The following is a 143127-nucleotide window of genomic DNA, read 5'->3' as shown; positions in this document are numbered from 1 at the left end:
GACTTCACTGATCCAAACAAGGCTTGCCCCAAAGATAGCTATCTGTTGCTGCATATTGATCAGTCGGTGGACTCGACAGCGGGTCATAAGCTGCTAAGTTTCAGCGGGTCATAAGCTACTAAGTTTCATGGATGCCTTCTCAGGTTATAACCAGATAAGGATGGACAAAGCAGATCAAGAGAAGACATCCTTCATTACCAGTCAAGGCCTGTTTTGTTATAAGGTGATGCCCTTCGGGTTGAAGAACGCAGGGGCAACTTATCAAAGGTTGGTGAACCATTTGTTTCATTCACGAATTAGGCGAAATGTGGAAGTTTACGTAGATGACATGCGAGTAAAGAGCCTAGACAAGGATAAGCATCTGGACAACCTCCAAGAAACCTTTGACACGCTTAAATGGTACAACATGAGGCTAAATCCGAGCAAGTGTGCTTTCGAAGTCTCGTTTAGTATGTTTCTCGGGTTCATGGTTTCTCATAAGGGAATTGAGGCGAACCCCTATAAAATCCAAGCGATACTAAATATGGAGCCACTAAGGAACATCAAGGAAGCCTAGAACGAGTTGCTGCCCTTTAACAGGTTCATCTCTAAAGATACTGACAAGTGTTTACCATTTTTCAAGGTTTTTAAGAAGGCATTTGAATGGATGAACGAGTGCCAGGAAACCTTCCAAGACCTCAAGACCTACCTTACTACAACTCCTCTATTAAGCCCGTCCGTACCTGGTGAAGAATTATTTTTGTATTTGGCAGTGTCCTCACATGCAGTGAGCTCAACATTGATTAAAGAAGAAGGAAAGGTACAGAAACCGGTCTACTATACAAGTCGAGCACTGAGAAGGGCGAAAGGACGGTATCCTATGATGGAAAAACTAGCCTTTGCTTTGGCTATAGCTTCTAGGAAGTTAAGGCATTATTTTCAAGCTCATATCATCAATGTCTTGATAGATCATCCATTAAAAAAGGCAATGAACAAGTCGGAGGCCACAGGATGACTAATCCAATGGGCCATAGAACTTAGTGAGTTCGATGTCAGGTACCAACCAAGGAGCGTGATAAAAGCACAAGTATTAGCAGATTTCATTGCAGAGTTCACTCCTAGTCAAGAAAAGCTAGATGAGTTGGACAAAGCTCAGAGATGGGTTATCCATGTGGATGAGTCGTCTACACTATATACAGGAGGGATAGGAGTTGTTTTGCAATCCCCAGAAGGAGATGAGTTGAAGTACAAAGTTCGTCTGCAATATCCAGCAACAAACAATGAGGTGGAGTTTGAATCCCTTCTCAAAGGGCTAGAGTTGGCAAAGTCCTTAGGGGCAGAATCAATACTCGTCCAAGGAGACTCCCAACTGGTTATGGGTCAAGTGAATGGAATTTATAAAGTTAAGGAAGAGCGAATGAAGAAATATCTTAATAAGGTAAGACGCTTTGTGAAGAAATTTAGGGAAACTAGTTTCACTCAAGTCCCAAGAGAAGAAAACATGGAAGCAGACGCTTTAGTGAAGAAGGCCTTAGCAAGTGAATTAATGGACGAGTTTGATGAAGTCCAATATATGCCAAGCATAGATCTTCCAGAAGTACAACAGATAGAAAGTGAAGAAAATTGGATGACCCCAATAGTAGCTTACCTAAAGGATGGAAGGCTTCTAAAGGAAAAGAACTAGGCCAGAAAGCTAAGAATCAAATCAGCTAGGTACATCCTTATGGACGAGGTACTATACAAAAGAGGCTTTTCTCAGCCCTATCTAAGGTGCTTAGTTCCAAATGAGGCAAACTACGTACTAAGGGAAGTTCATGAAGAAGCATGTGAAAACCACTCAGGAGCAAGGGCACTAGTCCATAAGGTCGTTCGTGCAAGTTATTACTGGCCAACTATTCAAGCAAACACAAAAGCTTACGTCAAGGTGTGTGACCAATGTCAACGCTTTAGCAATATCCTCAAGCAGCCATTAGAGAATCTCACCCCAATGATGGCCCTTTACGCAATGGGGATTAGATATCTTAGGCCCCTTTCCACTTGGAACCAGGCAGATGAAATTCTTAATGGTAGGGATTAACTACTTCACTAAGTGGGTAGAAGCAGAACCCCTAGCAAAGATCACACAGCAGAATATCAAGAACTTCATTTAGAAGAACATTGTATGCAGGTTTGGGGTGCCCAAGGTATTGGTATCTAACAATGGACGATAATTTGACAACATGCCTTTCAGAGACTTCTGCAAACACTTTGGAATCAAGAATCATTACTCCTTACCCTCCCACCCGCAAGCTAATGGTCAAGCAGAAGTAGCAAACCAATCCTTGTTGAAAATCATCAAGACTCAGCTTGAAGGGGCAAAGAGAGTATGGCCAAACGAGCTACCAGGTGTTCTATGGGCTTATAAGACGATTGTGAGGACCCCTACAAGAGAAACTCCTTTCAAATTAGCCTATAGAAGTGAAACAGTCATACCTGCAGAAGTGCATATGGCCAATCACAGGATAATGAAGTATCAGCACATGGAAAATGAAAAACAACTTCATCTTAACCTCGATCTCATTGACGATGTAAGGATGGATGCGGAGCAAAAACAGTAAGATACAAAAATCTTATGGCTAAGCAGTATGATGCAATAGTGAAACCCAGGGGTTTCAACATTAGGGACCTCATCCTAAAAAAGGTCTCTTTAGCAACCAAAAACCCAGCCCATGGGAAACTGGGACCTAATTGGGAAGGACCCTATAGGGTCATTAATTGCAAAAGGTAAGGATCATACTACTTGGAAGCCTTAGATGGACGAAAGTTGGAACACCCTTGGAACGTTGAGCACCTGAGGAAATACTACCAATAAAGGGTTCGCCAAGACGAGCAGCATCATGGACGAAGTTGAAGTTTGAAGTGTTTCCCTCATGTTTACTTATGTTTGTTACTACTACTGTGTGTTTTGAATATTTTAATTCCCTAAAAAGTGCATTAGACTCTAACTTATGACTATCTAGGGACAAGTTTATGATGGACGAAGTTATGTACTTAGTCTATCTGTTTGTGTATTTTTAATTCTCTAAGGCACTAGCTTCTAAGCATGTGCCATGCTTGTGGACGGTGTTTATGTTATGTATATGAAGTTTGAATTTCCAATACATGTGATGCACGAATCTACTTTCCATAATTTCATCCACAAGAAAGCTAAAGGCTTAAGACGAATAGTCTCTGGACGCAGAGACGTAACGTCTACAAGCTTTCCTCAAAATGAGGAAGAAGCAAAGCCTAAGGTATATCCGTCTAACCAATGGACGAAATAAGGCTTGAAGCATATTCGTCCAAGAAATGTACGAAAAAATGCATGTTCGTCCAAGAAATGTACTTAAAAATGCATATACGCAACAACATTCAAGATACATGGATAAATATCTAGCTATAACAATCCAATATCTGGATGAGAAAATGCTAGAAACGTCTAGCCCATGGACGAAAAGCAAGAAAACCACTAAATCTATAGACGAGTAAAGTTGGTAAAAGCAATGCCATTCGTAAGACGAGTTATACTTGTAAAAATGTGTAGAATGGTAAGAATATTGAACATAAGAAATTTACATTAACATGGACGAACTAAATGCCTCCATAGGTGGACGGACCACACTAAAAAAACCAGTTTAGTATGGATGATGTAAATAAAGAAAGATTCATCCATACAATAGCATGTTCAATAGTAAATAAAAAAGGAAATAAACATTCATTCATAAAAGTTTAAAAAATGGTAGACAACCACCATCCAAAAACCCTTATAAAGTAAAAGCCTAAAAGGCAACTGTTGGAAGCTCATCCTAAATATTATGGACGATTAAAATGTACTTTGATAAATTTCAAACTGTCCAAAACAACCGACCTTACAAAAGAAAGAAAAGAAAACTAAAACGTTAAAAATTTGATATTTTCAATTAGGGTCATTTCCAACATTTGGGTTGTCCTGGGCAAGCTGATTGGTGGCATCATCTTCAATATTAACATCTTCAGAGCTCATATAGAGAATAGAGTTTGTAGTAGCACGAAGATTGACCTTAATTGAGCTAAAGTCCATTTCAGGGAAGTTTTCCATGGCGTCTATGCTAAAATCTTCAAAGCCAGCAGCATAATTTGCATCTAGAAGATCAATATACTGTTTGGAAGCTTTGAATTCCATAACAGCGTCTTCTTTGGCTTTCTAAAGAAGGGCGTTTAGCTCGTCATTTTTCTTCTGAAGATGATCAAGACGAGAGTCATTTTCGATGACAAATGCCTTGAGCTGTTCGATGAGGTTTTGCATTCCTTTAGCCTCGTCTGTAGCCTTAGCTGCCACCTTAGCCCAACCCTTGCAGTCATCCTTCACCTCCTAAAGCCTCGTCTCAAGCAAAATCCTCGTCTTATCCAATTCAGTGGCCTGCCTAGAAGTTGTAATGAACTTTAACATTACCTACAAGAAATGAGCAATAGGATAATGGTTAGATGAGAAAAGCGTGAAGTAACAAAGATGAGACAAAAATGAAATTACGTACCTTGAAAAGATCATGAACACCGGAATGTTCAAAGTCTTTCAAAGACATGTTATAGCATGCAGCTATGTCCTTATCAGACACAGCCTTCTCAAAGCGTTCCCAAGCCAAATCCTCATTTTCAAGAAGATCCATAGGAGTCCTTTGAGAAGGCTGGGATGAGACAGGCGCAGTAACCTTGGATGGGGTAATCTCATAGGGGCAAACGAGTCTACATCAAAAATCTAGATGGACCGTTGAGACGTAGGGAGACTATGCTTAACTGGTTTGGACGACCTATGCTTTGCCTTCTTTCCTCGACGACTGGGAAGGCTTCCCAAGTCAAGTGTCTTGGATAAGGATTTCCTTTTGTCCCTAGTAGAAGGACGAAGCTGAGACTGAGTTTCAAGCCTATTTGCCTCGTCCACAACCTCCTTTCCCTTGTTTCCTTTCATAGTTGCCATCCCAAAAAAAAAAAAAATGAAGAGATGAAATTTAGAGTTAAACCAAAGTGTATGACATATAATACTTAGATGAAATCTAAGTAAAATAAAACTCACATCTATGAACAGTGAGCTTGTGAGTAAGGGCTTCAATGGATGGCTCAGGACCGAGTCTCCACTTGGCAAGATGTTGAAGAGTAACCAATGAATGGAAACTCCTGTCAGCGTAAAGATAAGCTTTGTGGATGCGGTCGTGATAAAATTTGCTTAAAGATGGTCGTCCAATAGCTACAAAAAAAAAAAAAAAAAAGGGAAAAAAAAAAAAGAAAGGAAAAGGGTTAGATGATTATAAGAAAAAAAAAATAAATAAAGTAAGTTAAAAAAAAAAAAAAAAAAAAAAAAAAAAAAAAAAACCTTTAGGACGAAGGTTTCCTAAATCCCCAGTGTAAGGGGCAAATGTATCCCTGCCAACCTCAACTAGGTTCCCAGCCCAGAAACCAAAGATGAAGAAGAACTCCATCTTCTAGTTTCTGTCAAACAAGACAAGGGATTTTATCAATCTACAATCTGTACTCTTGGCTGTAAATTGATAGAAGCTAAGGGACTGGTTAATTTCTGAGGGTTTGTAACAGAAAAGGAACTCGTCAATAGTAAGAGGACAATCCCCTCCAAATACTTCCCTCAACAAAACTTGCATAGAGACACGCATTAAGGTTAAACTGACATACTGTTAAACTTAACTTAACAAGTAATTCCCTAGCAAAGGCATTAAGGGATAACCTAAGCCCCCCTAAAAGGTAAGCCTTATAGACGCCTATTACAAAATGAGGGTTGCAACACCACTCCGCACGGACGGCTAACCTAGGGTTAAGCTTGTCTGGAATCTGGTACCACGTCCTAAGTGAGGTGAGTCTCTGTTCACTTGTTTTGGAAGAGATACCTATTGCACAACTATAAACTGTTTCTACCTGGAGGGACACTCGTCGAGGTGCCAGCTCTGGACCCAAAAGCTGCCCTTGTATTAAGTTGTTCATGAAGAACTTCTAAAGGAACTCCAGGTACACCAGACGTATACTCCTCATCCGTGGTGTTCCCCCCATTACTATTGTTGTTAGTACTATTACTAGAGCCATTATAGCTGGTTGAATCATGATACTCATCTATAGCCTTATCTATACTATTACTACACGATGAAACGACAGTTTCAAACATCTTGAAGAAAACTTTAAGGAAAACCTAAAGATGAGAATGAAGAGAATACCTGGCTCTAGACGGAAAAGGACTATAGACGTAGAAGAACTTCTAGTTGAGGCTCTAGACGAGGAATGTCAAGGAGGAAAATTTTTGAAATGAAAAGGGTAGGAGAGAAATTCTACTATTTATAGGCAGCGAGGTTTGGCATTCGAAGCGACGTGACCAACCAGGATAGACCATGTGGCATCTATCTTGAAAGACGAAACGCCATTATTGAAATACGCCAAATCGGGCCACGTGTTAAAAAAAAAAAAAAAGAAGAAGAAGAAGAGAGAGAGAAGACATTCTTATGATAGACAACGCAAGGACAAAGGGGCAACTGATGGGGAAAGATAAGTATAGCTTGTCCTTGAGTGGTCGTCCATAAAATGTATAACTCGTCCTTGAGTGGTTGTCCATAGAATGCAAGATACCACGACAATTGGGCTGCTCCTACTTGCCCATTGTATTATTCATGAGTGCCTCAAGAGAAGGTCATCTAGACTAAGGAAGGTCGTCCAGATATGGATGACCGTCCAATACTTAGGAATATTTCTAAGTACAAGGATTATCTACAAGAGCTTATGAATTGGACCACATGTAACTATTTTAGTACATGAGTGAGATCCTGATTCATCATTATAACTTCCTGCCAAGCACTTAACTTCCAATGATAGTTATAGAAGTTAAGAATAAATATTATAACTTTTATAACGATTGTAAGAGTTGAGTGTAAACCCTTTGACCTCCACAAATATGGGAGAAGTTACAAGACAAGTAATCGCTTCAAGAGTACACTATATAAACACTCATTCATGACAAATAAAGGTAAGTGTGACAATTCCCAAAAAGTCAGAACTCTAGAAATTTAGAGAGAAACTAACTTAAGCATCGGAGGGTTCTTGGTTGATCACCACTGGTCTCCTTTGATTGTTTGTTTTTCCTTTTCAGGTCTTCCAGATCATTGAAACCCGAAGCATTCAACCTACTGATTTTCTATGCATCATCAGTAATTTTTTGAACGGCCTTATAATACACTAGTCGCTAACCCGTGCAATGCACCAGGAAGTTTGATAAAAACTGTTTAAAATTTCACTTTGCTTAAAGTTATGATCACTTGGAAAAGAGAAAAAAAAAAAAAAATATATATATATATATATACATAAGAGATTTTTTTTTGAAAGCAAAATATACATAAGAGATTACTACTACTACAAAGCAAACATGTTGTTTCTTTCAATCTTATGCTTGCAAATACTTGAATTAACTACTTACTAATAAAGAAAAATATATGGTGAGCCCATGGACCTTATCCACCCACATCTAAAAGTTCTTGTATATAAATCTCACAAAAATAGATAAAATGTAGGGAACACTCAAAATTTATAAAGCAACAGATGAACTATATCAATGGATATACCAACATGGTATCACATTTAACGTCCCTAGTCTCAAGCACAGCAAGTTCATCATTGGTTGTTCAATCAAATTAGCAAAATTCAAAAACACCATTTGTCTTTCTTGGATATTTGTTAGAATTAAAAATAAAATCATTCTTAAAATTTGTAGACGATAACGTTTTCTTTCTACATCAGATTAAAATTGACAAATAACAAGTATAATAAGGATGGTTACATAAGTAGTCATCTTTGGCCATGGTCCTTCATCGATTGCCTTGGAAGCAACGACAACTTCTCAATTTATGTCTTTAGCATCCATTTCAATAACATTTTTTTTTTTGGCTATGTACCTTCGACAACATGGACATCACATCCCTACCCTGGGATCCAATGTCGAAAAAGTTTTGCCTAAGGTCAAATGTAGTCATAACATAACTTGCAATAGTCAATTAGTTTTGAATGCTAGATGTACCTTCCATTCATCCATACGGAATGAGGAATTTCCATTTGAGTAAGAATATTTTTTGGATTGAGAAAATGATATATATCTGTCAAAATTGAAAATCCAGTGAAAATAAAAAACTAAATAGCTGGTCTTCTAATGAGAGTAAGAATGAGAAAAGAAGGTACCCATATATATTGGTGGTGACTGTTAGGCAGGCCTTGAAATTGCTTCATTTCATGGTGCCAGCATTAAGTTTAGGGATCCAAAACCACAAACACAATCAAAATTGACAACAAAATTGGTCTTCCAAATTAGAACCCAATAGATAAAAATAAAGCTATGAATTGCAGAATTATAAAACAAAGAGGTATGAGTTACAAACAATTATGGGGTGAACAAAAGCATAATTAGAATAAACATTATATATTAGAACAAAAGGCATAATTAGAATAAATATAACAGCCCATCCTTATGTGCTTTTGTTTCTTAAGCATAATTAGAATATACATAACGGCCCATTGTATGATTTCATTCCTTTTGGTTAGCACAAGCTAGTTGCTCCCTTAAATAAATACAAATCCATCTTAAAATTATTTGTGCGTAAGACAAAATTATATACATACAAATCAAAAAGCGATGCTCTTCTCAGCTATATCATAAAATTGTTCATCAAAAGTTCAAATATGCAATTTTAGGATTTAATGGAACTCACTACAACATAATATAGGCCGAATCTTGTTTCTTCGTTGCCATAGTACCCATGAAAGCATGGTAGTGAGTTCACATGTTTTTTGGTCGCTATCCCAAGCCTAATCCATGAGTTCAGCGAAAGAAGGCTAGTTGTAGAACACACATTCCATCATGTCATGCTACCAGACCAACTGAATTTCGGAATAGCCCCAGATGGCAAGAAGAGCATCTTCCACCTCAACCCCACAGAACTAGCTACACCTACAATCTTCTGCTTGAAAAAAGTTGAGCAAGTTGGCTACAATCCATTCATAGCCCTCAAAACAATTTGGGTGCAAGTTACCGCTTCCTTGGTTGGGATTTCAAACGGTGATATTTGGTAAGGTTCAATTTTGAGTGGGACTTTTTGTGAAACATGTGGTGTACATGTTCTAAATGTGGATGAAAAGAATATTTTACAGCATGAATACACCCAAAAAAATTCCACACTACAATTGAACATTGACAAAAGTGAAGAAAAAACTTCAAAATGATCCATAACGAAAATTGAACTGATTTCAAATTTCACTGTACCATTTTAGTTTGGGTTGACCATGCAATATCTCGCTAAAAAGTAAAATCCATTTGCTTTTCAAAAGCAATAAAACATCTTTAAAAAAAATCGTGGGAAAAAAGGGGGCTAGCTTTTTGAAATTACACTATATCATATACATCAAATTTAATCAAATAATTAACAAGAACATAAATCTACAATATTAAGAGGAAAGAAAACCTTGAATTTGTTGTGCAATCGCTGATCATTGGAGGACTCGTACTTAGCCTTGCAGGAAATTAGACGAATCTCATCTTGTAGTTTTTGAATTGTTCAAAATGGTTATTCAAATATCTATTTTTATCACCAAGAATGCCCGTCATCAGAATTCCTCTACCTACCCAAATAAATAAATAAAGCAATAGAAATTCTGTTTGTTTCATAGTTTTTTACTTTGCCTCTATAGTTTTGATCAAAATTAAATCTTTTTTTATCATGGCAAAAACAATTAGAAAATAACCAAAAAATCAAAGAAAAATTGACATCCTTATATAGATAAGTAGTGTTCACGCCATTAAACTAAACATAAAAACAATGGTAAACTTGAGATGAAATAATAATTAAACTAAACATAAAACCAAGCTTGACCATAACCCATAAACTTAAATTAAATCCAAACACAAACAAATGACTCACAAAAACATAAAGGCATGCCAGCTCGTCTAATAAAATGACAGGATATATCATTACAGTCCCAAAAGATGAGCATCAAGTGTAGTATAAACCTTAACTTGTATTATTCATTCAAGCCATCACCTTTTTTTGGGTGCAAAACTCCTTACATAAAACATAACAAAGTTATTAACAATGAAACAGAATAACAACTCTAAAATCCCAGATGGATTTTCTTGCGGCTAATAAATGAAATTAAGAAAACCCACTACTAGCACCAAACCCATCAATCTAAGCTAATCATTCAAAAGAAACACTCCCAAACGAAACCCTAAATCATATTTAACAACCAAAAATGAAACCCTAAATCATATTTAACAACCAAAAACGAAAATAAAAAATTTACCGATAATGTTTGTGGAGAGAATCTGGTATGATGGTAAAGTCTTAAAATCAAAACTTTCTACCACTAAAGGAGGGAGGCCAGCACCCGTGGACTATAGTTTAGGGGTTTGAGAATTGAGAGAGGCAGAGAGAATGGAAGAGGCAAAAAAGGAGAGAAATTTATCGGGTGAGGGTAGTCTGTCGAGTAAGCAAGTAAAAAACTTAATAAAATAATTTATTTTTATTTTAAAAATTAATAATTGTTGACGTGAAAAATTGTGGGAGTTTCAGAGGTTTGAGTTATATATATATATATATATATACATATAGATGTAGGGACACAGTTTACAGCCCAAGCCCAAAATGTGAGGGATCTTGGCCCAATGAGCCCAATATAATAAATTTGTAGAGAGTGGGTCGAAGAACTAGGCCCTAATGAATTTGACAACGGCTAGTATGGGTTTGGAAGATGATCAAGTAAGAACAAAGAAAGTAAAGTTGAACGACTTTACCGTCCGAGAAGGTCAAACTTACATAAATTGGTTACAATTGAATACAAGAACAATTTAGATTGCTACAGTGTTCTCTCTTTATTTTTTTGATCCCCTAGATATGGAGGATCTCTCACATTATATACCTTTCTTAGGATCATTTTGATCCTATACTTGTTGATCGTCTGAGCTCTTACTCGAGTACCTGTTCCATTAGACACCTTCTTTGGCTTTCTATGAGTTGTGACAGCCAAGACAACACTGTTCAGAAGTTTTTTCCACATAAATGCGGCCAGAAAAGTAGTTGCAGTGCATTTAATGCGATGGTAGCAACTTTTCCTTAGATATTTTTGGGTTTCCTTATTTCTCGTACGTTCATAAGGCATGTCCCTATTATTGGGACTTTTTGGAAGGTCATTTTAATCGTTGGAATAGTTACTTGGGCTACATTCATTGTATTCGAGGAGGAGTTCCTCCTCGGATCACTCTCCATTCGTTCCCTACTTATGAGACTTTAAATGGGAAACCCTAACAACTATTTGTTCTTCCTCGGACTTATCAATATCCTCAGACAAAGCCCAAGGCCCAATATATGATTTTCGACCCTTATCCCTACAATAGATATATAGTTTATATAATTAGAGTATGAATTGATTGGTTTTTACTTTTTATTACAATGTTAATAATCTATATATATATATAAAACCGAAACTTTTGAAGCTTCCACAATTTTCCACGTCAGCACATCATTAAAAAAAAAAAAACAATTACCAAATAATAAAACAAAAAAACAATTACCAAATAATAAAACAAAAAAACAATTACCAATTACACGAGTAGCTTTCCCGATACTAGACCTCCACACACGAATAGCTTTCCCTTTCACCTTACCGGACTTGGCTTCTCCAATTGTCTGCCCCTCCACACACAAATAGCTTTCCCTTTCACCATACCGGACCCTGGCTTCTCCGATTCTCTGCCATTTCTTTTCCACGCCAAGACCCACGGCAAGACCCAACGATCCTTTCACGATACTGGTAGCTTTCCCTTTCACGATACCGGCCTTGCCTTCTCCGATTCTTTGCCATTTGTTTTCCACGGCAAGACTCACGATACCAGACCTCCATAACCACAGGAATAGCTTTCCCTTTCACGATAGCAGACCTGCCTTCTCCGATTCTCTGCTATTTCTTTTCGACGGTAAGACCCAACGATCCTTTCACGATACCGGACATGCCTTCTCCGATTCTCTGTCATTTTTTTTTCCACGGCAAGACCCACTGATCCGACCTAACAAACCAATCCTCTGCCTCTCCCTTTCCACAGCAACACCCAACAGCCCAATACCGATCTGACCCAACAGACCGATCCTCTGCCTCTTCCTTTCCACGGCAAGCCCATGGCCACAGATCCCACCATACCCAAATCCAATTCGCTCAATTTCCACTCTTCCCCAGCCCATGGCCCAACAACTATGCCGATCGGCAATGCAACCGACCCAGCCCGTCGAGATCGGCCCAAAGGTATTATCTTATAAACCTATAATATATATATATATATTTTTTCTGAATCCGAACTCTATATAGATTAGGACTCTATAACTCTATATATATAAAACTTTCACGATGCTTTTTTTTTTTTCACGGCTATTCAATTTGTAGGTTTTTTTTTTTTTTTTTTCACGGCTATTCAATTTGTGTGGAAACTGAGCTAATTATAGAATTGTAGTTTTTGTGCACACACTTAGATAATCAATTTAACTTTTTTTTGAATTTTAGTTATATGTTTTTGTGTTAAAATTAGTGATTGAATTGTTTTTGTGTGGAAACTGAGCTATAGATTATTTTTTTTTACCCCAGCCTATTTTGTATTCTATAATTGATTGAATTGTAGTTTTTGTGCACACACTTAGATAATCAATTTAATTTTTTTTTTTGAATTTTAGTTATATGTTTTTGTGTTAATAATCCTTATTTTTAGTGATTGAATTGTTTTTGTGTGGAAACTGAGCCACGGGACTGAACTTAATGGAAATTTGTATAGGTTTTTAGTGCTTAGGGTGACAGGTTAGAAACACATTGATTTGTGTAGGCAAATTGTAGTCTTTGAAATTGTTCAATTTGATCTTTCTGAAGATTTTTGCTTCATGGAAATCTGAATGGTACTTTAACTTGGTTGGGTACTCTTTATTAACATAATGGGGCATTTGTTATGAGACACTGATGCTGTTTGCAGCACTGAACCTAAGATAAAACTTTTCATAGTAACAGATACTGGGATTTATTTTGATTGATCTGAAAATTGAGAATTTCTTGAATGGTTAGTTTAATATTAAAAAGATTTTTTTTTTCTTCTTAAATTGGCTGAGTTTTGTTGGGAATGATTATTCAACCATTAACTTGGGCTTGACGTGGATAAAATTAAGGGAGGAATTCAAGTGAGTCTCTGAGTTGAAATGCGTTTAGAATATTTTTATGCTTTCTACCAAGCAAACCTCTGTTGCTCATAAAACATTAGCTTGATGTGTGTTAGGTTTTTAGTGGCTCCTCAATATCTAGAATATAAGCCATAATCACAAACTTTTCATATCCAGACTTTGCTTTCATTGTTGCGTGGATGTCAATGTGATGTTTTAGTTCTCAGTTCTTTTATTCCCATGTGCCATACCTGAAACAAAGTAAAGTCGCATTTTTTCCTGGTCATGGGGTGGCTTGATGTTTCTCATACGGGCATTATCCTTTCATGCATTCATAATGAAACCAATATAGTAAAAGTTTTTGATCCATGTCATGAATGAGATAATTTAATTCAATGAGATAATTGGGCTTGACGTGGATAAAATTAAGGGAGGAATTCAAGTGAGTCTCTGAGTTGAAATGCATTTAGAATATTTTTATGCTTTCTACCAAGCAAACCTCTGTTGCTCATAAAACATTAGCTTAATGTGTGTTAGGTTCTTAGTGGCTCCTCAATATCTAGAATATAAGCCATAATCACAAACTTTTCATATCCAGACTTTGCTTTCATTGTTGCGTGGAAGTCAATGTGATGTTTTAGTTCTCAGTTCTTTTGTTCCCATGTGCCATACCTGAAACAAAGTAAAGTCGCATTTTTTCCTGGTCATGGGGTGGCTTGATGTTTCTCATACGGGCATTATCCTTTCATGCATTCATAATGAAACCAATATAGTAAAAGTTTTTGATCCATGTCATGAATGAGATAATTTAATTCAATGAGATAATTTAATTCACAAATTTGGTTGCATCTTTTGTAGTACCAAATATTTGTGTGTCAAGAGTTTTTTTTTTTTTTTTTTTTTTGGCTGTATATATGTGTACATAATAATGATGTTTTTTGGCTGAGGCCTGCTCCTCTCACGCTACTATTTCTCTCTCTTCTCCGTTTGTAGTCTCTATGGCAGGTATTGATTGTCTCTACTTTCTCACGCTTGGTACTTTTTAAAAAAAGAAAAAAAAAAGCTTATTGATTGTCTATGCATAGTTTGTATCAATTTTATATAATTATTTGCAGTTGTGATATAGGAATTTGAGATAGAGAACATGCAACCATTTAATTTGAAGTTAGGAATTTGCTTTTGATAATCAAGTATGCTATTCATAAATCACCTTTGTTTTTTTCTTTCATCTTCTTCTTTTTTTTTTTTTTTTTTTTTTTTTTATGTTTTTTGTTTTTAAGTTAAGGCTATTTTTCTATTAATTTGTGATTGAGATATTCTTCGAAGAATTCTTCAATACTCCACCATTAAATATTGAAATTGTCCATTTAATTTGATGGAAGCTTTGAGCTGGCACGGTTCAGTTTAAAACTTTAAAGCTGAGATAATGTCAAAGTTTATTTCTTTATTTCTTTATTATGTTTTGCTTTTTCTATAATTTTGTCTTTTTTTGAATTTTTTTTTTATTTCCAGATCCATTCTCAAGCGATTTTCCTAAATTAAATTCTAAATTCTGAAGCACAATTATTTCTTATGATAATCCCCCTTTGGTTCTTAATTTTTTTGGTATGTGGTTATATATTTTCATCATTATTGTAAGGATTTCCACTTTCATCATGTTTATTTAGGGACAAAAAGTAAATTCATTGCAGAAACATTCTTTTAGGCTCAATGAATTCAGTTCTAAGTTTGAAATTGACCTATAGATACTAGGCTGAAGGCTTATTAATTGCAATGTCATGTCATGTCACAATCGATCTCCTTATTTTATACCGTTTATGCTCTCTTCTTGGTTTCAACTCATGATCTTTGTTAACATGTATTTCTTCAATTTTAAGTGTTAATCTAAATCTTTTGCTTAGTAAATTTTTGTTAAAATGGATTTTTCCAAACAATAGCTGGTGGAAATAGAGTGTATGCATTCAGTTCAGAAATAGAACCAGAAATGTTGGCAGTAGAGAAATCCCCTTTTATAGAAATTTAGCCTATTATCTTTTATTTTTGTCATTGTCTATTTCCTGATAATTATTTGAACAACATGAGCAGAATCTGTTAGGATTCCATTTAGAGTCGAGCTGATTTTGTCTTCTGATTTTAAAAGTCCCCGTGGGAGTCATATCCTGTCTCAGTGAAATGCCATATTAAGATTTGACTGAAGATCCAAGATTTTAAGAATGTCATTCAGAAAAAAGAGTGCAGGATATTTAGCCACACTTTGTTACACCCTCCTTTTTGTAGTTTCCTCTCTCAGGAACACTATTATAAGCCTTTTTACTTTCATTTTTTTAAAACATGAACATTGTGTAGATACTAGGCTGAAGGCTATTGCACATAGTAATGGAAGATACATAGGGAGAGACAAATATATACTTCAGGGATTGTGCTTCCCAGTTTTTTCCCCTCTTAAGTAAATGTTTGCTGGTACTTTAAGAGCACATTGATGATGCTAAATTTAAGCAAGCGTCTTTTTTCATTTGTACTTTCCTTTCTAGCTTTTCCCCCTCTTAAGTAAACGATTTTTGTTCCCGTTTATATGACAAATTTGATCTTCGTTAAGAAATTGAGTCCTTTTACATTTGAATTGGTTTTCTATTAATTAGAAATATATGTGAAGCCCTAGAAAGCCTTGACATCTAATTATGTGTATTATGCAGTTATGATTATGTGTATTATTTGCAGTTGTGATATAGAAATTTGAGTTAGAGAACATGCAACCATTTAATTTGAATTTAGGAATTTGCTTTTGATAATCAAGTATGCTATTCATAAATCACCTTTGTTTTTTTCTTTCATCTTCTTTTTTTTTTTTTTTATGTTTTTTGTTTTGAAATTAATTCTTCTTTTCCTGAATTTAGATGTTCTGATGACAGATTTTTGTGACACAATAAGTGTATTTGCAAATTCAATAGAAATAGTTGAATATCTCTCCTGCTTGTGTGTTGTTCTTACTATGTGGTGTACCAGTTGAATAATCTCTGTTAATTCTATCAGTCAAGGAGAAAGTATACTAATTGTAGGATACATTTTTGGGAGCTGTAAACACCTTTTAAATTTCCCTTTGAAGTCTTGAATGCCACATTCTGATTTTATCCTAAACCATACTAGGCTGAAGGCTACTGCACATAGTAATGGAAGATACATAGGGAGAGACAAATATATACTTCACGGATTGTGCTTCCCAGTTTTTTCCCCTCTTAAGTAAATGTTTGCTGGTACTTTAAGAGCACATTGATGATGCTAAATTTAAGCAAGCGTCTTTTTTCATTTGTACTTTCCTTTCCAGCTTTTCCCCCTCTTAAGTACTATCATTGTGTGTGTCAAGAGTTTTTTTTTTGTTTTTTGTTTTTTTGTTTTTTTTTTTGTTGGCTGTATATATGTGTACATAATAATAATGTTTGTTGGTTGTACATATGTTTTTGTTATTGGCTTCTCACAAGAGTTTGATAGAATTCGTAAATAGTGTTCATATGGTTGCTGTTTTAAATCTGCTTTTATCATTGTCTTCTATTGGTTTTGCAGGTAGGGATTTAGAATTTTGATATCTTGCTTATTTGGTAATACAACCACAAGACCGGGAAAGTCAGGTATTTACCAGTATTTCTTTTATTCTGTACTGTTTATTGTATATTTATTGGTAATATGTTTGTAGAGAGAATTTGAACATTTTATCAAATAATCATATCTTTATGTTTTTTTAATTCTGAAGTTAGTATGTGAATGCTATATTTTTCTTCAATTTTTCACCTTTCTATAACATGTAACTGTTAATTTGTAATATATGTTTTTGCTATATAGTTATATTTATGAGTTAAAATTTTGTGAATGTTTTCCTTTTAGTTTATTCCCCAAGCATGGACTCTGCTTTCTATGCAAGATTGAGACGAAGATTAATTTTATCTGAAAAGAGAAATAGAAGGGGTATGATATTGACATATTAAAAAAATATTTTTCTTTAAAAAACTCATAATTAGTATGTAACCTAATAATTAGTATGTAACCTAGGCCAAACAAGAACAAGAGATGACGAGCCATTTGAAAGGAGTATTCGACGTAGACAATATAGCATTAATGATGAAAGCAGAAAACAATGTAAGTGTTACATTTTTTAGTTCTCCCAAAAAAGTTCTAAAATTAGGAAGAAAAAGTGAATTTTTGTTTTTGTTGTCATAGGAAAATTTACGGAACCATTGGATTTAGGACCTTCAACAATAGTATGTGAGCATTGTGGAGCTCAACTTTGGTATGAAGAGAGAACTGTAAAGTCAAAAACGCCTACAAAACCGAAGTTTAGTTTGTGCTGTTCTGAAGGAAGAGTTCAACTCCCTCTATTGAAAGAACCTCCACCCTTTCTTGGAAACTTACTCAATATTAATAGTGATGAGAGATCAATAAACTTTCAACTAGGGATAAGAATCTACAACTCTCTCTTTGCTTTCACTTCTTTGGGGGGTAATGTTGATAGATCAGTGAATAATGGTTCTGGTCCATATGTGTTTCGTGTAAATGGTTAAACTCATCATAGAATTGGATCACTTCTTCCTGTCCATGGCCAAAAACCTAAGTATGCACAGCTTTATATTTATGAAACTGATAATGAAGTTAAAAATAGAATTGATGCAGTTATACATGAAGATGATAGAAATTATGTGGATCCAGATATTGTTACTGGGTTGATGGAAATGTTAGATCAGTGTAACCAATTGGTTAAATGTTTTAGAATGGTCAGGGACAGATTTGATGAATCAGATATACATAATGTCAGAATTCGTTTAATACGAAGTCGCAATTCTGGTGAAAAGCAATATGACTTACCTGTAACGTCTGAGATAGCTGCTCTTATTGTTGGAGATTTTAATATTGAAAGTTCTGATAGAGATATTATTGTTGAGAATCGAAGTTTAGGATTGCAACGTATAAACAAAACTCATCCAAGCTTTATGGCATTGCAATATCCATTACTTTTTCCGTATGGTGAGGATGGGTATATGCTTGGTATACCTTATAGGAATTTGAATGGGAGCAATTCTAGAAAAAGGGAATCAATAACAATGAGAGAATACTATGCTTATAGGCTTCAACAACGCTTTCATGAGGGCAAGACATTGTTGCTTGGTAGGAGGCTTTTTCAACAATTTATAGTGGATGCATACACTTCTATCGAAGAAGAAAGACTACAATGGGTTAGATTCAATAAAAAAAATTTAAGGTCAGAGCTGTACTATGGTTTGAAAGATGCCGTTCTTCGTGGTGATACAGATCCCATTACCGTAGGCAAACGAATAGTCCTACCATCCTCATTTACTGGAAGTCCAAGGTACATGGTTCAAAATTATCAAGATGCAATGGCGATATGTAGATGGGCAGGTTACCCAGATTTATTTCTTACATTTACTTGCAATCCAAAATGGTCAGAAATCAATCATTCCTTAGAATTTATAGAAGGCTTGAAATATGAGGATCGGCTAGATATTGTAGCAAGGGTTTTTAAGATAAAATTAGATGAACTATTACATGATTTGAGGCATAAATCTCATTTTGGAAGAGTTATTGCTATTGTGTATACAATTGAATTCCAAAAAAGAGGACTCCCACATGCACATATTCTTCTATTCTTGGATCCAAAGGATAAGTGTCCAAGTCCAACAGACATTGATGGTATCATTATGGCTGAGATACCAGATCCAGATTACGATCCTGTTGCTAATGAAGCTGTAAAACAATTTATGATGCATGGGCCATATGGATCTGCAAATTCGAAATCACCGTGCATGATGAATGGTAAATGTACAAAACATTTTCCGAAAAGATTTTATGAAGAAACAACAATTGATGAAGAAGGCTTTCCAGTATATAGAAGGAGAAATGATGGAAAAACAATAGAGAAGAATGGAATTCTTTTGGATAACCGATATGTTGTACCTTATAATGTAGATCTTTTGGTGAAGTACCAATCCCATTTGAATGTAGAATGGTGTAATAGATCTCGATCGATCAAATATTTGTTTAAATATATAAACAAGGGATCAGATAGAGCAACAGTTGTTGTAGAAGAGAATTTGCCAAATATTGGGAGTGATGGACAAGAGACTGAAATTGTTGTTGATGAGACAAAAGCATACTTGGATTGTAGATATATTTCAGCTTCTGAATCATGTCGGAAAATATTTGAATTTCCAATTCAGTTTCGTTATCCACCTGTTGAAAGATTAAATTTTCATTTGGAAGACGAACATCCCATCATTTATCCGGAAAATACAAGCTTGGATAATGTTTTAAATATACCTGGTATTGAAGAAACAAAGTTTACAGAATGGATGAAAACAAATGAGGCTTTTGAAGATGCTCGAGAGTTGACTTATGCTGAATTTCCTACAAAATGGGTATGGCATAGTAATGATAAGCAATGGCAAAGAAGGAAATCTAAATATTGTATTGGAAGAGTGTACTACGCACATCCTTCAAGTGGTGAAAGGTTTTATTTGAGAATGTTGCTTAACATTGTCAAAGGTCCAAGAAACTTTAAAGAATTAAAGACTATAAATGATGTTACTTATCCAACTTATAAGGAAGCCTGTTATGCACTTGGACTTCTTGATGACGACAAAGAATGGCATGATTCCCTAATTGAAGCTTCGAATTGGGCCAGTGGGCAACAATTGCGTCAACTATTTGTTACAATGCTATTGTTCTGTGAGGTAGCTGATCCATTAAGTCTTTGGGAATCCAACTGGAAACTGATTACAGAAGATATACTAAATAGGCAAAGGCGTATCCTCCAATTCCAAGAACTAATTTTATCAGATGACAAATTGAGAAATTATGGATTGTATGAAATCGAACAAATCCTCCAACAATATGGAAGATCACTTAGAGATTTTCCACAAATGCCCCAGCCAAATATGGATCTTATTCAAAATGGGAATAGACTTATTCAAGAAGAAATGTCGTATGATGTATCAAGTCTGAAAAGAGAACATGAGATCCTAATTTCTGGCCTAAACAATGAACAGAGAATAATCTACAATTCTATAATGGAAGTTGTTGCTACTGAAAGAGGGGGAATGTTTTTTGTCTATGGACATGGTGGAACGGGTAAAACGTATCTTTATAGAACCATCCTGTCTGGTATAAGATCAAAAGGCAAAATTGCTCTTGCTGTTGCGTCTTCAGGAATTGCTGCTTTGTTGCTTCCTGGTGGAAGGACTGCTCACTCAAGATTTCATATCCCAATTAATGTAAATGATGACTCTACCTGTGACATAAAGCAAAGAACACAAGCAGCGGAACTTCTCTCAAAAACAAGTATTATACTTTGGGATGAAGCACCGATGGCACATAGGAATTGTTTTGAAGCTGTTGACCGCACATTACGAGATATACTACAAATTGAAAATCCTCAAAATGCTGAAAAACCTTTTGGTGGTAAAGTTGTAGTTCTAGGGGGTGATTTTCGACAAATACTTCCAGTTGTGAGAAAGGGAAGACGAGAAGATATAGTCCAATCCTCAATTAACAAGTCATATCTATGGAATGATTGTAATGTCTTTAAACTCCAAACAAATATGAGGCTTCTACAGAACGGTATGAGTGGAATAGAAACATCATCTATAAAGGACTTTAGTGAGTGGATTCTTAAAATAGGTAATGGTGAATTGGGAGAAGGAGATGGGGACTACAACATTTCAATTCCAAGTGATTTGATTATCCAACCTTCAGAGAATCCAATGCAAGATATTATTGACAGCACATATCCAGGTTTGGAAAATAAATACACAGATCCAAGTTACCTACAGGATAGGGCAATTCTTGCCCCTACAAATGAAGTTGTAGAAGAACTAAATGACTATATTGTGTCATCCTTAAATGGAGAAGTTCATGAATGTCTAAGTTCAGATTCTATATGCAAGGCTTCTTCAAATGTTCCTGACCAAGATCTCCTAATTACTGTTGAATTTTTGAACACGTTGAGATTTCCAGGATTGCCAAACCATAAACTGACATTAAAAATAGGTTTGCCTGTAATGTTGCTTAGAAACTTGAATCAGAATGAAGGTCTTTGTAATGGAACAAGACTCATAATAACAAGATTGGCTACATGGGTGATAGAAGCAGAAATCATAACTGGCACTAATATAGGCAAACGTGTGTTCATTCCAAGAATAACATTATCTCCAAGTGATTCAAAATGGCCATTCGTTTTAAAGAGACGACAATTTCCAATTTCAGTGTGCTTTGCAATGACTATAAATAAAAGCCAAGGACAATCATTGAAACATGTTGGAGTGTATTTGCCAAAACCTGTTTTTAGTCATGGGCAATTGTACGTTGCAGTGTCTAGAGTTACAAGCAGAAATGGCCTAAAATTCCTCATCATTAACGATGACACTGAAAAAAAGTCTGAAACAAAAAATATTGTGTATAAAGAAGTTTTTACCAATCTTTGACTCAAGAAACCAACTAATAAAGGTAACATAATTTCATATATATATATATATATATATTTTTTTTCTGTTTATCTTCTCCAAATTGATTTATGCACTTCGTATATGCTTACTGTTTTGATAAATTTCATGTCTATAACATAATTGAATACAAGCTAATTACTATTTTCTATCTTTAATAAGCTAATTACTTTTTGATGTCTTTGTTATATTGCTTTGTTTGTTTTATTCTATGCAGTATCTAAATCGAGTTGAGAATTTTTATAAACTTTCAAATTTATTAATCTATGCAGGTAGAGATCCAAGATGATGCAATATTCTCTCCTTAATCAGCTTTGTATGGACAAACACAAAGAAAATTGGAAAGTCAAGGTCAGAATATCAAGGATGTGGAATGCAATCAACTCAAAAAATAATGATATTATTAGTTTAGATATGATTTTAATCGATGAGTAGGTTTGTTTTTCTTCTATAGCTTTTAATATTGTTTAATCATTATATATACCATGAACTCTATCTATATAAAACTGATGCACTTTACTTGCAGAATAATTCAATACATGCAATCATTAAAAATAATATTGCTAAAAAGTTCAAGCCTCTTCTGCAAGAAGGAAAATTTTATGAACTCTCTTATTTTCAAGTGGTTGATGGCAATGCATTGTATAGACCAGTAGACAATGACATCAAGATCATGTTCACATTGAAAACTAGCATTAAGGAAATAAAGGAGGTTGATGTTGATATACCACGTCATAAATTCGAATTTGTTGACTACAATAAAATACATGAACGCGTTAATAAACATGTCCAGCTATCAGGTATCTCTATATATATTATGCGTTATATTAAATTTATTAATAATTATGTATTATATTATTGTTATATATGAAAATAATTACATCCACATCTTTCTAATGCCTAGATATCATTGCAAATGTGATTGGTGTTGGACCGATTGAGCAACCTTGCATCAAAGGATCAAATGTCTTGATGAGAAATATAAATGTCATGACTATAGAGTATGTCTTTTTTTAAAAAAAAAAAAGAAATTATTTTCAATACAAGCACTTTTTATTTCTTTATTTATTTTTGATAAACTAATACATGCACTTATATTATATGAACTTACATTGTAACATTGAAAATTTTTGACAGAGGACATGAAATAAAGCTTACACTTTGGGGATCAGTTGCAAATGAAGTTGAGGAGAGCTTCTTTACTGAAAATCCAGGCCCTTTTGTCATAATAGCTACATGTTTGACTGTCAAGACTTTTAAAGGCAAGTTCATTTCTCTTTTCTAATTCTCTTTATAACCATCTTCTGAACTACATAAGAAATCATCCAATTGTTTGAAATACAAAGTATTTTGGCTAAATTATTATGTAAGCATCCAATGAATCAAGATAATTGTCTCTAAATTATTGAGCAGAGAAAAATCATTTCAATGTATAAGAATTAAAAAGGTATTCATCACTTACTGTTGGGAGATTCATTCCCTTCCTTTACATTTTTCATTGTTGAAAGATATTTTTGTTTTCCTTTTTTTTTTAATCCGTTTCAAGAGCATGATTTTTAGGATCCATTGGTTTTCAAAATGTGACAAACATTTTCTCAAGTGTCATTATCTTTAGCATCTATCTATCATGGCAAAGTTGGATTATTTACCTCTGTATTGTACATGTCTACAACATACTATGCCCTCTAATCTAGACCTCTCACTGATTATAGTAATCATTTCATTGAAACTTCAATGTACTTTTTTTCCTAATGAATCCTATGCATTCCAGGAGAGTATAACTTATCGTCAACAAGTGGAACAAGAGTTTATATTGATTTGGACATTCTTGAGACTGCTGAATTCAAAGATCAGTAAGTGCTTTGTTTTGGATTCACATTTTTAATATATTTACAGTCTACAATACTATGTCTAATATCTTTATATAATATAATAGGCTGGTGGAAAATAACCAACCAATAGTACAAATGCCCAAGCAATTCAAACCACAAGTATCAATTGAAGAAGAGATGAACATCAACAGAAGAACCATAACTGAAATAAAAGAAGTTATGTGGGACTCTGATAATAAGGTCAGAAAAAAATATACCTTCAACAATAACATTGTGTCCTTAACATTGCTTTATGTATTTTAGACTTGCTTTTACAAAATTTAACTATAAAATTATAAATTGATTCATATTAAATTCAATTTCTAGGAAATGATCTTTACCTGTGAAGGAAAGATTATAAACATTGACATAGATCGTCATGGTTGGTACTTTATCTCTTGCGAAGTATGTCGTAGAAAGGTAAACTCAAAAGATGAATTTTTATGGTGCGACAATTGCAACAAAAAGGCATGCTTCCCAATCCCAAGGTACACAAAATGAAAATGTTTACTTTTTATATTAAAATACACAACAAATAATATGATAATAACGTTATATATGTCATTTCTTTTATCATGTATAGAATTCAATTAAAGGTTAAAGATAGCTCAGAAATGGCCACATTCATTTTATTTGATTCAGAAGCAGAAAAATTACTCAACATAACAACCAAAGACCTTTTGAATAAATCTTTAGAGGTGAGAAAGTCGAATATAAAATTAGTATTTAATATTTACTACTTTATTTCAGTATACAATTTGAAAAGTGTTACTTTTGTTAGGAGCCCGATGAAGTCATCCTTCCTGTACAAATAGAAAATCTTAAAGGAAAACAATTTGTTTTCCAAATACAACTAAATAACTATAATCTCAACTATGGATGGGAATTCTTCACTATCAAGAAACTTTTTGACTCTTTTGAAGAAACTGACAAAGCAATTCAGCTTGATAAAATGACAGAAGTAAGTATTATTTAATTTAGCAAAATTACAAATATGATATTTAAGATGTATATGTTGTAATACATTCCTCAACATGTTCTATTGCTAGGTTCACATCAGTGATACTTCAAATGAATGTAGCAACAACTTATCAATTGAAGAAGATGGTGATTGTACAACATTTCAAAAACTTGATGTTCAAACCAATGTGCAGCTCACACCAACATCTGTACTCAAGGAAAACAAAAAGGCATATTCAGGGACTACTACAAAGCAACAAAGGAAGAAGATACAAAAAACACTTTAAAGTTGTCTTTCTATCTCTAAGATTTTCTATGCACAATTTGGTTTTAATGAATTTGTGATTTTGATACTAGAGACGTATTGGAACAAAGGAAATTTTTTTGCTTTTATACACAATTTGGTTTTAAAGAATTTGTGATTTTGATACTAAAGACGTATTGGAACAAAGGAAATTTTGTTGCTTTTATGCACAATTTGGTTTTAAATTGAAACATAGAGGAATTAAACTCTTATATTTAGTTATTTGAGGATTTCTTTTACCATAGCGTTAACTGTTTGTCTATATACATTTCATTTATAAATATTGTAGTATTCTTTTTACATTTAAAAAACTCATGAGACTTAATTTGAATTGTAACTTATCATGTTTAAATAATTAATTTTGAATTTTAAGTGATTAATATTTGCATTGGTATTTTGTTCAGATTCAATAGTTGTGTCTTTAAAATCAAGAGGAATTCAAAAACAATATCTAAACTTCAACGTTTTTTTAAATATAATGAATGCATTCAATAGTGGAAGACATCAAATAAATGAAATTGAAAATTAAGAATGTGCTACTAGAGAATCAATGCTAAATTCCAAAACCTAATGTCACATCATTTGGAAAAAATTCGTAACTTTTCCGTGCATCGCACGGGTTAGCGACTAGTTTATGATAAATAAGTATCTATAATCCATATTAATTTCAAAACGAATGGAATAAATAAGATATTTTCCACCTATCAAACAAATAAAGAAGATTTTCTAATAACAGCTCTAACTGAACTCGGACTAGATGAGGATGAGCCGGTGTGGGATAGAAGTCGCACCCAAACACGTAACAACCAAAAAGAATCCAGGCCTTAGCTTTAGCTTACGGCCAAAGGAAATGGAACAATATAGTAAATTTATAAAGGGAAACAGTATTTAGGTTTTGTATAAACCCGCTGCCCCAAGAAACCATAATATTCTCCGGACTCTGTCTCTTTACACAAAGAACAAATCTCTCTCACTGATTCGTAATAAGACGAAAAATTCATTATCCGAGTTCAAACGACTCAGGGATTCGACTCGTCCATGGCTGTCCGTTTCAAATTCAGGAGTTCACCGGACTTTGACTCCGTCGATATTGAAGGTCGACCTTCCATTTCGATTCGTGATCTGAAATCCAAGATCGTTCGTCACAAGAACCTCGATATCTGCCAAGACTTCGATCTCGTTTTCTCTGATGCCCTCACCGGTCAAGGTCAACTCTCTCTCTCTCTCTCTCTCTCTCTCTCTCTCATAGCAATCTTTTCGAAATTTTGCAGAATTTGATTTAAGTTACTTATTTTCGAGAAATCAATCGCATGCTTAGAATAGTAAATTGAAAAATGTTCCAATTCAAAAATATCGAAGAGTATTCGTTCATTTTTTATTTATTTATTAAAATCTATTGTTGTTAATTTGTTTGAATTTTAATTCAGAGTACTCTGATGAGAAATTTCAAATTCCGAGTGGTTCGAGTGTGATAATCAAAAGAGTGCCTGCCGGATCAGCTCCTTCTAATATGTAAGTGTAACTTTAAATTTTTTTGGCAATATTATATTGTAGCTGAGAAAATTTCAAATCTGATGTTTGTTTGGTGCTTCTTTTTTCATGATATATATATATATATATATATATTTTTTTTTTCCAGGGTGAACTTTAACACGATTGAGAACGTCCAGAACAAGCCCTCAAAGTTGGTTAATTCTACTCTTCCAATGGTATGTCAACAAATTTGCTTTCCATTGGAAGGCTTTTCAGTTACTCTGTCAACAAAAAGATTAGAATTACTTGCTTTATGATGATTGATGGATAAATGGTTTAGCTTCTTCTCTGCGTATCTTATAATTTGTTTTAAGAGATTTATTGATTCCAGAAAATTAATACTTGCATTTTCTAGAGAGAGCGAGAGAGAGAGAGGGAATTCACACCTCAATCTAAACTCAAATCTTAAATTCTGAATTTTACAATCAACTCAACCCTTCACAGCGCATGTCACGTCATCATCATCCATGTTTTGTGGTATACTCCTGTATTGTTTATTTATTTATCATATAGTTATTTTATTTCACATTGAACGCCATGGGTTCTATGTTAGAATCTTTTTAAGAAGCAAATTACACAAAGGTTTTAAGCTTGGGATTTTGGGATTGACTCGAGGACCTTCAGGGCAGAGGCCAGAGAGCAAGTGCTGATGAAAGTCCAATGTGCACATTTACGACATTGTTTTATTTTTTGGAAAGTGCATAGATGTCTAAGATGGTTTTTTTACTCTCTTTTATCTCAACATTTAAATCACTTTGCTTGCATAGTTTACTTACCTATATGATTCTACATCTCAGTCAAACTTTTATATTTTGCAGAATGTTGAAGTGGATGACTTTGATGACTTTGGGATCGACTTGTATCCTGTTCCTGAGGCGACCTTTTCTGGAGAGGACCTTGATGCTGACAAGAATGTATGCACTGGAAGTGATCAGAGAAATGATGCTCTTACAAGGTATACTTGTTTTTGTGGAACTCTTAATTATGTAGGATTGTTGTAGTTGGGTCAAACTTATGGTTAATTCTTGGAATAACAACCCCCCCCCCCCAAACAAAAAAATTTCTTAATTGATTCTTATTATTCAGATGCTTGAAGCCATCTACGGAAGGATGTCAAAGACATGAAGAAAGTGACCTCAGTGAAGCTATTCCTAGGGGTATGTAATGTGTCCAAATGTATATTAAAAAATCTTCAAGATGCAGCTTGATGCTTACTATGCTTAAATTTAAATGGCAGATCTTGCACATTGTGGAGCTGAAGGGAATATGCCCCAGAAAAAGTCAATACTTAAAGTTGAAGAAGATAAAAATTTAGAAAGGTAGGATCTGTACTTAGTCATATCCTTATTAGTTCTTTTGGTCATTTGGTTTCAAATATCTGATTCTTTGTACTCATTGGAATTATAAAGGGTGATTGATGCCAATCCTCCGGCCATGCAAAACGCCTACTTGCCATCAGAGCTGAAGTGCTCTCTCTGTGATTCATTTTTCAAGGAGGCTGTGATGATACCTTGCTGCCAGCATAGTTTTTGTCAGAAATGTAAGTTTTTTATTTATTTTTGGTTTGTTATGTACATGTTATAATTGCTTAAATCGAATTGTTCTTTCTTTATTTTTAAGTTGTATGTTTCTTTTGAAATGTATAGACTGAAGCACAGAGCTTATGCATTTTTTTTATCAACTGCCTAAAGTAAATAACAAAATGATTTGAGCCTAGTGAGAAACTTATGTTTCTTCCTTTACAAAATTCTACAGGCAACCTCAATTTTTGAGAGGCCTTGGTGATCCTCAGTTGTTTTCTTTTTGTATCTGACATATTTGTACCTTGCTTATGTATATTTTGGTACAGGCATTCGTCTAGTGCTGCTTGAGAAACGAAGGTGTCCTAAGTGTCTTTCTACCAGATGCCGAGTAGAAGATCTACTACCAAATGTATCTCTTAGGCAAGCAATTGAACATTTCCTTGAGTCTCAAATTTTAAACCCCGGTTCAGGCACTGCCTTTTGTCAATATGCTCCAGGTAGGAAAATTAGTTATACAAGTTTCCTTTCTTACACCTACTAAATTCTAGTGAATAACTAGTTATTAATCCAAAAGCAGACGGTGAATCTGGAATTCAAGCAAAAGATGTCTCTTGTGGTGTGACTATCCTTCAAAGAGAGCCAGAGCTCTACTCTCCCACTGCAACAGGGAGGGGATCCAATCAAATTATGTTAGAATCTGCTTATGACTTACAGATAAAAAATAATACATCCATGGGTGGCATTGGTCTCAATCATTCGGGTGTGAAGAATCCTTTGAAAGCATCACCCATGTCACACAAGATAAACAAAATGAATGGAGAACGACATGGCTCTTATTATCCTGTGGACATCAAAAGTAGACCTGAGGACTTGGCTGCTTTTGATGATTTTCAAGGGGAAAGTCTGGCCATGCACGAGGAAGGTATGATCTTATCAAAATTCTGTGACCTCATTCTTTGGCAAATTCTCTAATTATGATATTCCTACTGTTAATAATGTGTTTGAGCTGCATTCTGAATGACTGTTACCAGCTGATAGTTCCTTATGATATTTATTGTCTGCATGTATTTATTTCTACTCTGGGACTGGCTCTGCTGCTCTAATTTTTCTATTTCTGATATTACCACAGCTGAATCCAGTCTGAAGAAAAAGAAGGGATTTTGGGTTAATAATGCTGCAGGTAGAATTTACATCTACGGTGTTTTTGTAGCCTCATTGCAAACATCTTTAAGATTCCATCTCCAATATATATATATATATTTTTTTCATTCTGATTCATATGGTAAAATTGCAGGTGGAGACAAGCCTTTTATGGAGTCTGGAAGATACAGAAAGGTACTAGTTTTCACAAAAAACTTGCATTCGTTATATGTTACCAAGTGAAAATCTTTTTAGTTTTTCAACAACTACACACAATTAAATCCTTTCATTCTATGGGGGGCATAAGTGGCTTCCTTATGGACTAAGAATTTGGGATGCCTAGCTTGGGGGTCCGAATAGGAGTTACTTAAGAATCTGATTCCGGACTCTGAGAATATTTTGGTGGGTTTTTGTGAAGTTCTAAATGTTGTGCTCATGAACCTTTGTTTTTGGTCCATCAACTCTGATTCTGCTGATATGATTGTACCAACGTTTTCATCTCAAAGTCATGTTGTATTTATCTTAAGCCATATTGTGTTGGTGTTTTTGTTGTATTTTTCTCTGCTTATTTATTTTTTGGGTCCATTCCCTTGTTGCAATTTGCATGCCAACTTTTTCAGTCCATCTACTCTTACCATTCTTATAAGATTGTACCAACGCTTTCACATAAAAGTCTTTTGCATTTGTTTAAGCCAAATTGTGTTGCCGTTTTCATTTCATGTTTCTTTTTTTTTTTTTGGGGGGGGGGGGTGTGGGGTGGCCATTTGCTTGTTTCAATTCGTATGCCAACTTTTTTTTCTTGGTACTTTGGCTCAAATTGGTGGCCAATATCAACTTATCACATGCTATGAACTTATAAAAAAAAAATACTACTCATCATGTTATATGATTCCCTATAATGATTCTAAAGTTGAGATTTGCATTGCATCAAAATTCGTTCTCATTTGGATTATTACCAAGCTATAACAACAATAATAACAACCAAGCCTCAGTCCCCAAATCTTGGAGTCGGCTTTGGATCCTTAGGACCTCAACTACATGTATTCTTTTCTGTCATTCTATTTCATCCATAGTAATGCTCTTTGTTACCTCTTAATTGACATGCTTTTTTTTAGATCGTCCTTTACCTTTTTTTCATTTCCTCAAATTGAATCAACCTATGCTTCCTCACTGGTGCATCAATTGCTCTCTTCAGCACCTGATCATACCATCACATGTGACTCTCCCTCATCTTTTCATCAATAGGAGTCGCCCCCTATCTAAATGCGACTTTCCTCATTTCATATCCTATTTTTCCATGTCATTAAACTTATCCACCTTAACATTCGCATTTCAACTACACTCATTTTTATTAATATATTGTTTCTTAACTACCAAACAAGCAGTACCACAGAGCATAGTTGGTCTCATAGCTGTCTTATAAAAAATTTCTTCAACTTAACATGTGCAATCACACAATTCTCTTAATGCACCTCTCCACTTCATCACTTAGGCCAAGTGTATTATTTTTGGCCATTCTATTCTATCTAAAATCATACTCTCTGTTGCTTTCTCAATTGACATGTCATTTTTTTTTTACTATTAGCAAAATAAAATAAAATAAAAGACGTCATTTTTTACTACTTTTTTTTCCCTTTCTCCACCCTTTTTTTGTTCCCTCAACTTAAATCAACTTAGTCTTTATCATTGGTGCATTAATCGGTCTCTTCTGAACATGATCAAACCATTTTAAGCAACTCTCCTTCAACAAAGCTTATATTTTTCTGTTTTCCATTTTGAACTGATCCAAGCAACAATGTTGGAATCAGGGGGACCGTACCTGTTTCATGTGTGGTTCGCCAGACCATTTCATACGAGACTGTCCAGATGCTTCAAGTCCACATCCTTTGCTTCAGAGAGGTATGGTCTTGATATACTTTTACATTCCCCTAAGAATCTGTATTGCCAAAGTATGTCTCTGATATTAACCTTCTTTTGTGATTCAGGAAGTGCTATGTTTCCAGGAGTCATTCAGGGTTATGTACCACCATATTGGAATGGAACTTCCTTCCCCCATATCAGGCCCTTTGGGAACATATATGGCAATGCTGGGATGATGCCCTTCAATGCAGCCATGGTCCCAGCTGCCCCTTATGCCGTACCTAATTATATGCCATCTGTGTATGGTGGCTTTCCTTCATACAGGCAAGTTCAATTTATATTTTGTTGAATGCTGTTTGCAATGTACTGGTTCTGATCAACGTCCTCGCATGAAAAATTCTGGTTGATTCATTAGATCATTTAAAATTTGACACTGAATCATTTTGCAGTGGATATATGCCAATGGGAGGTGTGGCACCTCCACGGGGGCCAATTGAAGAACTACATCAAACTAATCAAGACTTTGTGGATTTTCAAAATTTTGAAAAGAGACGGAAGATCTCAAATGAGAATATGAGGAGGTAATTCTTTAATAATATTAGGCTATAATAATTTGGATAGAAAGCATTTATTGACATTTCGCTCCTTGGCTATGTGATTATTTTCTTTGCTTTCCCTTTTTTTTTTGGTGGTTATTTATTTGGAATTAGCTTCCTTCATATTGTTATTACTCTTTTTTTTTTTTTCATTTCAATATTCTTTAACCAACATTTTCACGACCTGCTATCAGGCTGCAAATAGGGATGGGCTGTAAGGATCATCTCTCACCCTCCATGCCCAGATAAACTAAAGTTTTTCTATTAATTGATAGCTAATAAACCTGGGTGGAAATTTGAAGATATAAGTTTGGATGTAAACTCCCTCTCTGTCTCTAAATTTATTAAACACAAAAACTTATGCATGGAAGACACAGACAGAATTTCTTACCTGTAAATGTTTTTCTGCAATAAAAGAGATGTTTTAAGCTTTTGTCTTATTTATTGTCTTTAGGATAGATACTGTTGGCATTGATCCTTAATTTATATATTTGTCCTAATTTTTATTGCTATTTCTTTGCTCAACAGAGAACTATCTCGTGATGATTATGAAAATGATGATTTTAGTAAGAGGGGTCCCTATAATGAGACAGAAAGATCACATGACCGTAAATCTTCTTTAAACAGGGAAAGGAGTGTCAGTTACTCTGAGGACAGCTTCACTCAGAGGTCACAGAAGAAACATCAGCGTGATAATTATGTACATGATAACAACTTGGTTGATGAAAGATGTGAGAAGGGATCTCATCCCTCAATTGCTGTTAGGGATCTGAGGTCACATCATCACACAGAGAGATCAAGTTCAGAAGTAGAAGATATGCCCAGTAGCCCAAAGTGGCATAGTAAAAAGAGGCATGTACACCACCATACAAGCTCCGAGAAGCACAGTGAAAGAAGGGATAAATGCGGAAGTGATTCTAGTCGGAGTCACCATCAAACTTACAAAGAAAAAGAGGTTGAAAGGAAGAGAAATAGATCTGACATCAAACGGCAAAATCACAAACGTCACAGCCATGCAGAATCTGGTTTGGACCAAAGTCTTTCTAGTGATCGCAGAAAGCAACGGAAGGAGACCAGTCACACCTCCAGACGCTCGCACAAGAGTACTGATGATCTCAGTCATGACAGGTGGCAGATGGTTAGTGGATCCAATGAGGATGGAGGAGAAGACTACCATTCTTATAAACGGAAAAGAGGTCATTAAAAAGATGCAGCAGGCCTGACTGAGGTAAACGTGTATATGGTGTCGCATATCTCAACTTAGGTGATCAATCTGTTACTCTCCCTCATTTCAGTTAGATATTGTACTAACTTGATTCATTATTAGTTTTGTTCTGTCACCCTTTATATGTTTAGAAGTGTTGGATTTAGCGCATAAGTTTTCATGAACACATATAGGCATGTTATGGTCTAATATCAATTTCTGTTGGTTTTGTTGATACAGATTTATTGAGTGTTCGGCTTTTAAACTGTATCTATTTGTTACTATCTGCCAACTAACCCTCTTCACTTTTTTAGCTTGAGGTGTGGACGCTAGCAAACTAAAGTTTTAATCAGAGCAGCATCGGTAAAATTTAATATAGGGTTTGGATGCTTTATGACGTGCCCAAACTTCTTTCTGCAGAGATTGTTGCAGCTGGTAAAGGTATGTTTTCCTTTCATAAATTCCAAAAAAGGGGGGTGTAAAAAAAGGCCTTTCAATGATCAGTTCCCTTGAATCTTGGTGCATTGAATTCCTTCCTCAGCTTAAGTTGGATTTGACTATAGCTTGTCACATAGGTATGCAAAATCCCCCGCCCATGTATTTCCCTCTCACCCAGAAACATAAAAGGAAAAAGAAACAATACTGAGAGTCGATAGTGATATATGTGTGGCTTCCGACCTTCTTTTCATTCCAGACTGTTTCAACATATGACGTAATCAACATTCAGGCATCTTTGTTGATTTTCTTGCCTAGAATCATTACATTCTTGTTGGATCGTAGACTTATATGTTTGAGAGTTTGAAGAGAAGAAATGAAAGGATAAGGGGAAAGAGGAAGAGGAGAAAAAGGGAACAGCTATTCTCTTCTTTGTTGAGATGCTTTCAAAAGTAAATGATAGGAGAGTAGATGTTCCGCCCTTTGGTTGTAGAGTGGAAAGGAGACGAAAAGATTAGTTTTAAGTATTTGACATTTTTAGAGAGATAAGTGCGAAGGGTTGATCTGGGTTATTAATATTTATAACAAACTGTTGAGGGTAATATGTAATTTATAAATAAAAAAAGAATAAATTTGATATTCTCTCCTTCCAAATTCCCTGAATCTGAGGGAATTGAAAAAACAAACTTTTGAGGGGAGAAATTATTCTGTGCACACTGTGTATTATGCCGAAGTACCTAACCTCACATAAGGGTGGGTCTTATGAGTGGGACTTACAGGTGAGATCCATATTTATGTAAGATGTTGTAATATATTGGGTGCACTGTATAATTTCACCTTTGAGGAGGTATGTCTGCCAAATTCCCTCAAATCTTCTCACCTTTCCTCAAATAATCCCATCTCCTCCCTCTCCTCTCCCTTCATTCAAACCTACTTATGTAAGAAAAATAAATAAATGAGTGGTTTCTCCTATGCTCCATTTGCAAATCTTAGTTTTCATTTCCCTTGTGATTGGCTTGGAAGCAGGGGCCAATTACCCACCTGAGATAATGTTCAAGATATTCTTGACCTTTGCTTTCATTAGCTTACTTCCCTGGAGAGAGTATGTTTAGCCATTTGCCACTTAATAAGGCAACCCAAATTTAGACTTAATTTCTTTTGTCAAACCTAGTTGAGGTTCGATACCTGTTAGACAGAAATTCTGAAAAGGGTTTATTGTTGGACGTGTTAATCCCTGAAGTGGATCACCCTAATGCAAAATGGAGGGGAGGAAGGATCATGACTGAAGATTTGGACATTTTAATCATTGGGGGATCGGATCAGCTATCTCTGTAGTATATTTCTGAGCTTGAGGCGATCACAAAATGTTCTTAGCTTTTTAAATATATACATATATATTAGTAACGAGGACAGGGAGAGCAGTTGGGGGGTGGGGTGGGGTGGGGTGCAGTTTGTTGTGGAGTCTCTACCTGTGGCAGTGGTGTTTAAAGAAAAGATTCAAAGATGTTAAAATTTAATTCAATGAGTCTCCTCAACGTTCATTCTCAACCTAGCTTAGTTGAGATGCATTATTCAAACCAGATCGGTTTGGAATTAGCTGGCCGTTTCAAAGTTATAAATGTCATTCTGGAGGTCGTTTCACATAGGGGAATAATATGTTTCCGTGTGAGTAATTATTGATGTGCCTTGAAATGTGTGTATATATTTTACATGGCATATTATTAAGAAAAAACTCATATCATCTTAATTATATATATATAGTTTAAAAAAAAAAAAAAAATTACCAAAAAAATGTATAGTTTTGGATTAACCAAAGCAAATAAAATAGGCCGAAACAATCGTACAAGCTAAAACAACCTGGTATTTAAACTAGTATTTTTCAAGAAGTCAAGTGTACTAAATTATTGGCCTAACGGTTGATACTGTACAGTATTAAGAACTAGAACCGGTTATTTTTATCACATTTTCTATATGAGGACTTAGAAAGTTAGTTAATGTCTTTTTGACTTTAAAAAATACCTCTAATATTTTTATTCCTAAAAACAAAAATGAGGATAAAACTGCAAATTGACAAATTGAAAACAAAAAATGTACCCATGTTTGGAAAACTATCCCATGTTTTATAAAACTTCCCATTACCTCATCTACACAATTAAAACTATCCCCTGTTTCTAAAAAAATATTACCCCATTATTTAAAAAAATAAATAAACCCCAAGTTTCTATTTATAAAAAAAAAACTATTTTTTTTTTTTAAAAAGAGCTTCATTACACGCACGAGGCGTGTAATGAGGCTAGTTTACTTTAAAAAATTTCTTTCCCGTATGGAACAAATATGCTACAACCGTATATCAGAGTGTTGTGGCCATGATTTAACATATAAAAAAAAACTGTTGTGGCCATGATATTTCTTGATATTAGTAATAGTGGCATGTCATTCTGTCGTTTGGTCCCATTTTATTTTCTTTTTCTTGTGGTCTGGCATGCAGACTCATCCAATAAGTAAAAGAAAAAAAAAAAAAAAATCATTTTGTCTAACAACGTTGTTCAAAAGTTGTCGGCCTTAGCCCAACAAATTATGGACCTGAGAAATGTGGTGCTGTTACTGTGGACAAAATGCCAATTATGCTGGGTAGTCTACTGTGTGCCTTAGTGGGCTGAGTCCGCCTTTTTACTTTTACTTCTTCCCCCCCCCCCCCCCTTTTTTTTCTTCTTCTTCATATATACATGTATATGTGTGTGTAAAATGACAGACTTCCCCCTTCATTTTTTTTAGGTAGATAATGGAGGAGGGTTGGTTTGAAATTCATGCATAAAAATATCACAAAATATGTCATTATCATTAAACTATCACTTGTCTTATATCAGATTTTTAATTGAGGATAAAAGCAGCGGTTATTTGGACATTAATTATGAAAGTGTTAGTCATATCAGTCAATAAAATATTAGTAAGGGTTGAAACATAGTATATTGAGTAAATATATTGTTGGTTGTGAACTTCCAAAGTCAATAGCTTAACGGTAGAGCATAGCCTTGCCAAGACTGAGGTTGAGGGTTCAAGTCCCTCCTTCTGCTACTGGCTTTGTCGTTTGGTGGTAACGAGTGGTGTGCATAAGCCCCTTTAAATCTATTGTAACCTTAAGAGGTTGTTCTAGTAGTTCTTATGGCTTCATAAGATTTGTGAAGTTTTGAATTCAACGCTCTTAACTAGCATCTTGGGTTCACTCTAAAGGATTCTTCACTATAATTACTTGTGTGTGTGTGAGACGGGTCCTAACATACACCGAAGGGAAAAATCAAGTGCTTGAAAAGATAAGTAATCTATTTTGGGTCTGAGCGACTATAGGGACATTTTGGGTCTGAGTGACTATGGGGACTCTTTGAAATTAGGAGTTATGCTTTGTCTGCTTCGACGTTAATGTTTTCTTAAAAATGAATCATTTTCTAAAAAGTATATTTTATAAAACTATCTCATTCTCCTATCTTTGATAGTAACCTTAAATGAGTTAGGAAACAATCTTCTAACCTCATTTATTTAGCTTTTATTTTTTTTTCCAAAAAAAAAAAAGTGGAAAACAATCTCTAAAAAATAAATCATATTTTTTTTATGCTGACTGAAGATAGTTTTCTTTAACTTCTTTTTTTCTTCTGATGTTACCAAACATTAGAAAATGCATAAAACTATCTTTACACAACGTTTTCTATCGAAGCAAATAGTGTGTATGTAAAATATATCTTCTCCCATTGTGTTGAATAATTTCACATGTTAATTCATGTGGAAAATAGACTTATTTGTTATAACCCTATCTTCTTAATTGGGGGGTCTTTTTATAATTTAAAAAACCTTTCAAGGTCCCTCATGAGTTCAATGGACTTAAAAAAATGTGTTTTAAATTGGGAGGTTCCAACTATTATCCATTATGCTATGGGTCCATGGGATTTTTGGAGTGTCTTATAGGCCAGAAGTGGATTGCTTGGCCAAAAGTTAGGACACTACCTCTGTATATGCATGGGGGGTTTTTTTATAATTAAAATAACCTCTTGAGGTCACCTGTGAGTTTAATGTACTTAAAAGATGTGCTTTAAATTCAGAGGTCTCAAGTTTTATCCGTCATGCTATGGGTACATAGGATTTCTAAAGTGTCTCATGGGCTGGAAGCAGAATAGGCCAAAAATTAAGACACCACTTCCTTTTATATATATATATATATAGGATTTCTAGAGTGTCTCATGGGCTGGAAGCAGAATAGGCCAAAAATTAAGACACCACTTCCTTTTATATATATATATATATATATATATATAAAAGCCTTTTTATTTTTATATTTATCTATTTGTTTTTCTTTTTTTAGATTTATTTTTTTGTTTTGTTTTTTGATTTTTGTTGGGATTGAGTAATCTCTAATTCAACCATGTGTTAAGGTCATTTTGTCAAGCTTAATAAAAGCATTTTTGAATTTTTATTCAATTATTTAAGCTCATTGTTTTTAAATTCTTTTTATACAAGATAAAAATTATATTCTAGTATAATTTAAGTATATATGTGTGGGAGTTTTCCTCCTGGATACTTGAATCTTGGCTCTTGTCTCCACACTAAACAAGAAATTTGTACTTGTGGAGTGATCATAAGGTGTGCAATGATATTTAAGCCCATTCTTTAATAATTGATTACTGTTTACACCATTAACTCTAATATTTAAATTTATTAAAACTAAGTTTCAAAATGCCAAAATAAATCAAACTAACAATTTTAAATAAAATTTCGAAATCCAAAATAAATCAAACTAGCAAATTTAAGAGCCTTTTTGGTTGTTGAAAATTATTTTCTCTTTTAAAAACTTTTTTTTTTCCCCCTCAAAACTCGATTTTATAACCAAAAACTTGTTAGGCATTGTTTTCAATATGTTTTGGATTTTTGTTTTTCATTCTCATATTTTTACAAAAATTCCAATGGGTAATAATGCTAATTGGAATTAACCATACCCAATAACAGATCCATGCCCATATCAATTTCAACAATAATTCATACATATTGGAGTTAAAATGGAATTCCAACAATAGATTCATGTGTAGGAGAATCCAGTAATAAATTAAATTAGAGTAAATATTTACCCTATGTTTGGTTTAAGGAAAGGGAATGGAAGAGGAGAAAAAAAAAATAAGGGAAAGGGAAAAATGTGGATCCAAGTGATAGGTTTTTTAACAAATTTAGCTCATTTTTATTTTCTCTATTGCCATCCAAACAGCAGAAAAGATTTAATTTCTCTTCCTTTCACTCCTCTTCCTCTCAAACCAAACATAGTGTTATTGTTAACCCAAATCTATGATGGTTCTTATATTGACCGCCATGTTGGTGGGTTGTGGCATAGATCCACCTAGATCTATGGATCTTGGACCCATCATTTGCCCGCTGTCGAGGAGTGTGTGAAGGCTAGTCAAATCAAATTCTCTCGAGTCGGTTTGTGTCTTCTTTAGTGTTTGGCAATTTGGAAATACTTTCTTTGTTTTTCCATTAGCAAACAAAACCAGTGGTTCTTGTGGTGTCTTGCCTAAGCCTGAGAGAAAGAAGACTAATTTTTTTTTTAGGGGGGGGGGGGGGTTGGGGGAGAAGGAGAAAAAATTGAATTAAAAAAAAAAAAGAGTTGGTTTTATTACAATATTGTCACTCAAAACTGATAAATGAAGATTGAAAACACAGTTTTATTTTTTAAATTGTCTTTATGGTGAAAATTATTTTGAGAAAAAAAGTTGTTAAACATCTTCAATTTTTGGTTGGTTCCACCTTTTTTTGTCTTTAAAAAATTGAAAATTGTTTTGGAAATAAGTTACCAAACAAGATCAAAATTACATTAATATATATATATATATATATATATTTGTAGCAAAAGTTCGATGGGTTACCTAGATTGGAACAACTCAAATTGGGCTTAATCCAAGCTTTTAAAAGCCTAACCTAACCAACGAACTCAAAGTGTCAAGTTGGGTAGGCGAGTTGAATGCACACACCTAATTCATTGTTTGCATGATAAAATATTACTATTTTCATGTAAAGTGTAGGGATGTTAGGCTTAGCAATATATATATTTATGTATATATTGGGTCGGGGGTCTAATCCGAGGACATGAAGTAGTCTGAGGAGGGGTGAACATTATCAGGTGAGTCCGTGTTAAAGTGAAGAGGTTAGTTTTGACCATAAGGGTCCATGAGGGAGGTCGGAGGATGAATACATTCTGAGCTAGTCAGAGCCGAGGTCCGAAGGGGTGGTTTACCATCCAGGGTAGCATTCCAAGAGATTTTATTGATACAGATAAGCATCATAGAAGTGCAGGATAGGGGGAAGTCCTAAAATATCTAAAGAGAAAGCTGCTACCACCACATTAAATGCTCTGCATCTAACCAACTAGTCGCATTAATATGGAGGTGACATCTGAACATTAATTTTTAGCTTTACAGCTATTTCCAATGACTTCAGGAATGGGCTGATGGGACAAGGATCAACATCAGTAATCTACCCTACACATGGAGGGTAAAGAGGAAAGAAGGAAGATAGTATAAAACAGAAAAAAGACCCTGACGAAGGGAGATCAAGAAATTGAGAGGAAAACATTGTAGCCATCGAGAATTGAACTTGTAATCAAACTTGAGAAGAAATATATAAGAATTAATCTCCTCGGATTATGCTGAGGACAATTTTTTTTAGATTAAACAAGTCTATCTTCATTTTCTTGTCATCTGGATCCACTTTACTTGTTATTTGACTCATTAAAGCCAGTTTTTCAACCCACTCTCTACAAATTCATTGGGTTTTTTGGGCCTAAGTTCATCCATCCTTTGGATTTGGGAACCAAATTGTGTCCTTACAATTAACGTTGTCTGTGAAAAATTCTTATTTTTTAGTGAGTTTGACGTTCAACTATGGTAGGTTTAGGTCCGAGTTTGAAGGAATCTATGGGATTCCAACGTTAAGATCATTTTGTTAATCTTGAGCGAAGAAGGGACCAGGAAGTTAATGTACATACCACACATACTAGCAGGAGCAAGTCTCGAAGCGGAAGCCACCTCTCTCATGAGGGGAATACTAAGGCCATGCAACTGGAGATTGATCACTTAAAGAGGAAGTCAATCTCCAGTTGCACCACGAAAGGCGAAGACAAACTCCCTCCAATTCTGACTTCTCTTCTGATGATGAAGAGGATGATAGTTATAAACCCAAATCAAGGACTTCTCCTAGTGAGTCTTTCTCGTATGATAAGAACTACCACCATAAGCGCAGAATTGGGGGAGGGAGACTTCCTCGGCGGTTCACTCAGTCAACGTTCACCATGTACAATGGTTGAACAGACCCTGTGGAGCACGTAAGCCACTTTAACCAGAGAATGGCAGTGCACTCCAAGAATGAGGCCTTGATGTGTAAGGTATTCCCATCCAGCTTGGGGCCTATGGCGATGAGGTGGTTTGATGGCTTAGGTGTAGGTTCCATTGATTCCTTTAAGGAGCTGACCCAGACGCTTAGATCTTGTTTTATTACATGCAATAGGGTTTCTCGGCTCTTAGATTCCTTGTTGTCCATGTCCATGCGAGAAGGGAAGACCTTGAAAACGTACTCGGACAGATACTGAGAGATGTTCAATGAGATCAATGGGAACTTTGATGACATGGCTATAAAGACTTTTAAGGTCGGCCTGCCCGTCGAGCATGATTTGAGAAAGTCTTTGACCAAGAAGCCAATAAGGAGTATGCGTTAGCTTATGAACCGTATTAACAAGTATAAGTGGGTTAAGGAATACCAGTAGCAAAGGAAGGGAAAGGCTAAGGTTATCCCTCAGGACATGAGGGATTTTAGGTCGGACAGATACAATAATAACAAGCCCCGAAGGGATTTTGCTGGGCAATTTGGGTCTACAGTTCCTCAGGTGGTTAATACGGTGTTTCAAGAGCCAGTACATCAAGTCTTGGGAAAGATCAAGAATGAGTCATACTTCAAATAGCCAAACAAGATGGGAGGAGACCTCATGAGGTACAACCAAAGTCTTCATTACCATTACCATCAAGAACGAGGGCATACCACCGAGGACTGTAAAACTCTATGGAATCATCTGGAGCAATTGGTCAGAGATGGAATGTTACAACAGTTTTTGTATCGGCCCAATGGGCAAGGAGACCAAGCAAGGTCAGGGGCTCAAGGGAATGCTTCTTCAAGGCCCCCTTTAGGCACAATTAATGTCATCTTTGCTACTCCTAGGAGGACAAGTTCTCATCCCTCTAGGATGATGTCTGTAGCTCGGCCAATCGTTGAGGACTCTAATTCTGAGCCGAAGAGGGCTAGGGTGGAGATCTGACCGGTGTTGAGTTTTTTGAATGAGGATAAGATTGGAACTATACAGCCGCACGATGATACTTTGCCGCACGATGATACTTTAGTGGTCAACCTCAGGATAGGAGCGTATGATGTGAAGAGGGTGTTGGTAGATCAAGGTAGCGGTGTAGAGATCATTTATCCTAACTTAAACAATGGGTTGAACTTAAAGCCTAAAGATTTAACGGCCTATGATTCATCTTTGGTAAGCTTCGATAGGAAAGTTGTCATTCCAAAAAGTCAGATTAGACTGCCCGTGCAGGCAGGTTTAGAGGTAGTGAGGGTGGACTTCATTGTAGTGGATGCTTATTCCCCCTACACCGCCATTGTGGCAAGGCCCTGGCTCCATGCCTTGAGAGCCGTTTCGTCCACCTTGCATTTGAAAGTTAAGTATTTTTCCGGGGATCAGATTGAGGAACTAATTGGGAGCTAGTTTATGGCTAGGTAGTGCTTGGTATTTGCAATTACGCATCAGCCTGTAGTTGAGTCCTCGGTCTCCGCTGAGGGAGGCTCATAACAGTCAAGGATCTCAGTCTTGTCTACGGATGTGGTGTTAGAAGGGGCAAAGTGTGAGAGATTGGAGGAAATTGTTATAGATGGTGATCCGGAGAAGTTTTTTCAGGTCAGAGCTTAGTTACCTCCTCGAGAGAAGGAAGAACTGTTAGCATTTCTAAGGAGGAATGTTGATGTGTTCGCATGGAATGCTTATTAAGCTCTTGGGGTAGATCTAGACTTCATTTGTCATCATCTAAATGTCAACCTAGCTGTCCCCCTAGGAAGCAACCACCTTAGCGCTCATCTAAAGAGCATTCTGATACTGTTCAGGAAGAGATGAACAAGCTTAAGCAAGCTAGGGCTATCAAGGAAGTGTTCTACCCTGAGTGGTTGGCTAATACGGTAGTAGTGAAAAAGAAGAATAGGAAGTGGGTATGTGTAGACTTCACAGATCTGAATAAAGCTTGTCCCAAGGATCCTTTCCCCATATCTCGAATAGACTAGTTGGTGGATGCCATTGTAGGCCATCTTTGGATGAGCTTTCTGGACGCCTTTCAAAGGTACCACCAGACACCTTTGGTTTTGGATAATTAAGAGAAAACAACTTTTGTTACTCCTATTGGGAATTACCACTACAAAGTGATGTCCTTTGATCTAAAGAATGCAGGGTCTACTTATCAGAGGATGATGACCAGGATGTTTGAGTCATAGCTAGGAAAAAACATTGAAATTTATATAGACAACATGGTGGTTAAGAGTAAGTTGGAATCCAGGCATATTAACGATCTCAGGAATAACTTTGAGATCTTGAGGAGACACAAACTGCAACTTAATGCTTCTAAGTGCTCTTTTGGTGTTGGATCAGGGAAGTTCTTGGGGTACATGGTTACTCATCATGGAATTGAAGTCAACCCTGATCAAATTAAAGCAATTAACAATTTACAGCCACCTCGGAATCCCAAAGAGGTCCAGAAGTTGACAGAGATGATTGCTGCTCTAAACCGATTCATTTCTCAGTTAGCAGATAGATGTAGGCCTTTCTTCTAGTTGTTGAACAAGTGGAAGGGATTTGAATGGACCAAGGAGTGTGTCTTGGCCTTCCAGCAGTTGAAGGAATACCTTTCTCGGCCACCCATTATGTTAAGGCCCGAGGTGGATGAGGTTTGTTTACTTACATTGCTGTGGTTTCCCATGCAGTGAGCCTAGTGCTTGTACAGGTTGATAGTGGTGTACAAAGGTCAGTTTATTATGTGAGCAAGTTACTGCATGAGGCCGAGATCCGTTACCTACCACTAGAGAAGGCCATTTTGGCAATGGTGCATACTACACGTAAGCTTCCCCACTATTTCAAATCTCATACAATTGTTGTTTTAACTCAACTTTCGCTTAAATCACTTCTTCGGAGTGCTGATTACACTAGAAGAATTGCCAAGTGGAGAATAATCCTAGGGGCTTTTGATATAAAGTACATGCCTCGCACCTCTGTCAAGGGTCAAGTTCTCGCAGATTTGGTGGCCGAGTTCACTGAATCTCCATTGGAAGAAGAAGTTGAAAAGAAGAATATGGATGGAAAATCGGTTGGTGTAGTCTCCCTACAAGAGCCTTTACCCTGGAGAGTACACGTTGATGGGGCAACGAATCAAAGAGGGTCTGGAGTGGGGCTAGTTATTATATATCCTAAGAAGATCATTATTGAGAAATCCTTAAGGTTGGGCTTCTCGGTCACCAATAATGAGGCCGAGTATGAGGCTCTATTGGTAGGGATGACTATAGTTCAAAGAATGGGATGAAAGGAAGTGGAAATGTTTTCAAATTCGAGATTGGTTATAGGCCAGGTAGGGGGAGAGTTGGAAACTAGAGATCTCAAAATGCAGGAATATTTGAACCAGGTTAGACATTTATAGTTAGGATTTGAGTCTTTTAATTTATCGCAAATCCCTAGAAGTAGAAATACACATGCTAGCTCTCTTGCCACGCTCGTAGCCTTCTCGGCACAAAGTTTACCTCGGGTGATCCTTGTGGAAGACTTGTGTAAACCTACTGAAATAGGGAGAAACGTGGTTCATATTCATCAAATTAGGGTGGGTCCTAACTGGATGGATTCTATTGTGCTATTCCTTAAGGAAGATATCTTGCCCGAGTGTAAATTCGAGGTCAACAAGCTATGGAGAAAGGCTCCTTGGCTTTGGCTATCTGAGGATCAAAAGTTGTACAAGTGCTCTTTTTCTGGACCATATTTGCTGTGCATACACCCTAAAACAGTTGAACTACTTCTAAAAGAGTTACATGAAGAGGTTTGTGGAAGCCACATTAGAGGCAGATCCTTATCTCACAGGGCCCTCACCCAGGGATATTAGTGGCCAAATGTGCAAAAGGAAGCACACGAGTATGTGAAGAAATGTGATCAATGCTAAAGATTTGTTCCAAACATTCATCAACTAGGAGGAGTCCCTTAATCCTCTGTCTAGCCCTTGGTCATTTGCTCAATGGGGCTTGGATATTGTTAGACCCTTCCCTAAGGCAGCAGGGAATAAGAGATGGTTGCTGGTCAGTATAGATTACTTCACCAAATGGGTTGAAGTTGAACCATTAGCAAATATCAGGGATATGGATGCCAAGAGATTTATCTGGAAAAATATTGTCACTCGGTTTGGAATCCCTCGTACACTCATCTTAGACAATGGTTTTCAGTTTGATAATAAAGCCTTCAGGAGGTATTGCTGTGACCTGCGCATAACAAATAAATATTCCACCCCGGCATATCTATAGGGGAATGAATAGGTCGAGGCTATCAATAAGGTCATAGTGAGTGGGCTCAAAAAGAGGTTGGATGATGCAAAGGGAAAATGGGTGGAAGATTTTCCGCACGTTCTCTGGACGTATCGTACTACACCTCGAAAGTCCACTAAAAAGACCCCATTTTCAATGACTTATAGGGTCGAGCCTGTGATTCCTCTAGAGACAGGATTCCCAACGCTGAGGACAAGCTTTTTTACTTCGAGCAGCAATGATGGGCTATTGGAGAAAAGTTTAGATTTAATTGAAGAGCGAAGGGAAAATGCTATGGTTCAGCTGGCATACTATCAACACAAGCTCAAGCAGCGGTACGACTTAAATGTAAGGTTAAGGCCATTAGTGCCTGGAGACCTGGTATTAAGAAAGGTTTTGGGTATTGCCAAGAACCTAGCCTAGGGAAAGCTAGGGCCCAACTGGGAAGGGCCATATCGCATCACATCAATGGCTGAAATAGGTGCATATTATCTTGAAGATCTAGATGAAAATGTTATACCACACCCTTGGAATGTAAATAACTTGAGAAAGTATTATTATTAATGAAAGCTTTCTTTACCATATTTTGGTTTATTACATTATGCATCATGCGTCCTACTATTTGTTTGAATATCAAACAGAATCTTGATCATGTTAGGCTCCTCGGACCACATGCCTTGGGTAAATTGATATTATAAGTATTAAACAAAACCTTAGTTATGCTTAGCTCCTCAGACCACATGCTTTGGGTAAATTAATACTTTCTGACATCTATCTAAGTATCAAATAGAATCTTAGTCATGCCTGGCTCCTCGGACCACATACATTGGGTAAATTGATATCTTTTAATCATTTTTCTAAGTCTTAAACAGAACTGTAACTATGGCTGGCTCCTCGGACCACATGTTTTGGATAAATTAATACTTCTTGATATCTATCTAGTATCAAACAGAACATTGGTCATGCTTGACTCCTTAGGCCGCATACCTTGGGTAAATTGATATCTTTTAATCATTTTTCTAAGTGTTAAACAGAACCATAGTTATGTCTGGTTCCTCGAACACCTACTTTGGGTAAATTAATACTTCATAACAGTTTTCTAAGTATCAAATAAAATCTTGGTCATGCCTAACTCCTTGGACCACATACCTTGAGTAAATTGATATCTTTTAATCATTTTTCTAAGTGTTAAACAGAATCATAGTTATGTATGGTTCCTCGGACCACTTACTATAGGTAAATTAATACTACATGACAATTTTCTAAGTGTTAAACAGAATCTTAGCTATGCCTGACTCCTCAGACCACATGCTTTGGGTAAATTAATATTTCCTGACATTTATCTAAATATTAAACAGAACATTGGTCATGTCTGGCTCCTCGAATCACTTACCTTAAGTAAATTGATATCTTTTAATTATTTTTATAAATATTAAACAGAACTATAGTTATGTCTGGTTTCTCGGACCGCCTACTATGAGTAAATTAATACTTCATAACAGTTTTCTAAGTATCAAACAGAATATTGGTCATGCTTGGCTCCTCGGATCATATACTTTGAGTAAATTGATATCTTTTAATCATTTTTCTAAGTGTTAAACAGAACCATAGTTATGTCTGGTTCCTTAGACCACCTACTATAGGTAAATTAATACTACATGACAGTTTTTTAAGTATCAAACAGAACCTAGTTATGTTTGGTTCCTCGAACCACATACCTTGAGTAAGTTAATGCTTTCTGTTATTTATTCAAGTATCAAACAGAGCCAGCCATAATAAATGGTAAAGATCATTGTCGAAGTGACATGATCAATTGCATGCTCATGAGTATCACTTAAAGCATTTGAAAGTATATCCATGATCTATTTAAGAGTTGATTATTGTATCCAATTCCTTAAACTTAGTAATGGAAAAAGAGTTAGATGGAGCCTGACATAAATGGGTGCTTTACCATTTATATACATGAATGGACTTATATCTCATTTTCAAGTTAGTTAAGTGTTAGATAAGACAGAAACTATGTTAAGATCAACACAAACATCACAAATATAAAAGAAAAACTTATAATTATCATTGATCTGAGCCTTAGGAAGAGGCAAAGTTGATTACAAAAGATCAAACTAAATTACAAGTTTTAGGAACAAAAACAACAACTAAAAAAAAAAAAAAAAAGATAATTCATGGTTTCATCTTTATTACAAGTTTGTCTTTTGGAGTCTTGGTGGCTTGGATGGTTGCTGCTATCGAGGATGCCGGACCCTTACCTATGGGGTCTTCCTTGGCAGGAATAGGGAGAGTTGTCAAAACTAACTCTAGGTTTTGAGAAATCACTCATTCCTTGGAAGAATCTTTGGATGCGTCTGAGGGCTTTGGCATCTCAGGGGCGACCTTCTTAAAGGCTTCTTTTTCCTTATCAGCTGGATCGGCTTGCTCTGCCACTTCTTGAGGACTGTTGGAATAAAGAGGGTCCTTGGACGAAGCCTCTTCAATAGGGCTTGTAACGTTGGGGGTTGCATCATCTGGGGAGGCTGAGGAGCCTAGCGCCCGGATTGCGAGGGGATAGTACACATTCTCCGCTCTCCTAAGTGCTGAAAAGGCCTCAACCCCTGCCAGGTTAAGGGCCTCATTCCACACTTGGAGGCAGTATGCTCTACACACCCCTAAGACCTCGACCCTCATCGGTCTTAGCTACCCCCACATCGTAGCCGTCTTGTTCGGCTTGATCCTTGGCTTTCTCAGCATCCTCCAGTTTTTTCTTTAACAACTTGATTTGCTATCTAGCAACAGCGAGCTCATCCTCAGTCAGGCAGAGTTGCTTGCGCTAAGTCTTAGTCTGCCTCTCTGCCCCATCTAGTGCTGCCTTAGCACTTTTCCTACCCCTTTCTGCCTTGGTGAGGTTGGCGTTTGACTCCTTTAACCTTTTCTCAGCCACTTTAAAAGCCTCAACAGCAACAACTCCCTTGTCTTCCTCATCCTTCATTTGTCGGTGGGAAATATCCACCAACTCCTCGACTCTGAAAGTGGCTTGAATAGCCTGCAAAGGAAACTTGACAGTGAGTATTTAAAAAAAAAAAAAAAAAAAAAAAAAAAACTTAGCTTGAAAGGCTTACCATGGCAAGGTCTTTCTTTAGACTTAAAAGCACCTTGTGTTTCTTCATGGTCCTCAGATCAACCATGTCCTCGGGTAGTAGCAAAGCTTACTCTACAGCATCTGCTACATACCCGACCTTTCCCTTTTGAAAGTCCCTGATTGATGAATTCGTAGGAAGAAGGGATCCATTTAGTACCAGAGGGGGGTTCTAGTTTGCAACCCTAGCGAGAAGATCACATCCCTTGTCTCCGGGCGCCCTATTGCTCAAGGACTTTGTCTAGGTAATCTTAGCTACCTTGGCCCCTTTTTTAGGCTCATTCTCCTTAGGGAGGGCACCTTGGCCCTCTTCCATCACGTCCTTCCCCTTCTGCTCTCGCTTTCTCTTCTTATCTACAAGCTCTTGTTAGGGGTCATAAGGAGTGGGAAGGGAGGGGAGTTTAGCTTAAGCACCCACCTCGGGCGCCTTCCCCCCAATTTAGGACTCCATCACCTCTATGAGGCTGGCCGTGGGTTTGCGTTGTATCCCCATATCTTCTTGTATCTGACTCACTTGGGCAGAGGGGAGATGACCAAAATCCTCGGCAGGGACTTCTGAGGATTGAAGGTAGTTGAAGACTTCGAAATTGTCTTCGAATTCAAAGATGTCCACTACCTCTTCCTCCTCCTTGATGGTTGGTTGTGATGGTGTGGCTGCTTCCTCAACAATACGAAGGAATGGCAAATCTACTTTTGGCACGCCCTTTGGTATGGGGTCAATGACAAGAAAGCCAGGAACCGCAATGTTGATTTGGTGCAGACATGGGTCTCTCGCCTTTATCTAGCACTTCAGAGCTTAAAAGCTGGATGAGAGCAGGGTGTACTCTAAGATTAGATGGGCTGCTCTTAGCTGGCCATCCTTATGAATGAACACCTCGGCTTGGAGGATCTTGTCTAAACTCTATTGATTGACAAGATTGAAATTTTGAACAGCTGCATTCTTATCTGCAAGATGATTTGGAAAACAAAAAAACATCATTAGCAAAAATGGCACGAATCAAAGGAAAAAGTTCAATTGCAAGCATAAACACATACAAACGGGTAGAAAACATGTAAAGAAGAAAGGGTGATTTTCAAGTGATAAACCCAGACCTAAAACCCCACCTGGTTTCCCCTATCTCGTCGAGCAGGGGAGGACATCGCGCCACTCCCTTGAAACGATCAGGAAATCCTAATCCATGCCTTTGTTAGACTCAGGGAGGCATGAGATGAATCTAACCTCGGGGTGCTTAGTTTTTAGGTAATACCCTTGCCCCTTTAAATGGTGAAAGTTATAGATCTAGTTGACATTGTGATGGGTAAGACCTAAGCCCATTTTCTCATTAAGGGCATCAACGCTACCTAAAATCTTAAACATGTTTAGGGCACATTGGATGGGAGCTAATCTATGAGCTCTAAGATAATCCCTAGTAATGGTGTTCATAGGGATTCTCATCCCTTCCTCTATAAAGGTAATCATCGAGATTACCACTTCTCTCTCTTGCCTCTTCTCATGCCATTTCCCTTCCTTGCAGTACCTGATGGAGACTCCTGACGGGATTCTATATTGAGCTATAAAGCTCTCTATATTCTCCGCAGAGTCTGCTAGGTAAGCAAACCTACCCATTCCTAAGAGAGGATTGAAGGAACTAAAAGGGTACTAGGAAGCTAAAGAGAAAATAGTAGGGCCGAGGAGGAAAAAAGACACGAAGAAAAGAAAAGTAGATGAAAAGATAAATGGAAAGGTTTATAAAAGACTTAACGCAAAGAAGAGAAGTATCCTCGGACAGGCTCTCGGAATTTATGAGAGCATGAGTAGATTGAATAAGTGCAAGATCAGTGTGTGAGTGCTAAAATGAGGTGAATGAAGTGTTTGGATAGTATTTATATCAAAGAAAGGGTGAGAAGCGGGAAAATTCTCGCTTGAGTTCCAATAAAATCCTTAGCTATTGGATCCGCATCGCGCCATAGAACGTGGGGAACATAGAGCTGCAAGAATTTAATGAAGGCACGTCTCGAATGCCAAAGTGTCAGGAGCGTGCATTGTGCAGTTAAAAAGATACCTGCGCAAACAGGGGTGATGTGTGGCAAGGTACGAGGTCACTGTAGTGACATCAAAATCCTCCTTTCTTCCCGAGGAGCTAGAGAGGAGAATTTCGAAGGACTACTGTAGGGGTGTTAGGCCCAGCTATATATATATATATATATATATATATCTATGTATATATTGGGCCGGAGACCCAATCCGAGGATATGAAGTAGTTCGAGGACGGGTGAACATTATCAGGGGAGTCTGTGTTAAAGTGAAGAGGTTAGTTTTAATCATAAGGGTCCATGAGGGATGTTCGAGGATGAATACCTTCTCAGATAGTCAGAGCCGAGGTCCGAAGGGGTGGTCTACCATCCAGGGTAGCTTTCCAAGAGATTCTATTGATACGGATAAGCATCACAGAAGCGCAGGATAGAGGAAAGTCCTAAAATATCTAACGAGAAAGCTGCTACCACCGCATTAAATGCTCTGCACCTAACCAACTGGACGTATTAATGTGGAGGTGATACCTGAACAGTAATTTTCAGTCTTATAGCAACCTCTAGTGATTTTAGGAAGGGGCTGATGGGACAAGGATCAACACCAGCAATCTACCCTACACGTGGAGGGTAAAGAGGAAAGAAGAAATATAGTATAAAATAGAAAGAAGACCCTGAGAAAGGGGAATCGAGAAATTGAGAGGAAAACATTGTAGCCATCAAGAATTGAACTTGTAATCAAACTTGAGAAGAAATATATAAAAACTGATCTCCTTGGATTGTACCGATGACGATTTTCTTTAGATTAAACAAATCTATCTTCATTTTCTTGTCATTTGGACCCACTTTACTTGTTGTCTAACTCATTAAAACTCAGTTTTCCAACTCACTTTCTACAAATTTATTGTATTGGACTCTTTGGACCTAAGTTCATCTATCTTTTGGGGTTGGGAACCAAATTGTGTCCTTACATAAAGAAATTAGAAGTTACCACCATTTTAGTCTCAATCAGTGATGGTAAATTTTGGACCCCCATACTTAAAAAATTATCCCTAGTTATAAATTGTAATGTTCATTTCAAACTCTAAATTTGAACAAGCACAAGCAGCCTCTTGAACTAGAGTTCGTTGTAAAGTTTCTCAACTGGTACAATTGATTTAATTTTCATTATACTTAATCTCAAATTTCACATGTTCATCATATGAGCACATGATAATGAGTTTTTGTGAATATGTGAAGTTGTGGAAATTAAAAATTAAATATGAAGGAAATTAGAAATCTTGGAAATATAAGTAATTATTTAGTTTACGAGTAATTGTTTAAATTTAAAGTTTAAAGTGGAACTGTAAATGATCTCATAGGTTATGGTGAAAAAGTGTTACTCCTATTTGAGACCTAAGACAATAATTTTTAATAGGCCATTTTTTTTATTGAAATATTATTTATTTAATTTTTATTTACAAAATTACTAATTACGTTTTTAAATTCAAGCCTATATAACATCTACTTTTTATTCATTTATTTATTTAAATGAGTTTTGATAATTGGTTAGTTAGGGGTGGAGGATTTAAACTTTGGATATCTTCGTTTGGAAATATCAGGAAATGTTAGTTGAGTTACAAAACTCTTAAGGGGTGTTTGGTTCGTCGTGATGTTACATTACACCGTAATATTATATTATTGTAATCTTTTGTTAATGTAATCTCAAAATAATAATACAACATTACATTGTTTAGGAAGGTGATGAGATTAAGGTAATATGATATATTTTATAATTTTAAATTATGATAATGTTAGAAAAAATAAAATAAATCAAAAATTTTAATGTCACATCATCGTAATGTGCATCACATCAAGGACACATTACAGCGAACCAAACACTCTCTTAATAAAGTTGTAAAATGTGTTTTAATTTACGTTGAATAAAGTTATACATAATGAAGGAAAGTTGAAATCTAATTTTCAAATTTTTTTTTTGGTATTAGAGATTAAATGACTAATATTGACAATTTAATTTACTGTATGGGAGAGAAACTTATAAAAAAAACTGAAATCTTAAGTTGTTATGGGAAATTGATAATTAATGATTGTGGGGACAATTTTTGCTTCAGAGGCCAAGGGCTAGACCATGTTGGAACCTTAGGCAATTTTTGTTGTCCCACATTGGAAAGAAAGTCTCCCTCTTTGCACCTTATAAGGCATGAACCAATGGTGGTATCCAAACTAGTGGTACTCTATCACCATTGGTTCATGCCTTATAAGGTGCAAAGAGGGAGACTTTCTTTCCAATGTGGGACAACAAAAATTGCCTAAGGTTCCAACATGGTCTAGCCCTTGGCCTTTGAAGCAAAAATTGTCCCCACAATAAAAGGATCCTTCGTGTTGGCAGTAAGCGAGAAGAGAGAGCCCTCGTGTTGGCAGCACGTGCAAGGCAAAATGAAACAAATCCCCCTTTTGAATTGTTTCTTTCACTGTCTTTCTTCTCTTGACTTGATCATACAAGAAGCCCATTTCTTACACGCTTCTCTTCTTTTGATCTATTTCCTTTATCATCCGTTTCTCTCTCTTGGTCCAATGGACACATCATGTAGGTATTGTGAACTTTCCCTCTCCACCTCTTAACCACTCTTTCTCCTCCTTCTCTCTCTATAAGTTTTGTTTTGGTTTTTCACTTGAAACAGTTTTGCTTTTCCTCACTAAAAGCACACCGTTTTGGCTACAAATAAGACAATACTTGACTAAACTGAATTACTATAGAAAAACTATTCACATACTCATTTGCTCTTTTTATATATAGATATACTACCACGACCATGCCACCATGGAGCAGCCACCATCAAAAGAGAAATTGGCAGTAAGCGAGAAGAGAGAGCCCTAGTTTTGGCAACACGTGCAAGGCAAAATGAAACAAATCCCCCTTTTGAATTGTTTCTTTCACTACCTTTCTTCTCTTGACTTGATCATACAAGAAGCCCATTTCTTACCATTTTGGCTTTTCCTCACTAAAAACACACCATTTTGGCTACAAATAAGACAATACTTGACTAAACCAAAGTACTGTAAATAAACTATTCACATACTCATTCACTCGTTCTATATATAGATATACTAGCCAATACCAGTATATTGTTCTAAAACTACCTTTATATATATACTCAAAAGTCAAAAGTGAAATTTTATTCATTTAGATCATCATTATATAAAGTATTAACATCATCTCAATCCAAAACAAATTAATCAAAGTTCTCAGTATTCTTAGCATTAGCATCAAAACAAAATAACATAAAATTTGATACATACTAAGAAACCAAATAAAAGAAATTTACAAAAACTAAGCAACAATATCACACATCCTCAATTTGAAAATAAGGATTTAAGTCAAGGTAGTTCACTCGACATTCTAAAAAAAAAAAAGGTTGTTCACTCGTGCCATTCCACGGTGGACATGGGGAAAATCCGAAAATGTCACCTACTAAATAATTTGTTGAAAATGTCACAAATTATAAATATCAACCAAAGCGTTAAGCAATTTAGCATTTGACCGAAATCACTCAAATAGCAAATTTCAAAACTCTTAACTACCTCTACTAAAAATGAAATGATAATTTTGGATTAGATTAAGGGAACGTAGATTCTCAAAAAAAAAAAAGATTAAGGGAACGTTCCTACTGCATGAATATTAAATGAATTGATGCATTAGATTTCGAGAAAAATAAAAATTGTATGTGTTTGAGATTGAAATAGAAAACATGAGAAATAAAAGTTAAATTATTGGTGAGAGAAAAGTGGATGGATTGAGGCAGTAATGGCAACAAGGTGGAGAAGCTTGGAGTGGAGAAGCAAATTGGAAGGAATTGTCAATTTTGTCTCACTCTGGATGTTATGGGAGGGTGAGATAAAAAATAAAAATAAAATGCCCTCCTTAGTATTAGAAAAATTTTAAATAGGGAAATAAATATATTGGATTAGAATTTATTTACAGACTTGACTTGAGTCTAATACTAGTAACATGTGTACACTTTTACCCTTTATTTACTAACTAAAACCTTATACTCCAATTAGTATGCCTGAAATGGACTAGTAGGAAAAATGTTAGTTTTAGATCCTATATTAACCAAGTTTTTAAGTCCAAGTAGTTATTGAGTCAAATTATAAATGGTTCTTGGTTAATGCAATCAATCATTAACTTTGTACAAACAATAAAGACAGTGAAATAATCAACACAACAATATGATCTGAGATTTTTTATTTGAGGAAAATTTACCATGTATTGCTGTTGTTATTCTTAAGGAAGCATTGTAACTTCTTTGCTATCATTTTAATGAAAATTACTATCCCATTTCTCCACCCAAAAAATAAAAGTGTTGCATGATTTTCCATATTTTTAATGTATCACTTTAAACCTCATACTTTCATAATTTTACTAAACAAAATCCCACTCATGGTCTCAAAATTAAAAAGTAAGTTTCACTATTTATTATAAATTATTTTAAATAATCTATTATTATATTTTGTTTTTAGTAAAACTTGCAAATTATGAATTTATCATATAACTTAAAATATTTTTTATTATTTATTTTTTAATTCAGTTTTAGTTACACTTTTAATATTTATTTAATTTTACATATAAGTCTTGATTAAGATAAATCTAGTGTATATAAAAATATGAACTTGAACTAGTGGTAATGACAAATTTGAACATACAAGATTTTTCCATTAAACAAGCACACACTCCACTAAAGGCAAAGCCTTGTGTTACTGAGTCGGCTGCCAGTGAAATCCTTAATCAGATTCAGGTGCGTTTCTAAATCTTGTTACTCTGTCATCACAGACCCCTTTTTTTATTAACAAACACTTCAACCTCAACCTCAACCTCAACAAAGCCAAATCATTATCCTATAACAATGGTTATGTGCAATATACGGATTACGACGATGATACTGGTTCATGTTGGAAAGAACTGCGTACGGTTGTTTGCAATAGCGACCACACAGCGACCGAGATTTCTAGGTTGAAAATCCCCTTTTATCGTGTCAACGTGATTAGCTTATGCAATGGCATTTTCTGCCTTGAATGTTATGACAACCGCCATGTTAACACAATATTACATTTGTGGAACCCGAGCATCAGAAAGTTTAAGATGCTCTCTGTTCCCTACAATAATTACCACTATGCTTATAGTTTCACTCTTGGACTTGCTTATCATTCCCAAAACAATGACTACAAGATTCTCAGAATTGTGTCTTATGTAGAGGTTTTTGGAGTAAAACTGCCGCCGGCTGAGGCCGAGGTTTACACATTGAGTACGGATTCTTGGAGAAGGTCTGTAATATCGTTCGAGTCTGACTCTGAACCCAATGTTGGATCTATTTTTCAGACACATGCAGAAGTTTGTTTATTTTTTAATGGGGCTCTGCACTGTGTAGCATCTACTCAGGAGTGTAATTTCATTTTGTCTTTCAATGTCAACGATGAGACATTCCAAAAAGATATTATTGTCTGACTTAGATGAGTTTTCTCCTGAGTTTTACCACTTTGATCAGCTTGTAGTGTTCAAGGGATCATTGGCTATGATTGTTTTTGTTGAAAGTGAATTTGGACTTATTGATAGATACCACTTGTGGGTGATGAGTGAGTATGGTGTGGTTGAGTCTTGGACAAAAATAATTGTACAAGTGGCTGGGGTTGATAACTTCTTTGGCTGCACTGATTGTGGCGAACTTCTATTTAACATTGGCGCAGAGGTCATTTCATATGACCCTGAAAGTCTGAACAAGAACAAACTTGGAATTTTTATTGGACTTGACACTTGGTTGGGTTGCACAACTGATCTTTTGGAGAGCTTGGTTTTACTTGATCAGGTAAAAATGTCATCTAAATTGAAGATTAGTTTGTATCAAATATTATTCCGTTGAATTATCTAGCAAAATGACAATCTATGCGAAGTTTATGTTACAAGTATTTTGTGGCATGGCATCATATTTGCACCTGGATGCTCTTATTATGTTGCCTTTTTCCCTATTCTAATATATTGATGCAGACGTATCAATTTACTAAACAAAAATGAATCCCCTTGGAGATTGTGGCTATTATATGCCAATTGATTTTTGTGTCTAGCACATTGTGCACCTCCTCAAAGATGACAATGTCATGGTGCAGTAGAGGTGCTTTGCCAACATAATATTATTTCATTTGTATGTCTTAGTGACAACTTGAACTAGTTGGTGAGCTTAGTCTCTTAGGCTTGGTTCAAAGAAAAATGGGAATGAACTTCTGCAATCTGTACCGGATGCATAAAGCTGATTTATCGGTCCTAAGCAATAAGTCAAATTGTATATTTCAATATCCTAATAGCAGGATTTTGATTTTTGCTCACATATATATTTTCCTATTCATTTTTTATACTTGTTAAATTGCTGGAAAATGTTAGGATTTTCTGTAAATCATGAAATTATTGAAATAAAGTATCTTGCATGAGATAAGCCAACTTGGGTAGTGAGATAGTCGATAAGTGGGATTAATGACATAGACAACATATATGCTTGAATCCTTTTTAATTTTGTATATGGCAGAAGTACATGTCAAATTTTTGCCTTGAATACTACCATTTCTCAGTGCATATGTACTTTTTCATGCTTTTGACATTATTAGGTCTATTAATCTTATAAATTATATGATTTACACAAGTTGTAGTATGTAGTCATTTGCTAATATTGTAGACGTTAAAGTTTCAAAATGCTAAAGTACTACCAATTTTGCTACAACAAGTTTGCAAATGGAGGAGGCAATTAATGTGATTGGTGGCACAATGTCATAAAAAATAAATTTCTTGAATTTATTTATTTATTATTATTTTTCTGTTTTGTATTTCAAAACTTGACACATCCATAGCATTATGCTGATGCCTATTATTTATTTAACTTACGACTACTGTCTTAGTATTGTCATGCACATTATTTGACATGACAATGTCATTGTCGAGTGCTTACTGCTTATCAAGAATAATATTATTTCGTTGTTGACCTAGAGACAGACATGTTAATCAGCAAGATTAGTTTAAACTCTTAGCCATGGCCACCAAAAGAAAGAATGAATCTTTGATATTTGTATGAGATGCATAAGGTTATTTCAATGGTCCTACTGTGTTAATTTTTGGTTTCGGAACTGAGCAAACACTAGATATTTTTTTTATTTGCAACAGTTGAAATTGTCTCTGATATTCATCGCTTCCTATAATTTTGACCCTGGGCTGGGGAAAAATGAAAAGAAGTGTAAATAGTATTGACCTTATTCGCTAAACATTATCAGTTCTCAATTTCTAAGTCATGGGTTTTCAGGAGTGTGTGTGGAAGAGCAAGATACATAAGAATTGTAGTGTATCTCTCTTCAACTCATTTATCATGTTTTAATGCTTTTTGTCTCTCTTGTAGAATGATGAAGCTGAGATTGAAGTCATTGAACCTGATAGTCCTTTGAGTCTCAAGGAAAATCCTAGAGAAGCAAACCCCTCACTGGATGCTTGCCCCTTTCGTTTGAAATACCCATCTTTACCTTCATGGGAAGTGTAAGTGATGAATGACTCTGGTGAAGTTGAAACCATGATTATTCCACGCTCAAAGCATGTTCCTTACATGCCATTGATGGGAGACAAGGTAAATCTCTTGTGACATGTATGTCTTTCTCTTGGTTTTTCATTTTTGTGCTAACCCACTTTTTTTATTCCTCTGTAGATTGAAGTAGATTTTGTTGAGGAGTGCCATTCCCTTATTGAGTCCATGAAGAACTGGATTTGGTCTAGTTCTCAATCATCTTTTGACCGTCAAAACAAACTTTCTCATGAAATTGAACTCTTGGTATGTATACTTTCTGTCATGTTGTTTCTGCTTGAGTCTTGACTAATCCATGTCCAATTTTCTTGCAGCAGAACAAGGTGGAAAGTCAAGCAAGTACCATAAGGACTCTAGAGAGATGTCTTTGTAGTTTAGGACCTCGTGAGGTTGGAAGATCAAGTGATCCCGTTACTGATGCAGCCGGTGTTATAACTCCTCCGGCTGATGAAGAAGATCCCATGAAAACCACAATGCAATCTAAAGAGGATTCCTCTCAACACATGAAGTGTCTTGCTCTTCAAGATCCTTCTCACTACCAGGTTCGTGAGAGTACAACTATGGCCGCGTCCGGATCCAAATCCGGACATCTTCCTTCTAGTCAACAGATTACCTTCAATGATTACGACAAGGAAGAGAAGGAGAAGTACATAGAACCTTTGGTACAACGTCAGGGAAAGTGAGGCCGTCTGTGAGCACCTGCAGCAGAGCTTCTTTCTTTTTTCCTTTTGATTAGTACAATTCTTATAACATAGGTAACTTTTGGGAACCATGTAAATGGAAGACAATACTTTAGGTGAATGACATTAGCTTAATGCCCTGGTAAAGAAGGATTTCTTTTGCACTTGATTTTTGAGATGCTTCTTGATTTTTCTCTTTCAATAACTTTTCATTCTTAATTTTTTTTTTTTTCAATTGTTGCCTTGATTTTCATGATGGTTGATGATGGTCATTGGGATTCAGTTTGTAGGAAAATAGGTAAAAGAGGCTTAAGCCTAAACCATAGGGTAGAGTGCCAATAGGATACAAAGGATTTTTCTTTTTGCTGACATATTTGTTGCTTATATATATAGTCTCTCTGTCTTAATTTGTTTGTCATGTTTCAAAAATCCAACTTTTTAAGAGAATATTATTTATTATTTTGTCTGTGTTATAAAAATGTATAAATTTTCAAAACTACCATAAAATAAATTTATCAAAAAAAAGTTTTGAAAATAAAGTAGGGGCATAATAGGAACATTGGTAATAAATAAATAGAACAAAATTTTAAGACATCCCAAAATAAAATAGAGAATAAACAAATTGGGACGGAGGGAATATATTTTATTTGTTTTGACTGTTTGAAAAGGTTATGATATGCTGAAAATTATGAAATTATTGAAAGATACAATTTTGTATTATATAATCTGGTTGGGGTAGTGAGATAGGCAACATATATGCTTGAATTTTTTTAATTTTGCATACAGTAGAAGTGCAAATCAAATTTTCGCTTGAATACTACGATTTTTTAATGCATATATACTTTTTCATGATTTTGAAAATATTGTGTCTATAAATCTTATATAATTATATGCTCGTTGGTCTGTGCATTTAGATAGTGGGTATGAAATTTATTTATTATTTTTTGAAAATGTTGTTGGTATATTAAGGGTAACTGTACATTTTTCTTTTAATCAATTTCAACAGTTGTGCTCAGTAATTTTCTTAAACTTTTTTCCGTTTTGCACCTTTGTATTTTATTTTTCTGTGTTAAAGTTTTTATTTCTTCCCCCTTCGAATAAAACAAGAGGAAATCATACCATAATTTGTTTCATGAATTAAAATGGTGAAGCCAGATATGATTATGCTTTTCAAAATGAGTGGATTGGAGACTACAATTAATCCTCCAAGCTTATTTATATACATTTAACTGTGGAAACATAGATTCCAGTTAGCATAACTGGTAAAGTCTTTGATGGTTAAATAAGAAATCTGGAATTTAATCCTCGCTTACACCAAAAACCAATAGGTGTTTTGATCTGATGATAAAGAGCTACCATCAGGAGCGAACGTTCTCAAAAAACAACTGTGGAAACAAATATGACAGTATTTGTGGAGTGGAGGTTTTTTTTTTTTTTAGCCCCTCTTCCAACAAAGAAATTAAACCATAAAATTAGTAGTTAGACTCTATAAAAATAAAATTAGCAATTTAGCATTTGACCGAAATCACACAAATAACAAATTTCAAAACTCTTACCTATGAGTCTGTTTGGATATTGCTTATTGCTAAAAACTGAAAACACTGTAACAAAATAACTTTTAAATGTGTGAATAGTGCAGTGAGATCCAATTTTAATGAAAATTTTGCTGAATTCCGTACTTATGGGTCCTATGAATAGTGCACGGGACCCACTGTTTAAATCGCATACGCGCTGAATTCCGTTTTCAATGCAATCCAAACTAACACTATGTCTACTGAAAATGAAATGATGATTTTGGATTAGATTAAGGGAACATTCCTACTGCATGAAAATGAAATGAATTGATGCATTAGATTTCAAGAAAAATAAAAATCACATATGTTCGAGATTGAAAAGGAAAACATGAGAAATAAAAGGGAAATTCTCAGAGAGAAAGAAAGGGGTGGATTGAGGTAGCAATGCCAACAAGGTCGAGATGCCGAGAGAGAAGAAGCTTGGAGTGGAGAAAGGAAATTGGAAATGGAAGGAATGGTCAATTGTGTTTCGCTTTGGATATTATGGGAGGGTGAGATAAAAACAAAATGCCCTCCTTTGTATTAGGAAATTTTTATAAAAGGGAAATAAATATACTAGATTAATATTTATTTATGGACTTGATTTGGGTCCAGTAATCCAGTGCATTAAACCTATTATGATGGTGATACATGTTCACTTTTATCTTTTATTTACAAATTGAAATCCAATACTTCAGTTAGTATGCCTGAAATGAGCTAGTACAAAATTGGTTAGACCTCTGGTTAACCAAGTTTTAGACCTTCTCCCCTCTCTCCGTGTGTGTGTTAAATACTTAGTATTCTTAAAATAAAAATAAAAAGTTTTAAGTTTAAGTAGTTATTAAGTGTGGGTTACAATTAGCTCAACTGAAAAGTCTCTGATGGTTGTATAAGAGATTTGGGATTCAATTCCCACCTACACCAAAAACTGATTGGTGTCTTAGTCTGATGATAAAGAGTTATTATTAAGAGCGAACGCTATAAGTTGAAACTCTCTCCAAAAAAAAAAAAAAAAAAAAAAAAAGAAGTAGTTATTGAGCCAAATTGTGAATGGTTCTTGATTAATGCAATCAATTATTAAATTTGTGTAAGCAATAAAGATAGTGGAAATAAGCAACACAACAATGTGGTGACCGTATGAGAAAATCAATGAATAATGATTCTAAAGTAAAAATCATTTGAGGGGTTTTGTTTAGATAAACGTATTTTATTCATTTGTTTTGTTTAAAAATTATATATAAACTTATAACTAGTCAATAAAATAGAAAAAAAGTTGAAACAAAGAAATCCTCTAGAAAAATGCCTTTTCATATGCATATAAAATTGTTTTTCAACAAGAAACCTTATACTAATAATAATCTTGAGGGGCTTCAAGCATTTTTATGCCCCTTTTCTTTTTTCCTCCTCCGAACTGAAATAAATGCTTCTCCCATGCGACATTCATGATCTATCGATTAAGGCCAATAGATAGTATGACTGACAATATGAACCACCCTAACATGAAGTATCCCACCAATCTTGTTGGTCCCACATCCTCTGGTTCCTGCCAGGTAAAAGTTTACAAAATAATAAATTACACTATTACAGTTAAGTTTAGGACAGAGTGAGAGATTGTGTTACCAATCATTATTATCCTCTGCACCGGACATATGCATTACCTTTGTGAGTTTTACAGCCATGTGAAATTTAAAATTTTTATTTTTAGAGAAATGATACATGTGAAATTTAAAATTTTTATTTTTAGAGAAATGATACATATATCCAACGCATGCAATTCGTTTTGGTATGAACAACAAACAACAGCAAACATAGTTTTAAATTTGAACTAATAAGATACTATTTTTCACCTTTAACATGATGAGTGATGGACATTAAATTTTATATATTCCCTTTATCGATGTAATGGTGATATGTGTATTGTGTAATCATTCTCATATGGGGGTGATATGTGTATTGTGTAATCATTCTCATATGGGGTAATTCTACACTCACCGCATGTGAGAGGGATTACAAATAATATATAGTTTTATTGTTCATAAGTTGTAATTTTATTATCACCATAGTTGTGAAAAATGGTGTATCCATAAATTTTTTCTTTATATCCTAATCAACACATGAAAAATAAATGACATGTTAATTTAGTTGTCATTTGATTTGTGGTAATTTTTTAGAATTCCCAAAAATCCTCTCAAGATTTGTTAGGATCCCATGTTAGGTTGTAAATAGCTTAAGGGAAAACGTTCACAGGAAAATGGATTCTTGCTTTAGGGGCTTGAGAAAGTTCTAATTTTAAGTGACAATTATACCCAAAGTTAAATATCCATTGAGTAACTAAAATAAAATACTTTGGCTAAAATTTAATTTAATCCCTTGATTTTTACTTCAATTGCCAAAATTAGTTTTTAAGCTTTAATTGTTGTCAATTTACTTTGTCGAAAAATCCAAATATGTTAGCAAATGAAGCTGTTTTAAACTTTTTTTTTTAGTATACTACTCATCAAACAATAACATTCATTAAATGGCTTATCTCATGAATGTTTTCAGTTAAATTTTTAATAAAAAAATTTTAAACAACATTGTTTGCTAAATTTTGACAGAAGGACCAAACTGATTGATTTTAATAAACTGAGTGTTTAAATTGACAAAATTAAATTTTAGGAACTAGTTTTATAATTGAAATAAAATTCACTATACTAAATTATTGAATTTTAGCCAAACCTTTTTATAATAAAGTGCTTATGCAGCTATGCTACATGTTCAACTTTTTTTTAATGACATGGTTATGTTCACCTTTAAGGATTTTTTATTTATTTTATTTTTATCTCATATTGAGAATTATTTTAATTTTAAAAAAATAGAAATAATTTTGATTGAAAATACATAATGCACTAACCATAAAAAGAATAAAATAATTACTTTAATCGCATTCCTAATCAAAACAAACATGACTATACTTATACTCCGGTCATTTAAGTTCCTAGACATCACATTCTTGAAATCCTATGAAATTTTGGATATTAATTAAGGATATGTTATTAGATTGCTAGTTTGCTACCAATCCCTGCATAGTGTGTTTGGAATAAATTGTTTTAATTTTTAGTTTGATTAAAAAAGATTTATCTGGATAAAGCAATGCTTATCTGTGTCACTTTAGACCAATGTATGCTAAATTATGACCTATACCAATCATGGATGCCCGTGGCTGCAGTCCCTTGCTTTGAAAAAGCAAAAAAGGAACACATGCAAAATGCCTCGAATTGTCTCATCATCTAAAAGGAATTAAAACAAAGGGTGGGCTTGAATTGGGTGTTCAGCTAAAATTGAAACTATATCTGCCCTTGTTATAAGATGGGAAAATATTAGTGTACATTCGGTAGTTCACACTCTGTGCATACAATGTCTATAATTTCGCATATGTTATTTATTCTTAACACATGAAGGGGTGATGTGCATAAACAAGGTGCGCTAATGAGTGTGCAATAATCAATGCTCAACCTATAAAAATTCATTCAAAAGTGACAATAGCGACCGAGATGAGTACGAAGAATAGACGGATACCTGCGGTGGAGGAGGGTCTTTAGTAGCTGGTGTTTCATCAACCTCATAGGGCCAAGCATATCTGTTTGGATTTTCACTTCTAGTCAAGCTCCAATCGTACAGCCTTCTCTCTTCCTCAGTTGACAAAATTGTGTATGATTCCTATTAATTTTATCAGATTAGTCAGAACTGCCTTTCCCTCCCAATTTAATGGAAGGGAAAAAAAATTGTCTTTCAAATAAATATGTCAAACATTGGATTTCCTTTAATAAAATGGTAATTTCCAGTTGCTAACTTTTAGAAGTTCCACTTTCTTGTTGAGTTCTTCTTCATCTAATTCCTGTTCCGTCAGTTCTTCAACTTTGCTTCTGTAAGCAACTTGAACCTGTATAATCAAAAACATGAGAGAGAGAGTTATCAATTTGGATTGCCCAAAAAAAAAGTCGATATTAATCCAAAAAGGTATTTGAGTTATGACCTGCTCAAGAGAACATCCACGTTGTAATCCAAGTAGACCATAGTGATCCACATCTGTTATTGCTGCATTCTAAATTGAATTTAATCAAATAATTGCATCATGAGAAAACATTAAGGTTTCAAAAACATAAACAAAAATAAAGAATTTATGTGATGCTCAAACTTTTCACGAATAAACTAATAAGTGCTCACTCATCCTGTTCAACATAAACGTATAAAGAGTTCAAAGTTGTCCAAGTAGAAAGCAAAATGCAAAATCAAATATTGATGAGGCAGATAATGATTACGTATGCCACGAAAAGCTCTTTCGACGTTAAGAGCAGAAATCAAGGATGGAGGTTCTTTTGGAGCTTCAATGGAACTTTCTGAATCTGCCTCTGTTGCAACAGTCTCGGCGGGTACTTCACTCGAGCTTCTAATGTGAAATCTGCGTGGCTTGGTTGCAAAAGCTATGGAATTTGTGAAAATGGCACCGCTTATTGGCGTCTGAGTCAGGAAATCTTTTCGGGAAATGTACACTGTTGCGGTGGTGGATGACACAGCCATTTGGCTGGGGTGACCGTTTTCTGTTATCTCCTGGATCTTTTTCTGGACTTCGTTTGTTTGGTTGCTATTCTAGGAGAAGATAAGGCAAGGTCTTCCCATCATTGAATTATTATCTGACTAAATTTGGACTAATGTAGCATAAGAAATCTGAAGTGTAGGTGTCAGTAACATTGTAATTTTTTTTTTTTTTAAATTGAAATTTTAACTTATAGTGTACATTCTATAATAATTGCTAATTTTTTTAATAGAAAAATATAATTTTAACTTATAACATTCACTTTATACTAACTGCACTTATTATAAAATTAAGACATCAATCAATCTTTGCAATTAGTAGGGTTCGAATCTTATATCATTTATTAAAAAATAAGAGACTTTAAATGGGTCACAATAAATCCCATACTTAATTTTCAACATTGTGCCAAATATAACCAAGAACTAAGGGCGTTGGAGAAAATCAAAATGCCGAATCAAAACTAGTAGAGAAAACTTCAATTTGGTCCAGTTTTTTAAGGATCTTGAATCATTGCGATTATTAATTGCAAAAAGGGATCGAAATGACATTGATCCAGTACCAACCACAAGGTTAATAACACCAAATCAAAAGTACAAAGAGTTTGTCTGCAATTAACCTAGTGTGCGATTGGGTTTTGCTTAAAAGATTTTTGCTGTTTTATCTCAGTTTTTTTTGCCAATTATTTAACTTTTAGCTTTTGAAATAAACTAATTTTTAGTTTTTTATCACATATTTAACATAAAAGTTACCAAAAACCTAGAATGCACGGACGCGGCTGGGAGGGTGGTGCACCCGAGTCCGACACGGTGCCACGTCTAAGTTTTTTTTTCTCGGATTCGCACCGACTCGGCTCGATTCACGCCGAAACGGCTCAATTTGCGCCGAATTGGCTTCGATTCGCGCCAAACCGGGCTGATTTGGCCAGAATCGGGCCATATTGGGTCGTATCGGCCAGCAACCGATACGGCCGAAACAAGCCGAAATCGACCTTGAAATTCGCCGGATCAGCCGAAATTCTGACCTCAGATGTGTTTCTTGCCTTCTTCTTTCTTTGTTTTGTGAATCAAATATATTAATGTGTTTTTTAAGAATATTTTAATAGTAAAAATATATAGAAAATATAAATAAAAAAATTTTTAATAATTTTTTAATCACCGAGTCCCGCCGCATCCGCACCCTACTTTTTTAAAAATTACCGAGTCTTGCACCCGCACCGAAGTTCCGAAACGCACCCATGCTTCATAGCCAAAAACTTATATATTTTGATAAATATTATGCAAATAAATTACCAAAAATAAGTAAAATCCATACGCACTCAACACTCCTAAACTTGAAAGATCAAAGAATCTTTTCAATTGGGCCAATGAAAAGTATCATTATTTATTTTAGCTTATTTTAATAATCTATTTTGGAGAAAAAAAAAACATAATAACCTTTTCTTTTCTTTTTCAATGAAAACTAGGTCTACAGTATACATGCACAATGTACTATGTATCCTAGCTTTAATGCTATTTTGTTTTCTTTTATTTTTACTATTTAGGTGGAAACCATTAGGCACTGGACTTAGGTTGGCATAACTACCCATACATTTGATGCCATCAAATTGTATCAATGCCGGACGACTAATAAGTGCTAATGGCACGTAAAAGAGATGAGTAAACATAGAAGATGAAAAAACACTTTAGTTTTACGTGGAAAACCCCTTTTGCATTAGTAAAAGAGAGGTGAAAAGCTACGATCTGAAGTAGAGAGCCACTCTACTTCAAGTCGCTTCAATATTTGAAAATCCTTATACAAGTGCAATGCTCTCTTCCTCTTAAGATTGTGTTGTGCATCAAGGCCAACCCTTCTCTTTATTTAGGCTAAGGGAAAGGCTGGCTCCTCTACTCGTGTGAAGATCTCAATATTAGTCATTGGCTACACTACAAGATTTGTTACAACATTTTGGAGCTTACTAGAGTGAGTTTAGCATTAACTTTTAACATTAGCTTTTAGCTTTTAACTTTTATGTACAGTTTTTTAAAACTTCACTTTTTCTCACAATTTTTTTTTCATTTTTTCCCTCATTTTTCTTACTTTTTTCAAGGTACAAATATACTTTAACACACTTTTTCAAAAAAAGCTTTTAGCAAAAAGATAGATAAACTGTTTCCAAACGAATATATATGCCTTCAACTTAGGTCCTTCTCACTCTTTACAGATTTGCTCCTATAGTCTCATAGTATTTTAAGGATATATGTACAACTCAGATTTAGTTATACTTTGGACACATGGGGCCCCTTGGGTGAAATGACTATTCTACTCACATCATTAAGGATCTAGTGTAACATTTACATAATGGGTTCCAGTTAAATCAACTGATAAAGTTTCTGATAATTGTATAAGAAATTTGAAATTCAATCCACGCCAACACCAAAAATTGATTGATGTCTTGATCTGATGATAAAGAGTTATCATCAGGAGCGGACACCACAGGTTGAAACTCTTTCCGAAAAAAAAAAAGTGTAGCATTTACATATAATTTTATTAATTTCTTAAAATATTTTTTAAGTTTACATATAATTTTGACACCATCCAATGTAGCATTACTTATTACTTTTTTCCCTATAATTACACATAGAAAGTAACTTGATAAAAAAAACCTTAGCCCTATTAATCGATATATACTTTCTCTCGTAGAAACAATTGCTTTCCAACTTAGGAGTTAGGATGAGTTATGCAAAACTTCTTGAAACTAGACTTTTTGAAAAGAAAAATATTGTGATTTTAATAATTGTAGAATGAAAACGAACTTTTTTGAAAAAGTTAAAAGTGTTTGGTAAAAGGCTAATAGCTATTAAAAAGTGTGGTTTTAATAATCTAAGTATTTGACTAACACCAGCTTCCAAAAGTATTGTTTGAGGTATAAATTATCAAAATTGACAGTACATATAAATAGAAATTCTATCATACTTGTGGTTTTTTTTTTTTTTTTTTTGGTAAATGAAAAAATAATTAGAGTGAGAGGTGATTAGTGTGGTTTTCCTACCTAAGTGTGACTATAATAGCAACCTAACTGCTCCCAAACTAAGACCCCACACCATAACTTGTGGTTTTACACTCTTAATAATATTAATTATTATTCTCTTAAGTGTCATACTAATAATGGCTATTTATTATGTGGATTCCAGTTAGTTCAACTGATAAAGTCTCTAATGGTTGTATAAGGGATCTGGGGTTTAATCCCCACCTATACCAAAAACTGATTGGTGTCTTGGTCTAATGATAAAAAGTTATTATCAGGAGAGGACGTCATAGGTTGAAACTTTCTCAAAAAAAAAATGGTTATTTTATTATTATTATTATTAATGACTTCTTGTATATATGTGTCATAATAAATGTTATATATAATGATAAGTAAGGGTAATTTAAGGATAAAAATGCTAAAAAATTTGATAATTTTGTAACTTAGATAGAAGAAAATTCATCATTGATTAAGTCGTCTGTGACCCAAGATACTTTGTACTATTTTCTTCTCCTTAGTAAAGTTAGATTATTTCTCATCAAAGATGAGAAAAAAAAAAAGTGAAAGTAACTTGGTCTCTTTATTACATTTTCAACATTGCACTTCACAATTCCCAACTATCATTTGGAAAACGTGCTAACTAAGAGCAACCATATTAGTTCGTGCAAATTTTTTGTCTATTTTGCAAGAAAAAACCTACTTTTTCTATTTTATACATTCACTTTTACAAAACACTCATATCAGTTTATCTTTTCTACACATTTATTCAATAAAATATTCATTCTTTTTACATTTTTTATTATTTTCTTCCCTCTCCTCCTCTCTGGTACCCTCTCACAGACCAAACACAAACCCAAAATCACCCACACCCAGCCACTAGCCACCCAGCCGCCTCCATCAAACCCACCCATCCACCCAACACCATCAACCCACAATCATCAACCACCATCACCCCATAGAAAATCCAAACAAAAATTCCAAACCCCACAGAAAATCGAGACCCCTAAACCCCTCATCAATGACTCTCATCGTCTCAATCCTCGGTGATGCTGGAGTTCGAGACGTCAGTCCCACACAAAAACCCCATGGCATCAGAGGAGGCGCTGGAGCTGTCTAGGTAGTAACGAGCTTCGCCCTCCATGTCTGATCAATTCTCCATCACCGTCTCCGTTTCCAAACGAATTGTTGGATCGGAGAGGCAGATCGGCGTTCCCAACTTACTCGCCGATCGAACTCAATCTGTGGCACGCAAGATCTCCGTCGAGTTATCGTTGTCTTCGTCTTTGAAGCCTGAGATTTTGAAGAAGAAGGAGAAGTTGATCGGCTTTGCAAAGTTGAGATGAGAAAAAGATAGAGTTGAGATGAGAGTCAAACATAGGAGAGAGAAGAAATTATTAAAATAGTAAATACACAAGCTATAGTGACCGTGCATATATGCACGGTCACTGTAGCATTTGTATAATTATGCACAACTTTACACCCACTGATGTGGGTATTTTTTTGGCCAAAATGTGTAAAATGAAGGAGTTTTTGTATTATAGAAAAGTATCCACCAACTGAAGTAGATGCTCTAAAAGTCACTAATTACATTTTGGAAAGCCACCGACATGCCCTCATTTTTTTTTTTTTGGGGGGGGGGGGGGGAGAAAGGACATGCCCTCGTTTAATAAGTCAATAAAAAAGTTATATCTAAGTCATGCCCTGTAAAAAATTGTTAAAACCAAAAACTATTTTAACCAAGAGTTACGTTGTTTGCAACTACGACATGGTTCATTTGGAAACACCGAAACAAAACCAGGCTGATGGAGAAGACGTTACCACTGGGAAGCATTGGATATGCTGCAAAAAAATTTCTGCAGCAATTTCGGTCAAGCCGAGAAGAACCCTGCAATGGAAATCAAACTCGAAGATGCAAGTGGCTGCCAGGTGAACTGGGTGAGTATAAAACAAACTTCAACAGCACAATGTTCAATAAGAGCGATGAAGCTGGAATTGGTATTGTGGTTTGAGACTTTTCAGGTCAGGTTTTGGCAGTAATGGCTGAAAAAATTCGGAAACCGCATAATGTGGAGAGCTTGGAGATGATAGCAGCTAGACATGCGGTAATTTTTGCTTCTAAAATCGGCCTACAATTGTGCCAATTTGAAGGTGATTCAGAAATTGGTATCAAGGCTCCTCAAACGGGTGATGTGTTTTCCTCATTCTTTGGCCATTTAGTTAGGGACACTTTAATTCATGTTAACTCCCTTCGGAGTTTTCCTTTCTCTCACACAGTTAGGCAAGGTAATGCCATTGCACATGCTTTGGTCTAGAAAGCAAGACTTTTATTTCCTTTATTAGTTTGGATGGAATCTGTTCCATTTGATTTGATGTATACGCTTTTGTTTCTGCGGATTCTTCAGTTTCTTAATAAAATTTTCAAGCTTGGTCCTATTTCAAAAAAAAAAAAAAAATTAACCGAAGTTTGACTACAAATTAGGTTGTTTTATTTCCTTTGTTAGTTTGGATGGAATCTGTTCCATTTTATTTGATGTAGACGCTTTTGTTTCTACGGATTCTTCAGTTTCATAATAAAATTTTCAAGCTTGGTCCTATTTCAAAAAAAAAAAAAAAAAATTAACCTAAGTTTGACTACAAATTAGGTTGTAGCCTAATGCTACAAATTAGGTTGTACTCTACTTAATATTTTTTTATTGGACGAAAATTTAAACAAATCCACTATTTGATTACATGTTCTTTTTATATAATCTATAATTGCAGAATTACCAAAAAATCAAATATCAATAGCTATGTTACCAATCAAATGTTCAAATTTTAAGTTTTTGTAGTCTAAAATTATGCATAAAAAATAAGTTTATGAATCGAATAGTAAATAGTATCTGATTGACAAAAAATCTAACAAGTGTGTTAAGAATATAAAAAACATGCAATTTAACAGTTAAATTTTTAAAATATGTAGTCACGTTAATCTTTTTAGTAAGAGTTGTAATCTTAGACTACAACTGGGTTTGTAACCAAATTTTGTTTTTTTACAAATTGTTGATATATGGTGAATAGTTATTGGTAGGTGAAAAAGTGATATGAGTGGTGGGTTTAGATGAAAATCAGTAAGAATTAGACACAACAATAGTTTGTAAGACTATCTATATGTATTATTTAAGAATCCTGTTAATAAATGCCCTTAAGAAATTTGTATTTTTTAGAAGACCCTTGGAGTATTGTTAATTGATTATTATAAGAAATTTTTTATATCATTTTCATAGAAAATATAAAAAAATTATTTTAAAAAATCAATTTTTTTTTCTTCTTTTCCTTAACTTTACCCATTATTTAAGGACAAAGTTTGATGTTTCCAAAATTATTGCTTGACAAATTATAAAACTATCCACAATATTATTTAAACAAGTTATGTGATTAAAATTACATATAAATTATCTTTTTAATCGTCACATAATAGGTTGATGCAAAATATCTCTATTAAATATGTTTTGAGCTAAACTTTTTTCACTATTTAAGCAAGCTATCTAACTAAAATTATATAGTTACCTTTTCATGAGAAATTGAAAAAAGTTGTCAAAAAAAAATCAATAACTTTTTTTTATTTTTTCACAAAAAAATTTCTTAAAATGGTTTTCTATGCACAAATTATAAAACTATCTAGTCTCGCCACGTAATGGGAAGATAGCTTCAAAAATCTGTTTCACACTAAATTTTTTTTCAACAAACAGAAAGAGTCGCACGCTACAATTTTGTGGTATGGAACGAGCCAAAGAGTCAACCAGATCCACTGGAGGCTGGAGCATACACATGGGCATGGGTGGTACTGGTAGTTGGTCAATTTATTGAAAAATAATTAAAAATTGAAAACACCACTACCACATGACATGACCACTCGGCAGCTTAACTAAACTTACACACCAACAAAAAAATAGACATCCGAAGCCGACTCAGCCTTAATAGTGACTAAATTTGGGTTGGCTTTTCTACTCATCCATTAGCCACTTGCCATTTGCCTTCCAACCCAGTTCCCCACACAGCCATGAGTCTTGTCGTTGCCGTTGGAGCTGGAGTTGGAATTGGAGCTGGTCAACCGTTTTTTCATAGAGGCAGAGGCAGAAGCAGAAGAGTAAGGTTATTTAAGACTAGAGCGGCTCTGGTTGAATCGAGACCAAGAATAGTGCCTGCTGCTGTTACTGTGAGAGATGACAACAACAACAACAACAACAACAGTAACAGTGACAACTCACAGCTTATCTATAGAAAAGGCCTGGATCGAGCCAAAGATATTCAGGCCGAGGCTAGAGCCATGGCTCGTGCCGCCAATGCCACCGTCTATAGCCCCCAACTTCTTGCCCTCAAATACAACACTCGCCCAATCAAGGTTTTCTTCAATTTCGTCAACTATGTGATATATATTATCTTAATACTATGTGATTATTGGTTATGATTGTTTGTGATTAGGTATTGCGGAGGACTCTGCAAATTTTGATTGCGCTGGGTTCGTTTGGGTTAAAGCTAGCGATAGACCAAAGGAATGGTGTGCTGAATCAAAATAAAAGACTGAGGGCCACTGAGCTGAGACGAATTTTCACTCGATTGGGTCCTACTTTTGTGAAACTGGGTCAGGGCTTGTCCACTAGGCCTGATATATGTCCACCTGAGTATCTCGAGGAGCTCTCTGAACTTCAAGTATGATGAAAATTTTTTCTTTCCTTTTTCAATTTTGAGGAAAGCTTGTTTCTGTTGGTTTACTTTACGTAATTAACTTAATTTTAAAGTTTAGGCTTCACATATCATAGGATAAGTGAAATTTATGGTATTAAATTCACGTGGTCTTGTAAAGTAATCTAATTTATTGGTTAAAGAAATGTAACTCACATTACTTTTTCATGTATGGGTCCAGTGGCATCATGACATTATCCTGGTTTTTTGTTGTTGTTGTCTGCAAGTGCTATAATGCTCTAAAATTGTCTAAATGATGTTGATTTTCTATTAAATTCATTTATTTGTATGTTTTAGTTTTGGATTAGAGGTCAAGACTTGGTGCGATGGCAAGTGCCTTCCACCAAAAGCAATAGGGTTTTGACTCTGGGAATCAGCTTCTTCAGCTGCCTACCAGTTACCTCTCTGCGTCCCCGAGTCTTGAAAAAATTATGTGGTTTTGTGCCATTTATTTGACGAAGTTATGCAAATGAGGTGAAAGTTCATTAAACAAAGAATTTGAGTTTTGTGGTGAAATCCTTTGTCGTGGTTTCTACTCCATAGACAAATATGTTGAGATTTATATTAGATGCTAAGACAAATATCACTCTTATTTGTGACTGAGCAGGATGCTTTACCGACATTCCCAGACGAAGAGGCATTTGCATGCATTGAGAGGGAGTTGGAACTATCACTTGACTCCATTTACTCATCCATATCTCCACAACCAATTGCAGCGGCAAGTTTAGGTCAAGTTTATAAAGCTCAACTGAAGTATTCTGGACAGATTGTTGCTGTAAAGGTGCAACGCCCGGGTATTGAAGAAGCTATAGGACTTGACTTCTACCTGATAAGAGGTCTAGGATTTCTAGTAAATAAATATGTTGACATAATTTCCAGTGATGTCGTTGCACTTATTGATGAATTTGCGAGAAGAGTTTATCAAGAGCTCAACTATGTGCAGGTTAGTATTGTTGTTAAAAAGACAGAGCATTTGGTCACTAAAGCCTTCGATATCGTATTTGTATAAGATTCTCTCGGGGTTGAATGATAATTTTGACAGGTCACTGCAGGAGGGTCAGAATGCAAGGCGGTTTAAGAAATTGTATGCTGACAAGGAAGAAGTCCTTGTCCCAGATATTTTCTGGGATTATACCAGCGGCAAAGTATTGACAATGGATTGGGTTGATGGAGTCAAATTAAATGAGCAAGCTGCCATTGAGAAACAAGGATTGAAGGTTTTAGATCTGGTGAACACAGGTATACAATGCAGCCTCAGACAGCTACTTGAGTATGGATATTTTCATGCAGATCCTCATCCTGGTAATCTCTTGGCAACACCGGATGGAAAGCTTGCCTTTCTGGACTTTGGAATGATGAGTGAGACACCAGAAGTAGCAAGATCTGCTATTATTGGTCATGTTGTTCACATGGTGAATCGAGATTATGAAGCTATGGCTCGTGATTACTATGCTCTTGATTTCTTGTCACGTGATGTAGATGTTTCTCCAATTGTACCAGCACTTCGAAACTTCTTTGATGATGCACTTAATTCAACTGTGAGTGAACTAAACTTCAAAACGATAGTGGATGGTCTGGGTGCTGTTTTATATCAATATCCATTTAATGGTGAGTCAATACTGGTCTTGTCAATGACTTTAAAGCCTTAATCTGTAAGTTTCTTTAAATCTGTACAATTACACAGACTTTGGCAATGAACCCTGTTTTATTAGTTTCAAAGTAGGCAATGAATGTAGTGGATCTTGTAGCTGATTTGGTTATGATTCATACTCTAGAATTTTATGTAGTGGGTATTGTGCTCCATTTTGTTGATTCCTTGCTTGTCCTGGAAATAATTAATAATTATCTCCTATTTGGAAGGGAAAAAAGTAACATAATATTGATTTCTTTGAGTTCACAAGATCTTATTTTTTGCAATCTGAGAACAGCATAGTTGTACTGATTTAAAGAAGTTAAAGCTTTCCACACTACTCTTTTCTTTCTTTCTTTTTTCTTTCTCTGGAATTTGATGCCATGGCTTGTTATTGCAGTCCCAGCATATTATGCATTGATATTGAGGTCACTCACCGTACTGGAAGGTTTAGCACTATATGCTGATCCTAATTTCAAGGTGCTGGCAGCATCATATCCATACTTTGCTAAAAGGCTATTAACAGATCCAAACCCATATCTCAGAGATGCTCTTATTGAGCTGCTTTTTAAGGACGGGAAGTTTAGGCATGCCTTTTTGTTTCTATCTTAACTTTGTACTTCTTCTGGTTTGATTGGATGTTGTTTGGTTTTATAGACCCACCTGAAACCAAGTTTTATTTTGGCTCATTGCAGGTGGAATAGACTTGAAAATCTACTGGTACAGGGAAGAAAAGATAGAGATTTTTCTGCAAAAGATGCTTTACAACCAGTGTTGAAGCTATTGTTGGGTCCAGATGGTGAAGACCTAAGGAAATTAGTAATTAAAGAAGCAGTCCGTGTTAATGAAGCTTTTGTTTTAGGCACAGTTATTGATACCTACAATTCTATCCCTGATCTTATGAGGACCCTAATGTTTAATGGTAATGCAACTGGACCTCTTATGATGAGTGACACTGAACGGGAAAGCATGATAGGGCTTCGAGATCAAGTGTTAAGGATATGGGTTCTTTTGCAATCTTCTGAAAATTTTGATCCAGCAATTTTACAGCCTGTTTTACAGGTAGGATCCATAATTTGCAGCATGATTGTCTTCTTTCTTTTTTTTATAACTCTTCCTAGTTTTGGTCGGATATGGTATTGAGAATAATAGGTTCATAAACATATATTTTTTATTTTTTAATTGCTTCGTAAGCATCAAAACAGTTGAATAGGGGAATAACCACACTAGAACACACCAATGGTAAAAGATAACAAATCCTAAACTTTTGAAGCTTCCACCATTAATGATTAGGACGCACAGCAATCCCTAAAACTTATATCTAGTGGGCATAATAGTTCTCCATATGTATCACTAGAATTGTTTTAATGTGATTTGTTAGCTTTGTCGTCAGCACATAGGCTTCATGTTCCTTTATCTTCCATTGCCAAATTCACTTGATGATTAAGATATTCATTACCATCACAACCCTTTTTACTGAACTTTAAACATATATCCTACCATCTGCAATTTATCTCCCTTAACTCCTATTTTTTAGATGATTTAATCAGTGAACTTAGCTTTTTTGAGCCTTTTCTTGCCTACATCAAGTAGCTTGAATAGACTTTGAAAGAGAGAGAGAGATAGAGATAGAGGGGAAGGGGGGGGGGGTGGGCAAAGATCGAGGTCTTCAAGTTTGGTTTATAGCTAAAGATTAGATGTGGTGATGACTACAAAGAATTCTGATCCAAGGCTTTTGAAAAATGGCCAAATCATTAATTTAATTTTAATTAGACTTTTAAACTAAATTTATTAGTGCAACAACAAAGCTTCAGTTCCAAAAATTTTAGGTTGGCTATGGATCATTAACAAACTAAAAAGGGTCGGCCACATCTATTCTAGTGACCTAGTGTCATTAGTCATTACTGTATCTTCCGCGAAAATCCACAAAAAGTGGTCAATTACTATGTGCTTTGTTAGCAGATATACATATAAGCTAACCTAAAGAACACACTTCTATATTGGATCATTCTTTCTTTTCTTTAAGTCAAAGCGCTTGATCTTTTGCCCCATACTTTGAGATGTTCCTCCCCGCCGATCAAGCAAACTATGGGGCTTTTTCAACTCAAAAAGAGGAAAATTTGATGAACAAGGCATCTAATTTATTTTGTTACTTGTAAAACATAGATCTATTCTCATCTTTTGCACCTCAAAAAGTTAGATCAAGTAAATCATATCATTTTTGTTTAGAATTTTATCCTTATAGCACTTACATTAGAATCATCATTTTGTAACACAAATGCTATTTATGTATTAATATCTTAGAAAAACTTATTTATATTTGTTTTTAAAGCTAATTGTTGAAGCATATGTGAGCAGGTGCTTCAGCAACCTGAGGCACGCAGTCTAGGGGGTCGTGTTATTGGTGGCATCACTCAACGTCTTGCTGCACGCTTACTGCAACAAGTACTCCGGGTTCCGACAACTGCTTCTGCTACAACCTTGTGACAATTGAAACAGTTTTTGGGTGGGGTGGAAGATGTATGTTAATATATTTCATGTCAACCATGATTAAAAAAATGCCTGCCACTATCTTCTTCCCATACTTAAATACTATCAATACTTATAAAAATAAATAAATACTATCAATTGATAAAATGAAAAAAGTAAAAATCACTTCTGGGATGTAAAAAGGTGTATATGGGGTTGAGCAGGAAAGTTCTTCAAATTAATTTTGTCATGTAAACAAATTTTTGCTTCATAGCTCTCTTACAGGAACGTGTAGACATGCATGGATGTCAACCCATTGTATTACATTCCATATAGCATTTGAAATTAGTTTAATTTAATTTGTAGACTACCTAAAGACTTTTTTTATTAACACTTTGTTATGATCATTTTACAAGATAGCATGACCAGTTATTTGATGATAGAATAAAATTGGCCTCTCACGGTTTCACCTCTGGCTACAAATGAGAATCATTATCTGAGAGGAGTAAAGTTCTGGACAAAACAATTCTATGGACGTGGAAACAAACTTAGTCATAGTTTTATAACACGAATTATATGACAAAGTGCGCTTGTTTAGCATAAAAAGGTTCATAAAACAGGATTCTTGTTTGATGACCTAAACTTAATTTTTTTTTAATGAGGATGGATGTCACAATTCAAACCCGTATAATATGAATTTAACTGCATGACCAATGGCAAATAAAGTTATTAAACCCCTGAAAATAATAAAAAGTCCAAAATAAAATATATAAAAAATCTTGAAAGTAATTCAAGTCATAAATAAAAAGCCATCAAAGCTCTCAAAAGCTCTATCTTGGGACAATGCTCTTTTTCAACCATCAAGTTTGTTTGCTCTCTTCTTCTTAAAAAACAAATTAATGATAATTCGATTGTTACAATGAGAAAGAGAGGATTCAAATCTTGCTTCTCCTCGTAAAGGAAAACAAACAATGTCACTAAGAGGTTCTTGACATCAAGTTTGTTTACCAGATCATCATCAAAATAATTCTTTGAGACTCTTTTAAGTTCATTTATCAAGAAGTTCCCTCATATAAGTTTTTTTTTTTTTTCAAATGAATACTTTAAGTTGATAACATCATAATAAGATCAGGAAGCAAATGCAGACAAGTAAAATTCTATTCTCAAATAATCTGTTATTTAAGACAGACCCTTCAAGCTCAGGCATGCACCATGAAGGCATAAAGGTGGAAAACCCCCCATTATTCCTGTTTCTAAATGCTATGCACCGAGACTTAAGGTCATTCTCAATAATTCGTAAAAATTCTCTGAAAATGACTAGGGCTGTGCAAGATTACATAAATAATACCATCAGATCCATTTCTCAAATTCTGATGGTTGAATCATCCCTAAAATTGAATATCATTAAATCGCATTGTCCATAACTAATTTCACTAGTTCCATAGTTTAACTTCAAAATCAATTTGTCCCAAGTAACATAGTAACCAGATTACATTACTAGACATCATTTGAAAAAAAGGGTGAAAGGAGAAAAAGGAAAAATAATACAAAAAGAGAAAAATATGAAGTGTCATTAGGTGCACCATCTTCAGACAGGCCTTTAGTGCCAATTTGTGCATCATGGATTTATAATAACCTCCATCACTATTTTTTGTTTCACTTTTTCCTATTAAAAAAATAATATTTAAAAAATAAAACCCTCTGTCACTATTGGAGCAACTTGTAAACAAAGAGGAAAACCACAAGGACAAGAGTTATCCCTCAGTGAAGTGGTCATTTCTTTAAGCTATATATTACTTTCTGGCTTTTATGTGCTAGCAGCATGTATGCCTTGACAAGTTCCTCCTTGATCATGAAAAGTACAGAAGCTGCAAAAACACTCTGTACTATCTTAGTGCTCATTCCCTTGTAAAAGCCAGGCAATCCTTCATAGCGGATCATTTTAATGATTGCATCAAGAGTACCTGTGCTACAAAGATATCAGTTAAAATTCTGCATACCATAAGAACTAATGGTCTCTTTACATTTAAAATGTAGAGAATAGCAAAAATTGTGCTTCTTGAAATTTAAAATTCTCTGTGTGTCTGCTAGGTAATTTTGTTCTCTTTTGTTCCCCCAAGAATCCAGGTCACCTATTGTTGAATAAATTAGAACACCAACAAGAAGCTGAACACATAAGGACTTAAATGGATTCACAGTGAACCAGGAAATATTTTGCAAATAATAATACTAGTAAAAAATGGTATGACTAATCAGTACAAGGGTTGGTCAGCCATTTTTATATGATTATCCCCACTTGAGAAATTAAATAGAAGTAGAAAGACAGTGGGGGCACTCAAATCCCAATAATTTTAGGAGAAAAATCTTGAGAATACAAAACCATGATAATTCTTACCTACACAAGTACACAGTTGTAATTTACAGCTCATTATCAAGTACAGAGTTGTTCCCATAGTATTTCCTTCACCTGTCATCTTCCTCTATCTTCACATCCTTGAATACTTAGATTTGTGTGTATACCAAAGCTATAAATACCATACCATTTCAGCCAAAATATATCATAGCTATTACCAAACCAATACATATTAATTAAAGAGGTAACATAGAGGATGGTTTTGGATAGGACGGAATAGCAAAGGAAATACATGTGACCGACATCAATTAGTCTATGAGAATCCATAATTGACCTCAAAGTTTTGAGACTCATAAGGGTTTGTTGTTGAGTATAAATCTCACTAAACGTTACAATTTAATATTTCTCATTAAACAGATTCAGAATGTAGCCTAAGCCTAATAAATACCAGCATAGCCAATATTACTCTACCAGAATCAATTTTGAAGTTATATATATATATATATATATAACTTTCAATGAATGGTAAATTTTAATTTTTATCATAGAAGTATTTCAAGCATCTAGTGCCTGACCAAAGAAAATTACAGCATCCTCCCTTATGTTTGATGATCTTACAACAACCTCTCCCTGGTTTGGGATATTGCAACAAATTTTATTCTCTTAATGTAAGAGTAGGTAATGCTTTGTTATCTTACCATAATTTATATTCTAATTGATCAATTTTGTAGAATATTTTTAAAAACACATCAAATTTTTGGACAACCAAGGACAAAAGAAAGGTCAAACCAATTGATTAAGCAAATCTTGTGCAATCCATTTATTAACTTGGACAGACCATTATGATCCAAATTATTTCTTGATGCAGGCATGAGGAGATATCAATTAAGAAAACTAATTGGACAAACAAATTATGAGGTTTTGTGTGCCTACATCCGAGAAAAGGAGGTAAAAACCAAATATTAATGACAAAAATCATCTTGCCTCGCCTCTTCAAAACTGAAACCCAACAAGCCCATCCATAATATAAGTAATGCCCCAGACAAGATATATATATATAAAATGAAAAAATTAAAGTCAGCCAATTGTCATACTAACATCTCTGGCAAAATTAGAAAAGTGTGTACCACCTGACAGAAGAAGCTCAATCCATCATTCAATTTTGGTTTATTATATAATATATGGACCAAGCTAGCAGTCTGAAGATAACAACGAGAATGAAGACCAGATACTGAAAATTTTTGGAGGGAAATTGAAAAAAAAAAATATGGCTCTTCATTGAAATGCAAACCTGAGTATCTTAATGAGATATTCCCACCAATCTCCTGCTTTGCTTGCAGCCTCGACTGCATAGGCATTTGAAGTGACACAATCAAGAAGCTTCAAATAGGAGAAGTTATTGCAAAAGCATACTATGGCAGTTTGGATGCCAAGTAATGAAAAAATTTCAATGTTTTGATTGACAAGCCTAATGGAAAGGTAAGTAATACAAATTTAAATGAGAGAAATGAACATGTTAAGAGTTTTATTTCAATCTGATATAAGATAATATGATACAGAAGACTTTTCAGCCAAACCAACTTTACATGAAGAACTTTTTTCTTTATCTTGCTCAACAGAGTAATATTACAAAGCAGACTAGTGGACTTCACCTTGACAACTAACAAGGGGTACGTTGAGACAGTTGCTCCCAGCTTTGCAATGGCCCCTAATAGAAAAACCTTTTCACAAGAGAATTAAAATTAACAGAGAGATATAGAGAGAGTTTTTTTTTTTTTGTGGGGTTGAGGGGGGGGGGGCCTTAATTCCATAAAATGACCAAAAAAAATGAGACCAATTAGCAAAAGACGGTGCTTTGCATCTTCCAACTCAAACATTTGAAAGGGATCTTATACCTCCCAAGCAGCTACATTTGTTGATCCCTGCTTGTTTGTAGCACGCTTTGCCCTTAGATGTTTTAACGAGCTCTCATAAATCATGAACTGAATTGAAGGATTGCACACCTGAAAACAAGATTACTTGTTACACCTGAAGTAATTCAATTGTGCAAGTTGAGTTTATTCAACTATCCATAAAGGCTAACCATAATAAGTGTTGGAACAATTCCTTTCCAGAATCCAGTAATTCCTGCTTCGTTATAAACCTCACGTGCCTAGCCAGTAATGCACATTTAGAACAGTAAGAAGAAGCAATATAAAAATCAATAAATGGATAAAAATATATAAAAACCAAAAGCACTAGTGCAATGAAGGGTAAGAGGTTAATGACAAAGCTTGAAAGAAGAGGAAGGGCAAATACACAGCTAAACATAATAAAATCCTTGAATCCATAAGAAAAACTCTGGAACAAAGAAATATTATTGATGAATGCTAAGCCGCAATTTTTATTTTAACATAGGACAAGAAAATTTAGTTTCTAAGTAAAAATATATCTAAACAACCCCCAATTAATACAATATCATAAAAGGACTCTGGCTTTAAATAGGGAAACCTAAAAACAACTAAAATCAAGAAAACAAAACCTTATTCCAAAAATTACATATTTTAGAAGTAAAAGGAAAAAAGCTTCCAATGATGCATACATCATTCCTCATACCCTTCCACTTGAAACGAACCTGTCCTTGAGTTATCATTCAAAAGTGATAGTTGAATTTGTCCTAACCAACAAAATAAACATTTTGAGCTAAATCCTAATCCTTTCATCTTCTTACCAAACTTACAATCCACCAGTTGAGTTAAACTAGAATTCGAAATTGAGAAGATCCATCAAATTGGATTCAACAACCAAATCAGATCTTTCAACCCTGACAGAATCAATATGATGTGATACTATGTTAGCAAAATCAATCGGATCCTTGGGCTTGTAGGGTTATAGGCGTACCTAAGGACTTGATTTCAATAAAATCTTGCAATTTTCTCAACAATCTCAATATCATGATCTTTTTCTATAGCAAAATCTTCACGAATCTTCTCAATAACCTCCATCTTTTTCTCTATGATGTCATTATAATTTACAACCTTCCATTTATGACAAGACTTCTTCAGACTTTGGTAAGACTTGATCTTCTATAATATTTTATTTTGATGGTTGAATGCATAACTCATTTACATACAAATTTTTTGGTCAGTAATCTTGATTTGTGCGTGAGTGAAGATTTCCAATATAATCCCCTTTATATGAATTCACTTGCCCATAATCCCCACGTGTTTTTTATATAATATTTAAATAATAATACATGGAAAAAGAAATTGAAAAGACTTCTTCTTTTTTTTTTCATTCTTTGCTAAAAATGAATTTTGTACTTACTTGAATCACCTTATATTTCATAACACCATTCTGCCAAAACACTCTTTAATGTATTGCAGACAAGATTAACTTTATCCTCTTCATGGATATCTCAATACACCTCTTCACGTACTATGCATGGGGTGGGAGTGGAAATGGATTAAAGCTATGGGATTATTTCTCCAAATTTGTTAGATTTATCATTGGTGACAGGCTGACAGCGAAAGAGTGAGTTTTCAGCATGATAATATGATGTGCAGATGAGGGGTCAAAATTCTTTTTTATAAACTTTTTCAGATTCTAATGGATAAAACTGCAAAGGTGTGTGATTATTATATAGATGTTATAGGTGGAGCAATGCATTGGAATCCTATTTTGCGAGGCCAATTCAAGATTGGGAATTGGAGTCGGTCAATGCCCTTTTTTATTTATTTTATATGGTTAGGATCCATATTCTGAAGGAAGATAAGGAGTATTGGAAACTAAATAGAAATGGTAATTTTACCATCTACATGTAAGGTTTTGGGAAGCACTACTAGTTCTGATTTTCCTTAGTGGAAGGCTATCTGAAGAATGAAGGTAGTAATTTTTGGATGTATTGCATCTCTAAGGAAAATTCTCACAGCAGTAAATGGGGATAGTCATTGTGGATAAGTGGAAATACAAGGAAAGATAGGGTACAAAATGAATAAATTCGTTTAAAGATAATGGTAGCTCCTATTGATGAAAAAATGATGAAGAGTTGTTCAGATGATATGGTCATTTGCGAAGAAGAGCAATTAATACACAAATCAAGGAGAATGATTTGATTCAAGTTAAGGAAATGAAGATAGAGAAAGAGAGGATGACCTAAATAACACGAGTAAGAGGAGTAAAAATAGCATACTAACTAAGGGAGTAATAGAGGGTATAATTTTGGATAGGATATATTGGCAGAGAAGAATACATATGGCTGTCTTTGATTAGTTTGTTGAGGATTCATAACCGACCCAAAGTATTGGGACTAAGGCTTTTTGTTGTACCTCATCAAAGAATGAAATTTTGTCATGTCTAGGAACACGTCACGAAGTTGACTGAGTGAAATCTTCAGTACGATTTTTCCTATTGCTTCCACTATTCCTATTTGCATAATTCTTGAACAATAAACAAATCTGGCCATCCAATGGATCGTAATGCTACCTTTTAAACTTTCATAAAAGCTTAAATAGCCTATATCCTTGATTATCTTCAACAAATTAGTTGTCATCAGCTTTGCTGTTTGGCTACCAGTCCATGCTAATCAAGGTCTGATACTACCTAAAAAATCATGAAAATGGAGGAAGGAACCTGACTAAACTCTAGAAAAACCTGGAATTCACACAAAAAACTTTATAATCCACAAGAAGAAAGAGAAATTCTCATATAAATATTATTGATGAATGTTGAACTCTAATTTTCATTTTACAGCATACAGGGAAATTTAATGGTTCCAAGAACCTTAATTTAGCAAAAACTATTTCCAAAAAAATTATAATGACGTGTCATTGACAAATATCATAAGATTTGTTAGGTTGATATGATGTTAAAATTTTGGAGTTTATAGCCTAAATAAGTGGCACACAAGAGAGAGAATGAGAGATTCCTCAGACACTAGGAAAACAAACCTAAACAATATATCCAACCACCACTTCATTAGACCCATTAAATAATTCAAATCATAAATGGAAAAGATTTATCAAGTAATATTTAGACTTCAAAGAACTCATTATTTAAAAATTTAAATGCTCTCCAGAACATTTTTGTGTCAAATGGTATAATCAATAGCAAGCTGACAACCTTCTGCTTTATGTGACAACTCTCATGATCTGACACATCCCAAGCCATGCTAACCTAAGCTCCAAAATATGGACACGCAAACTTTTTAACATATTGGTTTTACTCTACTAGATATCGAAACCTTCATGCTTCAACGTAAATGGTACTAGGAATATTACAGTTGCTTCAACTTTGTAAAACTGTAACCAATGTCATGCAATTTAAATAATTTAATCTTCGAGTCAACACCAGTATCAGCTTGTGAATATCAATCTTTCAATTTTCTAATTGTCAATAGTAAGTTGTAATTTTCAAAGACCAGCATGTGTATCTTACTTGGGAGAGATTATTATCTCAATTATTGAAAATTTAGGCCTTGGCCCACACTGATGTTCAATTAATCCAAGCAGAAGAGTTAACAGCACCACAGAGTTATCTGAATATCAATCAGAGAGTTGTTTATGAGTCTATATCTATCAATGATCTATTTAGGTGAATAGAGTTAGAACCCATAGATTTCAGGCTGAGAGCTTAAACGTGACAGTTAAGCTTGCAAGCAAAGCAAGATTGTCAGAGGACTCCATTCCCTGAGATGATATCTTTCAAAATATATCTCAAGATGCAACTACTCTTCCTGTTTACCATATCCCTGCAACAAGTCTGCTTAGCCTCATTACTGCAACTTTAACTAACTGAAAACAGAATTATTTCAGCACTGGCAGAGATAATATTATGTACCATTTTGCACCTTTGAAATATTTGAAGTGTGTTCTTAGAGGTTGAATCACTAATGAAATCAATGTAGAAGCAACCCTAAATTCAAAAAGATCAGTCATCTTGCAACCAAAAAACCAAAAGAATAAAATGGGAAGGAAGAACCAACCGCATGTACAGTTCCATACGGACAAGGTTTTTCTGAATCAAGTTCAGCCAATTTTTCTTGCAAAGTTGAGTCTATCAAACCACTTTCAGAACCTTCCATCAATATGGCCACCCTTCTTGCCTCCATAATCTTTCTTTCAGCTTGAGTGTGTGTCTAAAACCATATCAAAGAAGGAAAAATATAAAAGATACAGGGGAGAGAGAGAGAGAGTCATTCATTGAGTCTTTATAGCATTGTAAAGCATATTAAAGTGCTTGTATTGAGGAGTCCATAATCGAATTAAATCAATTAAAGGTTATAACGGATTCTATAGAAGCACTCAATTTCAGAAAAATTATCTTTCTCATATCCATCAAAACACTGTGTGTGTGTGTGTGTGTGTGTGTGTGTGTGTTCATGTGTCTGCATGTGTCTGTGTTTTTCAGTAGTTATGAAGCAGGCTGACAATGAACTTGAAATTCCATAATGATACTTACAATAAAATAATGATAGATAAATGCAAATGGCTGTTTGCAGCATGACCATGGTTTAGCTATTAATTGCTTTCTTTTTTCTTTTTCTTTTTCTATTGGTAAGTTACACATGCATCTAGTGGGTCTCAAACCAATCCTCCATCCCAATGTTATGGAGGGAAAGGTCAAAAGTGTTCCATATGAGTTAGAGACCTTGGCTAACAATTTAATTGCTCTTATAAGATTTTAATTACTAAATGAGCAGCAAAGTACCCTGGAGTAGAATCTATGAATAAATCAATGCAAACACCATATTCAAGGTTTTAACTTAAAGCATTAGTCTAAGATTGAAGTTTTTTAAACCAGTAGTATATATAAGCACTCAAAAATTTGAAGGCACCTGCATACGAGTCACAAGAACCCAGATAGGATTTGTGAACAACACATTCAAGGAGCTGCAAGATAAGACATTTTGAGAAGTTATTATTCAAAGAAAAACCTAGTCATCATAAATAAGAAGGTAGGACTACCTCTACCCGTTCAAACTAAATCCTGACTTCAACTATCACTCATGTTATAGCCAGACAGGCACTGATTAACTCCCAGTCTTGACTCAACAAAGCTCTCACATAAACCTCCAAACTCCCATAATATATAATTACTATGAAGAGAAAGTAAAGTAAGGGACTACTTCTGTTTCAATGCCATAAGAAAGGATTCTATACCCAGCAATAGCTGCCACAACAAGCCAAGAGAACATGCCAACAGTACCATCCCCACGTCCTTTATCTCTACGGGCAGCTGCAATGGCCACTGCCTTGTTTTTGAAAACCTGATAAAAATAGTAATAAATTCCCTGGCAGCATAAGAAGAAAATAGTTAGATCAAGGCAAAAGAATAGGCAAACTGATAATGTCACAGACATGGATACAATCTTATTCTTTATTAATAGGTATGTATACTGTGGTACAACAACAAAGCCCTAATCCCAAAAATTGGATCCTCAAAAAATTAGCTAGGGTCGGATGTATATGTACTGGGGTACACAGGAATATTTATATTGTCATAAAATGTGGATTTCTTGACATTTTTAACTTCTAGAATTGGCTCTAAAATAGCCTGCTGCTTGCTGCTCATTGAGTAGATTGCTTAGGCCTTCGGGAGTTAGGGTAGTTCATCCTTAAGGAACCTCCTCACTTTCTTAAACCATAATGCTTTCCTACCTACATCAGCCAGCTTTATGGAGCCAAGAAATGTGCAAAACTAGTTAACTCGTTGTTGAACAATATGCAGAGACTACGTAGGCTGTTAAAAGGAGTGTTCACAGAAAATAGAAGTTTTTGGTAAACCAAAGAAATATTCACCTCAGATTTTCCATTCATATAATTCAGATTTAATGATGCTTACAGGTTCTAGACAGATAATAACTTATCTCATATGTTCCTAGGCAATTAAAGCTTAGTAATCTTAAGTATCTAAATCAAGATAATACTGAATGATATTGATAGTATGTTAAGTTCCCATTCTGCACATGAAATCCACGAACTTGTAATGATAGAAATGTATCTAATATTCTAATTAAATGACTCCATGGACTACTTTCTCTTGGAATCTTAAACCAGTTGGGCTGAATCACATCTTAATCCATACTATCAACTCAAACCATAGTGCTTTCAGTCCTAACCAAGATACTACCATCAAACCAACCTTGACAGACCGGAGACATCACTAAACATCAAGCTCTAGGCTGTCCTGAATCAAAGTCAAAGATCGAGCCCAGCTCTATTTTTGACCAGCAGTACTGAATACCTTCTGGAGCTATAAATCTAACACCATTATTACTACTTGAATACCACCATGACTACCCTATAGTTATCATGATCCAGGTCGTATTATCACATGCCTGCCAATGAGCAACAAGATATGTGCGTGTGGACGTGGCAGGGTGTGTCTGTGTGTGTGTTTGGTAAAATGAAAAGCCACTAAGTAGTGTCTTCTTCAATAGTGATAGTTTGTCATCCTTGGAAGCATTATGATGATTATATATTACTGAGCCCTTACATTGAGCTATTGAATTCGCTTTAGAAATCAATTGTAATCATCAATTAGTCTTGTTTTTCACCTGAAAATTGCATTACTCCCTCCTCCTCAGTTTGTGTGCCCATTTTCTTATATCCAACTTTTTGAAAAATATCAGTTGCTAGTTTCACAAGAATTTTTTTATTGGTAAGTTTACACATGCATCCTGGGTTTTGAACCCATAACGTTACCCTCCACTTTTCTTATGCGGGGGAGGAGATGCCATTTGAGCTAGAGCCCATTGGCCTGCCTTCAGATAAAAATAAAAGGTCACCATTAGTCTTTTTTGTTTATCCATCTTTGTGATCCCATCTTGGGAGTTAGGCCAATATCCTCTTGTTGAAAATGCTCAGTCTTACTCCATAATTCATTTTACTAAGGAATTTAAAGAAAGGAAAATAGACAACACTCTAATTGAAGGTGTCCGTCCCCTGACATCTGAACGCCCTTCTCTGTCCCGAAAGATAAGTGATCATAGTTACATTATTCTGCAAAAGCATTCATTATCCATAACCACTGTGAAATCAAAACAGGTTCCAAGTTTGTTGTCGAGATTTAATCCTGATATCAAGAATCAAGAAACTTTTTCACGTTACTATTGTAACTAAACAAAGAGGCAATTAATGAGCTCTCTAGCTCAAAAGACATATGATAGTACTGAGTTATCAGGTGGTGGGTTCTAACACCCACAACCTCGACAACAAATAATTAATAATTATTATTACAGTTGGCTGAGTGTGTACTGTGTACTATCTTATCTTCTGACAATAAAAAACCAATAAGAATTAGTGAATAACTACAGTGGCACACCCTCATTCATCATTTACACATTCAATATACAATTATTAAAAAAAAGTATCGAATAGTTGATTTTAAAAATAAAATAAAATAAAAAGCAAAAGGGGGAAACCTGTGAAGCAGCAGTTCCGAACAGAGAAGGCTTAAGGCCACTATAAAGTCCTCCCCAACCTTCAGTTCTAAGGACCTGACATCAAATACATTTCTTTTATTATTATTTATTAAATAAATAATCAAAAGTACAAAATAAAAAAATAAAAAAGAAACCTGGAGGATTTGACGAAGCGTGCCAGGTGGAGGTTTTTTGGAAGTGGGCAAGTTCCCATGGGAATTACGTAACCCTTTCTTGGCTACTCTCTCTGTTTGTTGACGCGTATTCACCTGCAATTCCAATTAAAGTACTATTTTGAATTTTGAATTTTGAATTTTATCTTCTAAAAGAGTGTGTAGTGTGTACCGTTTGGAGGGGATAAGTGATAATCTGAGCAATGATACCACCTCCTGCTCCGGCCAGCCCATTCGCTACGGCGTTTGAGTTGTTCGACATAATTATATCACTATATATATCTATCTATACTTCTAGATCTTGCCCGACCGATATTCTTTGCCTGCATATAGAAAATAGCTATGTTCTTAGTTCTTAGTAGTTTGTACTACTCCTGCTTGCTACTATTACTATTGGTTAGGATTTTAACTGACTGACTTAAGGACAGTTATACGAATCGGCCAACCGTTCAGAATTTCCGAATTCCGAGTCGAAGCTCGGAGGGAAGGAAGGACAAATAAAGCTGAGTTTGTAAAAATCCAACTAAGACTGCATCGTTGTTTAACTCTACTGCCAGGAGTAGATAACAAATCCTGACAATATGGATTAACATGATTTACAATATTTACGATTTAATACGTTCTTTTTCTCTTTTTCTTTTTTAATGGAATTTTTTTTATTAGGAAATTGTTTTTAGTTATAAATGAATCATAATGTACTATATTTTAACATTAAAAGTAATATCATATCTTCTGAATATTTTCTTAAAACATTAAATCCATTAAACTTAAAAATTTTAAAGGTAAGGGCCTGTTTGGTATATGTGTTTAAAAACTGAAAATTGTTATTTGAAAACATTTATAGAAATACGTGTGGGTGAAAAAGTGCGTTGAAATGCGTGAAATATTGTTTAAAAACACAAAACAAACACCCCCTAAGTTTGCATCAGCTTATCAGCTTATAGGCTAAGTTTTTATTTTTAGTTTTTATATACAACTTTTTAAAACTTTTTTTTTCCCTCATTCTTTTTATTTTTTTTAATTTTTTTAAAATACAAGAATATTTTAGCACACTTTCAAAAAAATAAATAAATAAATAAACTAACTAAATAAGTTGTTTCCAAACAAATAAGTATAATATTCATTTATTTATAATATGGTTTATGTGGGCAAGGTTGGAGAAATAATATTATTTATTAGTAAATTATTAAAGATAAAGATAACGGTAGCGTTGTGATAAATTTATCTTGGAGAATAGCCTCTCTTTGAAAACTGTGTTTTGAAAACACGACTTCAATGCAAGATAGTGTTTTAGAAACACAATTTCAATAAAAAAAATTAATTTTAGTACATAAAAAATCATGTCGATTTTCAAATAAAAGCTATTTTCCAAAGCTATTTTTAATAATTGTAAATAAAGTAATATTATTTTTCCAAAAAATCCTATAATTTGTAGAATGTTTATATGGGTAGTTCTTCTTCTTCTTATTTCCCTTTTTTTGCTAAAGTAGATTATATAGGGTAGTTTGTTGATGCTTATTTTGAGGCCCAGTAGCAGGAAAAAGGCCAGTAATATAGACAAAGAAGAGTTAGTGGATTGTTAGAAAAATCATTAAACCCGAATGGCATGAACAATGGTTCATAGGCCCATTAAGTACATAAATGGGCCTTGAGGAAAGCAAACGAGCCTAAAAGAACCCAGGGAGAGAAATAGTAAACCCATGGCCGTTATGTGATGTAGAAAAGTGAGAATAGGCCACAACAGGGCTGAAGTTAGGGCTGTCCACACCCACCCGTGACTCGCAAAACCCGTCCGACCCGGAGCTACCCGAACCGAAATCGTCCGACCCGAAGAGAGAGGTGGTCGACGGCGGGTTTCAGAGGTTCAAAACCGATGCCGACAGGTCAAATGGCGGATCTCCTTCTCCAAAAACCGAGCCACCCGATCTGACCGGCTAAAGGCCAAATCTACCTCCAATCCGGCGAAAACATACTGATTTTCGCTCAGATCTCCTCATTTTTGCTCATATCCAGCTACGGTTTACTGGGTTTCGCTCAAATACAGCACAAATTTGGTGCGTTTTTCTCAAATCCAACTAAAATCTGGTAATTTTTTGCTAAGATCTGGTGGGTTTTCCTCAAATCCGACGAAGATATGGTGTTATTTTGCTCAGATCGAGTGGTTTTGCTCAAATCCGGTGAAGATCCGGCTAAAAAACACGTAGTTGCCGCCGATTTAAACCTCTAGCAACATATTTTCAACTTCGACCGATCCGACCGCCGACCAACCGGGTCCGATTCGACTTGACCCGTGGGTTTTCGCGGTCGACAGCGGGTCTTCTCGTCAGAAACCCGATGTCATCGGGTCGGTTGCAGGTTGGGCATAAACCCGACCCGGACCGACCCGTGGACACCCCTAGCTGAAGTAATGAAGTAAGAAAGTAAGGGGTTGATGGAAAACTCATAAACTCCAAGGATGAAGGATAAGGTAATTGGGTCAGAGAAGCCCAAAAGAGTTAATAAAAGCCCATGGGTATGTAGAACTAGAAATTGGGCCAAGGATGCCCAAGAAGAAAGAAATGAGACAAATGAGCCCACAAGCAATGTAATGAGTCAAAAAAAGCCCAAAGAAGCATAAGTATAAGTCCAATGACCATATTAAGTCATTGAGAGAAGAATAGGTAACAAGCAAGCACGGATCAAATGACACCACGACAGGAATAGCAAAGTAATATGGCAGGAATTACAACAAGATTGCGGAAGGAGTAAAGAATGGGCTGAAAGGGGGAAAACCCACAATCAAGCAAGGCACAACCCTTGAAAGGAACAAGCTAATAAAGAATGGAAAATCAAAAAACAGTTCATGCAATAAGAGGTCAAAGATGAGCAACAGAATGCACAAACGAGCCTCCAGACCACGGCAGGCGCATGAGTAGCGGACAAGCTTTAGGCATACATGGGAAGTAGAGCATGCGCAAGGCCCAAGCACCAACAGCCTATACCCAGTCAATACAGGAGTGGTGGGTCATGGGTTAGAGGTAAGAAAGGGTATGGTCTGGTAGAAGGGAGAAGGGAAAGCCTATTCTAGGGTTCCCGCCCATATTCTTTTGGAGGTGATGTCCTACTGGGATGACATACTACCCAAAAGAAGGAAGGATGAGTTGGAACCACTATATGCAGGCCATGAGGGATAGCAGGAGAGAGTGCCACGGTGAGAAAACAAACAAAATAGTCTTCTTTGTCTAGTAATGGGGAGTGGCACAGGCAGCATAGAGATAAGTGGTGGTGGCTGGACAGCTAACAAACCAGTAGGTGGTTGGAAGGAACACCCTAGACTAAACAAAAGTGGTTAAAAGACAAAATGGTAAAATCAGTCATGACAGGCAGTATATAAAAGGCCCCCGCCGTGCACAGTATTAGGACTGGAACAATAACAACCACTAGGAGAGAATCACAGCACCACCATCACCATAACACCACACGAGCAAGCATTAAGAAAGAAAAGAAAAGAGTGGGAAAGAATCAAAGTAACAAAACTGAGAGAAAAGAGAAAAGAAATAGAGTGTAGAATGACAAACATACACTAATAGGCTAATCCCTTCTCTCCCTCTAAAAGCCTACCCTCTATTGAGGATAAAGAACTTGTTTGGGCACAAGCCATTTAGTCCCATTCCCTTAAAGTGGGTAATTTAAACTGCAGGATTATCTTGTGAGGTTATCCGCGTTGAGGAAATGGTTCCCTCCTTGGCCTCAGCCCCATAATACAATTGAACACGACAAATTGATCTTTCATTCTTTGATTTTATCACTTCTTGCTATTGTTTCTTATCTTGTCTTTGCAATATTGCCTATAATGTGCTCATTTTCCCTGTTTTAACTAAGGATACCTTACTTGTTTTGCCTAATAAGAAATGTATTTCTTTCATCATTGTTTTATTGCATTTATCTGCCATAATTTTTTTGTAGCAACTTCGCCTGCCATGGGCATGCGACTAAAAGTTTCGGCAAACGGGGTATAGTTTGTGCACAAGCCGGATCAGAGAGAGTAGCAACTGGACCGATCCCGACTCTCTTATCCAGAACACTTGGGCTCGATATAGCAGGAGGCAGTCCAGTCCAAAATCACAAAAGGTCCACCACATAATTCCATCTTAATTAGTTTCATTAATAACTTATAATTTAGTTATGGAAAAAATTAACAAATGTCCTAAGAACATTAGTTTATGAAATATTTTTAATAACTTACTATTGAAAAAGAAAAAAATAATTAATATTTTTGACAAATTTTTATATTTTTCATAAAAATTGTATCAAAACTTTTCTAAAATGGTCTATTAAGTATTAACCCATTAACCAACAATTTACAAATTACTTTAATTTTTCTTAGACAATAGTCCATAATTAACGATGATGAACATTTTAAATAATGTTTTCAAAACATATTCCCTTCTTTACGGTGTTTTATGAATATTCTCCCTCTCTCTTAATATATTACAAGGAAGCTTCAGGTCAAAAACTGGAAAAAAAAAATTACAAAATCACTTTGTTCTTTAGTCAAAGTGTTGGGTAAATGATTGCAGAGAAGATCACCTATACCATGGATGTCATGAGAACTACTAGTTTTGAGAAGTAATATGAGTTTACCAACTGTAATAGGCATGGCAAGAGCCAAGAGAGAAAGCTTTTGAGGATATCAAAACTCAGACGTACGTGGATAAAGATTCATGGTTGGAAAGTGAAATTGTTATATAAAGCAAGTACAAAAGTGTTAATTTAGGCGGTGGCACAGGCTGTTCCACATATGCCACTGGCCACTTTAAGCTCTTAGAGGGGTTGCATTATGAACTAAAAATTCTATAATTAGTAACTTTTGGTGGGGGTAAAAAAATCATGAAAATGAAGATTGATTAGATGGGTTGGTCTAAGTTGTGTCGGTTTGAAAATGAAGGAGGAATGGGCCTTCAAGATTTGAAGTTATTTAGTCTAGGTTTCGGATTGGCTGAAATTTTCAGCTTATTTGTAATTTTAGTTTATTTTTCTTATTATTTATGAGTTTTACTGTACTTTTTGATACTATTTATAAGTCTTATTGTACTATTTAACTTTTTTTTTTTCTATACTTTTAATAAAAAGTTTTCAACTTCAAGTTGTTCTCAAACGGACCATTAATCTAACATTTTTATGACGACAATGTTGGAGGATTGTCCACAATCAAAACTCTTTGCTATTTCGAGTCCTAAAAAGCTATATACTTTCGAACTACTTTTCTTGAAACACCAATCTCATCAAATGCATCCTAGATGGAGTGTGGAGTCAGGAAATAACGTTTGCATTTGACAATTAATACAAATGGCTCCCTTCACCAATAAAACATACGTAAGTTCAACTTCAACCACTTAAGGAGGTTCTACCTGGAGATGCAAAGGTGAGTGCATTTATTAATTTGACCTTAGGAATTAGGATATATTGGACACATTCACTAGTTGATGAGAATTTTTATATATTGTGTTTATATCGACTTTTGAAATGTTCTCCTCTCGATTCCTCTTTTCCCCAAAGTCTCTTTTTTAGAACCGCCAAAGCTAACTTGTGAGAGGGGGGGGGGGGGAAAGTGTGTTCCATTTTGATTTTTGACTATATCTCTTACCTTTTTATTTGATTCCGAATTGTCTTTAAAGATTTGTTTTTAAAAAAAAAAATTCTTAATCTGTGTTTTGAGAAATTCAATTTGAACTAAATAATAAGAATGGTTTTGGAAAAAAAAAAAAGATAAAAAAGAGCCATAATTCCAATTATATGTAAAGAGATAAGAAGCAAAATTTAAAATTAAGTTTAGACAAATTGCAATTAAACTTAAACTACTTCAAAATTGAATTGATTTATTTTTCAATATTGATTCAAAACTAAAAAAAACGGGGTTTATGTTTTGTCAAACACCTCCCTAATATGTCAATTTTTGGTGTTTGTCCTGTCAAAACGATAGGAATATCACTTTAAATATTGCGCCCACGTATATGCTAAGCATATATCAAGAAGAAAAAAGTAAGTGATTTTATATTTTCATTTTCTTTTGTCCAAATGAATTTTTCCAAATTGCGTCACTCATCTGCGGTTCAGATAAAGCAAGTTGGAAACGAACACTTAAGACAAAAATCGACGTAACTTCTCATACAAAACGAAACGAATTTCCCACCCCATCGGCATCGGTCACCTCGAAAAGTCAAAAGATGATGATTCCAACGTCTTCAACATTTTTATATCTTGCTCTTGCTGGGAAGGAACAAAGTGACTTCTGCTTTAAGAAAATGAGGGGACAATATCAACCAATAAAACAACGCCACGTGTAATTCGTAGTCAACGCCAGGTCTTTCTACTAGTATATAATAATTTCTTTGCGCGTAAAATAACACCGTCCTTAATGGTAACGGCCTACGCCACTTGGCAATATTGGAACAACAAGAGAATCTTGTCTGTCAAGTTTTGTTTAATTCAAAAGTCCAAAATCCATATTCAAGAACTAATAATAACACGTTATTTTTATTTTGGACGTCATTGTTCTTTGAAAGTATCATTTCATTTTGCACATACTAAAAAGAATAATGTCAATAATATAATAATGGCAAAACTACTTTATACCACATTGTTGTACTTTATGTTATATTTTTTACTAATTTTATAAGATGTAGAGTAATAAAACTAATTTTTTCGAAAATGTACCAATTACACTTTTGGCATTAGCCTGCTCCGTGACAGTTGCCAACCCGAGATCTCCAATTTTAACTTCTCCTTGGTTACCGTTGGTAAATATGTTATCACACTTGAGGTCCCTATGTATAATTGGTGGGTTGTGACTGTGAAGGTAGTTCAAACCTGTCAAAATCTGCCTTGCCCATCCCTTCACAGCCTTCATCTCAATCCTTTTGTGTTTCTTACGATACCTAAATCACGGATTACATCCACTAACTACAAGGCTGATGGCACCATAAAACAAAACAAGAAACTCAAGTAAAGTTGTAAGAACGTTGCAAAGCATACCGAGAACGGTTAAGGACGTTGTCAAGCATGTCGAGGACGGCCGAGGACGTTGCAAGCATGCCTAAAATGTTGCCAAGCATGCCTTAGGTACCCACAACTTTGTTATATTTTCAATCATTTTATTAATTTATACAAATTTTTTATTAAATAGATCTCATAATAAATAATCCTTAACAGAGTACATGTCAACATTTCTCCACAATAATTATTTTTTACCTTCTTACACACACACATGTATATATATATATCTCTTAAAAAATTTAATTCTTATCGCTTTATGGTTTATAAGTTTGTTAAGTGAGATTTATGCATTTGCCACTGGTGAAATAACTAAAAATGTGACGAGACAGACCTAGCACACAAAATAAACACTAATATATATTAAAAGTATTATTTCATGTACGAGTGTGAAACCATCACTAGAAGACAACACATATATTACGCGTAAGCATCCCATACCACTTTTAAAGAATAAAAGAATCGAACTTGGAACACCAAAATGTTATTAAAGGGCCTATTTCATGTGTAGGTGTGTACATTTATTTTTATACTAAATCTCGTTTCATTTAAAATTATTTATGTGATTTGACAAACGCATACTAAATCTCAATATATGCATACATCACAAACTACCTTGTAGACTGTAGGTTGAAACCACCTCTCGTAAAAATAGATAAATAAATAACTTGTAGGTTGTAGAGCATAGCATCGCCATTGGTGGTGGTAAAATAGCCTTTTAGCTATTTTACAACCTCAAACTCTAATTTAAGAGCATTAGTATTGGTGTAGCCATTTTACTAAAATACTAAATTTACCATCAAAATATATCAAAAGTAGGCTATATCAGTGGAGGTAAAGCCAAATTTTTTGGCTTTTGAGCTATATGGTAAAAGAAAAAATAATATCTATGCTAGTACTTAAGGGGCTCTCCTTGTTTGGACTAGACATTTTTTTTTTTTTTGTTCTAAAATACCCCTAGAGTCTAAATTTAAGTAGAGATAAAACTTGAGGATAATATAATAAAATTATATCTTTAACTCCCACGTGTAACCTTACCTACAAAATAAGCAATATTTAACTCCTACGCGAGTTGATTTTCAAACTAAGCGTTACTTCACGTTTTCACTTTTCTTTCTTCTTTTTTCTTTTTTTCTTTTCTTTCCATTTTTCCTTTATCAAGACTTAACTCTCTCTCTCTCTCTCTCTTTTTCATAACAAAATACTATCTTTTTTGAATACCCAATTTCCCTTGCTCCTTAATCTCATCTCACATTTCATTTTTCTTCCCCTCAAATCTCTTTGTAAGGACTCAATTTGTAACGATCCCAAATTGATATTGGGTTCGCACGTTAAAGGCTCAAACAATAAAATTTGTAGAGAGTGGGCTGAAAGGCTAGGCTCTGGTCACTGGATAGTGGTTGGTCATGGTGTTCATGGTAATCGCACAAGGGTGAACCGTGCTTGCCTAAGAAGTCTTTCTCCTCGGCACGAACTGGGAGGCTCTACTTCTTGGCCTTTCTTCCCAGCCTCCTTTTCTTTTGCTTGCTTCCTTCTCCTTTTATACTAGCCTTTAGCCTCCCTCCAACATCCACATGTAGGTTCAGCTTTCTAGGGATGATACTTGTCCCATTAGCCAATACCCAAAGTGGTTGGAGGTGGTTGTAAAAGCTGAAAAGTATTGCTCTGTCAGGCGCAGAGTACTTAATCGCAGTAATGGTAGCCCTTCCCTTGTCCTTTGTCACCACACTGTTCAGGGGTTTTTTCCCCCATCAATGCAGAGGTGTTTAGCTTTTCCATTAACTATTTCTATACCGTACTTGCCCTTTCTTCCAGGAGCGCTTTGGGATGCCGAGGACAGAAGCGTCATTGACTATATCTCTAGGCCATTTGGACTTTCGTTGTATGTCCTCGGCAATATCCCTCCTTGACTCGGGCCTTGGGCTCTAACGTAAAGTGGGCCGGGGTCACAAGTTCTCTAGCCCTACACTCTTTATTTTGATTTTGAAGAAAAAAATATACTAAAAAGTAGAGATAAAACTTAAGGATAACATGCAAAAAATAATCTCTAACTCTCATGTAAAACATTGCCTACAAAATAGGACAACTGTCACATTAGTTACTCAACTTCTTCAATTTATTTCTTCCTCAATTCCTCTCAGTTCTATGTTCTTTTTCTCTACACTATCATCATCATCTTTTTAAAATTCAAAACCCAAAAAAGGGAAAACTCTACTTACAAAAAGAAAAGTTCAATTATAATTGTTTCAGTTCAACAAGTATGCCAATGTACATTGCTCTTCTCCATTTTGTTTTTATAAAGAAATCAACAACCTTCTAGTTATTTGGACTTTGGGTCTTCTTCATTTCTTTATTTTCTTAGGATTATCCTTTTTTTTTAATATGTGTTTGTGGGTTAAAGCTTACTCATTGTGTTTCTTTGATTACAATAGTACAGTGCTTTTCTTTGATTACTGTTACAGTAGAACACAAACTGAATTTAGAACACAAACTATGCAATGAGGATAAGTATCAAATGGTGTAAAAGAAACACACAAAAATGAACCTTTACCCCAAAAATGTAGTAATTCCTTAAACATTTACCCCCCAAAAAATAGAAAAGTTTCTGAGCACGCACTCTAGTTTTATTAAAAGATATATTATTTTATTGTGTTGGTGGTGGTGGTGGTTGTTGATTATTGTAATAGATATATTATTTTATTTTGGAATGCTAAAATAAAACCACTGATGTTAGATGTTTTGTAAAGTGAGATGATAAAATAGATAAAATGATGTAAAAGAAACACACAAAAATGAACCTTTACCCCAAAAATGTAGTAATTCCTTAAACATTTACCCCCCAAAAAATAGAAAAATTTCTGAGCACGCGCTCTAGTTTTATTAAAAGATATATTATTTTATTGTGTTGGTAGTGGTGGTTGTTGATTATTGTAATAGATATATTATTTTATTTTGGAATGCTAAAATAAAACCACTGATGTTAGATGTTTTGTAAAGTGAGATGGTAAAATAGATAAAATAGTTTTTTATAGTATTAAATTGCTAAATTTTCGGCACCACCAATGCTGATGCTTTAACATTGGTGGAGCTAAAGGAAATTTTTTTTTGCCTCCTTGCTACAGTGAATTGCCAATAGCAAGAATGCTAAAAAAGAAGAAGAAGTATTTTATCACTTAGTTGGGTTTCGTGACAAAGAAGAAGTGAGAAATATATTAATAAAAAAATGAATAGTGTTTGGTTGATGGTAAAAATAAGATCATTGATGTAAGGTGTGTTGTGAAATTGTGTGTTAAAAAAAATAAAATAGTTTTTTAAGGTGTTAAATGATAAATTTTTTAGCTCCAATCCACCTAGGGGTGTGCAAAATATCCACTTGACTTGCCAACCTGCTTGAACCGCAACCGACCCGCCCGCCTTAAGTTAGGCGGTTTGGATTGGTAGTTTAGACCCCCCAAAATAGCAGATTAGGTTGGGTAACGGATTGAAACATTGCCAACCCGCTACAACCCAACTCAGCCTGGGAACATTTTGAGAAGGTTGTTTCTAACGAGGACATAGTTGTATGCTATGACATGTCCTTGAAGGACTTTGAATACTTTGGTGTTCATGATCTTTTTAAAGTAAGTAATTTCATTTTTACTTCGTCTTTGTTACTGTATACTTTTCTCGTCTAACCGTCATTTTTTGTCATTCACCTTTTTGTAGGGAATGTCAAAATTCATTGCGGCGTCTAGGCAGGCCACAGAGTTGGACAAGACAAGGATCTTACTGGAGACAAAGGTCCAGGAGGTGAGGGATGAGTGCAAGAGATGGGCTAAGGTGGCGGCCAAGGCCGAGGAAGAGGCTAAGGAGTTGCAGAACCATGTTGAGGAGTTAAAGACTGATGCCATAGAGAAGGACACTCGTCTTGATCACCTCCAAAATAGGAATGACAAGTTAAGTACCCTTCTTGAAAAAGCAAAGGGAAACGCAGTTGCAGAGTTCAAGGCATTATGTACTTCTGCAAGTATCACTACTTCACTTCCATAGGCTAGCTTGAAAGGAGTTTCCCTTGTAGGGGTCCTTATCGTCGTTTTGTAGGCTTACAGAACGCCTGGTAACTCATCTGGCCATACTCCCTTTGCCCCTTCAAGCCGAGTCTTGATGATTTTCAACAAGGATCAGTTTGCCACTTCTGCTTAGCCGTTTACTTGAGGGTGGGCGGGTGAGGAGTAATGATTCTGAATTCCGAAGTGCTCGCATAAGTCTTTGAAAAGTGCATTATTGAATTGTCGTCCATTATCTGATATCAATACTTTAGGCACCCCAAACCTGCACACAATATTCTTCCAGATAAAGTTCTTGACATTTTATTGTGTGATTTTTGCTAGGGGTTCCACTTCCACCCACTTGGTGAAATAGTCTATCCCCACCACAAAAAATTTCATTTGTTTGGTTCCAAGAGGAAAGGGACCTAAGATATCTAATCCCCATTGTGCAAAGGGCCATGGGGCCATCATTGGGGTAAGATTCTCTGAGGACTGTCTATTGACATTACTGAATCGTTGACATTGATCGCAGACCTTGACATATTCCTTGGCATCAGCTTGGATAATTGGCCAGTAGTATCCTGCATGGACGACCTTGTGGACAAGTGAACTGGCTCCTGAGTGGTTGCCACATGCTCCTTCATGAACCTCCCTCAATACATAATTTGCGTCATCCGGGGCTAAACACCTCAGATGAGGTTGTGAAAAACCTCTTTTGTATAGTACCTCGTCCATGAGGATGTACCTGGCTGATCTGACCCTGAGCTTTCTGGCCTCGTCTTTCCCCTCTAGAAGCTTTCCATCCTTCAAGTATGATACTATTGGAGTCATCCAATTTCCTTCGCCTTCTATTTGCTGTACTTCTGGAAAATCTATGCTTGGCATGTATTGAATTTTATCAAACTCGTCTATGGCTTCATTTGCTGAGACTTCCTTCGCTAAAATATTTGCTTCCATGTTCTCTTCTCTTAGGATTTGAACGAAATCAGCTTCCTTAAACTTCTTTACAAGGCGTGCCACCATATTAAGGTATTTCCTCATTCGTTCTTCCTTGACTTCACATGTCCCATTTACTTGGCCCATGACTAGCTGAAAGTCTCCCAGGACGAGTATCAATTCTGCTTCCACAGACCTAGCCAACTCCAGCCCTTTAAGAAGGGCTTCATACTCAACTTCATTGTTAGTTGTTTGATACTGCAGACGAACCTTGTGCTTCAATTTATCTCATTCCGGAGATTGTAAAAAAACTCCTATTCCTCTTACATGTTGTGTAGACGATCTGTCCACACGGATGATCTACTTCTTACTATTTTCCACCTCGCTTAAGTCATCATAACTCGAAGTGAATTCTGCAATGAAGTTTGCCAGGGCTTGAGCCTTTATTGCATATCTGGGTTAGTACCTGATGTCAAATTCATTGAGCTTGATAGCCCATTGGATTAGTCGTCCTGTAACTTCCAACTTGTTCATTGCCTTCTTGAGCGGATGGTCCGTCATGACATTGATGACATGAGCTTGGAAGTAATGTCTCAACTTCCTAGAAGCTGTTATTAGTACAAAGGTCAATTTTTCTATCAGTGGGTACCGTCCTTTCACTCCTCTGAGTGCTCTGCTTGTATAGTAGACTGGCTTCTGCACCCTTCCTTCTTCTTTGATCAATACTGAACTTACAGCATGTGGAGTCATTGCCAAGTACAAGTACAATTCCTCTCCTAACATAGACGGACTCAACAAGGGGGCCGTAGTGAGATATGTCTTCAGGTCTTAGAAAGCTTTTTGACACTCGTCCGTCCATGCAAATACCTTTTTAAGAATCTTAAAAAATGGCAAACATTTGTCAGTAGTTTTAGAGACAAACCTGTTAAGGGCAGCAATTCGTCCAGTAAGAGACTGGACTTCTTTAATGCTTCGTGAAGGCTTCATATCTAGTATCGCTTGTATCTTATCAGAATTTACCTCAATTCCTCTATGTGAAACCATGAATTCGAGGAACTTTCCTAATGAAACTCCGAAAGCGCATTTGCTAGGGTTCAACTTTATGTTGTACTGCCTAAGTGTGTCAAAGGTTTCTTGCAAGTCATCCAAGTGTTTCTCCTCGTCCAGGCTCTTCACCAGCATATCATCTACATAGACTTATACATTCCGTCCAATCTGTGGATGAAACATATGGTTGACCAACCTTTGGTATGTTACCCCTGCGTTCTTCAGACCAAAAGGCATTACTTTGTAACAAAACAAGTCTTGACTGGTGATAAAGGATGTCTTCTCTTGGTCTGCCTCGTCCATCTTTATCTTATTGTATTCAGAGAAAGCATCCATAAAACTTAGTAACTTATGACCTGCAGTAGAATCCACCAACTGATCAATTCATGGCAATGGATAGCTGTCCTTAGGGCAATCCTTATTTAGATCAGTAAAATCCACACACATCCTCCATTTGCCGTTTGCCTTCTTAACCATTACTACATTGGCCAACTAGTCCGGATAATAAACTTCTCGAATAAACATTGCACAATCAACTTCTGAACCTTTTCTTTAATGGCATTGTCTCTTTCAGGAGCAAACACTCTTTTCTTCTGTTGTACAGGCTTAGAGGAAGGATGCACATTTAGATGGTGGGTAATGACACCAAGGTCTATACCCGACATATCCTCATGACTCTAAGCAAACACATCAATACTTTTCTTTAAGAACTGGACGAGATCCTGCTTTGTCTTCTTTCCCAAATCCGCTCCAACCCTGGTGTACCTTTCAGGGTTATTCTCGTCCAAGGGAATGTCTTCCAACACTTCGGTGGGTTCTGCCACAATTTTCCTTTCCTCAATGTTCATCATTTGAACCTATTCGTCCATGGCCAACATGGCCAGGTAGCATTCTCTTGCTGCTAACTGATTTCCCTGCACTTGTCCTACTCCATACCCCGTAGGGAACTTGACTGACTGGTGGTAAATAGATGTGATTACCTTCCAATTATTTAAAGTTGGTCTCTTGATTATAGCATTACAGGAGGATGAACAATCTACCACAAGGAAATTTACGTCCTTGGTTACCTGTTGTGGGTACGCCCCCACCACCACAGGTAATGTAACAGTACCTACAAGTTGTACTTTCATTCCTCCGAAACCCACTAAGGGTGAATTCATTAGATGAAGTATATCTCGTCCTACCCTCATTTGCTGAAAAGCAGGGTAATACAAAATGTCTGCGGAACTTCCATTGTCCACCAACACCCTCCTGGTTGTATAGTTAGCAATGAGCAGAGTGATGACGATGGCGTTGTCATGAGGGTGGTGAATTCTTTCAGCATCCTCGTCCGTGAATGTGATGGCTTGTTTGTCCGTGTTCTTCGTCCTTGGCGATCGTCTAGAGAGTTGAACGTTCTGTACTACCTTCAGGTATGTTTTCCTTGACTTGGATGATTGCCCCATTGAATCTCTTCCTATGATAACTCTTATTTCTCCAAGCGGAGGGCGTGATGATGACTTTTCTACTTTTCCTTTTAACTTCTCGTCCTTATTGTCTCGTCGAAGGAAGTTTCTTAATTTTCCCTGTCTAATGAGATTTTCAATCTGCTGCTTTAAATCAAAACACTCGTTCGTGCCGTGCCCATGGTCTTTATGGAAGCGGAAATACTTATTCCTATTGCGCTTGTTGGGATTTCCCTTCATTTTCTCCACCACTTCAAGAAAGGATCATCCTTGATTTGCATGAGAACTTGCTCAAAGGGCATGTTCAATGGCGTGTATTGTTGATTTTGTGCCGAAGGGCCTACCTTCTTGTTATCTCGATCCTTCTTATCTTTCGTTCGTCCCTTCTTTGGATGGGGACCTTGCTCGGAGTGGTGTGTGGGGTTTGCTTCCATTCTTTCATCTCTCTTCCTCTTCTTAGTTATGATTGCGTTTTCTGCATTCATAAAGTTTTGGGCCGAATGGACGAGTTTAGCCATGGATCGAGGCTCTTTCTCATAAAGTTTATGGATGAATAAATCAGAATTAACCCCATTATAGAAGGCCACCAAGAGTAGCTTATCATCCATCTCGTCCACGGTCAGGGCTTCCCTGTTGAAACGAGTGATAAAGGACCGTAGGCTTTCATTCTCTCCTTGTTCCATGGTTAACAGGCTGGATGAAGAACGTTTGTGCCTTTGCCCTCCGATGAAATTATTAACAGATAACTTACTCAATTCTTCAAAAGAACTCACTGTATTCGGGGGTATTTTGCTGAACCACACTCGTGCCGGTCCTTTTAGAGTAGTAGGGAAGACTCTACACATAATCTCATTTGGGACCCCTTAAAGGTGCATGGTAGTCTTGAAAGTAGTAATATGATCAAATGGGTCACGTGTTCCATCGTACAAATCCAATGAAGGAATCTTGAACTTCGGAGGCAAGGGGTGATTGTTGATAGAAGCCATGAAAGGGGAATCTGTTCAGTGGACTAAATCCTCTACTGGATTTGCCCTTCTCATGTTCTCCTTTATCTCCTCCATAACCTTCCCCATCTGGTCCATTTCCTTCTCTAAATGTGGCACCCTTCTTGACGTGGTACCCCTTGACTAGCTTTCAGGTTCACCATTTCCTCTATCTTCTTGATTTTGGGCTTGACCTTCAGTGTACCCCTCTTAGCATTGCTTCCTCAAATTAATCTCACTGGTCAATTCCTGATTTTGACAGGTTAACTTCGCCATGGCGGCTGCCATGGACTACATGTGTTGAACAGAGGACTGTTGCATGACTAGGGCTGATTGACAATCGCGATGAGGATTGCTTAAAGCATCCCTACTCTCCTGATGGCCTAGGCTAGTAGCCCTCGATCTGGTCCGAACCATTCAGCCTTTTGTCGTAGAAAGACAAATTGTAAGACAATCGAACGTTCCCACAGACGGCGATAACTGATGATGTTCGGAAAATCAGTAGACTGGATGTTTCAGACTTGAATGATTTGGAGGGCCTAAAAAAGGAAAATAAAGAATCAAAGGAAACCGGGGTTGACCGGCCACAAATCTTCCTCCGATGAAGTTAGTTTCTCTCTTTGAGATCTAGAATTCCAAATTTCTAGGACTTGTGTTAAAGGGAAAAAACTTACTTTTATTTGTCAGGGATAAGTGCTTATATAATGCTATGGAAGCAGTTACTTGTCTTGTAACTCCCCCCCACATTTGTGGAGGTTGAAAGATTCGGAGTTAACTGCTGTAACTGTCATGTAAGTTATATTTTTTGGTCTTATTTTCCATAACTGTCATTGGGAGCATTTTGTAGTAATGAACTTGATTTTTATTTGTGTTTCGTGATAAGAACATGGAGGTCGTCCAAAGCATATAGAGAGATGCTTTGGGATGTATGGAGGTCGTCCAAACAACTTCTTGGATGGACGACCTTATCTGGACGGGCATTTTTCATGAGGTCATTTTTCCATTCTTGTCTTGGATGACTCTCCTGGATGAGTTTGGAGTTAAATTTATAGTACACCATCAACATATAAAGCCAGCTATACCTACAAACTCAAATCAATCCATTGAAGATGCAAACAAATATAAAATGACATGTAGCATAAAATTGAAAAGCTAAAGGTCATTTAGTTTCTAATAATAGAGTTAGTTTTACATGTGTAATACTCTTAGTGGTTCTTAACTTCGTATACTTTGTAATTCGGTTAGTTTGTCAAAAGAATAATGTCAACTCGCCCAACTTGTTAAGTTGAAACCGCCAAAATCTGTAACCAATCTATCGAATTTAGATTTCGGTGGGTTAATGGCAAATTGGAATTTTTCCAACCTGCTAATGCTGGATTGGATTGGTCTTTACCCTCCCAATTCGACCTGCGCACACCCCCAGGCCTCCACCGACGTGGATGCTCTTATGAATGATGATAAAACTTATTTTATTGCAAAAAACTTATTAGTATATTGGTTTGATGATAATGAGCTATCATCAGTCACTCAAAAAAGATAATGAACTATCATTAGTCACTCAAAAAAGATAATAAGCTATTATCAGAAGTGGACGTCATAAGTTGAAACTCTCTAAAAATAATAATAATAATAATAAAAAAGCTTATTTTAATTTTAATTTTTTTTATAGAATTTGAATTATTACATATATTCCTATTAATAATGACACCACCTGAAAATCGGGTCGTTTTGTTGTTAAAAATTTGTAGTACGGTACTAGTTTAGCCATTCAAAAATTTTAAACAAATTCAACTTTTTTTCTCAAGAAAATAAGTCTTTTTTTATCAGCAGTAAAAACAAGTATGTAGGAGTGAAAAGAAACATTACGGACGTGAAAAGCGTGAGAGGGAGCGTATTTATTTTTCTCCTGTTCGCATTCTCACAGTCGCTCTCTCTCTCTCTCTCTCTCTATAAATCTTTTTCAGTTACTATATATTTTTAAATAATATAAAATTATCCGCAGATACGTTCTGTTCGGGTTGTGTGAAACTCCGTGTTCCTCAGTTGAGAGGACACAGATAGAAATTTGAATTGAAATTTAAATTTGATACTAGTCCATACTCCATAGCCAAAAACTGATCTGATCGGATCGGAAGAAAAAAAAAAGAAAAAAAAAAAGAGAGAAAGTCGGAGATGGTGAAGGAGACAGAATACTACGACGTGCTTGGAGTCAGTCCAACCGCTACCGAGACCGAAATCAAGAAGGCCTATTACATTAAGGTCAAATCATTTCTTCCTTTCTTCTTCTTCCTCTTCTTTTTTTCAGTGTTAACATATTTTGTAATGCTATTTCAATTTACACTTGCCAATTTCTTTTTTACCGATCGGCGATTTTTCTCAGATAGAATTTTTAGGGTTGTCTAAGTAATCTTGATTTTTAATTTTTTTTTATAGTTTAATGGATCCACGCTGCTATGGTGTTTCGTATTCCAAAAATTTCTCAGTTGTTTTCCTTGAACGTTTCCCAGAGTTGACTTTCCCCTTTTAAGTCTTGTTCTTTAAGTATTTTCTTTCCCAGCTTTCTTAATTACTTGGAGTAGCAGTTAAACTATCTGATCTAATGACTCATTAATTTTCTTGTGAAACACTGCAATTTAATTTAATAGCTTAATTAACTTCTTCTTCTTCTTTTTTTCTTTTTTCACTCTATTTTATTTTGTTTCTTGGCCTGAAATTTTTCATCCTTGCTTGATTGGTAAAATGGTTTGATATGTCAGCAGCAAGTTTCAAAAAGCAGAAAAAGGAATGTATATGCGTTCAAAATGTTCGATTTACTTGATAGGGATCTTTTCATTAATTTGGCCATAACTGTTGAAGTGTATAAGAGTTGCAAAAAAAATGCAGTTGGAAGAGCGTGTTATCTGATGTTTTCATATGCTGCGACTCTAGTCTCTAGACTAATTATATCATCATGAATTACTTGCTCTATATGCATGCGTGCGTGCGTGCTTGTGGATAATTGAGTCATGACATGCTATGTTAAACGGTTAAAGATCACTAGCTGGAAATGGATGGATTCTGTACCTCTTGTGGATCATATTTCTTTCTTGCTTGCAGGCACGACAGGTTCATCCTGATAAAAACCCAAATGATCCTCTTGCAGCGCAAAATTTTCAGGCAAGATTTTACTAACTCATTATTGAACATTTTATTTTATCAAAAATGTTTGATGCAAGTGGTGTTACTTATGCCTGCAAGAAACAAAAGCTTGTGTCTGAACAGATTCCAAAATTCAATGATTTCTTATCGAACCAAACACGGTTCTTTTTATTCATAATCTCAGCCTCTCCTGAGCAAACAAATGATCCTCAGCAATATCGGTTTCTTCTTTTATTCCTTTCTTTCAATCCAAATAATTCTTCTTCTTATTATTTGTAAGTATTGATTCAGGTAGATGGCAGGAGGGGGTGTTGAAATACCCATTTCTCCAATAAAATGATATATAATAAAATAAAGGGTCCAAATCATTTGATGACATGAATGTTCTGTAGAGGGAAAATTTCACCAATGATCTCTATCTGAACTGGCACTTTCTCATCCCAATAAGGGGAAGAAGGGTAAGGTCATGGGTTCATGATCCAAAGGGTGTGTGTGTGTGTGGGGGGGGGGGGGGGGGGGGGGGGAGGGGGGGGGGGGGGAGAGAGAGAGAGAGAGAGAGAGAGAGAGAGAGAGAGTTACCATCGTTTTAGAATGTTTTTTGTACTTACAAAAAAAGATTAACAAGAACTAGAAAGCATACTATGTTGTGGAGTTTGAATGCTATGGCTTTCAAACTTCGACAATGATCATCCCACAAAGCAAAGTACATCAATTAGAACCATCTTTATCTCTTTTCATATAACAAGCATAGTGAAATTTAAACATATTTTAGAACATCTTGGTGTTGGCATTGACCTAATGTTAGTTATGCCAACCTCTGTAAAATAAGCTGAGTTACTTTCGTTTAGTCAGCACCATCAAACAATCATAAGCTCAACCTTGCTGAGATCAAGTCTACTTTTAAAGAAACAAATAAATTAACTATTGAAATCAAGAGAATACTATAGTGAAGTTTAAACATATTTTGGTACAACTTGGTGTTGTCACTGACCTAATGTTAGTTATGCCAAGCTCTCCAAATAAGCCAAGTTACTTTTTTTGGTCTGCACCATCGGACAATCATAAGCTCAACCTCTCTGAAATCAAGAGTCTGGTTTTAAATAGATGAACAAATTAACTATAAAAATCAAGAGCATACACTAATATAAATCTATTTTAGCATAAAGATTGTCACTTAAATGAATAGTCTTGATTTCTTCCCCCTACTTGTATGGTTGGTAGTTAAGGACATGAGTTTTGTAGCCTTTTAATACAGTATTATTATCTTTTATTTTGTTGTTGTTATTGTTACTAAAAAAAAGTCTCCTAAGATCATCATGCATGTTGGTCCCCTTATCCCTCAAAAGATAATAATACTGTGTGAGACTTTTAATTTGAATTTTGTAAAGTTTTTTTTTTTTTGAGAAACAATTTTGTAAAGTTAAATCAGTAGAAAGATAATCAGCATTGCTTAATTTAGTATAAATCATTTGGACTTATATATATATATATATATATCATGTTAACTTTTCATATTTCTGAAACTTCTGCTAAGAGTATGCTTACCATTAATAAAGTGATTATCAATATATCATTCTTAAGTAATTTATATGAGAATTGTGCATAGACGTACACCCAACATTTTGAAATCAAAGAGAATTGAAAAATTTATTCCAATTAGGCTTACGTCTCACGAGCTAAAGCACAAATTTGACTGCCTTGGCTCGTGGATGCATGTCTAACAAACTGCCCTGGCTCATGTTTTCTATGCCAAACAAGACAGCACCATTTTGTATATGCGTGTCTATATATATATATTAATGCCTCTAGGCATTTTAAATTGCCTTCAATTTAGCATCAGTCAAGTATTGTAGAATTTTAGGTATTTACTATGTGTGTTTTCAACTATCATGGGAAGAGAATATGAAAATTTGGAATTGAGACCTTGTTTTTATGCTTGTGTAAAGTTTAGGGTGTGTTTTAGGTCTCTACCATGGTTGTGGAATGCTACAACTTAATGTCTCCTTAATCACAGAAATTAATTTTAAATATTTGTTAGCATCTTGGGAAATGTCATTCAACTTCTTGGCATTTGGGACTGTCAATACATGCATTTCTTTAGGTTCCATGCTTATGTGTATATAAAAAGAAAAACTTAAAGTTTGGTAAGAATGCTATATTAGGCCTTGGACCTTTGGAGTTTGTTTAGCTCAATTGGACTTTCTCAATCTTCATATGACTAAAGTTTAAAAGAGTTACATTATTATTATTTTTTTTGATAAGCAACAAAAATTTTATTAAAAAACAAAAACAGCCAACCCGAGTACATTGGGAATGTACTATGGGGGCATAAATCAATAACCAAGATTACAACGATCAAGTAAAACAAGAAGGGAAGAACAAGAAAAATGACAAAAGACCACACTCCAATCTAAGAGAGTGTGTAAAAAAAGAGACTTAATCTCTAACATAGAGCGTTCACATCCCTCAAAACTTCTAGCTTTTCTTTCGCACCAAATACACCATAACAAGCAATGAGGCACAATTCTCCACAACTCTATATTTCTATGCCGTCCAAACTTACCCTGCCAAGACTCAAACAACTCAATAACCTTCTGAGGCATAACCTTCTGAGGCATAACCCAATGAATTCCAAACAAACAAAACACCAACGACCACAACTCACAAGCAATGGGGCAATGAAGAAGAAGATGATCAATTGACTCCCCACACTTCTTACACATATAGCACCAATCAAGAACTAGCACACGTCGTTTGCAAAGGTTATCTGTTGTTAAAATCTTACCTAAGGAAGCAGACCATGAAAAGAAAGCTACCCTTGGAGGAACCTTCGATTTCCAAATCATTTTCCAAGGGAAGGATAAGATGGTAGGAGGGTAGAAAGAAAGATAGAATCCTCTAACCTCAAAACCTCTACTCCTTGCTGGCTTCCAACAAACCCAATCAGGACCCAATCCCCGTACCGTCGTAGAGTAGACCATATCCATAAACAAATCAAAGGATTCTTGTTCCCAGTCCTGTGGAGGACGACGGAATTTAGCATCCCAATGAATCCTCCCACCAATACAACACATAACCTCCGCTACTGAAGAATCCTTTGTCCTACTAATACAATAAAGTTCCGGAAAAGCCTCTTGGAGAGTACAATCACCACACCACACATGCTTCCAAAACTTCACTCTAGTACCCTCCCCCACATCATACAAAAGGTGCTTAGAAAAACTCATCCAACCACTCCTAATATGTCTCCACAAACTAGCACCATAAGCACTGGTCACCTTTTTCGTGCACCAACCACCCCAATCATTCCCATATTTCACCTCAATAACCCTCCTCCATAGAGCTTCGGTCTCCATGCCATACCTCTATAACCATTTTCCTAACAAGGCAGAATTAAAACTCCTCAATCGTCTAATACCCAACCCTCCAACCTGCAGCGGCTTACAAACCTGAGCCCAACTGACTAGGTGTAATTTAGGTTCACCATTAATACTACTCCACAGAAAGCCTCGCTGTAACTTCTCCATACGATTAGCCACCTTCCCAGGTAAAGGCAGAAGGGAAAGGAAGTATGTAGGTAAGGAGGAAAGAGTACTTTTAATAAGAGTTACCTTACCCCCCTTAGATAGATACAACCTCTTCCACCCTGCTAATTTCCTTTCCATCTTCTCCAAAATAGGATTCCAAACTGACAACTCCTTAAATTTAGCTCCTAATGGTAGCCCCAAATATCTCAATGGAAGAGAGGATTGCCGACAACCCAACATCCCCACCAGAACATCCATATTGTGCACCACCCCTATAGGAACCAACTCAGATGTCCCCAAATTAATCCTTAAACCTGAGACCTCCTCAAATCTGGCCAGAATTGCTCTCAAACTAGTATTTGCGTAGGATCAGCATCACAAAAAATAAGAGTGTCATCAGCAAATAAAAGATGAGACACCATCATCGAGTTACCAGCCGTATTACCTATAGAGAAGCCTGAGAATTGACTATTAGTAGCAGCCACATCTAACATACGACTCAATCCCTCCATAACAATATCAAATAGCAACGGAGACAAGGGGTCCCCCTTGCTAAATCTCCCTAGAACTACCAAAGAAATCAGAAGGACTATCATTGATCAGAATGGAGAATTTAACAATAGAGATGCAACACATTATCCATTTTCTTAATTTCTTTGAAAACCCACATCGCTGAAGCATATACATTAAAAAACCCCAACTCACATGGTCATAAGCCTTCTCCACATCCAACTTACACAACACTCGTGGAACACCTGACTTCAATCTACTATCAATACATTCTGAAGCAATTAAAAAAAAGTCCAATATCTGTCTACCTTTCACAAATGCATTCTGAGAATCTGAAATAAGCCCATGAGCCACCCTTCTAAGACGATTGGCCAACACCTTAGAAATAATCTTATAAATCCCACCAACTAAGCTAATAGGCCGAAAATCCTTGATCTCCACAGCATCCACCTTTTTGGGAATAAGAGCAAGAAAGAAGCATTAAGGCTCTTCTCAAACACAACCTGAGTATGAAAATTTTGAAACACTGCCATATTTTCAGCCTTCAAAAAACACCAGCAAGCCTGAAAGAACACCATAGAAAAGCCATCCGGACCAGGAGCCTTATCACCCTTAAAATCACTAATCACCCCAAACACCTCCTCCTCATCAAATGGCCTATCTAGCCAACGTACATCTTCCTTCGAGATACAAGAGAACTCCACATCATCTAATAAAGGTCTATGAGTCACCGTTTCAGCATATAGCTGCCTATAAAAATGAGAAATACAACCTGCTATAGCCTCTGGATCTGAAGACAATTCTCCATCCACCATAAGCCTATCAATGGAATTAAATCTTCTGTGTGAGTTAGCTATACGATGAAAGAATCTGGTATTCCTGTCTCCTTCTCTAATACAAAGGACTCTAGACTTCTACCTCCAACAGATTTCCTCCATCAAAGTAACTTTTTCTAATTCACCTCGAACTCTCTCCAACTCCATCCTTTCCTCCTCCAATAAAGCTCGACTATCCTTAATCATCTCTAAATCACTAAGCTCTTGCCACAATTTTCTCACCTGATCTTCAACATTTCCAAAAACCTCCACATTCCATTTCTCCAAATCATTTTTCAAGAGCTTCAATTTATTGGCCAAAACAAAACTCGGAGCTCCTAGTACATTATAAGAATCCTACCAAGATTGCACCCTCTCCACAAAACCCTCATCTTTAAGCCACATATTCTCAAATCTAAACGGCCTCCTACCTCTCTGAAATGAACCCCCCTCAAGAACAATCGGGAAGTGATCAGATAACAGCCTAGGCAAGCGTTGTTGAGAGACAGAAGGAAACTTATCCTCCCAATCTGCAGAAAACAAAAATCTGTCCAGTCTAGCCTTCGAAACAACTTCACGAGAATTAGACCAAGTGAAAGATCCCCCTTGCAGCGGAATATCAATGAGGCCTTGCTCAGAAATAAAACTGGAAAACTCCCGCATAGCAACAGTAAAAGAGGTAGAACTAGAGCGCTCGGAAGGAAACCTTACCACATTAAATTCACCACCCATACACCATGGAACATTCCACCAACTGTTCAAACCAACTAATTCCTCCCATAATAACCTTCTGTCTCTCATAGAATTAGGATCATAAACGCCAGAAAACGCCCAGACATACTGATCTGACACACTTGTAAATCTACAAGAAACCGAAATCGCCCCACAGCTTCCTCCACTTTATTCACAACCCATGTATCCCACATCAGAAGCACCCCTCCAGAAGCTCCACAAGAGCCTAAATAAGACCAATCAACATGTTGACCCCTCCACAAACTGCGAATCACAGCTCTAGTTATCAACTCCATTTTAGTTTCTTGAAGACAAATAACATCTGGCCCCCATCTCCTAACCATACTACGAACCCGAAGCCTTTTATCCCTATCATTCAGCCCTCGAACATTCCAAGAAATAATCTTCAAATTCATTGATGAACCACCACAGCCCGCTCCTTACTTACATTCCTTGATTTCGTTGAACCAACCTCGACATTCATAGAGGTCAATAAATTTTTCAACTCCTGCTGACCTTTCTGCCTCGACTTGCCCTGCTTCATTTGATCATCTACTGCTTTAAGCTTTTTACTCTTTTTCTTGGCCTCTATAGCTAGCAACAATCCCATAATTTGCTCCTCAAAACCTTCCAAAGAAGTGCCCACTGATTTTCTAAAGGCCTTAATCCGATTTGTTACCCATTGTGATAAATTATTACCATCAACCGACTCCTTACACCCAACCCCCAGCTCAGAACTACACTTCAGCTCCAAAGGAACTTCTGTGGCCAAAGGAACCACAACTAAAGGCTTGCCACTACACTCCCAAGTCATCGACCTCTCATCAAAATCCCACAACTCCTCCTCTGCCTCAATAACAATAGACAAAGAATCAACTAACCCATCACAGTCCTCTGCCCAACTAACCATCTGACCTTCATTGATAAAAGAATCATTACCTGTTACAGTCTCAACACTGAGCAATCCGACACACTCTCTGGAGATCGATATAGAGATAGCGGAATCACTATTTGTCGACCATCCCTCAATTGTAGCATCCACTCTTTGGAATTACCCCATGATTTATCCAAATCACTGACCAATTCCCTAATAGTGGGAGAAGAACTAAATACCACTTTACAATCAGAAGCCTCATGCATCGTCACCCTTACCTCCGAACCCAACAATTCCTCATCCTCATCCTTCGTCGCTGCCGGAGATGACGACTTCTCCACTGGAATATCTATCGGATCCCCTGATGACTGCACCTTCATCCCCACCGGCTCCAACGATGAACATATCGGATCTAAGGGAGACGAACCCAGCTCGCATGCAGCCTGGACCACTTCCGCTGTCAATATCGGCAAGGTTAGGGACTGGGTATGCCAGCTCGGGCTCACCTGGTTGCTAAAACCACTCCCACCTGGAACTTCCAGTGCCGATATGGAGGAATTCGAGCCCAAGGTGACCGTCGGAGCCATCGCCGTCGCCCTTGGTGGTAGAGAATCACCCAACGAGCTCGCGGGGAGTACCTTATGACTCGCACCAGACGAGATTGAGCTCGGGCCTGAGGAGCTTGACTCTAAATTCCCATTGTCAACAATTGGGCCCGTAATACCTGGGCTGGGTTTATTTTGGGACTGCTTGGAGAATGTACCTGCCTCAAAAACAAATGGGCTTGTCAACAGTCGGCCTGGCCAACCCTTAACATTACCCAACCAAGGTGCATGAGCCTCAGAAGGTCCATTGTCCATTCCCTTAACAACAGCCTGGGCAGAATTATCCTCACATGCCACCCACTTTCCAGCTTGCTTATCACCCCTATAACGTTGCCAAGATACCCGCCTCTTACCAAATTCATTTACTTCCACAATCAAACCTTTCCCTAACCAGCCAAACCTCCTAAATTGACGCTCCCTACCAGAATCAACATCTTTCAAATTCAAATTAGTCAATCTGAATTTATTTTGTTCCGGGATATTCTCCTTACTCTTAGCAACTCCATTAATACCTCGGTGACTCCCCTCCACACCACCCACGGCAATCGGTATAGCATTAACTGCCGGAACTTCAATAGGCACCACCTAAATCCCAGCTTCGTCTCTCGGAGGCTGCATTGTGTTCTCCACTACTTGAATCTTCTCTGTCTCTCTAATGGAGGGCTGGTGCAAATGCTTCCTCACTTGTACAGTCGCTTTTACCGTTTGAACAAAGGACCGAGAAGGGTGAATCTCTGAATCCAACTTAGACTTGGACGGTAAAGCTTTTGGACCACCCAACGCATAATGAGAAGGATCCAACATTCTCCTTAATTCAATTCCAAAGGCCCTCCAACCTTGTTGTGCCTTGCCTGCCAGAATAATGATCGAGCTTCTCATCCCGCCAACTTTTAACTCTGTTACTAACAAATATTGCCCAAATGAGTTAGAGCCCCGTTGCATTGTGTATGCAGTGTCTCCTTCCTTGAGCGTGAAGAAATGTTTGGGGTTAACCCCAATCACCGTGTGTTCCAAGCTTTGCATTAACCATCGTGCTGCATTCCTACCCATAAAAACTGATTGCATGAAATACTTCCCCCTTTCAAAAATCTTAAGGGAGAAAAAGTTCCCCCCTTCCTCAACCACCAATTGAAACAACTTTGATTCAATAAAAAAACTGCGAAATCCACCCATAACGATCTAAAACAGAAGTAAAGATTAACCGGGAACAAACTTTCTGACTAATTTGAGGTAGCCGGGCCTCTCAATTCGCTTAACATTCTACAAGCAAATCCCATCCACAGTTGATTTGTGAAGTAGCATTTGAACTAAAGCTCATTAACAAATAACTAAAACTGTAATATTGATCCAAAATGGATTCTCATAAGGAACATTAGGAAATGGAATTGTTACAATCTGAGTATGTGTTTAGTTATTATTTTGAACCATTAGTTATATTTTGTATCTCATTTATTTGGATTCAGGTATTGGGTGAGGCATACCAAGTCCTGAGTGATCCCAGCCAACGGCAAGCGTATGACACCTACGGGAAATCAGGAATCTCAACGTTAGTTTCTTGTTCTTAATTTATTAATAGATAAATTTCAAGGTTGATAGGGTGTCTGACTCTTTGTACGATATACACGTAGATTTTAATAGAAGTTCTTGTCAAAATTTATTATATATATATTTTTCTGATATGAATTGCATGCTTCCTTCTTATTGCAGCGATACAATTATCGATCCTGCTGCAATCTTTGCAATGCTTTTTGGCAGTGAGCTTTTTGAGGAATACATAGGTCAGCTTGCCATGGCATCAATGGCTTCACAAGACATATTCACGGAAGGGGAACAGTTAGATACTAAAAAATTGCAAGAGAAAATGAGAGTATGATTTCACTAAGATCTTGTGCTTGTGAACAGTTTGATACTAAAACTCTTTAACATTTTTTTACAGGACTTTATGCACTTCTTTTCTATTTTGTGCCTGTTTCTAAGATCTTGTTACTCTTTCAGAAACATAAAGTTGGGTCTATAATAGCAACTGGCTTGAAAATGGTTTAACAAAAAGAAGGGAAAGAGAGTTTGAAAGCTAGTAACAGTGATTTACTTTCAAAACTGATGGTGTTTGACATAAATCTATGAATAAAATATGGTTAAATTTGTTTTGTGCTTGTGATCAACCCCATTAGTTATGCATCACGAAGGTGATTGATGCAGGATAAGATCTGGAGAGGGGAAAAAAGCTTAAGTACTATTCATTTACACCATATGGTGGTATTAATATGGTATATTTTATGTTATTCAAGGGTAGTTGATGTAGGATATATTGGGAGAATTTGTCTAGGTGTGGTTGTAATGGGATTAGGATTAGGAGGATATATGGAAATAGGATTTAGAGATGTTGAAATAAGGTGGTTTGACGAGTTATTTGAGGCTATTTGGAAGAAGAAAGTGTGTGGGGTTTACAGTTTTAATGGGTAAAAGAAAAGGCCTGATTTGGGTTTGTAAGGAAGAAGAAAAAGAGAGGTTTTTATTGTGTTCAGGGGCTGTACAGTACTGTGAACAATCACACAAGAAAGAGAAGAAGAAGAAGAAAAGAAAGGAGAAATGGAGGAAGGAACACACAAACACCAACATGCTTCTATGTTCAAAACTCTCAATAATTTTATTAATCAACTTCTCTTTGAATACATTGAACACAAATAGGTATGATACACTTTTTTGTACTAGTAGTATTAGGGCTGTTAATTTAACTAGTATACTAAAACCTGATAAAAGACTAATTTGGACTCAAAAGAAAATAAAACCTAAGGTCTTGTAGACAATCCTAGACTCAATTAAACGATCATGATATCTATAATTCTCAATAATTTTTGAGATTACTGATTTGCCCTTGACTACAATACTGATCATACTAATAATAAAAACCCAAATAAAAAACTGTTTTAACCCTAAAAGACTCATACACCTTTAAAACCAAACAACTTTTACTTCAATTGGACTTCACATGTAGACTCCATAAAATAATTCTTGAATGGGCAAATTTGCAAAGTAATATCAAATCATCAATCTTTCATAGCTGCATCATTCTCCCTCATTTGGAAAAAAAAAAAAAAAACTAGACCTCGATTTTTAAATTGTTTAGGGTATAAGAACCTTCAAACTTGAAAATTGCACCAACTCTTCAATCACAGTCAGAAACATTAAGGATGATAAAGTTTTCTTTCCCACCCTATTATTAAATTTATCTGAATGATGAAATCAATGACTAGAGGAATTTTCAACTTGAATTCCTTCTTGAATTTATCTATAGTAGTAACATTAAAATGATTAACCTTATGCTCAGTTTTCTCCTTTGTGGTCTCCATTGTCCATATAATGGATTCCTTTGGGTGTTCTTGAAGTTGGACTTGTGGTGAATCGTAAGGCTGGGTTTCTCTCTTTAATAAAACACCCTGAGGATTTGAACCAATACCCAATTGAGGTTGCTGTAGCAGCAAACATATGCCATTATGTCCCTATACAGGTAGTAATGCTGCCATGCATTGATGATCCCAATAATTATTGTCCTCTTCTAGCATCTTCTTGTTCCTTTTGGGGATTATGCTAATTGCTACTTAACATAAAAAAGGATAGAGAAGAAAGACATGGGTTTGGTTGGGGTAATGATGCAGAACCGTTAAGAAGTTCAGCACTATACTAGGTTTCTTGATGAATTCTTGAATAAGTATTGATGTTTTAGAGTTTAGGTTAGCAAAGAATGAATGTTGACTGCTGTTTGGGGCTGAAACAGGGGATAAACAGAAAATAACATAAATAAAACACTAGGCAATCGCACCTAGGTCTTCCTAAGCATCACACCTAAGCTTAAAATAAGCTGCTGAATTTTATTAATCAATCACAATATATTATGAAATAACATGACTACAAAAGAGCCTTTATATAGAGGCTATAGTTATCCTTTTCCTAGTAGGGCTTGGACTCTAAATAACCTATTCCTAGAATTAATAGGAATACTAATAATAATTAAATAAAAGGCTTAATAATACGTAAACATAAAATAAGACTCAAGGGCCTTTGATACTGCCAAGGACAGCCCATTCCAAATTTCTGGAAATTACCAAATTGCCCTTATTCTAATAGAACTTAATTAAAATTGATCCAACAGCTTCTCAACCTAAAAGACTCGATACTAATAACTAAAATGACCTATCAAAGGTGCTAAGAAGGTCCGACATCAAAACTAGACCACAATTCTTGAATCTTTGTATATTTAATCTTTTTTTTTTCCTTGAGCTCTTCCTTGTCCTCATCGGGTAATAAAGTAAGGCAATTTTCTCCTATTAAAGTCCTTTAATGTCTGTTGGATAGTATTGGAATTCTCAATTTTGTACCTTTTAGATTTCTGTAAAAGAACTCTATCAGATTGGTGGCATGAATATATATATATATATATATATAAGTTTTAATATTTTTTTTCTTTCTTCAATGTGTTTTTTCATTTAGTTTTTGTTAAATGGTAATTGGTTTAGAGACATGCAGTTACATGATTCCTTTCCTTGTATGTTCTCCTTTAATTAATGTGTATGTGTAATCACATGCCTGGGGAACATTTTAGAGCTGACAACTTTCTTTGATGTTTGCATTAGAGTAACAGTTTTGTGGAGAATAATGCAATATGTCTCCTAAAAGGTTCAACCCCACCCCCACCCAAAAAAAACTTCCTAAAAAGTAAAATGTTTGGAACCCTTGTTTCCCTTATGTGTTGGTATATGATATATGTTCATTGAAGGTTTTCATTTGGTTTCTTGAAATTTGTACATCTAGAGGCCGAGGGGCCTTCTACCATACAACACTTGCACCCTTCATTATAACGGGTGTTGTTAGATTAAATGATTAAATTTACCATTTTCTAACAACTTAAACTTTTGGGACAACCTTTAATTTATCGTGGTATTAGAGCAAAAGGTCCTAGGTTTAAATCCTATCTCCACCTTACCTCCCATTATAAAAAATTTTCATATGTTGAGCCCCACTTAATAAGGGAAGTTTAGGCCCACATGTGAAGGAAGGGAATGTTAGATTAAATGATTAAATTCACCATTTGGTTTAAAAAAAAAAAAAAAAATTTGGGATAACTGGTAATTTATCAGGGGTTGTTGGTGAGGTCATGGGTCCTGGTCCAATGTGTGTGTGAATTTTCTACCCCCATAACACCCCCCCCCCTTCCCCCCAAAGAAAAAAACACTTAAAGAGCTGTTTGTTTTATGGCTGTTCAATTTTAGATATGCAAATTACAAAGCCTGATCTTCATTTGGATTATTTTCCCAAAATTTTCATTTCTATAGGTTGTTCAGAAGGAAAGAGAAGAAAAGCTTGCACAAATACTGAAAGATCGACTAAAAAAATATGAAGAAGACAAAGTGGAGTTTGTCAGACATGCTGAAGCTGAAGTGACAAGGCTATCCAATGCAGGTAATCCTTGCCTTTATTCTTCTGATGGGTACTTTGTTAGTGCAAGTGCTGGTCTTTATTTATGATGCTACATTATGCTATTTGATAACTTGCAAGTCAACTAGGTATATTGGGTAATTTTATCCATAGGTTAAGTCAGGTGTGCATTCATTGTGAATATACACACACACACACACATATTAAAGTTACGCACCTAACGTGTCTTGAATCCATGACCTCAACCTCCACCTAGGACTTGCAAGGCGAAGAGGTGCCATTAAAAAAAATTACATCTGTCATGTATTTGAGTATCTGCATAATTAATCTATATATATGCTAGATTGTTGGCCTGTTGGTTATCTTTGAAAGGAGGTTTTTCTGCAAGCTTTTAATATCAGCAAGCGATTCTCGCATTGGCATAGGGTACATATGGATAAGATCAATTTGAGGATATACTTCCTTGTTCATTGTATTTAATTTTTATATCTTTATTGATGCAATTGCATAGGGTTCTTTCTGATTCATTTTGTTGTCTGGTTTCTACAAATTGTTATATAGCATTTTTTTAATCTTTTTTGTTACAACTAAAAAGGGTTCTTCCTGATTCATTGTATTTTCTGTTTCCTACAGCTTATGGTGTTGATATGTTGAGTACAATTGGCTATATATATGCAAGGCAGGGAGCTAAAGAGCTAGGGAAGAAAGCTATATATTTGGGTGTGCCATTTATTGCTGAATGGTTTAGAAACAAAGGGCATTTTATTAAGTCCCAAGTAACAGCAGCAACAGGTTAGTATATATTGCTGGCTTTTATAGCCAATAGCCATGTCTAAATGTCGTGTGATGGTGTCTTGAGTTCTATCCTTTGACTTGATCCTTCTGTCATACTCACTGGGGAGCCTGGGCAAATCTAATCTGACCTGAATGTATGTGGCCCAATCCATAGCATATTTCTATGCGGGTCTTAGTAAAAAAGGATTAGGTTATTTTGGTAAATACATTCAACCAACTCCAATCCTTTTACCCATTAATATTTTAGAAGATTTCACAAAACCCCAATCACTTAGTTTTTCGACTTTTCGGAAATATATTAGTTGATCAATTGAAATCAATTAAATTTTCCTTCTGTGGACATAGGCTAAAGGTTGAACCATTAGATTAGCATTATTTTTACTTATGATTACTATTTGTTCTTGAAAAACCCTACATCTGGGCCTTGTTAGAATGCCTTGGTAATTCTATTAGTCTGTGTGTACGTGCTTGATTGTGCATTAGGATCACTATACCTAGGGAAATATTTGTATATGCTGATGAATTGTTGTTTCTTGCTGGTGGCTCTAGGTGCAATTGCTTTAATTCAGCTGCAGGAGGACATGAAAAAGCAACTCAGTGCAGAAGGAAACTATTCTGAGGAAGAGCTTGAAGAATACTTACAGTCACACAAAAAATTGATGATTGATTCCCTGTGGAAGCTGAATGTAGCTGATATTGAGGCCACTCTTTCCCGCGTTTGTCAGATGGTTGTTTTTCTATCCTTGTTATTTTTGGCAGTTGGCTGACACCGAGATGCTGGGTCGAAGTTTGTTTTGTGTAATCTGTACATTTTTTATCTTAGGTTCTTCAAGACAGCATTGCCAAGAAGGAGGAGCTCCGTGCACGAGCTAAGGGGTTGAAAACTCTTGGTAAAATCTTCCAGGTATTTTTTTGTGGTGCCTTTTTTTCCATAATTTCATGTGGTTATTATCAAAATTCTTATATTAGATGGCTAACAGAAGCTGTGGTATCATTTATAGAGGGTTAAATTAACCAATGGGAATGAGAGTGAAAATGTGCCACCTGGTACAGTACATAAATTGAATGGAAGCGAAACAGGTTGTGATGCTACTTCTCCCAGTACATCACCAAAATCTTCAAATGCTGAAGAGTCATCTTATTCCACAATATCATCACCGGTATCTTTCTTTCTCCCACAACTAAGCTCATTCAAATTTTTTTAATGATACAATACAATTTAGGCTCAGCGCCAAATAAGACTGACTTATAGTAACTATGGAAAAAAAATATATATATATATATATATTTCTATGGTTTTTCTTGTATAATTTCATGAAATATCTTTTCAACTTTTGAATATCAGAGGATGTTAACTTGTGTAGCATATGAGAAAACAAATAAATGAGAAGTTATAATCAAGGTTAACTGATGCAAAATCAAGAGGATAGAATCTCAGGAATTTTGAAGATTACAGAATCTGATGTTGCTCCCCATCAAGTAGGCAGAATTCTTGGTGCATAAACTTCTGTTATTTTAGTAGATAGCTGTCCAATTTGTTTCTTAATGAGACTACCAAGAGAAAAAGAAATTGAACTCAGGCAATTGATAAGCTCTCTATGGTAGAAAATATAGACTCTATGCCAATGAGTTCTAGCTCAAATGACATCTCCTCCTTTTGCAAGATCAAGATGGAGGGTTAGACTACTGTGGGTTTAAAACCCACTCTGTGTATCATACCAAAAAAAAAAAAAAAAAAAAAAAAAAAAAAAGGACTCTATGCTCTGAAGTCATGGAGACTACAACAAGAAACAAAGAGCTTTTTGTTTATTAGGAACATAATGATTGCCAAAGCTAAACAAATTGAAAATGACGGTGATTTTAGATCATGATTGAACACACAATAAACAAATTGAAAATGATGATGATTTTAGATCATATGATTGAACACACAATATCATAATTTTGTCAAAGATGGTGTCAATTAACTTAATTCTTTAAGATGAAAACCCTTGTGCATCCACTCTCGTCTTAATCTGTATCACCTAATTATCCTCTCTTTTGCTTTTGAAACAATTGGACGTGCTAGAGCCCCTATGTGCAGACCCCAAACGTTGGAGACTCACGGTTCCCAATGCCAGCAGCACCACCTGGTGCGCTAAGACACCCTTCAACTGGCAAGGATTGAGGATGGAAAGGTTTGATATCTCGTTTGAAGTGCTTGTCGTGTATAAATACCCTATCATGTGTATCAATGTTGTGATTGTATGAGTAGATGATTGTGCCAAAAAGCATATCCCGCTTCTGGCTGAGCAAGCGTGCTGTCATGTATCTATGGAAGACAAATAATTAAGAACGTGAGGGAGGAGATGGTTGTAGAAGGTAGTGTTTTTCATTGTCACCGCTGGCTGCGATTGGCTGCCGCTTTAATGTGAATGATGTTTTTTGATGGAATGGCATTCTTGTATTTTGGTGTCACGGTTTCAATTTTAGTTTCAAAGATGTTGCTTTGCTTAATATTTATTTTAGTCATTTGTAGATCGATGTATTACCCGACAATTTAGACAAAGAAATTAAGAAATCATAAACGACTTTTGCCTTTTTATAAATCAATGTGGTGCTTAAAGTTGTCTTGCTTTTCTGAAATTGAAGGCTGAGAAAACGAGAGGTTGCAGGAAAGCCCAACGTGGAGGTAGACGAGACCAGACGAATGGCTGTGCCACATTGCAGTGAGAAGAAGAGGACAACATTATATGTGCGTCTCTCTTTTCACGCACTTTCAACCCAAAATAAACTAATCAAATAGGAACTCCTGATCAGATGGGGTTTCCACCACAAAATCTTTTCCCGATTTCGTTGTTTATTTTATTTTATTTATTTATTTTTTTTTTTAAGGACAAAATTTAGTTATAAAATTAATTGTAGTCTAAGATTATAATCTTGCTCAATAAAATAGATATTATTACATATTTTGAAAATCTAATAATTGAATTGTATGTTCATTATATTTAATACACATGTAAAATTTTGTGTTAATCGGATATTATTTAGTATATGATTTATAATTTTATATTTTATGCATAACTATAAACTACAAAAATTTGTAATTTAAACAATTTATTGATAATATAGTTATTGATCTTCAATTTTCTAGAAATTTTGCAAGTATAGAGAATATAATAAGAAAATGTAATCTAATGGTGGACTTGCTAAAATTCACATTCAATAAAAAAATATTAAGTAATGTTGTAACCTTAGGTTATAACTAATTTTGTAGATAAATTTTGTCATTTTTATTATATTACTCTCTGTGTCCCATTTTATTGGGTCTGTTTAGAAAATATGATTTTTTATATACAAAGGTACCGGTTTTCAAAATTACCCTCTTTAAATTAATTTTTTTTAGAAAGATGTATTGACTTTTTAAATAAATCAAAGAATTTGTTAGAAAATTCATTTATTGACTTTATAAGGACTTCATTTTTTGGATATCGCAAAATGGAATAAAGGCTTTAACAATTTGAGACCGATGAAATATTTAATAAAATATAAGTATACCTAAAAGGTACAATTTAAAAATTTTGTACATAAACACATTATTATGTTTGAGTTGGACTCATTAAATAGTAGAGGTTAAATCAAGGCTTGAGATTGGTTGGTTTATTAAATAAATGAACATAATCAAATCCATTATGGACCCAAGCCCAAGTCATTCATAAATAACTCAGTTTGCCAACCCACTAGGCCAATTAGGCAATTGTCTAAGGTCCCAAGTGAAATGGGGGGCTCAAAATTTTAGAAAAAAATGGGTAGTACCGTAGTAGGGGAAAAAAAATTTAGTTTCAGATAAATCTAAAAAAATTTGGCACATCTTTTTGACCAAAAAACAAAAATTTTGATATATCCGGTTAAACATTGGTAGCACAAAAAAAATTCTTTGGTCTAAATAAAATCAATTGTCCCAAAAACAACATCATTATCCTCTAGACAAACCAAAATTCAACAAGATAAACTACAAATCCGGTCTAAGAAATTAACCACAAAACAATCACAAATCAAAACAAATAAAAAATCTCAAATCCTTAAAAATTTTAACGTTTCTCTTTCTCATTCTTGCTTTGCTTCTTTCTCTCAGCTCTTGCTCTCTGCCTCTCTCATTATTTCTCTCCACTGTTGTTGGTTGCCTGGCTTAAGCTTCCTCCGATCTAAATTATCTGATCACATTTGATATGAAAACTTTGAACTAAGGAGTGAGGACTACCAACTACCCTTTTTTCTTCCCTTTTTTTTTTTTTGCTGTAGATGCCTTTTGATTTTGGTTTTGACTTTTGAGGCATAAGGCTTGGCTTTCTCTACTTTTTATTTGTTAAGACTGGGCCTGTTTATATTGAGTTATGGCTAGACATTTGGGCCTTCAAGTTTTTTTTTGGTTATAGGTGTAATAGGATTTGTTTTATGTTTTTGGTGGGTGGGTCTTATTAATAAGACTTGTGTGGCCATCTTGGCTAGGCTTGTACTTTTGTTATGGCTGTGCTTAATTTTTTTTTAATTTAATTTTAATCTTGTGTTTATATATATATATATATATATTTTTAGTTATTGATAATATAATGAATAAGTATTTATTTATGCAGGTTGAGATTGCTAAAAACTTGTTATTATTCGGTGAAACTACAACAATATTTTTTATATAAATCAGATTCTATTTTTCATTTGCTCTACACTTGAAAATTATTTTTTATTTTAGTCTTTATAAATATATTGTTTGATTAGAAATGTCTACTAGAAAATATGCATCTGGATATGAAAAACTTAAAAAAATAATAATAATAATTGAGTCTCAAAAAGGATCAATGGATAAATTTTTTATTAGTAATAAACAAAATACAACACAAAATTTAGATGAAACTATCACAAATGAGCAAGAAATTCACCAAAAAGAGTTAGAAGATAATAAAATGATACAATTGTAAGATAACAATGATGTTCAATTTTGCAATACAACAAATCTTAACAATGAACTTCAAAAGAATTTAGAAGAAAATGAAAATAATGATGAAAATGTCACAAATGAACAAGTTCACCATAATGATGTTCAACTAGAAGAAAATGAAAATAATAATGACATGTTGAATTATATTCCTTCAAATATTTATGATCCAGGAGATGTTAGAAGAACTTGAATACAAAAATTTAATTAATCAATTTGCATCTCAAAAGGTAAGAAAAATAAATTTTAAATGAAATATATTATAATATAAAAATATTAATTTAATTAATATATAAGTATAAAAAATATCCCATTTTAATTCTCGCCTTATGCCCCAAAATGTCTAGGGCCGGCTCTAGTTCTAATTGTAAGCTGTTCCATTTAAACTATAAGAGTGTTTGTGATGTGCATCATAAACTACAATTACACCATTTTTATATTCATTTTGGCTACGTTACAGGTGAAAATATTATTTTCTTCATTTTAAGATGTCTGGCCCAATTGAATATTTGTATGATATAAGCCATAGAGGCATAAATTGTTTTATGTTCTTAAAGGGTGTAAAACAACATACAACCCAAATTGAACCTAGTCACGCAATCTGCCATGACCATAGAACCTGACCAAGTCACCATTGTCACTCTCCACCCACACAACCCAACCACATATTGTCGCTAGTCATCCCTAAATAACCCAAAAACATTTTCATTGCTGCTCCACTATTGCATATTACCTCATCGTTGATCCTCACCGTCATTGATGGCCTCGTCACTACTTCTCACCTCATGGATGGGCAAATCAACCCACCTCCGCCACGCAAGTCACCCTTGTTGCAAATCCACCTAACCCTATTGCTACTCCTCACCTCTCAGATCAAGCTACCTTTGTCCCATACCGATTCAACTCTGCCACGCACACCACCCATTAAAAATCAAATTTTGATATATTTTGATCTATTTAAATTTTTAAACAAGGTTATTATGTGTAATTGTTTCTGTGTATGATGAGTTTGGGTTATGATAGTGGCGTTTTCTAGCTGTGTTTCTAGTGCATTTCACCACCAATGAACACATGAAAATATTTTTCCAATGTGTAACCAAACACCATAAAATAAATTATTTTCTCAAAAATATGTCCAACTTCATTCGAAAAAACATTTTATGTCAAAACAAATGCACCCTTAAAACGTCTGTATAACATTATTCAAATTATTGTCCATGATGAGTCCAGAAAAATCATTAAGGTTGTCCATTAATATGGACGACCTTGCATCATTAGTAGACCATCAAAGATAAATGCTCAACACATTCAATAACGACCATCAAAGGTCTTAAACTCTCATTAAGACAAAAAACGTTACAATCAAGGTAATAATCACCCTAATTTATGTACAACAACTACCTAAATCACTTATAAAAGGAACAATCAGTCTCATTAAGGTACGTCAAAAACTATTACAAAACTACTACAAAACACTATCTATATACAAAATATATGGACTGATACTAACTTAAGCATCGGAGGCTCCCCTACCGGGCACAACCCGGTGGCCTCTTCAATCTATCTCTCTTTTATCTTGCAGGTCCTACAAGATCATCTAATGATCCGAATTGAATGAATGACCCAACTGACGATTTTGGCATCATCAGTTTGGCGCCGTCTGTGGAGAGATTAGTCATCTAGCTCTTCCTGCAACAAAAGGGTTGCTTAGTCGAAAATTTGCAAGATCTCCTCCATGAAACCCCTTTCATCATTGTCTCTTTAAGGGGATTGTCATTCTTCCCTTATGTGGGAAGAAATCAAGAAATACAAACTACGAAGGATCCTAGAAAGGTCTAGGAAAACTACCATTCCAAGCGGCAATGGCTGAAGTCAGAGAAAAGTGGTGACCAATAATGTCTTCGACGCAAGTTAAACCCAAAGCATGACCATGGTTGCAATATTTGGTGAAACAAATCAATGACAATGAGATCACCCAAAAGCATCTCAAGATCGAGTGACTACAGGCCATCTCCTTGGTCGTTGTCAAGTAGCAAGTGCGCCGTCAAAAGGAGCACTGAATGACCTTTGGAAGGAAATATAGAATTTTCATCTCCAAATTTCTAGAAGCAACCTGGACGAATCACAACAGCGTGACCCAATTCTTGGGTCTTCAAGTCAGATGAGTTATTTTCATCTCATTATTTGCAAACAGAATTTAAGTTTATTTCATGATGCACTACCCTCAAAAGACACCTATGCGTCAAGGAGTTAAAGAATTAACGAAAGAAATTACTAGACACTTTTCTTTCCTTGAAAGGAAAAGGCTAGACAATAGAATAGCATTAAGTGTTAATAAAAAATTAGCTCCACGTTAAGGCTAGACAATAGAATGCGTTAAGTTTATGTCATGCTACACTTTTCTTTCCTTAAAGAATTTGCTCCACGTTAAGTGTTGATAATAAAATCTACGGTAGTCAATAGAATAGCGTGAATTAGAATTAATCAATTTGAGGAAAAAATAAAAATATAAAACCTAGAAATATTTCAAGAAAAAATATACTAGCTTTAAAATAGCCTTGATTGATGAATTTAAGATTCCAATTTTGGGTGTTAAAGTCTGATTTGAACAGCTGTACAATTGTGAGGATTTATAGCTACAGCCTATGCACGTTCAAAGAATACAACGTGTGTATATATATATATATATATATATATATATATTATATATGGCAAGGGAAAAGAGAATGTAAAGAGGTCAGACACCAAAGAATCTCACCGTTTTCTCTTTAATATCCCCCACCATTAAAGCCCAAATATAAGTCAAACATTATGACCTTGATATCATTATTGTGGCCTGTAGAAGGCTTTATTTCCTACTATAACTAAAACGAACTGTTTGTGTCCTTTTAATGGTGTCAAATTAATGGTACACTAAAGAAGGAAAATAAATGGTACACAGCATGCTAATAATATCTTGGTTGATATTCACGGGTAGCAAAGCTGTATCATAGGGTCATCCCCCAAATTTATATTTGTATTTATTGATGACAACAGTAAAAGATAAATATAGAAATAGAAAAAGTATATGTTATGCACGAGTTATTAGTTTGTCAATTGACCAATGACACATTCTTTTTCAAAGAACAATCTGAAAAGATTTATAATAAAAAGAGCATTAGGAGTAAAATGCAAAAATGGCCTATTTGGCCCTACACACAGAATAGTTTTCAAAGTGAATGCAAGGTGGGACTAGGATTGAAAGACCCAAAGAATTACAAACTTCAGTTCTTATAGAAATACGACAATTGTTGAGCAAAAATCATTCTAAAAAAAATTATGAGATTTTATATGTTGAAATGTTCCATAATAGAACATACCAAATTTATTGTTCAAACTTTTCCATGTACAAATACATGTTGCTTTGATTTTGAGAATGGATAACTTAAATGGTTCCTTCCATCTATACATGACCATGCCTTCTAGCAACGTTCAAAGGGAAAAAATGTGAGACTCTCAACAGTGTCACACTTTCCACATGTATGATTCAATCAAAGTGGCCATGTGATGCGTCCACAAATCCACCACATGGTTTCATGGAAACTTTTGTGGTCTCTATATATTTGAGCATCATACTTTCACAAATTAAGCCATTATTTTAGTGCTCGGAATGAATTAAATTACATTTTCTTTATGTTATGCACACACACACACACACACACACACACACACACACACATATATATATATATATATATATTTGTGTTATGCAAACGTGCTAAGGTTTACTATGCTAAAGACTATGTTATGGATGCATCAACCGCCCATAAGCCACAACAAATTTTATGTACTTGTGGTTAATAACATTTGTGAATTTTATACTTGACAAGGTTGCTCCAAGTCTAACACTTTGCACAGTAAAAGTACTAAACTATTCACTAGTGTAACTAGGCTAGCTTGATTATACCTATATTCTTAAGAAATTGTCAAGAAGAACCTGCCAAGAAAAATATCAAAAACCCTTAAGTGGGAAAGGGTAATACAACCAAAGGTTATGAAAATTCCTTTGACATCACAAATGGGGAGTCAAGCCCCAATAGCTTTGAAGCCAATATCAACCCACCAAAGAAGAGCTCGTTGAAAAGAAATCAGCTTAGAAGGGTACCCAAAGTACCCCACACACACACATCTAAATCACTTGCCATGTGAACAAAGTGGTTCCAAGCCAAGTATGCCTATTCTAAGATCCTTGCAAAGGTGGGCTCAGATATTCAATTTCTAGAAAAAGTCCCAAGGCAAACAGGTAATTAAACCTTACTCACTCTCTCTCTTGTTAACTTAATCTTCAAAACTTGATTTTGATGTGTGTAATGTATATATCTTAAATTTAAGGAATTGCATAAGTTACCAACTAAATGCGAAATGAATCTAAGGCAGATAGTAAAAATAAATAAATAAATAAATCCACAAGGAAATCCTATACTTTCCTTTAGTCTAGCTCTATAATTACTGAGACTGTAAGAAAGGTGAAGTCAAATTCTTTTTAAAATATGCCATGTTGAGACACTAAAAAGTGGAACCAAATATCATTATGGTTTTGCCATAATTGTATTGTAGGACGTGATGAATTGCATTATTTAACAATTCAACCCTTTCTATCCTTTAAATATCTGCAACAGTTTGTTATTTTTATAGTTAATTACTTATATGATTTAGTAAGGTCAAAATAGAGAAACTTGAGGTCTAGAATAAAAGATTCGCTACACCATTTAAAAAAATAAAAATAAAAATTCATGACCGTGTCTCTAGTTCATATCTTACCAACTTATTGCACATGCTATCACAACATCAAACACTTCTTTTTATCTTAAAATCATTTTTGATATACTTTGGACACTTGAGTATCCAAAATAATGGACATATCAGCTTTAACTTTGACACTTTAAAGAAGCATATAGTTAGCAGCTTTAGTCTTCATATATCATAGTATACTTCTCTATGTTTCACATTTAGTTCACTTCATCAAAAGATATCTATTATAGTTCAACATGCAATTTGCCTATTTGGATATTGTCATTCCTAACAAAATGCAGCAAGCATTATTGAGGTGACTCATTTTGAGTACATAATTAAAGCTAAGATTAAGCCCTAAGAAAGAAATATACGAGTTCAAACTATGACAGATTATTCATTTGGTTATCATCAAACAAAGGACTGCACCCTTCATGTTTGAACGAGGACAAACCCTTTGGTCGTCTTCAGATACTATGGACAACAACGATAAAAGAACATAGGATGACCTTCGCCCTTTGATAAATGAAATATAGCCTTGGAATGACCTCGACGAATTACCACAATATGGCCTAGTTCTCATCCCTTCAAATGAATGAAGCAAGAGAGATCTAGGCCCTCAACATGAAATATCATATTAAGCTTAACAAAAAAAAAAAAAAAATCTCAAAGGAGGAGAACTCGGCAAGGAGACTCCAATGGTAAAAAGAACGATGTACATGTCAAAATAACTCATCAAGAAGACTACAACAATGAAAAGATCGAGGTATGTACACAATAGTATCGTGATTTAAGGTCTCTTGCCGAGGTAACTCATTCTTTCCTTTCTTTTTAATTAGCCATGCCATATATTAGCTTATTATAACTAAGTGCAAATCAAACTTGCATGATTATCTACAAAAATGTATATATAGAACATGTTGAAAATATTGCTACAAAATTATTACAAATATCACAATTAATATGGCTATATATATTCTTAGTAGCAAATGTTTCATCGTCATGAGTCTGAGAGGTTCTATTAGGTCTCCTAAACTTAAAATGCTAGATGATCATGTTCACAATATGGTCATGATTTTAAGTCTCGATAAATTTCCTCTATCTCCGTCAACTCACCAAATTTTTTTTAAATTTCTTTGAAAATTATATATGGTGCAAGCAATTAACAAAGACCAGCTTAAAGAAGCATGTAGTCAAATAGCTTCAATCTTTTTTATATCATAAAATACTTCTCTATGATTCATATAGAATTCACTTTGTCAAATGACATTCATAATTGTATAGCATGCAATTGCATATTCGTACATCGTCATTCCTAACAAAATGTAGCTAGCACTTTTGAAGTGGCTTAACCGTAAAATTAAAGAAAAAGGAAGAGGAAATTTCTATTACAAACAGCAATGACCATAGTCGTCAAAGCACCAAAAAAAAAAAAAAAATTGAAACAAAAGAGATCTAGGCCTTAGACATGAAGTACCATGTTGAGCTTAAAAAACCTTGAAAAGAGAAGAGCTCGTCATCTTAAAAAAGGAAGAGTTAGTCAGGAAGATCCCAGCAATAAAAAGATCGGGGTATGTGATAAAATAATATCGTCATTTAAGGTAACACATTTATCTCTATATCTTTTATATTCGTCTATAAAAATTTACACCTAGTAAGGTTACATGCAAAAATATATGCATTACTAGACAGATCACAAAAGAGGTAAAACTCTAGGATGACAAGGAAATAAGAAAAATGTCCACCTAGACTATTGGTAACTTATTATTTATATATGAATTGTTCTAAAATTCTTGTATAACCAAGTCTTGGCAAGTGCATGTGCTACTTAATGCAGATATCAACATGGCCTCAAGAAGGTCCAAAACGACATGTCAAATGACATTCATAATTGTATAGCATGCAATTGCATATTCGTACATCGTCATTCCTAACAAAATGTAGCTAGCACTTTTGAAGTGACTTAACCATAAAATTAAAGAAAAAGGAAGAGGAAATTTCTATTACAAACAGCAATGACCATAGTCGTCAAAGCACCAAAAAAAAAAAAAATTGAAGCAAAAGAGATCTAGGCCTTAGACATGAAGTACCATGTTGAGCTTAAAAAACCTTGAAAAGAGAAGAGCTCGTCATCTTAAAAAAGGAAGAGCTAGTCAGGAAGATCCCAGCAATAAAAAGATCGGGGTATGTGACAAAATAATATCGTCATTTAAGGTAACACATTTATCTCTATATCTTTTATATTCGTCTATAAAAATTTACACCTAGTAAGGTTTCATGCAAAAATATATGCATTACTAGACAGATCACAAAAGAGGTAAAACTCTAGGATGACAAGGAAATAAGAAAAATGTCCACCTAGACTATTGGTAACTTATTATTTATATATGAATTGTTCTAAAATTCTTGTATAACCAAGTCTTGGCAAGTGCATGTGCTACTTAATGCAGATATCAACATGGCCTCAAGAAGGTCCAAAACGACATAGTGTCAAGAAATCTTTCCAGCAATAAGTGACAAGATTCCTTAAATGGATGTAAGTCATCAAAAAATGGCTAAGTGATAAGATTCTGCCAAGACGGATGTAAATCACTGACAAAGCCTAAGTGACAAGATTCCTTAAATGGATGTAAGTCACCAAAAAATGGCTAAGTGATAAGATTCTGCCAAGACGGATGTAAATCACTGACAAAGCCTAAGTGACAAGATTCCTTAAATGGATGTAAGTTATCAAAAAATGGTTAAGTGATAAGATTCCGTCAAAACAGATGTAAATCACTGACGAAGCCTAAGTGATAAGATTCCTTAAATGGATGTAAGTCACCAAAAAATGGCTAAGTGATAAGATTCCGCCAAGACGGATGTAAATCACTGACGAAGCTTAAGTGACAAGATTCCTTAAATGGATGTAAGTTATCAAAAAATGGCTAAGTGATAAAATTCCGCCAAGACGGATGTAAATCACTCACGAAGCCTAAGTGACAAGATTCCTTAAATGGATGTAAGTTATTAAAAAATGGCTAAGTGATAAGATTCCGCCAAGACGGATGTAAATCACTGACGAAGCCTAAGTGACAAGATTCCTTAAATGGATGTAAAAAATGGCTAAGTGATAAGATTCCGCCAAGACAGATGTAAATCACTGACGAAGTCTAAGTGACAAGATTTCTTAAATGGATGTAAGTCACCAAAAAATGGCTAAGTGATAAGATTCCGCCAAGGCGAATGTAAATCACCAACGAAGCCTTAAATGGATATAAGTTACCAAAAAATGGCTAAGTGATAAGATTCTGGCAAGACGGATGTAAATCACTGACAAAGCCTAAGTGACAAGATTCCTTAAATAGATGTAAGTCACCCAAAAAAAAATGGACAAAATTCTGCTAGACCGATGCAAATCACTAACGAAGTCTAAATGGCGAAGCTCCGTAACTGGATGTAAGTCACCTAAAAGTGGCTAAGTGACTAAAATTCCCTTAGACGAGTGTAAGCAGACAAGGATTCTCACACAAACGTGACAACTAGAAAATGAGTGAAAGAAGAAGCATCAAAGTGATCAAAAATGGTCGTCTAAAGAAATTAGCTTGCTCTTCAACAGTAATAAAAAATGATCGTCCAAAGAAACTAGCTCACTTTCAAGATCAAGTTATGATCCTTCGAACGTCCAAAAAGACCTTTAAAAGGCATATACTAAGAAGTCATCGCAAAAATACTACCATTCTTGAAGAAGAAAGTAGTTGAAGATAAAGAAGCCTGAATCTAAACAAGTCAATAATATTCCCTAAGCCTAACCAGCATAAAGCAAAATCAGACTTGGGAATGAGGGCTAACCGATGAGTCCAGAAAAATCATTAAGGTTGTCCATTAATATGGACGACCTTGCATCATTAGTAGACCATCAAAGATAAATGCTCAACACATTCAATAACGACCATCAAAGGTCTTAAACTCTCATCAAGACAAAAAACGTTACAATCAAGGTAATAATCACCCTAATTTATGTACAACAACTACCTAAATCACTTATAAAAGGAACAATCAGTCTCACTAGCAAGGTATGTCAAAAACTACAACAAAACACTATCTATATACAAAATATATGGACTGATACTAACTTAAGTATCAGAGGCTCCCCCATCGGACACAACCCGGTGGCCTTTTCAATCTATCTCTCTTTTATCTTACAGATCCTACAAGATCGTCTAATGATCCGAATTGAATGAGTGACCCAACTAACGATTTTGGCATCATCAGTCCACATCAACATGTTAATGGGCAATTATTGACTCTCAACTATAGAAGCATTTGCAATCTATGCCATAAACTACAAAATTCTCATAATCAATGACTTAATTCAAGATTAATTTGCTCACTAATACATCAGTTTATGCACTAATTTGAAATGTGGGACATCATAAATTTATCTCAAATTAGGATATTAATTGCAAAGTTTGATACACATTACAAATACCCATATGGTTTAAAGATGAATAATTATATTTGACCCTTATTTTCATTCTACTACAGATATTTTTTCTTTAAATAATTCTAAAGGTTCAAATCTTAATAAAGTCTTCTCAAGTTTTTTTTTTTTTTTTAAAAAAAAAAACAAAGTCTTCTCAAGTTTAAATGGTATTTTGTATTGAAAAAGATGAAAAGTTATACCACAAATTGAAATAATAAGTTACAATGAGGTGAGAGACATAAATTGAAATGCTGATCAAGCTGCTTTTTTGAGATGATTTGCACTCTCTCAGTAGTATTACAAGTACAAAGAGGTTATTGGCAATGGTACAATAAACCTAACCATCCACTAAACACCATACAAATTTGCCCAAATTTATAGGGTAGAAGCTCCACAAAATTAACACCTATCGTTCTTTTACCTAGAAAATATGAAGGATTTCATTTTCTTTTGTTTAATGAGTGGAATGATGTAAGAGAGTAGGTGGCGATGGAAGGACTAGGAAAGTAAGAAAGAAACTTGTTCTTTCAGTGGTAAGAATAGATCCCATAGGGGGTGCTCCTTGTAGGTCTATTCTTCTATTCTAGAACTAGCCGACTAGGAAAGAAATAAACCTAAAGAAACACAATAAATCAATCCCCATTAACTCACACCCCTTAACAACATAAGTATAAGACAAGATAATCAACGCTAAAAAAAAATAAAAAAAAAAATAAAAAAAAAACGTGTTATCACTTTTTATAGGTGTTTATGACATCGGGTACAAGAAGTGAGTTACCAATTCCTTGTAGGAGTTTTATGGCATTAGACATTAGGCACAATAGCAATTTTTATTAAAATAATACAACATTTTGTCACCCCTAATAAATTAGGGTGACAAAAGAAACCCTAGAGATAATCTCTTTCCTTTGTCTCTCCCATGGCTGCAAAAAACTCCGAACGTAGTAGCAGCAGTTCTCTGGGGACCACGGACGAAGTGAAGAAGATCTTTAACAAGTTCGATAGCAATTTTTATTAAAATAATACAACATTTTGTCACCCCTAATAAATTAGAGTGTTTATTGTTTAATCTTAAAAAGTCATGAAATTGGGTCAATTGTCTTAATTTTTTTTTTTTTGGTAAAATTTTCAAAGATACATAACTCGGACTTTGACTTTAAAAGCAGCCACCCCTCCTTTTTAATTTAAATGAAGTGTTTATAGTTTCTTCGAATCTGAATTTTTAATTTTTAATCAATAAATTTAATTCTGTTCCATTTATTCATCTTCCTCTTTCCTGGAACGAGGTCGAGTGCATCAACGAGGAATCAGGAAAACAATTAAGGAGAATTGAATCAATTGACAAGTGATGACGCCAGAGAAAATTAAGAATTTGGGATTTGGGACTGCATCAGCAGGAGACAAATCAATGAGATGGCGTTAATTTGTCGTATTTATATTCTGACAAAAGACATATAATAATAAATGAGAAAAGCTAATGAGTGTATTAGGATACTGGTTAAAAATCTAATTAAATAAAGTTTTTATGAGAAAAGGAAAAAAATAATTAATATTTTGATAATTTTTTTCATTTTCCATAAAAGTAATGTCAAAACTTTCTTAAAATAGATTGTTAATGAGTGCCCTTAGGACACTCATTAAATAGACACATATTTTATTTTTAAATCATATATAAAATAAGATTACAGATGTAATAGCAGAATATAAAAGCGAGTGTTCTATAAAATAAAAATAAAAATAAAAATAAGAAGCGAGCGTGGCATAAATGACATGCTGACATAAATTTATCGGTAATTATATATTCACATTTCACACAGCATAAAGAAAATAAAAGGTTGATTTTTATTACATGGTAGATGCGATCATGTGAACCATCGCCAAATATCAAGGAGAATGAGATTTGTTCTTCTTTTTCTATTTCCTGCTTCAATTCCCGTTAAGTTGAAGATACATAATATGTTAAGAAAACAAATTAATTTACAAATATACACTAAAAATTGATTGATATCTTGGTCTGATAATAAATAGCTATCATCAGGAACGGATGTTATAAATTGAAACTTTCTAAAAAAAAGTTTACAGATATACACGAATTCATAATTTTTTTAAGGCTAAAATGCAAAATTGACTCTCTAAGTTTACTCAGATTTATTCTCAAAAAAAAAAATTTGCTCAAATTTTATTTCAGTTCTCTAATTTGCTTTTGTTCATTTTGGTCCTCTAATTTTTCAAATTTATTCAATTAAGACTTTTTTATCAACTTTTGTTATATGTTGTGATTAATTTTTCAAAATTTTAAACTTTTCTTCAAAAATATTTGAAAAATTGAAAAATAACTTTTGATAAATGTTGAACATAATTGAAAAATATTTTTCATATTTTTTTTTTCAAATTTTTTAATAAAAGTTGACCGAAAGGCCTTAGTTGAATAAATCTGAAACTTAGAAGACTAAAATAAATGAAAGCAAAATTAGAAAATTGAAATAAAATCTAAAGAAACTTAGAGGGTCATTTTTGCATTTTACCATTTTTTTAAATGAGTTATGACTAATATATCCATTGCCAATTAATAATATTATTTTGATATGGGTTTATAATAGAGTTTATTATAACAAGGGCATCTCTACAAATTCTAATATTGTATATGTGTAAATTTATGGAAAAGTATAATAATAACCATTCGTTAAAAAAAAAAAAAAACACACACACACACACACAATAAAGATAAATAATAAATTTTGATATTTACCTTTACCCTCTCCAATTAGATTAATCTATTCTAATATTAGAAAAAATCATATTTTTCTTATTAAATAATTAATAAATTAGAAAATGTTTGTTAATTAAAGGGGAATCATCATAAAATGTTAATTTTTTTTTTAAGATCAAGCTACTAATCAATTTTACTATATTAAGTTTACCATAACAATGAATATAATTAGTATTAATACTACATTTTTTTAGATGGTTACGATATGTTACTAATACCGCAACTTGAACTCTTTCCCTTCTTAGACCCTTAAGCACTTTGTGCATGAGAATATGCTAATTAAGTTATAAGGCTCTTGACAAAATTAATACTACATTAGTTAGTGGCGGAGCCACACACAAGGGTGGAAGGGCCACGGCCCCACAATTTTTTTTTAAAAAAAAAATCATTTTATGGTATGTATGTTATTTACATTTAAAAAATGTAGCATGTAAAAATTGAAATTGGCCCCCCAAATTTTGAGTCATTTCAGTGTTGCTCTTAAAAGAAAGAAAAATTATATTTAAAATCATATTATTTAAGAGGTTTAACAAATTAAACTATGTAGAAAATGATAAATTTTTGTACATGTCTAATATAAGAAATACACGACTTTTATATTCTTGTAGGGCCAAAGTACTTGGTGACCTCGGCCCACTTTGTGCTGGGCCCACGGCCTGCGCCGAGGAGAGAAAAATATCCAAGGACATATGATGAAAATCCAAATGGCCTAGAGATGTTGCCGAGGATGATCATGTCCTCGGCATTCCAGAATCTAGAAGGAAAGAACGGCACGCCATCAAAGACAGCCTCTCAGAGTGTTCTCCAAAGAAAGGACGAGTACAGTAAGACACACATGGGGGTATGGTGTAAGAGCAGTTCAAGGAAAAGCTGTCACCTCCACATTTAATGCGCCCAACTAACGTCCTGGCCGCATTAATGAGGAAAGGACCCCTGAACAGTGCGGTCTTGATTGCCGCAACTCACAGAGGGTTTGAGAAGGTGACTGATGGGACGAGCACTTGAGTAATGACCTGCACAATCAACAGATGGAGGGTCAAGATAAACTGGAAAGAAGTATATAATAAGAGAGACTCTCCAAGAATGGGGGATCGCGGAAAAAGAGCAAGAAGAGAGAAAAAGGAGAAAACTGCAGTAGTCTGCATAGTCTTGAAAACTGCTGTAACCTAGTACTGAAAGTAGACGAAGAAGAATACCAAGCTCCTCAGACGAAATACTCGGGGACAACATTTAATGCCTGAACCCATTTCCTTATTGGTCTGTCCGCATTTAACCGTGCTTAGCGATTGTATTTTAGACTAAAACCTAGTTCTTAAGCCCATTCTCGAAAAATTCATTGTTTTGGGCTAATTGGGTTTGAGACCTTTTGTCCAATAGAAGGAGCGCTCAAACCCGTCCCCTACAAAAAGGATAGGGGCTGAGACCCCCCATCCCACCAGAGGCACCGAAAAAAGCTCCCTAGACCGTGCCGAAGAGCAATCCTCTCTGGTAAACTCAATCCATGGAGAACACCGTGATTATCATTGTTCATAAACCAAAAGCCTAACTCTTTGGCCCACTTTTTATAAATTCATTGTATTTGACTCACAGGTCTAAGGTCCCAAACATCTTGGGCTGGGTCTGAAAAACGTGTCCCTACAATACTCATTAAAATTTAAAAGATGATAAATTCTCTTAGTAAATTAATTTGTGTATATATATATATTTGTGTGTGTGTGGAGGTTTGTTTTAACTAATGTATTAGCATCACAACTTGACCCTCCTAAACTAAAATTTATGGCTACATTAGTGGTTCTAGTTAGTAAAATATTTTTCTTTCCGAAAAAAAGAGAGTAAAGTAATGTATTGTCTAATAAGAGAATTCCATTAGAAAACACCTATACAAAAAGGAAACTGATTGATGTATTGACTTGATAATCATGTAACAAACATCATAAGTTTCAAATATTGTCATATTTATTATCGGTATTGCATTAAAAAGATAATAAATATTTCTTATTGTAGGGTCTCAATTTACAGTCCAAACCCAAAACGTATGAGATGTTGGCCCAATGAGCCCAGTACAATAAATTTGTAGAGAGCGGGTTGAAGAAATAAGTCCTAATGAATTGAACAATGGATAGGTTTAATTTCAACGACTGTCAAACACAGATAAGAGATTTGATCTTAATATATTTTCAATCTGAGGAGGTCCTTTGTATAAATTAATCACAAACGGATACAAAGATAATTTAGATTGTTACAATCTTTTTCTCTCTATTTTTTTCCAATCTTTATTCATGAAGAGCCTTTCACATTATATATCCTCCTTTGGACTATCTTCATCTTACACTTGTTGATCATCTGAGCCCTTACTTGAGTACCTGTCTCATCAAACGACTGTCAAACACAGATAAGAGATTTGATCTTAATATATTTTCAATCTGAGGAGGTCCTTTGTATAAATTAATCACAAACGGATACAAAGATAATTTAGATTGTTACAATCTTTTTCTCTCTATTTTTTTCCAATCTTTATTCATGAAGAGCCTTTCACATTATATATCCTCCTTTGGACTATCTTCATCTTACACTTGTTGATCATCTGAGCCCTTACTTGAGTACCTGTCTCATCAAACACCCTTTCTGATTTTCTATGAGTTGTGGTAGCCAAGGTAGCATTGTTTAGAGGTCTTCTCTACATAAATGTGGCCAGAAAAGTAGCTGTAGTGCATTTAATGCAGTGGTGACAGCTTTCCCTTAGATATTTTTAGGTTTCCTTCTTTTTCGTATGTTCATGAGGCATGTCCTTATCATTGGAGCTTCTTGTAGGATCACTCTAGTTGCTGGAATACGTACTTTGAACAATATTCATCATATCCGAGGAGGAATTACTTTGAACAATATTCATCATATCCGAGGAGGAATTCTTCCTCGGATTATCCTCCATTTGTTCTCTACTTATAAGATTTTAACTGGGAACCCCTAATAATTATTTGTTTCTCCTCGGATCTATCAATGTTTTCGGACAAAACCCAAGGTCCAATATATGATTTTGGGCTCTCACCCCCACAGTTATAATTAGTTTTTATTTTATATTTAAAAGATGACATGTTAATTTTATAATTTTTTTTTTTTGATGAGGTTAATTTTATAATTAGTTTAACTTTTTTCTAAAGTTTATATTCTCTTAATATCAATATATTTTGTTATATAAGAAAGTGGAATCCCTATCTTTAGCTAGACTGTTTGAATACTTACCTATAAAGCACTTTAAAAATCTCACGGATTGATATTGTGATAGATGGAATGTAGGACTTCTCTATTCATAAAACAAGTTTATTGAACCTATACACAAGCATTCCAAAAAGGATCACTTTAATATCACTTGAGTAATAGCATTTGAGTAATTATTTAATACTCTTAGATTACCTAAGTAATTTTCTGTTATAATTGACTACTGTAAATTTTTACAAAAGAAATTAACTAGAGTTATATTGATAAGGAGCTTTTCTAGTACCTATTTCACCAGTAAAACTTACAAATAAAAGGGTTTTTTTTTTTTTTTTTTGAAAATCAACTAAATTCGGGATGTGTTTTGTGCTAGAACTTTATTCCTTGCACGTGTTTGTTTAAAAAAAAAAAAAAAAAAAAAAAAAAAAAAACCATAGGACTTGTGGGACTTAGGATGACCAGACAAACAGACGCCTTTTTATAATTATTTATATATATATATATATATATATAATAATTTTAATTTCTCCATAATCATAGCCTGACTAACTTTTTTTTTTTTTTTTTTTTTTCCTTCTTCTTTGAGTAAATAACCTGACTGACTCAGTGGAACGCCATTCTATTGAAAAATTAATTTTCATTATTACTGGGGGAGACGTTTACTAAGTTACCAAAAAAACAGGAATACGTTTTCTTTTTTAATTTATCATTTAAATATAAAGAATAAGGCAGAACCGAAGAAGTAACAAATTAAAAAAAGAGACACACTTTAGTGCTGAGTTGAAGGAAGGTATACCCGTTTATTATTCCCCCCAGCCCCCAGGGCATGAAAGAATATTAAAAGATATTGACCGACGGCGAGTGAATACGACGCGAGCTGCATTGGAGTTACCCAAATTTTTAGCATTGTCATTTTTTACATTTTTTTAAAAAAAAATTTTAAGTACAATATAGAGAGAGAGGAACTAGGAACAACAATAAAAACTAGAGAGAGCTAAGGTGAGAAGAGGCCTATACCTTTCGAACTAGGCGTGGAAAACATCTCACGTTTTTTCCTTCCTTCCTTCCTTCCTTCCTTCCATTACATTTCATGTGCAATTAGAAACAGTAAGTGACAATTTCATATATAAATTGTGTAAACCACACAAAAAAAAAAACAGCACACTTTTTGTGTTTCTTTTTTGTTTTTCTAATTCAAAATTTTAAAATTTTGGATAGAAGCAGAGGAAGGGGAAGAGGAAGAAAGAAAAAGAGGCTAGCCAAGAAGGTATAAGAAGAAAAAGGAAAGGTCCATTTTCATATAATAATAATAATAAGAATATTATTATTATTATTCAATTTGGTATCATATCATATATCAATATAATCCCTTCTCATCCTCTTCCTCCCTCATTTTTGGTGTTGGGTCTTTCTGAGATCTGCTATCTATTTAGTGGATCTTCAATTCCTTGCCTTTTCTTTCTCTTTCTATATATATATATATATATATATACACACACACAAATTATATATATACATATAGCTGTAAATTGTAATTTGTGTGAGAGAGAAAAGAGAAGAAATGGAAAGTGAAAAGAAGAGTTCGTCAGTTTCCGATGTGGGAGCGTGGGCCATGAACGTTGTCAGCTCCGTCGGAATTATCATGGCTAACAAACAGCTTATGTCGTCCAGCGGTTATGCTTTCGGTTTCGGTTAGTCTGTTTCTTTACCTTTTTAAATTTTTTTTTTTAATTAATTATATATTGTAGATCTCATCTCAGATCTTCAACCCCTTACCTAATCTCACTTTTTTTGTTAGATCTGTGCACATTTTTTTGCTAATGCAATTTTGATTGACTTGGCATTTTTGTTCTTGAAATTCTCTATAATTCATGTCCGATCTCTTTCGTAAATCTTTAAGATTTCGTTGAGTTTAATAAAGGGTGTTTTGGTTTTTTTTTTTTTTTACCAGCTACAACCTTAACTGGGTTTCACTTCGCGGTGACTGCGCTGGTGGGTCTGGTCTCAAATGCGACTGGTTTTTCTGCATCAAAGCATGTTCCTTTTTGGGAGCTTTTCTGGTTCTCAATTGTTGCGAACATGTCCATCACAGGGATGAACTTCAGTCTCATGCTCAACTCTGTTGGATTCTACCAAGTAAGATTTGACTTAATTTAAGGTTTTCATTTTCTATGTATGCCTTGTCTTTTTGGCTCTTGTATAAATATTGGGCAGAAATTGCTCTACCCAATTGTATAGAACTGGCACCCCTTAGTATTTCCATCCGAAACGTTCAGGGTTCAAATCCCCCTACCCCCCAACTATCGAATTATCAACATTAACCATGTTTCTCTAACTCTACCATGCTGTTCTTGCCCACAGATTTCAAAGCTTAGCATGATTCCGGTGGTATGCGTCATGGAGTGGATACTTCACAGCAAGCAGTATTCAAGGGAAGTCAAGATGGCTGTTGTGGTTGTGGTCCTTGGTGTGGGTGTTTGCACTGTCACCGATGTGAAAGTTAATGTCAAAGGTTTTATATGTGCCTGCGTAGCGGTTTTGTCTACATCTTTGCAGCAAATTGTGAGTATTTCTTTGATCTATTACTCATTTTTGCATTAGCTCTTGAAAGTTCTTCCAATGTGGATGGGGACATGAACTTACTTGCAGTTCTTATTTTTTCTGTAGTATTGTTAAATCTGTTCTCTTCTGTTGTCTCATTTTCCTTCCAAGTATTTCTTGTTCATTCTGCATCTTGATTAGATAATTCATAATGAAATTATTTAGTTAATTGTTAGAAACTTTGGATCTGTGTACTCAATCTCTGAACTATAATAATTAGACTCCCTAGACATGACAAATTGTTCATAGGAGTACGTTCTGTCGTGCAAGAAATGCATATGTGATATGATCATCGTCCTTGACATGTTTCCAAGCAGTGCACCTACATGACTGGCTGAGAGCCTATCTCTTTGCTGCATTGGTGATACTTCAGCATTGCTTAGCCATTTTGACAGA

The 143127-nt window shown here is 35.2% G+C and overlaps 13 protein-coding genes across 23 annotated transcripts in view; 8 read left to right on the top strand and 5 right to left on the bottom strand.

The window, feature by feature from the left end:
- Positions 1–17950: 17950 nt before the first annotated feature.
- LOC115960234 lies at positions 17951–21676 on the top strand. Its single transcript, XM_031079029.1, has one exon. The coding sequence runs from the start codon at positions 17951–17953 to the stop codon at positions 21674–21676; it is 3726 nt and encodes a 1241-aa protein (XP_030934889.1).
- Positions 21677–25591: 3915 nt separating this feature from the next.
- On the top strand, positions 25592–44782 carry LOC115974761 (E3 ubiquitin ligase PQT3-like). 6 transcript variants are annotated; one of them, XR_004088007.1, is made up of 17 exons: positions 25592–26036; positions 26257–26341; positions 26469–26538; positions 27181–27317; positions 27449–27519; positions 27600–27681; positions 27772–27902; positions 28212–28382; positions 28463–28807; positions 29015–29065; positions 29180–29220; positions 30834–30924; positions 31011–31209; positions 31335–31466; positions 32010–32745; positions 33000–33126; positions 39592–44782. XR_004088007.1 is itself a non-coding variant. In XM_031095272.1 (16 exons), the coding sequence occupies exons 1-15, from the start codon at positions 25868–25870 to the stop codon at positions 32683–32685; spliced, it is 2451 nt and encodes an 816-aa protein (XP_030951132.1). In that variant the 5' UTR covers positions 25592–25867; the 3' UTR covers positions 32686–32709; positions 33000–33428. The 6 variants fall into 6 exon arrangements, 3 of the variants coding, with proteins under 3 accessions (XP_030951132.1, XP_030951133.1, XP_030951131.1); XR_004088006.1 differs by having other exon boundaries at positions 39573–44782; XR_004088005.1 differs by lacking the exon at positions 39592–44782 and having other exon boundaries at positions 33000–33428.
- Positions 41206–41908, top strand: LOC115960226. The gene is made up of 2 exons (XM_031079016.1): positions 41206–41289; positions 41504–41908. Exons 1-2 carry the CDS (start codon positions 41206–41208, stop codon positions 41906–41908), a joined length of 489 nt encoding a protein of 162 aa, XP_030934876.1.
- An 8896-nt stretch (positions 44783–53678) lies between the features above and the next one.
- Positions 53679–57441, top strand: LOC115960220. The gene is made up of 4 exons (XM_031079003.1): positions 53679–53763; positions 54664–55262; positions 55417–55734; positions 57304–57441. The coding sequence occupies exons 1-4, from the start codon at positions 53679–53681 to the stop codon at positions 57439–57441; spliced, it is 1140 nt and encodes a 379-aa protein (XP_030934863.1).
- LOC115974762 lies at positions 54536–58304 on the top strand. The gene is made up of 4 exons (XM_031095274.1): positions 54536–55734; positions 57304–57525; positions 57604–57726; positions 57795–58304. The coding sequence occupies exons 2-4, from the start codon at positions 57445–57447 to the stop codon at positions 58161–58163; spliced, it is 573 nt and encodes a 190-aa protein (XP_030951134.1). The 5' UTR covers positions 54536–55734; positions 57304–57444; the 3' UTR covers positions 58164–58304.
- Positions 58305–61003: 2699 nt separating this feature from the next.
- On the bottom strand, positions 61004–64367 carry LOC115974760 (NAD(P)H-quinone oxidoreductase subunit U, chloroplastic). The gene is made up of 5 exons (XM_031095270.1): positions 64015–64367; positions 63729–63790; positions 63546–63635; positions 63272–63412; positions 61004–61256 (listed from the first exon to the last, which is right to left on the bottom strand). The coding sequence occupies exons 1-5, from the start codon at positions 64271–64273 to the stop codon at positions 61161–61163; spliced, it is 648 nt and encodes a 215-aa protein (XP_030951130.1). The 5' UTR covers positions 64274–64367; the 3' UTR covers positions 61004–61160.
- A 6825-nt stretch (positions 64368–71192) lies between these two features.
- Positions 71193–76505, top strand: LOC115974759 (protein ACTIVITY OF BC1 COMPLEX KINASE 3, chloroplastic). Its single transcript, XM_031095269.1, has 7 exons — positions 71193–71674; positions 71755–71982; positions 72623–72958; positions 73068–73623; positions 74046–74232; positions 74341–74707; positions 76004–76505. The coding sequence occupies exons 1-7, from the start codon at positions 71333–71335 to the stop codon at positions 76130–76132; spliced, it is 2145 nt and encodes a 714-aa protein (XP_030951129.1). The 5' UTR covers positions 71193–71332; the 3' UTR covers positions 76133–76505.
- Positions 76506–77479: 974 nt separating this feature from the next.
- Positions 77480–88616, bottom strand: LOC115974758 (peroxisomal nicotinamide adenine dinucleotide carrier). 3 transcript variants are annotated; one of them, XM_031095266.1, is made up of 12 exons: positions 88454–88616; positions 88216–88366; positions 88026–88139; positions 87871–87945; positions 85607–85737; positions 85282–85336; positions 84430–84582; positions 80551–80619; positions 80363–80470; positions 80120–80188; positions 79759–79813; positions 77480–78078 (listed from the first exon to the last, which is right to left on the bottom strand). In XM_031095266.1, exons 2-12 carry the CDS (start codon positions 88303–88305, stop codon positions 77888–77890), a joined length of 1110 nt encoding a protein of 369 aa, XP_030951126.1. In that variant the 5' UTR covers positions 88306–88366; positions 88454–88616; the 3' UTR covers positions 77480–77887. The 3 variants fall into 3 exon arrangements, with proteins under 3 accessions (XP_030951126.1, XP_030951125.1, XP_030951127.1); XM_031095265.1 differs by having other exon boundaries at positions 88462–88616; XM_031095267.1 differs by having other exon boundaries at positions 88490–88616.
- A 10808-nt stretch (positions 88617–99424) lies between these two features.
- Positions 99425–101221, bottom strand: LOC115960214. The gene is made up of 3 exons (XM_031078990.1): positions 100962–101221; positions 100506–100769; positions 99425–100235 (listed from the first exon to the last, which is right to left on the bottom strand). The coding sequence occupies exons 1-3, from the start codon at positions 101219–101221 to the stop codon at positions 99425–99427; spliced, it is 1335 nt and encodes a 444-aa protein (XP_030934850.1).
- A 722-nt stretch (positions 101222–101943) lies between these two features.
- LOC115960206 lies at positions 101944–102771 on the bottom strand. Its single transcript, XM_031078984.1, has one exon. The coding sequence runs from the start codon at positions 102769–102771 to the stop codon at positions 101944–101946; it is 828 nt and encodes a 275-aa protein (XP_030934844.1).
- A 2688-nt stretch (positions 102772–105459) lies between these two features.
- On the top strand, positions 105460–122531 carry LOC115974755 (chaperone protein dnaJ 10-like). Its single transcript, XM_031095263.1, has 10 exons — positions 105460–105773; positions 106611–106670; positions 115179–115261; positions 115423–115582; positions 119046–119172; positions 119782–119940; positions 120493–120671; positions 120767–120847; positions 120945–121103; positions 122012–122531. The coding sequence occupies exons 1-10, from the start codon at positions 105687–105689 to the stop codon at positions 122108–122110; spliced, it is 1194 nt and encodes a 397-aa protein (XP_030951123.1). The 5' UTR covers positions 105460–105686; the 3' UTR covers positions 122111–122531.
- On the bottom strand, positions 111652–113992 carry LOC115974757. The gene has a single exon (XM_031095264.1). It carries the CDS (start codon positions 113968–113970, stop codon positions 113179–113181), a length of 792 nt encoding a protein of 263 aa, XP_030951124.1. The 5' UTR covers positions 113971–113992; the 3' UTR covers positions 111652–113178.
- Positions 122532–141097: 18566 nt separating the features above from the next.
- Positions 141098–143127, top strand: part of LOC115974753 (UDP-rhamnose/UDP-galactose transporter 2-like) — a 4224-nt gene continuing 2194 nt past the window's right edge. For 2 of the 4 annotated variants that reach the window (XM_031095259.1, XM_031095261.1), the window contains exons 1-4: positions 141098–141237; positions 141349–141821; positions 142082–142266; positions 142492–142692. In XM_031095259.1, coding sequence (XP_030951119.1) covers positions 141692–141821; positions 142082–142266; positions 142492–142692 — 516 coding nt within the window. In that variant the 5' untranslated portion in view covers positions 141098–141237; positions 141349–141691. The remainder of the gene's footprint in view (positions 141238–141348; positions 141822–142081; positions 142267–142491; positions 142693–143127) is intronic. The other 2 variants (XM_031095260.1, XM_031095262.1) reach the window with 2 other exon arrangements.

The sequence above is a fragment of the Quercus lobata genome, chromosome 2, assembly GCF_001633185.2.
Source record: "Quercus lobata isolate SW786 chromosome 2, ValleyOak3.0 Primary Assembly, whole genome shotgun sequence".
Lineage (NCBI taxonomy): Eukaryota > Viridiplantae > Streptophyta > Magnoliopsida > Fagales > Fagaceae > Quercus > Quercus lobata.
This window is presented reverse-complemented; position numbering and strand designations above follow the sequence as displayed.

What these genes read in the sequence shown, in the direction of transcription:
- LOC115960234 (XM_031079029.1), top strand. Translation starts at nt 17,951, where the DNA reads ATGGTCAGGGACAGATTTGATGAATCAGATATACATAATGTCAGAATT.
- LOC115974761 (XM_031095272.1), top strand. Translation starts at nt 25,868, where the DNA reads ATGGCTGTCCGTTTCAAATTCAGGAGTTCACCGGACTTTGACTCCGTC. An exon ending in TCTGGCCATGCACGAGGAAG is followed by an intron (nt 28,808 to 29,014) that starts GTATGATCTTAT and finishes ATATTACCACAG; the next exon opens with CTGAATCCAGTCTGAAGAAA. An exon ending in ACATCCTTTGCTTCAGAGAG is followed by an intron (nt 30,925 to 31,010) that starts GTATGGTCTTGA and finishes TTTGTGATTCAG; the next exon opens with GAAGTGCTATGTTTCCAGGA.
- LOC115960226 (XM_031079016.1), top strand. Translation starts at nt 41,206, where the DNA reads ATGGAATCATCTGGAGCAATTGGTCAGAGATGGAATGTTACAACAGTT. An exon ending in GGGCAAGGAGACCAAGCAAG is followed by an intron (nt 41,290 to 41,503) that starts GTCAGGGGCTCA and finishes GGAACTATACAG; the next exon opens with CCGCACGATGATACTTTGCC.
- LOC115960220 (XM_031079003.1), top strand. Translation starts at nt 53,679, where the DNA reads ATGGCAACAAGGTGGAGAAGCTTGGAGTGGAGAAGCAAATTGGAAGGA. An exon ending in ACTCTGGATGTTATGGGAGG is followed by an intron (nt 53,764 to 54,663) that starts GTGAGATAAAAA and finishes ATCCTTAATCAG; the next exon opens with ATTCAGGTGCGTTTCTAAAT. An exon ending in GCTTGGTTTTACTTGATCAG is followed by an intron (nt 55,735 to 57,303) that starts GTAAAAATGTCA and finishes TCTCTCTTGTAG; the next exon opens with AATGATGAAGCTGAGATTGA.
- LOC115974762 (XM_031095274.1), top strand. Translation starts at nt 57,445, where the DNA reads ATGAATGACTCTGGTGAAGTTGAAACCATGATTATTCCACGCTCAAAG. An exon ending in TGCCATTGATGGGAGACAAG is followed by an intron (nt 57,526 to 57,603) that starts GTAAATCTCTTG and finishes ATTCCTCTGTAG; the next exon opens with ATTGAAGTAGATTTTGTTGA. An exon ending in CTCATGAAATTGAACTCTTG is followed by an intron (nt 57,727 to 57,794) that starts GTATGTATACTT and finishes ATTTTCTTGCAG; the next exon opens with CAGAACAAGGTGGAAAGTCA.
- LOC115974760 (XM_031095270.1), bottom strand. Translation starts at nt 64,273, where the DNA reads ATGGCTGTGTCATCCACCACCGCAACAGTGTACATTTCCCGAAAAGAT. An exon ending in GTGGATGTTCTCTTGAGCAG is followed by an intron (nt 63,636 to 63,728) that starts GTCATAACTCAA and finishes TTGATTATACAG; the next exon opens with GTTCAAGTTGCTTACAGAAG. An exon ending in AAGACCCTCCTCCACCGCAG is followed by an intron (nt 61,257 to 63,271) that starts GTATCCGTCTAT and finishes TTTACCTGGCAG; the next exon opens with GAACCAGAGGATGTGGGACC.
- LOC115974759 (XM_031095269.1), top strand. Translation starts at nt 71,333, where the DNA reads ATGAGTCTTGTCGTTGCCGTTGGAGCTGGAGTTGGAATTGGAGCTGGT. An exon ending in AAGAGCTCAACTATGTGCAG is followed by an intron (nt 72,959 to 73,067) that starts GTTAGTATTGTT and finishes AGGTCACTGCAG; the next exon opens with GAGGGTCAGAATGCAAGGCG. An exon ending in ATATCAATATCCATTTAATG is followed by an intron (nt 73,624 to 74,045) that starts GTGAGTCAATAC and finishes TTGTTATTGCAG; the next exon opens with TCCCAGCATATTATGCATTG.
- LOC115974758 (XM_031095266.1), bottom strand. Translation starts at nt 88,305, where the DNA reads ATGTCGAACAACTCAAACGCCGTAGCGAATGGGCTGGCCGGAGCAGGA. An exon ending in TCGGAACTGCTGCTTCACAG is followed by an intron (nt 85,738 to 87,870) that starts GTTTCCCCCTTT and finishes TTATGCTGCCAG; the next exon opens with GGAATTTATTACTATTTTTA. An exon ending in CAAATGTAGCTGCTTGGGAG is followed by an intron (nt 80,189 to 80,362) that starts GTATAAGATCCC and finishes TCTTGTGAAAAG; the next exon opens with GTTTTTCTATTAGGGGCCAT.
- LOC115960214 (XM_031078990.1), bottom strand. Translation starts at nt 101,221, where the DNA reads ATGCTGGTGAAGAGCCTGGACGAGGAGAAACACTTGGATGACTTGCAA. An exon ending in CGAATTGCTGCCCTTAACAG is followed by an intron (nt 100,770 to 100,961) that starts GTTTGTCTCTAA and finishes ACATGCTGTAAG; the next exon opens with TTCAGTATTGATCAAAGAAG. An exon ending in CTCAATGAATTTGACATCAG is followed by an intron (nt 100,236 to 100,505) that starts GTACTAACCCAG and finishes GGAGTTGGCTAG; the next exon opens with GTCTGTGGAAGCAGAATTGA.
- LOC115960206 (XM_031078984.1), bottom strand. Translation starts at nt 102,771, where the DNA reads ATGAAGGGAAATCCCAACAAGCGCAATAGGAATAAGTATTTCCGCTTC.
- LOC115974755 (XM_031095263.1), top strand. Translation starts at nt 105,687, where the DNA reads ATGGTGAAGGAGACAGAATACTACGACGTGCTTGGAGTCAGTCCAACC. An exon ending in AGAAGGCCTATTACATTAAG is followed by an intron (nt 105,774 to 106,610) that starts GTCAAATCATTT and finishes TCTTGCTTGCAG; the next exon opens with GCACGACAGGTTCATCCTGA. An exon ending in TTTCCCGCGTTTGTCAGATG is followed by an intron (nt 120,672 to 120,766) that starts GTTGTTTTTCTA and finishes TTTTTATCTTAG; the next exon opens with GTTCTTCAAGACAGCATTGC.
- LOC115974757 (XM_031095264.1), bottom strand. Translation starts at nt 113,970, where the DNA reads ATGGACAATGGACCTTCTGAGGCTCATGCACCTTGGTTGGGTAATGTT.